Raw genomic sequence first — 131,922 nt, 5'->3', positions numbered from 1 at the left:
TAATCCATCTTGAATTAATTTTTGTATAAAGTGTTTGGAAGGCATCCAGTTTCAGCTTTCTACATATGGCTACCCAGTTGTCCTAGCACCATTTATTAAATAGGGAATCCTTTCCCCATTTCTTGTTTTTGTCAGGTTTGTCAAAGATCAGATGGTTGGAGATGTGTGGTATTATTTCTGAGGGCTCTGTTCTGTTCCACCGGTCTGTATCTCTGTTTTGGTACCAGTACCATGCCGTTTTGGTTACTGTAGCCTTGTAGTATAGTTTGAAGTCAGCATGATGCCTCCATCTTTGTTCTTTTTGCTTAGGATTGTCTTGGCAATGTGGGCTCTTTTTTGGTTCCATATGAACTTAAAAGTAGTTTTTTCCAATTCTGTGAAGAAAGTCATTGGTAGCTTAATGGGGATGGCATCGAATCCATAAATTATCTTGGGCAGTATGGCCATTTTCACGAAGTTGATTTTTCCTATCCATGAGCATGGAATGTTCTTCTATTTGTTTGTGTCCTCTTATATTTCATTGAGCAGTGGTTTGTTGTTCTCGTTGAAGAGGTCCTTCATATCCCTTGTAAGTTGGATTCCTAGGTATTTTATTCTCTTTGAAGCAATTGTGAATGGGAGTTCACTCATGACTTGGCTCTCTGTTTGTCTGTTACTGGTGTACGGGAATGCTTGTGATTTTTGCACATTGATTTTGTATCCTGAGACTTTGCTGAAGTTGCTTATCAGCTTAAGGGGATTTTGGGCTGAGACGACGGGGTTTTCTAAATATACAATCATGTCATCTGCAAACAGGAACAATTTGACTTCCTCTTTTCCTAATTGAATACCCTTGATTTCTTTCTCCTGCCTGATTGCCCTGGCCAGAACTTCCAACACTATATAGGAGTGGTGAGAGAGGGCATCCCTGTCTTGTGCCAGTTTTCAAAGGGAATGCCAGTTTTTGCCCATTCAGTATGATATTGGCTGTGGGTTTGTCATAAATAGCTCTTATTATTTTGAGATACGTCCCATCAATACCTAATTTATTGAGAGTTTTTAGCATGAAGCGCTGTTGAATTTTGTCAAAGGCCTTTTCTGCATCTATTGAGGTAATCATGTGGTTTTTGTCTTTAGTTCTGTTTATATGATGGATTATGTTTATTGATTTGCATATGTTGGACCAGCCTTGCATCCCAGGGATGAAGCCAACTTGATCATGGTGGATAAGCTTTTTGATGTGCTGCTGGATTCGGTTTGCCAGTATTTTATTGAGGATTTTTGTATCGATGTTCATCAGGGATATTGGTCTAAATTCTCTTTTTTTGTTGTGTCTCTGCCAGGCTTTGGTATCAGGATGATGTTGGCCTCATAAAATGAGTTAGGGAGGATTCCTTTTCTATTGATTGGAATAGTTTCAGAAGGAATGGTACCAGCTCCTCTTTGTATCTCTGGTAGAATTTGGCTGTGAATCCATCTGGTCCTGGACATTTTTTGGTTGGTAGGCTATTAATTACTGCCTCAATTTCAGAGCCTGTTATTGGTCTATTCAGGGATTCAACTTCTTCCTGGTTTAGTCTTGGGAGGGTGTATGTGTCCAGGAATTTATCCATTTCTTCTAGATTTTCTACTTTATTTGTGTAGAGGTGTTTATAGTATTCTCTGATGGTGGTTTGTATTTCTGTGGGATCGGTGGTGATATCCCCTTTATGATTTTTTATTGCATCTTTTGATTCTTCTCTCTTTTCTTCTTTATTAGTCTTGCTAGTGGTCTATCAATTTTGTTGATCCTTTCAAAAAACCAGCTTCTGGATTCATTTATTTTTTTGAAGGGTTTTTTGTGTCTCTGTCTCCTTCAGTTCTGCTCTTATCTTGTTGTTTCTTGCCTTCTGCTAGCTTTTGAATGTGTTTGCTCTTGCTTCTCTAGTTCTTTTAATTGTGATGTTAGGGTGTCAATTTTAGATCTTTCCTGCTTTCTCTTGTGGGCATTTAGTACTATAAATTTCCCTCTACACACTGCTTTAAATGTGTCCTGGGATCACTCTTAATACAAATTCTATATCAGTCTGAGTTCAGTCCCGAGAGAGAAATACAGTAATTTGAACAGGGAAAATTTACTGTAAATATTAACTACAACAGAAGTTTCGAATACCAAAGGATTGGCTAGTAGGAAATAAAGCAAACTCTAAAGAATATAGGATTAGCAGATTTAAGGAACAGCTTTAGGGCCGAGATAGAGCACTCTACTTCCCTCCCCTCTAAGGCTGAAAGCCAGACCTTATTGGGAAGGACACAGCCATGGCTTACGGAGGAGTATTTATGGTACTGCGCTGGCAGAACTTGCTGGAAATTTGCCTTCTGGAACTTGGCAAGAATCTGCCCTCTGGGGCACCAGAGAAGCTTCACAGTGATGTGACCAAGCCCCTAGGTACTCTGCTGCAGAACCACCCAAGATGAGTACCAGGAGAATCTACTGGCCACCTTGTCCTGCAATTACCAGTTACTGGATAAGTGGCATGTGCTTCAGGAGCCAGGCACTGGAGAAGCCACCCACACTGGAGGAGCCTGATGCTGGAGAAGCCATCTGTGCACAGGGAAGCCTGGCCCACTGCAGGGGCAAGCCCAAGGGAACCAGGAAGCAAAGTCCTTTCCGTGTGCAGTGTCTCTCCAGCACCCTCTACTGACAAAACTTAAAATCATGTCGGCTAACAAAAGGGAAAATATTTTAAATGCCCAAGTCTGTTTTCAAAGAGCAGAAATGAAAGGTGTATTTGGAGCTGAGAAGCAATAATTCAATTACTGGAGCAGCGTGTCTTATTTTCTGCAATGTTTCTCTGCATATCCAGAGTCAAATTTGGTGTTCAATAATATTAACTGTGTTTATTAACTCTTGGTGAACCCTTTTGCTTTTTCCTTTTTTAGTCCTGATTTTGCTTTAGGCTTGGCCCAAAGCAAGTTGTAATCCTCTATTATAAGTTATCTCAATTTCTTTTCGGGAATATCTATCGTAGAACCTTAGGCATGTATAAAATATTAAGTTTGCCGTCCAAAAGAATACAGTGTTAGCTAAGCTGTCAGGCAGAATTCTTCTTCTATATGGGAAACCTGGCTTGTTCATTTTTTTTTTCATTATGGTAAAATAAACATAACATAAAATTTACTATTGCTACAGTTAAGTGTACAGTTCAGTGTAATTAAGTGTATTCACATTGCTGTAAACAGTAACTCCACATTTTCCCATCTCTCCAGCCCCTGGCAGCCACCATTCTGTTTTCTGTCTCAATGAATTTGACTACTTTAGGTATCTCATATAGGAATCATACAGTATTTATCCTTCTGTGACTGGCTTATTTCATTTAGCATAATGTCTTCAGGGTTCATCCATGTTGTGACATGTGTTAGAATTTCCTTCCTTTTCAAGGCTGAGTAATATTCTTCTGTATGTGTACATCATATTTTGCATATCCGTTCATCCATCAATGAACAGTTGATTTATTTCCACCTTTTGGCTCTTGTGAATAATGCTGCAGTGAACGTGGGTGTACAGATACTTGTTTTAGTCCCTGCTTTCAGTTCTTTTTAGGTATGTACCCAGAACTAGAATTGCTGGATTATGTGATAATTCTGTTTTTAATTTTGAGGAATTGTTGGGCTGTTTTCTGTAGCAGCTACAATATTCTGCACTTCAACCAGGATGGGAGGCCCAGTTTTGATAGTTGTCAAATTTCCTTCAAGTTTTTCATCCCTACAAAGAAGCCAAGGTCTTTCATAGCTCCATAATCTTACGATGCTGTAATTAGGATATAATACTAACATGTAATAATTAAACTGTGTAATACCAATTCTTTGAATACAGTAGCAGTTCAGAAGGATACTAGTGCAGTCTAGGACCACTGACAGGCTTCCTGAGATAGGACTTATGCAGTCCCTGAGGGAGTGATAGGACTTAAAGGATAGACAGAAAGCACCAGGCAGGCGAAGCAGCATGTGCACCAAGAGCAAGTAATTGTACAGGTTGCAGACAAAAAGACGAAAGTCTCAACTGCTGTTCTAGTCTAATTGGAGCCAGAAAGGATGAGGATGACGCATACCAGATGATCACATGATCTGATGTTCTTTCCATCCTTGTTAGAACAGTAATTTGACATAGGTATTTGAACCTGTAAATGAAATTCACAACCCAGATAACCTAGTAATACTTGTGAGCTGGTAATGTGGGTGTGCCAAATCCATGCCAGTAGTAGATACAGCCATTCAGGAGCGCATTATTTGCTTCCATACTTGGAGCATCTAGTAGCCTCAGCCACATTTTATCTTTCATGAAGTGAACCTTTCTAAAATGTTTATTACTTTCTTTCATGTTATTGATCTCACATAGGAACCAATAGTTGGAAAAAGTAACCACTCCTTCAAAATATGAATACGGAAAAGTAGATGATTATTGAGACACGGTAGATTTTTATTTATTTATTTTGAGACACAGTCTTGCTCTATCATCAAGGCTGGAGTGCGTGGTGATCTCAGCTCACTGCAACCTCCGCCTCCCAGGATCAAGCAGTTCTCCTGCCTGTCTCCCGAGTAGCTGGGATTATAGCACACACTACCGCACCCGGGGTTTTTTTTTTTTTTTTTGAGATGGAGTTTCGCTCTTGTTGTTCAGGCTGGATTGCAATGGCATGATCTCGGCTCACTGCAACCTCTACATCCTGGGTTCAAGCAGTTCTCCTGCCTCAGCCTCACAAGTAGCTGGGATTACAGGCATGCACCACTATGCTCTGCTAATTTTGTATTTTTTTAACTAGAGACAGGATTTCACCACGTTGGTCAGGCTGGTCTTGAACTCCTGACCTCAAGTGACCCACCCGCCTTGGCCTCCCAAAGTGCTGGGATTATAGGCATGAGCCATCGCTCCCAGCCGAGACAAGATATATTTTTATTTCACATGTAGAAAGTTGGGCTCTGCGTGTATATTTAATGTTTTGGTTTGTTGGTGATGGTGGTAGTTTCTTCTGAAGAGGCAAAAGGAGCAAAGGACTAAAGCAAAAGAAACTAACAAGAAGAGAATAATGGTGATATAATTTTGAAGATACCCTAAAAAATAGTTTTCTGTTACTGTTTTAAAGTATTTCCTAACAAAGAACTGTACCTTTTGTTTTTCAGACTGCTTTGGCACATTTAGAGTCTCTTGCAGTGGATGTTGAGGTGGCCAATCCACCAGCCAGTAAGGAAAGCATCGATGGTCTTCCAGAGACCCTTGTTCTTGAAGATCACACTGGTAAGGGCAGAGTTGATCTCAAATGTTGAGGAACACATTGCACATTTAAGTATATTATCAGTGTACCTAGATGATTAAATATTTGTTTATTAGAACCAGATGCTTACAAATTCACCTAGTATAAGAATATTTTTAATTTTCAAGTGATAGACTGCGACAAATGTTCCTTTGTCAGCTTTTTTACAAAATCAGTATTTATTAGATTCCAAATTGCCAAGTATTTGACAGAAATGCTTGCCAATTAACTGATCAAAGATTGGCTCTTTCGTCTTTCAGAGGTATCTTCTCTGAGTATAATATATTGCTTTTCAGTTTTATTAAAATTGAACTATATGTGATTGATCTAAATTATTTGTTGTTTTCAGCTATTGGTCAGGAACAATGCTGTCCAATCTGTTGCAGTGAGTATATTAAGGATGATATAGCAACAGAGTTGCCCTGTCACCATTTCTTTCACAAACCTTGTGTCTCAATTTGGCTACAAAAGGTGAGTGATAGAATAATTAATTTAAAATTTTAAAATTTAATACTTTAATAGTGTCTTCTGCAAGTGAATAATAACAGTATCTCTTTTTTTTTTTTTTGAGACAGAGTTTCGCTCTTGTCACCTAGGCTGGATTGCAGTGGCTCGATCTCGGCTCACTGCAGCCTCTGCCTCTGTGGTTCAAGCGATTCTCCTGCCTCAGCCTCCCAAGTAGCTGGGATTACAGGCACCCACCACCACGCCCGGCTAATTTTTTGTATTTTTAGTAGAGATGGGGTTTCGCCATGTTGGTCAGGCTGGTCTGGAACTCCTGACCTCAGGTGATTTGCCTGCCTCAGTTTCCCAAAGTGCTGGGATTACAGGTTGTGAGCCACCATGCCCAGCCAATGGTAGTATCTTTTAAACCTGTTTTATTTAGCTACAAATTTGTAGTACTTTTTAATTCATTGTTAAAAACTGGTTGCCTTTAATGATTACAAATCAGGGATAATATGGAAGTATTTTATTTTATTAACATTGTCTAAAAACAACATAGCCAACAATAACATGCTTTTAATCATTTTAGGAAGTGATTAAATATCTGAAAATTATTTTAGAATAAAGCTGATTAGAATTTTAATCATAACCTTGAAATTTGGTGTTTTCAAAAGTATCTCAAGCAGAGAAGCCTTTGGCACTACTCAAAGTACTATAACAATATACAGCTATTCTGCTAATACGGGTTGGTGTTTCTGAAATGTATATGAAAGATATTTAATAACCTACCAAATAGCTCCTATTCCAGTTTTTATATATTGCCTTCAAATATTTGCCCAATAAATCTTAAGCATATTTGAATTATTTAAATAAAGTGAGTGTTTTACTTCAGTCTTCTCTGTGAAGTCTATTTTTTTGCATAAAGGATATTTACCATCCAGCTCACTAGGAATTCCCAAGTCACTTTCCCAGATTATCTACTTAGGAATACAACTATCTTTTTCCCCTATAACCAGTGCTTTTTTTCTCCTTCCCTTTTCCCTTTGCTTTCCTTCCTTCCCTCTTTTTCCTTTTCCTTTCTTGCTGTTCCTCTATTTCTATTTGCCACTTCATTGTTCTCAAAACTCCACTTAAAATCTCTGAAATCCAGTTTAGAAATGTTCACTGTTATTTTATAAAATATCTGTATATGAGATAACCCATAGTGCCTGGCAGGTAGTAAGTGCCCAGTAAATATTTTACAAATCAGATGAAAGCTGTTATTAGAAATTAGAGATTTTTTATTTTATTAACAACAAAATCACAAATACAAACTTAGGATGCAAGTTACAAAGACGAGCTAGCAGTCTTTAGTAAACAGCATGTGCTAACATGTACTATTTGAGGAGTAATTGCCTGTGTAGAGATCATGTGTGTCTCAAGTCTCATGAGACTTCCTGGCGTTCTGGATTGAGGTATAATGCTGGATTCTGAATTAGTTTTAAAATACTGTTTTCCTTGCTCTCTCCCCTCTCCCAGAACATAATTTGGGAAATAATATTTTAGGTGATTTTTCTTGACCTATTTATCTGGCATTTTATTAATAAAGCCTAGATGGCTGTATTGTACAATATACCAACCTGTAGGGTTTTTATAAGAGTTAAAGTAGGTAATTCGTGATGAATTTAATATGGTATTTGGCACATAGTAAACATATAGTGTAGGAAAAGTAATGGTAAACTTATTACTAATGAAAATTAGAATTGAGTAGAAAATGACTTTTTCACTGTCTGTACATGATGGTGGTGGTAGTGAAAGTAGGTGTTATTAAAATTAGTGGGGAAGCAGAAAATGCAGAGCCACCAACTCTTAACAATATTGAGCGTGGCTGAGTCTGTGAGGTCCATTCCCTCATTTCTTTCCACTCCCATACATTAGACCTTCAACCTTTGTTGTCTTAACTACTATTGTAGTTACCTACTTTATTTCCTTACTTACTTTAGAGGTACTTTCTTTTCATTTCTTTTTTATTTGCATAAATCTGTGGGGTACATGTGCAGCTTTGTCACATGCATAGGTTACGTAGTGGTCCAGTCAGGGCATTTAGGATATCCTATCACCTGGATAACATACATTATACCCATTAACTAATTTCTCATTATCTTCCCCCCTTCCTACCCCCCACTCTTCCAAATCTTCATTATCTATCATTCCATCATTAAAGGCTTCTTATGAAATACAGTTCTGATCATGTACTTCCCTTCTCATAAAAGAAAGAGAGAGACCTTCAGTCACCTGTGGAATAATCTGAAGCTTTAATCTTGACATTCAAGACCTTCTGTGATTTAGACCTCAACCTGTTTCTTCAGATTTACTTTTCTGTACATTTGCTTATGTTTCTATACATTTGCTCCTGAAGTCTGGCATGATTTTTCCCTATACCATCTGTAAGATTAGATGATATAGGTAGGCGCAGTTTAAATTCCACCTTTTCTGTCCTTAATAAATTCTGTCTTTAAACTCCCACGATAGTTTCAGAGACTTAAGAAGCAGTGTTTTGTGTGCCTGCTGTGTGTCAGTCACTGTCAGATGATTCCTCTTTAATGATTCATGATCTCTCCTTTAATCCTCACAGAACATTAGGACTTACTGGTATCTTTATTCCTGTTTTCTAATGATTGTTACTTATCTAAGTTTAAATAGCTAGTACATAGTTCACCAAGACCACGCTCATCTATTTGACTCTAAAATGTTACTGTTGGGCCCAATCTATATGGCAAGTACACAATAAATGTTTGCTGAAATGAATTTTTTTTTTTTTTTTTGAGACGGAGTCTCGCTCTGTCACCCAGGCTGGAGTGCAATGGCACTATCTCGGTTCACTGCAACCTCCGCCTCCCGGGTTCAAGCAATTCTCCTTTCTCAGCCTCCTGTGTAACTGGGGCTACCAGGCGCACGCTGCCACACTCAGCTAATTTTTTGTATTTTAGTAGAGACGGGGTTTCACCATGTTGCCCAGTCTGTTTGCGAACTCCTGAGCTCAGGCAGTCCACCCACCTCGGCCTCCCAAAGTGCTGGGATTACAGGCATGAGCCACCACGCCCGGCCTAAAATGAATTCTTAAACGGTAAACATAATATATGTTGTACAGCCTTGAATTATACTTGAGACTTTGCTGTAACTCAAGGTAACAGTCTCTTCAGTCTTTCTCCTGTCAGGAAATATCTTAGTGTGAAGCCTTTCCTGCTTTTTTTCTGGGGAGAATGTTCCCAAGATACAGTTCTTTGTCGCCTTCAAACAGCATGATCTCTTCAGCCTCCCTTCCAGCAGGGAGTCCTCTTTGGAAAAAAGACCAGATAATCTTTTATCAGATAATGTAGCTCTATAATCATCCATTGGTCCTAGAATGTTGTACTCCTAGTATAACTGCTTTCCCCTCCCCACCTTCCCTCCAAGGTCTGTGGCTGATTGTTTTGTCATTTAGAAGGCACCTAACACTCTTACCTCTTTTTGGAAAGAAATGTCATGGCTTAGAAAGAAAGTCTGAAGTCCATCTGCTTTGACATATCTGTGCTACCCTAAAATGGGGCTTTAATTTGCCATAGGTCTACATTAATTTACCATAGACCTTCTTTAATTCACACCAAATCATAAATGATAAATAAATCATAAATGATTTGATGTGAATTAAAGTAGGTCTGTGGTTTCTCTAATAAATGCATAATAGACAAAATAATGATAATTCCGTTCAGATTATTGTTGAAGCTAAACTCTGACCTCCATGCGGACATGTGCCATGATTCTTTGCTCACCCTCTGCCATTGCATCACCGCTGAGTTTAGCAGCTCTTAATTAAAACTCACTAAATGAAGGAGGATTAATGACCTTAAAGATATGAACATTAATAAGAGACATTGTTTACCCTCAAAGAAATTAGAGTCTGATTGGGCACAGAGGGAATAGTATGAAAATAATGTCTTTCTGCATTGTGTGGATTTGAAGTTTATTTTTTGTTGTTAAGATATTTATTATTAGGATAATGATACTGTTTTTTCTTTATTAAGTTATTTGTGTGGCAGTTAAGATGATTCTGGTGGCTCTTAACGTTTTTTTTTTTTCTCCAGTCGGGAACATGCCCTGTGTGCCGCCGTCATTTCCCACCTGCAGTTATTGAAGCATCTGCAGCTCCTTCCTCTGAGCCTGATCCTGATGCCCCACCTTCAAATGACAGTACTGCAGAAGCGCCCTAAACCTTAACAGTTGAAATGAGATCAGTGTATCGAAGTAAATCTGCAAATTCCTTCTAAATCTCATGTGCAAATAATTATATATAAATATATTTAAAAAAGCTATATATAGTATATGCCATAGTTTAGAAAGAATATTAACCTTTCTAAACTAAATTTAGGTTTGCAGAAAGTATTAAACATTTTCAAGCTGAATGTTGAGACAGTGCATCCATTTTCTTTAGTTGAATATGTTTGTATTAATTGTAAAGCCAAGCTTATCAGTTGACTTCCTCCAGAAGAAATAATCATCTGTGTGGCATACGTTACTGGCTTTGTCTATAATACTGCCACTAAGTGATTATAATTAAGCGCTCCTGTTTGCATCAAATGTTAAGACTGTGTTCACAACAGTAGTAAAATTTGGTTTCATTGGAAATGAAACAAATTGTAAAATATGCTTTTTCACTAGTCCCTTTGGTTTTGCTACGCCATAACCTCTTGGTTCATATGCTGAGAAATTTTTCAGAAAGTCCATTTTTGTTTAAAATTAGGACTTTTCAGAATGCCAAATGAAGGCTAAAATTCTGGCCAGAACATTACAAAAGTTTTAAATCTTAGAAGTAACTCCCCCTGAAATAAAGTTAGGTAGTAAAATCCTTAATGAAACCAGTGGATGTGCTTAACATAAGGTTAGTAAAGCATACAAAGAATCTAGTGTGCTCAGGGCTTGGTACAATGAGCTGAATTAGATGGCCTTATGAAACCCTCTCTAACCTCACTCAACCTGTTTCTCCTTGGTAAAAATTATACTTGAAGGCCCAGAACACTCATGGCACATTTGTTTAATATTGGATATAGTTAGTTTAAGGTAATTTTGCTTCTACAGTATTTTGGAAGGTCTGAAAACTTGCACAGGGTCATCTTTGTAATTATATAACCCCAAACTAAGATGCACAGTGTCTCCTTTAGGTAATCACACACAGTAGAAGAGTATGTGCAAACATGGACATAATAGTTCACTTACAAATGTGATTTGATGTTAACACTAGAGAATGATGACTGTTAGAATATCACATTTGAGCAAGTAAAACAGTAAAGTACATAGTGAGTGTACGTCCATCTAATTGGTCCATTGATAATTTAGTTTGGGCACATGAAAGGAATATTTATATGGCTTCCCAAATGCAGAGTTACATCTTATTTGTGTAATTCCTCTGAGTATTTATATCCCGTCTCTTTTTTTCATTTTTAAAAATAAATGAATTTTCACTGTTGGCACATTTGAGGCTTAAATATAAGGAACATAACACTTGCATTCTAATTTTTGCATATATTGTAAATGTGTCTGGTATTTACAGCAAAATACTGTGTATCCTTTTATGGGTAAAACAAAAGTGAACATTGCATGCATGTAATGTGATGAATTTGTAATTTAGGAGTTCTTTGGGGCTTCTGTGACTTTGGAAATGCTTACATTCAGGCCTTAATGTTGCATTAGCTAGCATGTTTTCCCTCTGATGTATATAGTCATTGTTGTATAAACTAATCTTTGCTTGTTTTCTACTCTGTGATCTTTCCATACCATATTTCATTAATGATCAGTTAGTGTCAAGGAGTCAAATCAGATTAAAATTAATTTCATATGTATATTGTGGAAATTTGTGGCTAGTGTGATTTTTGTTTGTTTGTTTCCTTTTAAGTACTGTTGATCAGTTGTGACGCTTACTGGTTAAACTTACGTTGCTAAAGATTTCTCTATAATAAGCCACACATTATATTTAGACTATATTAAGGGACCTTGGTTTTCTTCTAGATAGCAGCTGTCCCAAAGAAAATATTTCTTCTTTGCCTGTTAAGATTTAGCTATTATCTGCCAGTTGTTACGAGGTTTTGGTTCCAAACTCAACCAGCAATGTTGAGAGCAGAACTTAAGATAGCTGTTGTACTTTTTGCTTTCCATCTGTTACTGTCCTTCATTCTTGGCTCCCTACTATCTATAAACAGCTGCTGTGAAGGAGAAAAGTTGAGTAAGAGTTGGCTTAAATTTTAAAAAGGAAAAAGAAAATTGAGGTTTTAGGATTTTCATGGTAACAAGCTCTGGTATAGCTAAGGCTGGCAAGTTCAGATACTAAAATATTATTTGGTCATATCTTGGATCCTTTTGAAAAAGTTAAGACTATATGAAGGTAAATTAGAAATAAGTATGAATATTAATAAAATAGCATTTATCTTATTTCTCTATTTTATGTTGTGACTTAACCTAATTTTATTTTTTTAACATTTTCTTATTTCTTGTAATATGAATGCTGATATTTAAAGGTAGATCTATGTGGTTTTCTTTTGTGTTTCTTAATTGTTTATCTCTAACTCTTAAGATTATTTGTGATCTGGATTTATGTATTTGTTAGATACATATGAATTGTTAAAATGGAATGCAAGTTTTTCAAAAGCCCAGGTCTAAATGTAATGGTTGGTTTATTGTTCTACAACCCCAGCCCATCATTTTCTGTGTAAATCATAAACAATAAACAGAATATACTCGGTGGTCATTTCTAATATTTAATTGTGTAATTGTATCACTTCTATAATGTAACCCTGAAGGATTTAGAGTTAATGACAACACTATGAGCATGTGATGTTAAAAGTCCTTGAACTATAATATAAGAAAGCCCTAGGAAGAGCCAGACAGAAGTAGTTGATGGACTTCCTACTGCTGGAGGGTCTCTGAGTCCTTGCCCTCTCCTGCCTGACATCCTTAGCTATCCTGTAGGTTTCAGCAGAACCTGATTTCCACACTGACTCCGGACTGCAGAAACCGTTAATAAGAAGGGAGCCCACCTCACGTCAGTGGTTTTCTGCAAATCAGGCATGGAAATATTATTAAATCTACCTGTTTAGCAAGATTCCTCGTGGTTCTCAAACACTTCAGAGAACTCATTTCAGAAGGGTCAGTTGGGTGCTGATAAATTACGCCATTCAATTAGACAAAGACTAGCCAGGCTTGGTGGTGTGCACCTATAATCCCAGCTATTCAGGAGGCTTGAGGCAGGAGGATTGCTTGAGCCTAGGAGCTTAAGAGCAGCCTGGGCAACATAGACCCTGTCTCAAAAAAATTTACAAAGTTAGACAAAAACTAACCATTTTGTTTAAATGCTTAGAAAGTTTAGAATTCCAGTTCTTCTCTAACAGGTTAAATATGTACTAGAAAAATAGTCTCCGAGCTAGAAACAGTGGTATACCTCTACTGTCGATGTTTTTTTATCATTTCATCATCATTTTCATTCAGCCACTGCTGGATGGAGCCATTTGTCACCCCTGCAAAGGATGAATTTCATTGTTGGAAGATTGTCACCAAATTTCTCTATAAACAGCACATGTGAAATTAGATAGAAAGTCCTGTTTCTTCTGTGTGGTCACCTCTTCATATGCTTCAGGCTTCACACGTTCTGAAATCTTACATGATATCTATTCCAGACCAGCCTAGGGTTGGCTCTTTCACTCCTCTAAAAGTATGTTGCTCAGAATTAAACACAATTTTGTGATCAAACTAGGGCAGGGTTCAGGAGCACTGTTGCCAACTTCAGAGTGATTCTCCTATGGCTGTTATGGTTGGTGTATGTTGTTATTACCACCATCATTATTAGCCAGGCTGTCATACTGTTTGCTGTCTGTTGCTGAGCTTCACAGGTATTGCTGGTAAGCCAAGTCCACGCCTAGTCTTTATACAGTCTCTTATTAACCTAATTGAAGGACAGCATTCATCCTTACTGAATTTAGTTTATGAAGGTTCTTGTGAATTCAGGTTTTTCCACTTAGCCTTGCATCAGTTCCAATTTTGATAAAGCATACCTTTGGTATTTAGTGGCTTTGTCTAAGTTGTTGATACATGTTGAATTGAATGTGATGCAATACAGGGACTCTTCAGAATGCCACTATACACTGCACTTCAGATGAGTGATCCGTTAATTAGTACTTTGGTTACAGTTGTTGCAGTAACTACCAGTCACTTCATATGCCCGTTTCTTCATCTTTCCTAAAAAGGACACTAAAAATTTTGTCATGTTTGGCAGACAGATGCACTATGCACTGTCTTTGGAAGTAGCCTAATGTGCTGGTATATTGAAGAAAGGAAATGAAGTCAGCTGGAAATGCCTCATTTTAGTGAAACCATACTACCTCTTTTTCTAACTCCTTACATGCCATCTGTTTAATAATCTGCCTTAGAATTTGTTAAGTGATCAATGTCAAGCTCATTTTAATAATCTTTGGAGTCCACCTTTTCCTGTCTCAAAATTGTGTTTGAAATAACATGACCTTGACAAAGTCACGTAATCACCCTACTTCTGTTTTCTCTATAATGAATCTAAATTATAGGTTCAGTACTACCACTATTTGTGCATGAATAAGGGTTTGAAAAAACATGTTTTTCATTGATGTGCAAAGTCATAGGGAAATATACTTTGTTTCCATCATTGTTTATAGCACCACTTTTTGGAGATTGATGAACATTTCAGCTAAAACACTCTTAAAAACATATTAATTGCCTTTCAAGAGTTGAGAATTTGACAGGGGAACTTTATTAAGTCAAAATAAAATGTAATTTTCATAATACTAATTTTGCTAAAACGCAACAAACCTAACACACTAATAAAGATAGTTGGCAATTTATTGCATCTTACAGTATTAGTATATAATCAATATACAGTTTTTATAGTGAACATTGACAGGGAGGTCTTTATCTTATCTTTTTAGAAAGATACTACTTACTGTCAGTAAGAAAAATTCTGCCAGTCACTGTGATTTCCTTAGATTACAACAATGTTTCTTCTTACGAAGATTCATTTTTTAAATGCATTTTTACATTATAATAGTTCCTATTTATGAAGCACTAAATATTAGGCATAGTGTTAGGCTCTCTATCTTAGCTCATCTTCATAATAAGTCTGCAGGGTTTATTTATCATCTCAACTTTACAAATTAAAAAAAAAATTGAGCCCAGACATGGTCAAAGAGCCCTGGTTCTTAAACGAGATGCTGTGGGTTTTGTCCACTTCATGCTGCCTTCCTGAGTAGGAACAGCTTACCTGGTCAGTGTTATCAGTGTTATTATTTAAGTACATTGAGATGCAATCTGTTTTGTTGTTTTGTTTTATCAGAAAAAAATTAGGATCTGTTCAGAATTTTGAGAAATATTTTTTCCTTGCTATATTATTTTGCTAACATGTTAAGATATTTGTGTACTGATGACCAAGATTCTAATGTGGCCCTGATTAGTGAAGTTTCTTAATCACCAGTAAGATCTAATGAGAACTTCCTCCCTTTGCTTGGTAATCTGGTTTTCTTAAACTGTTCTGCAGAGACTGTCCCAGGCCTGAAATGTGTATAGCATCCTGTCGTCTCTTAGCCAGCGAGAGCTAACTATGCAGACATCTTTCTACAAGCAATTTGTGCTACGCTTTCCAAAGGTCTGGATTTCAGTTCCTCTAGAAGCCATGGACATTTGCTCTCCACAATTGCAAATACTCCAAAGAGTACAGAACCTACTCCCAAGTTGTTTCATTCGTAGGAAGAGACACTTGATAGGGGCTTTCCTTTTGATATCAATCCTTAAATGCGATTTTTAAATTCTTTTTTAAAGCATTCTTTTTAAAATCCAGCCGTTTACATTGTGCCCTAGTTCTATTAGTCTAGTCCCAATGACTTGTGAAGAGAACCCAAGTGTTACAGACAGCTGTTACAAGGGGCTTCTCTACATGCCATCATGCCAACTGGCTTTTGGCCTCAGCAAATAATTCTTCCTCTTTACCTGCACCAAGGATCCCCCAACCCTGGTATTGCAGTATTCTAGGTTTGGTGCCATTCTAGAATATTAGACTTTTTATTTCCGTTTAAATTGATCTTTAAAGCAGATGAAGATAGGGATGAGGAGCTTACCTCTAGCCTCAGTTGGGTGATAATGAATCTATTCACAAGTGAGCACCTTCGTTACAACCCACATCTAAATGAGTAAATACTACCTGAAAGAAAATGTTTAAACATACCCAAATTAGGGAGCTTATGAAAATAGTATATTAGGACATATAAAATGGGAATCCTTTCTCAATCCACTGAAAAACACCTTCATTAAACCCAACAAATTAAATATTTGCATAACCTGAGCTGCTGTCCATTTAATATTTACGAAGTGCCTACTCTCACAAACCTGTGAACAAGACAGACAAGATCCCTGGCATCCTGAAGTGTCCATTGTAATGAAGAGAGTGTTACGCGTGCCCACCCCTAGCACAGCTGGATTTGCTCAGTAGAAAGGATTTCATCTTAGCTTGGAGAATGCCTGACATACAGGGCCTTAGTGTCTCTTCTGTGATTACCCAAGCTAGAAACAAAAGCAAGGAAAGAATGAGCCCCCTAAGGTGACTTTAGCTACCAGCACGTACTCTCAAGCCCAAAGGATCTATAGCTATATTGAGATATTTATAGGTTGAAGGATTGAACCCATCTCCTAAGAGGTCGTATGCCCCATGGCCCACAGCAGGTCATGATGTCTTACAACCAGGGAAATTGGAAAAGAATTTCTTTTTTTTTTTTTTTTTTTTTTTTTTGAGATGCAGTCTCGCCCAGGCTGGAGTGCTGTGGTGCGATCTCGGCTCACTGCAACTTCTGCCTCCCCGGATCAAGCGATTCTCCTGCCTCAGCCTCCTGAGTAGATGGGATTACAGACATGTGCCACCACACCCAGCTAATTTTTGTATTTTTAGTAAAGACAGGGTTTCACCATGTTGGCCAGGCTGGTCTCAAACCCCTGACCTCAGGTGAACCACCTGCCTCAGCCTCCCAAAGTGCTGGGATTACAGGCATGAGCCACCAGCACCAGCCAAGAGTTTATTTTCTAGAGATGGGTTGAGTTGAATAGAAGAACCAAAACTCCAGTGTTTGACCTTATATCCTGTGCCTTATTTTTGCTTGTTTTCTCTTCTTCCTGTGCTACAGCATTCACACATATGCATCCAGTGTGGTTTTATCCAGAAAATAGAACATAAAGCAGGCAATTCTGAAGCCTTGCTTTTCTGCTGGCCATGTAGGCTCTGATACAAAATATTGTATAATTTTTTTTGTAACTATGCTGGCGTACCAGCACTAACACAATGAACCCTGCAAACTATCTTACTAAGGGCTTAACAAGGAGTAAACATCATTGTAAAATTGTCAGACTTGCTGTATTGTGACTCTCACAGAAGCTGAATGGGCCAAATGAAAGTACACTGGACATTAAGGGAAATAAATGCTATGCAGATGCACAGCCATGTTAAGACAGTCCCCACTCTCAACTTAGCAGCAGCACTGTGGTATAGCAGAGGTGCCGAATCTGAGCATAACCGAGGTTCACTCAGGGAGGGCAGAAATGTTGCACAATCCTTTGGGTTCTTTTTTCCCCAACCCTCATTACTGTATAATGCATTTTCTCCCACAACTGAGGCCCTGAAGAACTACCTAAAGCTTAATTTATATGTAGGTGAAACTCAGTAGAAGGGGAAGCAGAACAGAATGCTGCCTTGGATGGATTTACCACAGTGCCTGCAAGGACCATTCTACCTGAAGGAGAATATCCCTTCTCATTGTCAAGGACTGCAAAGGATTCAGGGTTTTCCCCCTCTTGCAAGCTAACAAGTTTCCTAGGTCCCAGGAGTAGATACAAGATCCCTGGATCAGAGAAAAAGGACTTCATTTCTCATAGCACAGCAGAAAGCATGAGTTTCATAATTACATCAGTTTGCTTTTCCCCCAGTCTCCCTTTCGGGTGCTACACACACACAGTGTGAGTCTGTGTCACAGCTAAGGAAATTTGAGCTTAGGAAACCCCAATCTTAGGGGACTGCTAGAAACCTGCCCCAGGACAAGACATTATCCTCATTTTGCTCAGGGAACAAATCTGTCCTCTGACCTGGGAGGAGAGTAGGGGACAACATATCTGTCTCCTAAGAAGCTATTTGGTATCCAAACATCTTTGAAAACGCAGGACAGGACAAAGCTATTCATGCTTCTTGCTCAGAAGATGTGCAGAAATACAAGAAATCGAGGAAGAATTGTCTCTCAACACCATAGCCCCTGCTAAAGGGATGGGATAACACAGGCCTCAAAACCCTACTCCTCCCAGCCACAGGTGATTGGACTGTTGGGCACCTGACTCAAGGCTCCTACATTCAGAGGTTGACCAGCGACCTGGTGCTGGAGATAAGGCAGGCCTATCAGCTTCTCTCACTAATTTATGTTGGGAAATAGGGAATTCCCAACAGGAAATGGGGAGGTGAAGCAAAAGGGTTGCAGGAGGAGGGATATTAAAGTTGTAAGTAGTCATGACATGCTGAAGTGATGAGGAAGCAGAAACTAAGAACAGTTAATAACTGAATGGGAGAAAATACCTAAGAATGGATTGAAGAAGAAGCCAACTGTAGTGGGAGAGAAGGAAGCTGAGCCTCATGACCAGTGGAACACCAGAATGAAGTAGTCATAGCTCCTTCCTTTCCTCAGGCATCTTTTTACTTTCTATCCCGATCTGCCACCCACACCAAACATGAATATCCTTATAACATCACACACAAGCCAGTACTGGAGAGAATTTGAGTGAGCCTCTGTTTCAGTTAAGTAAGCTCTTTGGTTATAAAGAACGGAAGAGATACAAAATAATGTTGCAGCACAGTGACAGTAAACTAGTTAACATTTATTGAGTGCATACTATGTGCTGGGAACATTTTTGGGTCATTGTACGTGCAATAGCTTAGTTAATCCTTACATAATCCTAATAAAACTTAGAAGTAAACACTATTATAATTCCCCAAAGACATCAAAAGATTAAGTAGCTGCCAAGGCTCACATAGCAAGTAAGTAAGGGAGTCAGGATTCCAACCTAATGCCCTTAACTGCCTTGTTGTGTTGCTTACTGCATAGGTGAGTGAGTTAATACTCAAGGTAAGTACAAACAAAATAAATTTTAGTGACATCACTAATAGTTCTTGCAGACTAACCTTGCAAGCTCAGTAACCCTTTAAACATTATTTCATTGGGGATGAAAACACTAAACATTTGGACCAAAAAACTTAGAAGTTGGTAATTATCTGTATTAACAATCACAGAGAATAAGCTCGAAGAGGTTAAGGAGAGGAGCCTGAATATTAAATTGATTTACTCTTACCTGGAAAAAAAACCTGATCTCAGCAGATGCAATTTATGTTACTTTTATATCCACTGCAGACAGAATTCTGCCTCCACCATTTTTTTTTCTTGCCAGCCCCTATGGTGTCCACAGTGTCAGTGACCACTGTCCACACCTGCAAATAGGTAAGAACAATGATGTGGTCAAAAGAAGCCTGTTGTATTTCTACAGACTAGTAAGGCCTGGGTAGGAAGCAAGTTGTGATTGACCAGGGGTAAATGTTGGGTCCCTGCTGTGTCTCACACTAAATCCACTCTACATGATCTTGTTCTGTCCTAATTGGTCTCTATCCCAGACGGCTAATCCCTTTGGTTAATGAATACCCATAGCCTCATCATCTCTAGGAACAGGCGCCTAACCGGAGCCTGAGAGAATGTTGCCAAAGCAACTTGGCGAAAGATGCTTGTCTGCTCATTGACTGCTTTGTGCTGAGAATCATCAAAAAATGATCTAAATAACCACCATATTAGCTCCCTTAAGGAAGAAACAGTGATAGTGACTTGCCCAGGATCATACACAGCCAACCAGTGTCAGAGCTAGGACTTGAATTTAGTTCTTCTGACTACTAACAGTTTTTTTCTACTATGCCAAATACTGTTCCTGCTTTCCTTTCACCTGTACTCACTGTCATTCTCTGTGAGTCAAGGCAGCAGCTATGGTGAGATCAGAAACAATGGCCTTCATTGAATAGGTAACATTTGCCTACAACCTGCTTTGTCTCAGATACTCTTCCACCAGCAAAGTGGGAAAATAATGACAAATAAGCAGAGTAAGCCTTCTGTTTTTGAGTTTCTGTTTCTCTGCTTCAGTTTTGGGTCAGTTTTAAGACCCAAAACTTGGCGTGGGGAAGCAGGGACATTTCTGAGAGCATGCTCTGCAGCCAGCACTTTATGAAAATAGAAGTACAGGATGAAATTTTGAGCTCTTTAAGGATGACAACACTGATTGATTATCACTAGGAGCCGGTAATTGCCTCCTGGTCTTAAAGTAGGAAACCTGCTGGGTAAAAAAATAAAGACAATGAAGGGAACATTTTGTCTTATAAATTGAGCAACAGCATTATCTGGCAACCTGTTAATGTCAGAGATGATCTCTACAAAAGTGAAGATGAGCTTGACTGCACCCAAAAAGAATATTTTTTCCTATAAAATGGAAATACAAATTCAGGGTTCTGGGCAAATTTTCTTGAGTTTAAAAACAGGGAAGCTGAGGCAATATTTATTTACAGACTCCAAGTTGGAAGGAATTAACAATCCTGCCAGTTGCTCTAGAGGTGACAGGCACTTGCCTTTTCTCACTTTTCTTTTTCCCTTCTTCCCTTTCTCCTGTCTCTCCTTCTTCATTCCTTCTTTCCTTCATCAGTCAGGCTGAGTTTAAATCCTAGTCCTACCATGTTCTAGCTGTGAAGTCTTGAGCAGCTAACTCAACCTCCATGTACCTGTTGCCTCATCTATAAAACATGGACAGATGGTTGTCTATCTAGGGTTATTATGAGGGAGTTGACATCCATCAAGTATTTAGGATCTGCCACATAGTCAGTGTTGGGTAGGAACATGTCTTCCCTATTCCTGATGTTTGTTTCCACATGGAAGGACTTCTTCACTCATTATTTGATCTAAATTTTCATTGACAAATCACAGTATCACGCATGGGCTCATGAATTTTGTAATATATTTTTCAGTCGAATTATTTATATAGACAGGAACCCAACAAAAATATTTACCCAGGACCTTGTGCACTCTAGAAGTGGCCCTGGAGAAAAGCATTTGCCTACAGAAATAAACTGTTTCCTTCCTCTGCCTATATCAGTAACAAAGGTGCAGCTTTGGCCACTATCTGCCACTCCTTTGTCTCCCTGTTTGTTTAGAAGTTGATCAGGAAAGAGGGACACCATTTCCTCAGATCCCTCAAAGTCCCCAAAAGCACTCAATAGGCATTAGCTGTTATCATTTTTCAAGCTTTCAGGTTGTGTTTTATTTTCCATTTTTCTCCTTTCCTTTCATTCCAAAAAGTCTCCTTTCTTTAATTCTATAAGCTCTTCTTTGGTCCCTGAGAGATTCCTATTTGTTCATTTTTGTTTGTTTTTTACAATTATTCCAGAGATCTGGACAGTCTCTAGCACAGAAAAAAAAAAAAAAAATCCCCGTCCTTGTTAGCATCCTTCAGTAGTTGAGCTCAGTGAAAATTCCACTGCCCCCAGCCCTTCGCAGCACTGCTCTCAAGGCCAGTAGGCTGTGCCTGGGCCCTGACTTGAGAGGAAGATCACAAGAGAAGAGCATTCAGTGGGTTAAAAAAAACAGATCCCAAGGATGAAGGGAATCTACCTTTGGATTGGATCCAGAAAGTCAAAGGGTTCTAGGAATGAAGGAATTCAACATGGCAACGCTGGAAGCAAAGTAAGCGTTCAACAGTTGGATGATGATAAAGTAAGTGACTGTGAAACCAATAGGACAACATGGAGCTCATTACGATTATGATTAGGGAGACCAGGAGGAGACATGGAATAGGGCTTATGTGCAATAAAACAGAGAGGAAAGGAGGAGACAATTTATAAATGTATGTGATTTATAAATTGTCCTGTGATTATGTAAAATTAGGCATCTGTTAAAAAGATGAGAATGAGGTAATAATAGAGTTAACATGTTAGAGTAGTTGGATAATAGGATTAGTTGTTTATTTTCTCGAACTGAATGTAACATCGTTATATTACTTTTATAATTCAGTAAATTTGTTCTTTTCAAAAGACGTACACCCATGCCTTTCTCCCGGCTATCTGCAGTTCAACAATGAGGGACTTGGGCTCCCCAGGCCTGCATCACACTAAACAGTCCTGGCCACCTATGATACCCTTTCTCTTTTCTCCCTGATTTGTTGTCTATTACAGTTTGCTCCGTGGACATGTGAAGCAATCTCTGGGGGTGGGGTCGAGGAATCTGCATTATAAATAGTTTCCTGGGAGATTCTTATACACACTAAAGTTTGGACAAAGATAGCTTAATTTTTCTGCCAAAAATCTTAACCACACAGGGACTTGCATGATCTCTGTTATTTCTTGAAGCAAAGTTAATCCACTGAGATTATGCCTCATGTGTACGTGTTTTAAGTGTTCAGTGAACACTGTTCCATTTATCCTCAAAGATTTTTGTGTAGAAATTTTTTATTATAATTTATTCATAGTTTTTGCTTACAAAGTCACCTTATAAGCAAGCTATTCTGTCATAGGACCACTACTTTCTTTCCCTGTTTTGAGTCCTGCCATAATTAGGGCTGAGTGACCTTTCAGGACACACTTTACTTTGGTTCTTTGATCACAATGGAACAGAGAACACAGGACTCTGGGGTCCTGAGGCTGGCTGAAGGGCTTCAGTTTTCCTTAATTCTCTATTTTTATAGGACCTGGAAATACCCACCCATGATCCCACTGCTTCCAGCCCTCAAACTAAGAGTGGAGTCTCTAGTTGTGCACATTCCTGGGTCTCAGGGCTCACGAGGGAGTGAGGCTGAGGTGTGGCAGCTCGTCTGCGTCCGCATCCCAGCAGAGCCTCACAGGTCCTCGCTGGCCCTGCAGGAAGGAGGCCCCTCTGAGGTGAGGAGTGTTCTGACCTACAAGGGTGTCCAGTCTTTTGGCTTCCCTGGGCAACATTGGAAGGAGAAAAATTGTCTTGGGCCACACATAAAATACACTAATGATAGCTGATGAGCTTTAAAAAAAAATGCAAACAGAAATCTCATAATGTTTTAAGAAAGTTTATGACTTTGTGTTGGGCCACATTCAAAGCTATCCTGGGCTGCATGCAGCCTGTGGGCCGTGGGTTGGAGAATCTTGCTTTATGATTTTACTCAAAACAGAAACTAAGTGCTAACATTTCCCCCAATCACAATTCTATTTTACCTTTTTAAAAACTCTAAAGGGCAAGAATTTTGCTAATCTTTTCTAGAAATATAAAAACAAGCAAATATGTTTTCTAAAACAAACCAAGCCTTTTCCCCTGGGGAATTTGCAGACATAGCACGAACTCCTTCCTCATTGCTGTTTCTTGAGAGGGGCTATTAGGCTGTGCTGTGCTCTGCCTGAGGACAGGCCGGGTACACAGCCTGAGAGGCCAGTCACTGTGTCAGGAGTTCCCAGTGTCCATCTTGATAAGGCTTTGCTAAAACATACTAATACAGACTTCCATTACCTCCTGTGTATCTAAATAAACGTACCAAGTTATTTTAAAAGACTCATGTTTTCCTTTATAATAATCATTTGAAATTTCTGCCTAGTGTAAAACAACCATCTAGATTCTCACAGAATTCATGAATAATATTTAAATCTACTCTTCTAAACAGCAGTGGTTTCATGTAAGTAGTGCACTAAACACAATGCCCAAATTTATTTTTAAAGCTTTGAAGACAAATGATGAAGCCTCCTGTGAGATTATCTTTTATGTGGCAGAAGAAAAGAATCTTTGAGGGTCAAGTTGTTAGGGCAGCTACAGAAGCCACAGCCATGGGCCAGGAGGTCCTGAGGCCTCTCTGAAGGATGTGTGTGGTCATCCACTATGGGTGCAGCTGGTGTTAACAAACTAAGCTGATGCACTCCCTCTGTTGTTCCAATGCTAGACCAACGTGGGCATTCTCTAGACCTATTGTCTCCTTTACCCATTAGGGGGAAAAGCACTTCTACTGTGCAGGGATCTGCTCCTTTAAACACATAAATACCACTTAATCCACTGCCCTCAACAGAGGAAAAGACCACTGGCCTGGAGGCCTCCAAAATCCCCTCTCTTTTTCTTTCTTTCAAATCAAAGATCATGGTTCATTTCAGGTTCCAAAGCTATTTTCTAAAAATGTTTTAATCCAAATCATGACTTCTTTCTAATTCTCTTTCCTTCCTGAACAATTCAGTGCTAAAGCCATTAGGGCAGAGTGAAGACTGTAGGGGTGCCAGGGTGAAGGGAACCACAATGGTACAGAGTAAAGTGCCTGCATCAGAACAGGGTAAGGAGGCAGTCCTGCAGAGGGGCAGCTCAGCATGGTATGTTCAAGTCCTACAGAGTATTGGAGCCCAAGTAAATATGGACAGTGTCCCCGACGAGAATGGCCCAGCACAGGGAATCAAACCCCAAGCTGAGGATGCCAGGCAGTGGGAGAAGAGGGTGGAAGTCAGGGGGCTGCTGTACGGTGTCAGAGCCAAGCTGGGTGAGGAAGGCATCCCTGTAGGGGCAGCTCAGCTATAGAGAGCTAGAACCCACAAGAGGTGAGTACAAGGGAGCACATGGCGATGGGTCAGGTGGGAGGTTGGTTACATCCAGGGGATTTGATAAAATACAAAATATATTAATCATATGGAATCGAGATTTTTCACCATTGGTGAAGGGAGTCACAAATGTGGAGAGGAAGAAAATGAGAAGGAAGCCATGTGTTGAATGGGAATTCAATGTATCAGTGTGAATCCATGGTTTTCCGTATCCATAGATGTATAAATGTAGCTGTAAATGTGCGTGTGCACACAGATGTTAGTGGTGGCAGGTATCCAAGTTACCCCCAAGTTACCAGCAGCAAATCTCAATTCTTGCCTCCTCAGAAAAAAGAATTTGACTGAGGGGCATGAGGTAGAAGGAGAGACCAAGGCAAGTTTCAGAGCAGGAGTAAAAATTTATTAAAAAGCTTTAGAACAGGAAGGAAAGGAAAGTGCAGCTTATAAGAGGGCCAAGCGAGCAACTTGAGAATCCAAATGTGTAGCCTGACCTGTTGACCTGGGGTTTTATACACTGGCATACTTCCGGGATCTTGCCTTACTTCATCCCACTCCTGAGATCTTACTGGGAAGCTGCCGACCAGTTTCAGGTGTTTTCTATCTATTAGGAGACTACCTCTCCCTGGCGCTGGCTGTGACCAGTTATTTAGAGAAACAGTTAACAGCCGCCTGACCATCACCTGATGGTCGTCTGACCCTCCTGGTGTGCGTTGAGGGGGAGCCCTCCACTGCCCTGCTCATGCCTGCCTAGCTACCTACTGTAACACAGATCCAGTGCCTACCTCTGTCAGCTGAGATGCCTAGGAGTAGTGATAATCCTAATACCCAGATTTCGATCTCTAAAAATCACCTTCCGCTAAAAGAAACCAGGGCTTATTAGAGAAATGGCTGATTTCAGGGTTGGGAAAAGAAAAGATGAGCCTAGGACATCTTGAGCCAGAAAAGGAAGTGATCAAAGAATGATGGAACCATCACAAAGACTAGAAGCTGGCTGGAAAGGGCCCTCCCTGGCCAAATGGGACGATTTGTGCAACAAACTAAATAACAATGAAAGGCTACAACCCGTTGAACAAAAAGGAAATGTAAATCCACTCAGATATAAATAAATAAGTGAATAAAATATAGTTTGATAAATGGGATACTTACATAATTTCAAACGATTTCTCCACCAACACCTGTTAATTACAGAGGAGAAAAGAGTAACTTTACAATGGGAACTTCTGGCAGACATCACCTGACTCAAGTGTCAAAGTGAAGAAACATCATCAATGATGTTTCCATCAAATGGAAATCCTGTACCATCTGACAGGAGGCATTTAGGACTTCTGTGACATTCCCTCTAAAGATGCGTCATCTGAATATGACTGTGAAGAAACATCAGAAAAACTCAAATTGATTAACACTCCGCAAGGTAACTGACCTATAATCTCCCAGACTCAAGGTCAGAAAAGACGAAGAAAAACTGAGAAACTGTTTCAGGCTAAAGTTGACCTAAGGGATGTGACAATTGCAGTGCTTCTGGAGCCTTTTGCCATAAAAGACACGTAGGAGACAATTGGCTAAAATGGAAGGAAGGCTGAGGTTTAGATGGCAACAATATATAAGGGTTACTTTTCTTTTTTTTTTTTTTTTTTTTTGAGACAGAGTCTCGCTCTGTCGCCCAGGCTGGAGTGCAGTGGCGGGATCTCGGCTCACTGCAAGCTCCGCCTCCCGGGTTCACGCCATTCTCCTGCCTCAGCCTCCCGAGTAGCTGGGACTACAGGCGCCCACAACCGCGCCCAGCTAATTTTTTGTATTTTTAGTAGAGACGGGGTTTCACCGTGGTCTCGATCTCCTGACCTTGTGATCCGCCCGCCTCGGCCTCCCAAAGTGCTGGGATTACAGGCGTGAGATAGTTACATCGTGTTTCTAAAGGAGAATGCCCTTGTTTGTAGGAAACAGATACTAAAGTATTTAGAGGTAATAGGAATCAGGTTGGTGAATTACAAATGGATCCAGAAAAAAAGGAGTTATTTGTAACATACTTGTAACGTTTCTGTAAGTTTGTGATTATTTCAAAATAAAACAATTAACTTAGAAGCACATTACACTTATTCCCATCCTACATTTAGCCATTTTGAACCTGGGCCATGTTGATAACTAGGAGAGGAAATGTTACCTGCTCATGGAAGTCATCTGCCAGCATTTTCTTATTACTGACTTATGTAAAATTAGGTTGACAACATAATCTAGGAAAAAACCTCACAGTCACCCTTTCTTGTAATGCTTTCCTGAGAGTGTTGGCTAAAACACGATGAAGTTAATACCACTTAGAAAAGCAAAACCCCCTTCAAGAAGGACTCAGGGGATACATTTTCATCACGATGTTCAGCATGAGATTATCTTCTATAAGCGTGCATCCCTCCCCTAATTAGCTTCCTGACCTTCTTTCTAGTTCCCCCAAAACCCTGGCAATGGCAACTAAAAAGATGGCTTTTGTGAGACGAGCGATTGATGTCCACACCTGCTGGTGCTGAGCACGAGACAATGCACATGTGTTCTCTTGAAGGAAGAAACTTTAGAAACGTCATCTTCACACCCAATTAGTCAAGGCGTCAATCACTTGTCTACTATAGCTGCTGCCTCAGTGTCCACTTCCACTTTCAGACCCGGCATCAGCTGTGTGAAACCCAGTCGCACCCTGCTGCCTTTGGTCTAGATGTGACTTCTCCTCCTTAGAGGGGCATGATAGAGCCCATGTGTTTCTTTTCTTTTTTTTCTTTTTGTTTTTGAGATGGAGTCTCACTCTGTCACCCAGGCTGGAGTGCAGTGGCACCATCTCGGCTCACTGCAACCTCCTCCTCCCAGTTCAAGCAATCCTCCTGCCTCAGCCTCCCAAGTAACTGGGACTACAGGCGTGCACCACCACGCCTAGCTAATTTTTGTATTTTTAGCATAGATGGGGTTTTATCATGTTGGCCAGGTTGGTCTCAAACTCCTGACCTCAAGGGATCCACCCGCCTCAGCCTCCCAAAGTGCTGGGATTACAGGCGTGAGCCACCGTGCCTGGAGGAGTCCATGTGTTTCTCATCTCACCAACCCAAAGCCCAACTCACTCCACAGCTGCTGGCCATGAGGAAACCTAAGGTCAACACCAGAGTTAGGTAAATAAGCCACCCCCCAACCCCCACCCCCATACACACTTGTTTTATTTAAACTGGCCAATCCACAGCTCTCAGAGGAAAGCCCTTGGGCCAGGGTAGAGGCCTAGTCTCAAGCCCTCGCTCTCCCTTCCCACCTGCCAGTTGAGCACTCTGCTGTCTCTGGACTTCCCATCGGCCCTCAGGGATGTGTAAGTAATAATAATGCTTCTCTCATTTCATATATCTTGTTTGTGGTCGCCTCTGTGTCTCACCTGACCAACACACCCGAATCTAATTCTCCTCCTGCTCAGGGCTCTCCTGGAGAGTGGCTATCCTGGTAGGAATAAACTGGCCTCGGGCCAGAAAAGAGCCACAAGAGCTTCTGCCAGTGTTTCCTGTGACAGGGACACCTGGTCATGGGTCATGCTTAGGCATTAGGCCGTCTACCAGGATGAAAAAGTATCCTGGCTGGGTACAGTGACTCGCCCCTGTAATCCAGCACTTTGAGAGGCTGAGGTGGGTGGATTGCCTGAGCCCGGGAATTCGAGACTAGCCTGGACAACATGACAAAACTTCCTCACTACAAAAAATTAGCCAGGAGTGGTGGCGCATGCCTGTAGTCCCAGCTATTCGGAAGGCTGAGGTGGGGGGATTGCTTGAGCCAGGAGGCGGAGGTTTCAGTGAGCCAAGATCATGCTACTGCACGACCACTTCCCCTGGAGCCTCCACAGGACAGGGCCAGAGTTGACAGACACTCTCCAGAGTGGCCTCAGGACCAAAGTGGAGGCAAATCACAACGTAAGGGTAGATAAGGTGCTGAAAGCAATGGCGGTGGTAATTAGCCCTGAGGACGAAGGTGGAAATGAAGAGCTTATTTTGGTAACTGCTCCTACATGCTGATGGCTTAACCTAAGGTAATCTGTGCCTTCCAGTTTTAGGATCTCATCCAAAGTCATTATAATATGGAAGGGGGTACACTGACTTTGGGTCAGGTCCAAGGTTCAAATCCTGGCTTTATTTATTTGCTATCTACATTTAGTATCCTACTTAATCTTTCATCAGCTGTGCTAGGTACTGCTAGTACCTCCACTCTCCATTCACCACTTCTTTCTTACTAATAGAACTTCAGTCTTGTTCAGGTGATGCTGTACCTAGCCTTCCTGCCTCTGTGCTGGTTACATGAGAAAATAAACACTTTTCTTGTAGAAAGCCACTGTAGTTATATCTCACTGTGAAACACAGACATAACTGATGAGTTATCTGTAAAAATGGGGTTAATGCTAGAGGCGGAGGTTTCTGTGAGCCGAGATTGCGCCACTGCACTTCAGCCTGGGCAACAAGAGCAAAACTCCATCTCCAAAAACAAAAAAAACAAAAAAAACAAAAAACCTCAAAGGGCTGAATGAAAGGTTAGATCAAATAACATGGAAGTGCCTCTAAATGGTAGAAAAGAAAGTTGAATGCATGCTTTCTCAATTCCTTCCCTCAACCGATTTAATCCTGCCCAGAGAGGAATATGGCTTCCCTTGATATCCTATTCCCACTTTCCCCAGTTCCATGCTCAATCCAGCCAGCTGGCTAAAGTAACCACCTTCAGGTTCGGCTGGCTAGTAACCTGCAGGTGTTCAACAACACAAAGGGAACTCCAAGTGATGTCATTTTAGGGGATTATGGGGAGGACATTTTGTGATAGTAGTTGGGGACTAGGAGAAAGCTGTTGAAGGTCCTAGGAGTCCCTCAGCCATCCATTTGAGCCACCAGTCATCCTGTAACTGTCGTGACGATGGGGAAGACCTTGCCACCCAGCTTTGTAGACTCTCCTAAAGAAGTCTGAGCTTCCAATGAGTTTTTTCAACTTACCAATTAGGATCAAATTGTGAGATTTTTATGGGGAGGACTTACATCGCTTAGAAATTCAGCCAGGTGTGGTGGCTTACACCTGTAATCCCAGCACTTTGGGAAGCAGATGGGGGCAGATCACTTGAGGTCAGGAGTTCAAGACCAGCCTGGCTAACATGATGAAACTCCATCTCTACCAAAAAAAAAAAAAGCCGTTTGTGGTGGCATGCACCTGTAACCCCAGCTACTCCAGAGGCTGAGGCATGGTGATCACTTGAACATGGCGGGGCAGAGGTTGCAGTGAGCTGAGATCATGCCACTGCACTCCAGCCTGGGTGGTGGAGCAAGATCCTGTCTCAAAAAAAAAAAAAAAAAAAAATCTGTCATCGCTATTATCTACCTTCATTTTGTAAGGCAAAACTATCCGTATTAAAGTAGTGGGCCAATGACCTAAAATTTATATTTTTACTATGTAATAAAACAAGTCTCACAGTTTCATAAAAATACACTTATAGCTTTCATGCCGGTTTTGATTAAGTCAAAATAGTAATACTTAACTTACAAAATATTCTTGAACTGTAAAATCTTTTTCAGGCAGGATATACCTCGATACTAATTCCAGGTTTAGTTCACTGGTGGTTCTCCCATTTTACTTTAGTGGCTCTTTTGGAAGATAGATTTCTCAGAGCCTCACTGCCCAGAATTAGATTCCAGAGAGCTGGGGTTCATACCTTCTTGCACCTTCCTTGGGATTTGGGGAATCTCTTTGTTGGGTAGTCTCTGAACAGCACCCCTGGAGTCATACAACACAAGCACCAGTTGTAGAGTTATTCTCAGCAGTTTTTGAAATTTGGTCAACTAAGAGACAGTGGCCTGATATATTCATCCTGAAATACATTCAAATCTCAAGGGCAAGTACATTTAATCAGGATTATTTTGTTCTAAGTGATAGAGATTGAGTCTAATCTGTAATTAAGCAGGGAATTCATTGCCTCACAGAACTGAAGAGTTGGGGGTCACCTGGTATTCAGCATGGCTGGGTTCGAGGCTTAAATGGGACCTCTAGGATTCAGTTTCTCTTCAATGTCTGACTATATTCATTCTCAGGCTTTTCCAGATGATGCCTGAAATCTCCCTGTTTTACTCTCAAGGTAGTAAAGTAGCTACATCCTCACACTCTCCTAGGTTTGTCTCTAGAAAGTCTCTTCAGTAGCCTCCCAGAAAATCCAGTGACTCAGCATCCACTCTGGTCACACCCATTAGTCTTTGAGTAGTCACTATAACCAAAAGGAGATGGTGTCATGATTGCTGTGATTAAATATGGAGTCGCGTGTTTGAGCAGAGTCCTCCCCATGGAGCCTTGGATGGTGTCCCATAGGCTGATAGTGGGGAAGGATGGATTCCAATGAAAAATGGGAGCTACTACTAAAAAGGGAGAAATAAATGCTGGGGAAGAAAGCATTTTCTTTCTTCCAACGCCTAGCCTGCTCGTTGTTTTTCTATACAGCTTCAATCATTCACATGTCTCTTACCATATGTTACCAAGAAAGGTCTGCTCAGGAGCCCAACAAACGTGATCTCCTGGAGTCCTTTAAAATTCCCAATATTTCTGAGAAATCAGCTCAGTAAATTGCTTTAACAAGTTTCTATGTCCTAGCCTCTGATTCTATTTGAATTAACTCAGTCTCCGTAACCTGCTTCAAGTTTTTACATAAAGTTCTCAAACCCCACACTGACAGGTTCTACTTGGCTAAGAGTGCTAAACAAAAAATATCAGCAACTTCCTAAAACCCTGGGCTTTAGCCCATCCACCAGTGAACCTTGTCACTCAAGCTTTCATGAGTTCAGCTGTACACTAATGTAGAACTACCATGCCAGATTTCCCTATCTTGAGTCCCTCCGTTCCTGATGAGCAGATGATGAATAAATGCGACTCAAATCTTGTAAGTCCATCGAAGGAGATTCTAAAGAGCCTTGAAAGTGGAGCTGACCCATCAAAACAATTTATTTCTTGTATTTGCTATTACAAGAATATCACATTGAGGTCTTAGTTTATTTACTGTTTAGTCTTTAATAAAGTTGCAGCTATGATGTTGCCAAGGTTTGGAATAATGTATAAGAGGCAAGTTTCTGTTCTCAGAGAGCTGACTCTACCCATATTAAATAGTACATGCTCTTTTTGTCTTCCTAGCCTGATACTTACAATGATTTTTTGTCATAATTACTAATATAGGATAGTAGTTCATGATGTTTTAAGTCCTTAAAAATAGATTCAGCTGAGTGCCCAGTATTTCTAATGATTTGCAATTGTATATACATAATTAAGTATTCCATACAGCATCCTGACTCACCTGAAACCATAAACTCAAAAAAACTTTTCTTTTCTTTTTTCTCTTCTTTTCCTTTTTCTTTCTTTCTCTTTCTCTTTCTTTCTCTTTTTCTCTTTCACTTTCTCTTTCTCTCTTTCTCTCTTTCTCTCTCTTTCTCTTTTTCTTTCTCTTTCTCTCTTTTTCTATTTCTTTTTCTTTTTCTTTCTCTTTTTCTTTCTCTTTCTTTTTCTTTCTCTTTCCCTCTCTTTCTCATTCTCTCTCTTTCTCTCTTTCTCTTTTTCTTTCTCTTTCTCTCTCTTTCTCTTTCTCTTTTTCTTTTTCTTTCTCTTTTTCTTTCTTTTTCTCTTTCTCTTTCTTTCTCTCTCTTTCTCTTTCTTTTTCTCTCTCTTTCTTTCTTTCTCTCCCTCCGTCTCTCCCTCCCTCCGTCTCTCCCTCCCTCCGTCTCTCNCTACTTTCTTCTGTTAGCAAAGCAGTTGCCTCTACAGATTGAATGCATTTGGCCATCTGCAGATTACTAGGTTAAGGATTTTTGATAGGAAGGCTACAGGTTGTCAGTGGCATCAGTGCTTTCCAGCTACGCCCTTGTTTACACTTACAACAAGGTGGTATTGGAGTGTTGTAGGGTCACGGGAAAGACCTTCAATTATCAATTATAGGTTTTAAATTTACCCTGGCTTTTAAAGGAATAGGGTACACTGTTTTTTGTTTTCGTTTTTTTCTCTGCTTGTTTTTTTACTACTTCTATTTTTCTCTTTCTTTCCCTCTCCTGCCTCTCTCTCTGCCTCTCTCTCTCTCTGCCTCTCTCTCTCTCTGCCTCTCTCTCTCTCTGCCTCTCTCTCTCTCTGCCTCTCTCTCTCTGTTTCTCTTTTTCTTTTTCTTTCCTTCTCTACATTTCAACACTGACTACAGATAACAGTTCAAAGACTTCCCCTGTACCCCCCACCCCCCACCGCACCCCACACTTAATCTAATCTTCTACTTTTATTCCTCACCGAGAATTTGATCGGAAACCAGAGAATGTGAGTGCTGGGAGCAACTTTAGAAACCATGTGAGAAACCTTAGATTCGAGGTTCGGACTCTTGAATTCAAGGAAATGTATGAGCACACACCCTCAGAACGTGTACATTAAAGCGTTTATACAGAACCCCTTGGATCCCACAAAAATCTGGTTTTCTTGGGCTTGGAGGACAGAGTGACTTGTTCAAGAGCAGAGTGCAAGTTGGAGTTAGGACTCAAGCCTGAAGTACAGGGCGTCCTCGATAAGTCCAGAGTCTATTACTTACAGCCTTGCTGCTGTTGCTTTTTTGGCATGAGGGTCTTGAAAGATATTATCTAATAGACAGAACAGTCATGAAATTATTCCCCGTTCAAATATTCTCCATTTAGTGTTGATTCCCACCAGTCACATCAGTGTCTTTATTTAGGTTCCAGTATGATTGGTGGTCTGGAATATTCAACAATGCACTGTTAATATAATGTCAATTGATCTGAAAAATAAAAATGTAACTCTTGTGAAATAGTCAGGATTGCATAGAAGTGATGTCTGATGGAAGTGATGTTATAGAACTGCTCAAAATTGCACATGTGAGGCTTTGAAAAGTGGGGCTAAATCATCCTCTTAGTGGTCATATTGTAAAAAATCAAGCATTAAGTAAAATATGGTATATGCTGAACTACAATTTTGTTGGAAAGTTATACCAAAATCTACAATTTTTTAATTCTATCAAACCTTTGTTTTCATCACTAACTATGAAATTCTGGTTGCTACTGTAAGTGAGTTCACCTTAAGTAGCTTTTGTTCTTTTACCCATTCTTAGATAATGAATATTTCCTGTATTTCATTCCAACTTCAAGAAGCAGACGCTTTTAGTGTTGATCTTTAGCTACACCTTTCTTACTCCAAATCACAAAGTTCCTTGAAAACTCATTTTACAAATCTCTGGGATTTTTTATCAGGTTCTTAGATATGGAGTGGTGATGATGACCCCTGGGAAATAAAATTGTTGTGCTACAAATTGAGTACATTTTGATTAACTCGGAACATTTCTGAAATTCCATGTGCAGCGTAACTCAGTATTCTGAAAAATGAATGAAACCAAAGGGCATAGACGGGAAATAGATGAATTCTAGGTTACTTATTGAATGTGTCTTACAGATTTTTATAAAGTCTTATGTATTTTGGATACTTTGTGACTATGCATGCTTCTGTTTCTAGATATTTTAATGATTAATTAATCTGCAGTATAAAACAAAGACATTTATGCTGTTTGATAATCTAAGAACAGACAACAAAATTACCTTTATAACTAGATTATTTGGGTTTACCGAGCAGAATAGAATTTCCATTAATTTGAACTAGGAAATAACTAGCAATTTCTCACTGGCTCTTCACAATGGCAATCAAATCCACAGACTTGTATTGAGGCATGTCAGGCATCTCTCCTGCTTAGCTGTTCAAGATTTCCGAAGTGTTTTTGCCCCAACACATTTAAGCCTGAGTGTCAGTGGTAACATAGGCCTATTGGTAGGGTACATTGTAACTTAAACTGGTGCAGTTTTGAGAGGGGCATTGACTCTTAATTACACTGTGACAACAGCTATAAACAAGGACTGTCCCAGCAAACAAGAACTTGTGGCTACTCTACTTTCTAATGACCTGTTTGTTGCTCAGCAACCAGAGAACCTGACTCTCATTATTTACAAAGCCCCCAATGTGCACTCAACCCCATCTGCCTGAGACCCAGGTCCTACCTTATTTGGGGATGCTGCCTTTGAAGGCAGCCTCCCCAGGAGCCCAGTACACACAGAAGGAGGCAAGCTATGCTGTCAAAGGGTCAGACAGGGTCCCAGCCCTCTGGGCTCTCACCTTTACTTACTTCCTTGTCCATTTTGATTAAAACACTTCTAAGAGTGTTTTAATCACTCAAACTTCTAAGAGGTCAAGGCTGAAGATTTAGCAGGATTAAAATGGGCTAAATCTCATCGGAATACAGAACATGTGTCTGTGTGTGAAATGATGAAATGGGGAACTAAAATGGAATATTACAATTTCTGCTCTTTCACTAATGGTGAAAACCATTTCATTAAGGCTGGCCAGTTTCTCCCCTGTTTCTCCTGTGTAAAATGGAGGTGGTGATAACCTGTATCTGATAGGCTTGTGACAAGGTCTCAGACTGCTCATTGTCCCCTACATCTAGTCTCCTCTTCCTTCTTGTAACAAAACTCACCAAGTTTTAATTGGGCACACATTCCCCAAACTAGCTTCTCCTATCTCTCTCGTGAAGGCAGTGTATGCAACTTCCCAACATGTCTTCCTAAGGAAGTTTTGGGCTCTCCACTACCTCTTTCCCCCTTTCAACTGGCTAGGAAATGCCAACAACTGGGACAGCCAGCTTGGATCCAGGGATGGACATCACTTTCTGACTGACAGACACTGAATTCTGTAATAACACGTGAGAGAAAAGTGTTTACTTAAGCTACTGTATTTGTGGGGGCTGGAGGCTTCCCAATCACAGCCATAAATCATATAAGCAGCAACAGTGGATTTGTAAAGCCAATGACTTAGCTTCAAGAGGTATATGTTACAGTCCTGTTGCTTGCATATCCTTGGATATCTTTTTTTAAGGTCCGGGATACAAGTGCAGAATGTACAGGCTTGTTACAAAGGTATACATATGCCATGGTGGTTTGCCGCACCTGTCAACCCATCATCTAGGTTTTAAGTCCTTTTTGCATTAGATATTTGTCCCAATGCTCTCCCTCCCCTTTCCCCCCACTCCCCCGACAGGCCCCGGTGTGTGATGTTCCCCTCCCTGTGTCCACATGTTCTCATTGTTCAACTCCCACTTATAAGTGAGAACATGTGGTATTTAGTTTTCTGTTCCTGTGTTACTTTGCTGAGAATGATGGTTTGCAGCTTCGTGGTGATTCCTCAAGGATCCAGAACCAGAAATACCATTTGACCCAGCAATCCCATTACTGGGTATTTACACAAAGGATTATAAATCATTCTATAAAGACACATCCACACATATGTTTATTGCAGCACTATTTACAATAGCAGAGACTTGGAATCAACACAAATACCCATCCTTGGACATCTTTAAGCTTTGCTCATCTTGAAATATAAGTACAAATAACACTTGAAATATGGGCAAGTATAAAATGTTGAATATACGCTACTGTTATTACTTTTCCGAGCCAGGTTTCATCTCCATGAATTCATTCATTTGAAAAACATTTAAGGAGCCAGATACTACTTGAGGCACAGTTATCTAACATTGCATAAGATAGCAAAAGTTTCCAACCCTGATGTGGACAGAGTAAACCAATAACAAATACCAGACAGTGATGAATCTTACAGTGAAAATAAGACAAGGTGGTGATTCAGAGATTGAGTGGGGAGCCATGATGGGCATGATCAAAGGACTCAGACATTTCTGTTGAGTGAATAACAGGAGCCAGTCTGTGAAGATCTATAGGGAGAGGATTCCAGATGGAAGACCTAGGGCAAAGAACCTATGGGGGAAAGAATGTAACTTGTCAAAGAAAAAGCCAGTGTTTTTGGCTGGAGCTGAGTGAGAACATGGTGTATAGTCGAAAATCAAATCAGAGGTAGAAGGGGGCCACTGTCTGTCTACATAGTTCATGGATTCCAGGCAAATGAGAAGTCATTAGGGGACTTTAACAGGGATAATACAGAGACAGCACCCCATGCAGACTTCCTCAGATGCGAATACTATACCTAAGTGCAGGCAGCTCATGTGGAAACCAATTTTACAAGTTGGACAGATTCTTCAAATGAGGACCAGGTTCTAGCTGCCAGGCATCTGAGAGCACATGAGGATATCGGAAAATGTTTTAACCCAGGGCTGACACTGTTGCTAATTGTCCTTTATCCTCAAGGAGGTTAGTAGCTTGGAATTTGATGTCAGACAACTGGCTTTGAATCCAAGCTGCTGTACCACTAGATGTGACCTTAGATAAAACACCCTGCCTCTGAGTTTCACTTGTCCTCATCCATAAAATGTGGGAAATAATATCCATCAAGGCAGTGCTATAAGGCCTTGACAAAATATTATATGTAAATCGCCTGCACATTGTAAATACCCAGTAAAAAGGTATATGTATTTAAAATTTTTGTACAGTCTTAGAACTCATTAAAAAATCATGAGGCCAGTCCCTCACTCCACAGAGGTGCTAAGACAGGAACTGAAGAGTTCAGGACTCTCCTGCTACCCTACCTGGGACCTGTTAAAATCCTCCTATGTTCCCACCTGCGCCCACCTTCCTCCAGAGCCCACACTGCCTTCTCCCGCCTCCGAACTCCAGTCCCACTGATGCGCTCTGCAGTGCTCTGCCTGGCAGCTTAGCGCTTATTTTGGCATTCTGTATGGCGATGCCTTGTCTTCCCATTCAATTAAGAGCACCCTGAAAGAAGAGACCATTTACCATGCTTCACCTGTGTCTTCCAAGGTGCTTTCACTTATAGAAGGTGTTTAGCAAGTAACATGTCTGAATGAAGGAATGAACAAAGATGAATGGGAGCATTCAGTGGATCACCCCTGTCTCCCTCGATCCTCGTCACTTGCTGCATATCTTCCATTTGCCTTGGGATCCTGTGGCCAGCCTGCTGTGTGCCTCTGGAGGCTACCTCAGCGGGCTCCCTTGCCTTCTGGCTTCTGATGGGGTTCGGCTGACAGGAGCTGCTGGCAGGAGACGAGAGTGGGCAGAGGGCGAGCTCTGGGCTAGGACAGCTCCACTTGCAGCTGTTCTTCCTGGGGTGCTGTAACTGCTCCATCCCCTCTCTGACCAAGAGTAGTGACTCCCTGCTATTGCTAGCCCTGGGAATTTCCTTGCAGTTCCTAACAACCTGCCCACAACGCTGTGAGTAGTTTTTAAAACTCTTCAGATTAGCTCTGCCATCTTTTCCCCCAAAGAAAATGATATATCCCACACATTATGTCAGACAAATATACCACACCAGGTAGAACTAAATGTACTCTAGTCTAGAGGAGGATTTGGACTTTTTATTCTAGGAGAACAGATGCCACTGCTTCCCTTGGTAAACCAAGGGACACCTACCAGGTGTCTGTGAGCCTGCTATGACTGAGACAAACAAATTCAAATGAAGCTGTTCATCGTCTTTAACTGAGTTGTTGGTGGGAATTGCAGAACTTAGCAGACATGAACCATTGCTGACAGTTAAATGTTTTTTACAAGAATAAAATAAGTTGCTTCATGGAAGAAACTAAAAATACTTTTGAAAGTGTATATTGTGCATGAGTTTTTCTACTCCATGTTGCCAGGCTGTGGGTGTTAAACACTTTAGAAGATTTGGTCTGTCATGTTTAGACAGTGGGTGGCAAAAAATTCTAGGTTTAAAAAAAAATCAAGATATCTACTCCATTGTCTCCTAAGTGTAAATTGTAAAAGATTGTTTCCAAAAACTTTTTTGCTGGGCATGGTCAAGACCAACTGACCACTCCTAAGGGAGGACAGGTTATCTGTGAAATAGATCTTCAAACCATCCCCATCCTGGCACTCAAGTCTCTACCTTGATCACTCTTGCAACTGATGGCCATGAAGACAGGGCATTCTCTGTCAAATACAATCTTACAAAGGGTCAAGGAAGGTCCAGTGAATTTGGATTTCTATAGGGAAAAAGCTGTACTATATTTTTCATTTGTAACATTGATCTGTCCGAAGATGAGAGTGTTATTAAAGATCAATGAGAAGCGAAAGGAGGAAGAGAAGACAAGCAGGCTTTTGATCAATTAGCCCAGAAGTCACATTGCATTGACACCGGCTTCATAAATGTCTCTTTGGTTCCCTGATTTGACAGCATGGAGCTCTGGACACTGCATGGAGCACCTACTTGCTGTGTAGTGAAGAGCCCTACCCTACTTGGCACTGGCCCACCATCTGCTCTTCCCTACCACCTTCCCAGCTTCCTGATATGGATGATATGCAGTGGCCTGTGACTCAGTTTGAGGCTGAACCAAGTGACCTCTCCCAAGATGAGCACAGCTCGCAGGCCACCAACTCTTCTTGGTGCTCATTGCTCTGGTGGGGAGGGGACATTATGCTGGGTCAGGTGCTGCATTCACTGCACATTCCAAGTCTCACGAGAAGCAGCCACAGGCTAGTCACATATTTCCCTTCTCTTCCCAGCTGTAAAGCCAGTTATTTTCTATTTATTCGATCGAAGTTCTAGGCATTGGGGAATATATCCTTGACCCAATCAAATTAGTTCTCTCTCATTCCAGAGAGGGGAGTTAGGTAATAAATGAACAAGACAACTACAAAGTCCAATTACCTCCCTGTTCCCCAATTTTTATATGTGAAAATTAAAGCCAAGCCCTTGACCACCGCCACTACAACAACCTCTGCTGCCAGACACAGCCACGCCCTATCCTAGAGAGACACTGAAGTCAGGCCTGAGAAAGCAGTCTAAATTGCAGATGCATCTAGGGGCTGAAAGTTAATATAGAATCTAGTGCCGTCAGAGCATCTGACCTGTAGGCAGGACTTAGCCCTCTTGAGCACGGAGAAACCCATATAGTTTCCAGAGATTCCTGGAGGGGAATGTTTGTGTCTGTCCTCAGTAACATAATTGAAGTTAGATGACTTTCAGTGATGAGGTACTTGTCTTGTGTCTAAACCAAACTCATTTTATCTTGTGCTGTTCTCAGGAGGAAATGAGACCAGCTGTTCCCTTTAAGGAAACAAACTTTCATATAATTGTGGGTTAATAGCACATAATCCCCTAAATTTCTTCCTGGTTTCATGCCTCTATATTATGCAAAACAAGGTTTTAGCAAATGAGTATTACTTGGAAGGGACTAACCTGGAGCTGTTAGTTGTCGGTTTACCACCCTTTGGAGAGAGCCTGGCTGAAAGTAAAGCCAAGACCAAGGAAAGCAAAGCTTAGGCATGGAAAAAGAAACAGATCTGATGATGGAGGTATTATTGTTACTGTCGTAGGCCTCTGGAGCAGAAATTCCATCTGGAATGACAGCTTAGAATTAGGTGTTATGGGTGGTTCCCAATGCTGGTTGCCCATCTGAATTGCCTGGGGAGTTTATAACGGACATATATTTAGAGCTTCCCATCTTGGATATTCTGATTATGAAGTCTGATGTGGGGCCCGGAAATCTTCAGTTCAAAGAAATTCAAGTGATTCCGAAGTACAGGCAGCTTCAAGAACCATTGCTCTGAGCCAATTTCATCCTCCAATACAGAAGAACATCTGCGACACCCCACGGAAACATCAGCACCACGGAGTTCCCAAGGTCATTCCTCCCACTAGTGGGCAACTCCAGGTACAAATTGCATCCTATTATAATGTTGAAATCAATCCCTTTGTACTTCTCCACTTTAATCCTAACTCTGTGCCCAAGAACAGTATAGGATCAGTTTTTTCCCCCTCTTTTTAAAAATCGTTTTTGTTTTGCAGCTGGGGTGGGGAGGAGGAAAGGCCCTTCAGCTCTTTCCTCATTGGCGGTGTTTCTGGACATTGTCCAGAATGGTAATGAGTGTTTGAAATGTGCTCTATGAAGCCATGCTTGCTGGATAACTTAGATACTATTTGGATAGTATTCCTAGTAACACCCACAATTCAGAACAGCCCATGCTCCTTAGTTCTCCTTAGTTCCCCTTCTCCAGTGCCCCGGACCCCTATTTCTCCTTGAACATCAACATTAATATTTCCATCTTCTCCAGGGCACACTTTTTATTAGATTTATTGTGCCACAGGAATGACCATTCAAGTCCTGTTGCAGAAAGGTATTCAGCAAATGTATAAAAGGTTGGACAAGGTGAAGGAGAAGCAGGAGAACTGTCACATGTAACTGCAGGACACATTATGCTCACCAAAGGTATTTATGCTAAAAACTATGATTACACGTAAGCAGAGCCTTCAATGTAAGCTAATAAATACATTAATGCTGTGTTATAAACCTGAATCCAATAATGTGACAAAATATGTCCTATACATTGTGGAAGAGCAAAGTTGTCTAAACAGGTCTATAAATAGACACCAATATTCTCACCAATAGACACATACTGTGCTGCTAACTGTATTGAAATGATAAAGCTTATTAGCATTGCTTTTGAAGTATAAACACTCCAAAGCATATGAAAAGACAAAGATGTGTGTGAGTGGATGAAGTGGAGTTACTGAAACAAATGTAGAGATTGATTGCTGTCAAACTCGAATTGGATTTACTTCAAGTACTGGGATGGTTCTATACTTTAGTTAAAAATCTTTAAGGAAAAATGCAATTTCAACATCCTGTTGGGTGTGTGTGTGTGTGTGTGCACATATGTGCACATCCACACATGATATTTTGAGTTAAGAATGAAGTATTTCTGGGTACACGGCAGCTTACCAAAACATACGTTTTAAAAACATAAAATGTCTGTTAAGGCTGAGTACAATGGTTCGTGCCTGTAATCCCAGCACTTTGGGAGGCCAAGGCAGGGGCATCACTTGAGCCCCCAGGCATTTGAGATCAGCCTGGGCAACATAGCAAGACCCTGTTTCTATAAAAATAAAAATTAGCTGGGTGTGGTGGCACATGCCTGTAGTCCCAGTTCCTCAGGAGGCTGAGGTGGGAGGATGACTTGAGCCCAAGAGTTTGAGGCTGCAGTGAGTTACAATTGCCCCACTCACTCCACTGTGGGTGACAGAGGGTGTCTCAAAAATAGAATGTTTAAGGCCAGAGTTGCCTATTACAGAATAGAGAGCAAAGATGTCTGAGGAAACCAGACAGGGCTGCTATACCTTCTTGGTTTTAAAATACAGCTCCGCAGCCAGTCCCCTCAGGTAACATAAAATGCTGCGGGCTGGTACTTGACTTTGGCTACTTAGAGGAGCATAAGTCTACAATAGTTGTTCAATATGAGACAATATAATCACAGAATATCTAAATAAAATCTGCTACATGTTTCCAAAGGCAGCAAAAATGGGAGCATCTGCCACCCTGTCTGTTATTAATACATGATGTACATTGAGGTATGTAGGTGCATGGAAGGAACAGGGAAATGTCGGTGTTAAGGCCAGGAAACAGATGGCATCTTCATTTAAACATGTTTTCTTGTCGACTTTGATAGAACAAATGCTCCTGCTATACTTCAATTTGTACAGTACATATTTGTTTTAAAGGCAGGAATGTCTACCACATAAGGAAAAAAACTTAATAGCAGTTCAGTGTTTCTTAAAAATGATTTATCTCTCACGAAGTATTTTCTGAGCCAAATAACCAATTTTATTTGGAAATTGAAAAATGACAGAGGATTATTTTTAAAGCAATTTCTCTGCTCATGCCCTGTAACCTCTGAAGAAGTCAGGCTTATGAGGACATACACAGAGAGTAAAGAAGTTGTCATCATCTATATTTATTTTTTGAAGTGCACCATCCAATCAGACATTAGATGATGCCTTTATGACCGCAATTCTCAAGTAGATGTGTTTCATCTCCACACTTTCAGATTTATGATCTATAGTTCCCTTCTGCTTATTTTTCACTCATTGTGTCTATTAGATTTCCTTTTAAAGATTTTTTAAAAATTTGACTAAACACAAAACCAGAAAAAAGATTTGGGAAGCTGGCAGAAAAAAGATGAGGTAGAAAATCTCATGAGGGAACATAAATTTCAGATACACGACTGCTATTTCTCCTGGGCTATGATGTACTTTCTTCATCTCTATGGCCTGTAGCCACCTGCCTCAGAAGTCCAGAGAGGCCAGGCATGACCCAGAACTTGGAGCTGAGGGAGCAGCCTCCCGGGCTTCAGTAAACAGTCAGCTTCACCTTCTGTTTTCAGTCTCTTATGGTAGCTGGACCTGAGAGGCATTCAGATCTGTGCAGCCTCCTTCCATAAATGGGCTCCTCTTACTTCTCACTTCTCAACATCTAAGGGAAAACTGTACTGAGGCATTTATATAGTTGCTCATAACCATCCAATTACTTATCATAGCTGCCAGAGAAAAGCTGCCCAGAGCCCTGAGACTGGCCTTCAGGGTTCTCCCCGACTGAACATGACTTTCCTTTGTCTTTATCTCCCTCTGCTGCTCCTGAAGTGTGCCACGTGTTTTACTGAATGAAAAATCTACCATATTTTTCTTTCCCAGTATCTCTAAGTCTTTGCCCCTGCGGCCCCCTGTCAGGAATTAGTTTCCCACATCCTACTAAGATCCTGCCTAGTCTCCTATATTAACTTAACCTCCACCTCCTCCAAATAGAATTACCGTCTTTACTGAAAGTTGTATTAGCTGTCTGCATACACACGTGTCTTATCCCTAAACCAGAAGCTCCTTGTGGATGAGTCACCATGTCAACTGTTCTGACATCTCACATCCCATAACAGAGAGAAGCTGCTCCAAGAAGCTTGGCTCCATCTGCTGCCCCTGATCCCTATTTTAGAAAGTTGAGAGTGAGGAATTGGAACCCAGAGAATGCTAACGGGAAAAGACAACCTTGGATATGTCCATTGTCAATACTAGGACATAAGCTCATCTGCAGGCACCACAATATCACCAGCTGCACAACCTTGATGCAATCACAGGTTCCTGCCATTTTTCTTAGTTTCATCTTCCCTAAGATCAGCTGGTCTCTGGACCTGGACAGTTTACAAGGTATCCTGGTCTTCTTGCTCTGGCTCTCTCAGCACAATTAAAATCCATCACAACTCAAACTAAATGCATCAGCAGCAACAACCACCTTCCCTGCTTGGGACCCTTTCAAGCATTCTGAATTAGTTACTGCCTTGTGTCCAGCTGTTCAGTAGATCTGTGTGCAATTCTGCTTCTTCCCCCTTCATCATTTTCTCCTGAATCTATCCCTATCCAGCTGATTTTTCCAGCTGGGCTTCCACCAACTACTCCTTTCCAAACCCACCCTACCCCACCATGTGATTTTCTGTCAAGACTATGGTTTCTGGCAATTGAACCTCTTTGGTCTCTTTGTGCAAGGGTCAATTTTTCGCTGAGATGTGAAAGCACACGAAGAGCTGGAGGCATTTTATTAGGAAAAGACAACCTGTTGAAATTTACTTTTTAATGCATTTTTACTTATATCTACCCCCCTTTCATTCATTTATTCATTTAATAATGAATAAATTGAACACCTGCCATGTACTTGACATTTGCTCAGCACTTGGGATAAACAGTGGAGAGATGCAGATTCCCACCCTCATGGTGAGGCATTGGAGATAGACACTAAGCAAATACACTTAATAAATAAGTTAGTTATAAAATTTGCTATGGGCAAAAGGATAGAGTCAGAATCTGGGCCATGGGGAATTCTGGGGCAGAATGTGCGGGTTGCTGGGGCAGAGGGGAAGTTTAAGCAGACTTGGCAGAGGTGCACGATGAGCCCAGGGGAATGGAGAGGAAGAGCAGTGCAGACAGAGCGACAGGGATTTTAGCGTGTCTGAGAACAGCAGGCAGGCTGCGGTGGCTTCCTAGCCCAAGAGTGGGAGAACTGCATAGGAGGTTTGTGCAGAGCAACAACAGGAATAGGGCCTTATAAGCAGTGGTAGACTCCAGGGTTTGTGTTTTTAAACTAAGAACAATGGAAAGGAGAAAGGACGCCCCTGCGTTTTGAGGTGGCTGCCCTAAATGGAGACACGAAATCAGTCTTCACTCACTCTAGAGACTGCCATGTAAAACACACCATGCTCTCACAGAACGCACAGGCACTTTTTTGGTAATCCTAGAAGGCAGACTCAGGGGAAAAAATGCAAGTTATTGGAGTGGGGCCAGGTTTGGGATTCAACTAAAACATTTATTAAGGACCACAGTGTACAAGAAGGGCTTTCTAGCAGAGAAGACTATTCGATAATAGTGGTCTGGACAGCAGGAGGAGAATAGGCATTAGGAAAGAAGGCATATTGCAAAATGACTACCTAGGTGCTTAGGAGAAAATGAGAAGGTCACACAGAATGATGCTCATGGCCTCATATAACTACATGCCAGAAGCTGTCTAGGAAAACAAAGCACACTATAAAGAAAGCAAATTGATGACTGCAGTTCTATAGGTGCCGCAGAATGCTGGCTGTATTAGAAGCCATGGCTATAGCATGGTGCAGACAAATATGTTGGCAAGGGTAAAGGTAAAGTCTGTAAATCAGAAGTTATGGCTAATTATAGAAATTCATTAAGCTGGCCAGGGGTGTGATGTGGAGGAAGGACATGTGACTGAAGATAAAGAGGGAGAAACACAAATGATAGCTATTCCTGCCTAGTTCCATCCCTTAAAATGTTTGTTAACAATGTAGCATATCAAGCTTGATACACTTAGCATAAACTCATCCAGAAGGATGATGCCCTTATTTTTGCATGTTTCCTGGAAACTGTTGTCCTATCCTTACTCCAATGGGATAATTTTAAAAAGGAGAAAGGGCATAAAAAATACATGCTGCAAAGCTAGTCTTGGTTTTTTCTTCCTGCCAACACACAGCACAGGGTGCCCCACTGGGATTTCTAGCACCACCTTGGGCAGAATTTTGAGGGGGTGATGTGTGTTTCATGACTCTAAATCTTTATAGCCTCCTAGTACCCACTTTGTATAATCTGTCAGAGGGAGCTACTGCCTCGACCTGCGAGTTTCTGCCTCATCCTAGTGAAATCCCAGGGTGATCGAAAACACCCAGAGTTGCCAAGAGGTCAAGTGAGATTCAGACTGAAAGATGTCCATTGGATTCAAAAACAAAGAGGCTGTTTGTGATCTGGGCAAGAGCAAATTTCATGGAGTGGCAGGTCAGGCTGCTTCTGGGTTGAAGAATGAATGAGGAATTAAAGCCAGCAATTGTCATCCAACTGTGAAAAGACAGAAGAGCCTTGAGCATGTTTAAATGTTCAAAGTTAGTGGAAATGAGCTATTTGCAAGGAGCAGGTTGATGATGCAGGGCAGGTGGCAATAAACAGCATGAGGTCCCTGGCCCAGCTGGGATTTTAGTACAAGCAGTGATTTTGGCCTGGCCTTTTGACCTGTTGCTGAGATCCAGCAAAGAAGTCCAGGGAATCATTTCTAGCTGTTCCATTACATTTAAGAAGCTCAAGCACCACCATTAAGTAGGATCCTGAGTATTGGAGCCATTTAATAAGTCTAAGGGAAATGACAGGTCATCTGCATCTAAAGTTATATGGTCAAGAAAAGACTCCCCGTACTCTAATACATGTGTAACATTTGCTTAATGTCCTCTGAGGTCTGACTTGTATCATGATAAACCACTTGAACCATTTCTGAAAGCCATTTCTACACGTTAATATTATCCAATTGATTTTCACTATCGTGGGAACTTTTTTTTTGACAATCTATTACGTTAGCTCTGCCTTTGTTTTAAAAACAAGCATCATCTCAAAGCAAGACATTTACAGAAGCACAAATTAGTTTGACCCAAACTCAGAACTCAAGATTTCAAGAGAGCTCAGCTCTGACGAAGACCTGGGCCAAAGAGATACACTGGTCAGCACTGTTATTCCGTTATCTCAGCGTTAATGGTTTCATTGCCAAGGAGAATCCCGCAGATAGTGCGATGGAAAAGAATCACTCAGCCATCCAAAATCGAGACTATAGTTAGTCCCAGAATTCATATTCCAGTAGTTTTTTTTTTTTTTTTTTAAATTTTGTGAGCTTTGAGTACTACTCACCTCCCACCTAAAAGAAAGTATGGATAATTTTCAAATAAAACTGTCTCATGATGGCAGCACAGGTAGCTTCATGAGGACACAGACGTAGGGCCAAACTGTCTCACGGAGCAGTAGATATGCTGTTCCAGGCTGTAACCAGTGGCCGGCGAGTCGTCGGGCACAGTGATAGGAAAGCAGAGTACTCTTCACAGTCTAGCAGAGAGTCTGTCATCATGAACACTCAACTGAAGAAGCTGAGGATGTTCTGCAAGTGAATGAGGAGCCTCAGAATGAACTGGGATAATGAGCACATTTGGCAGCTGTGAGACATCCACAGAGCTTGACAACAAGAGACTCCTGGTCCCATCCAGAAGAGGTGCGAGTCCCCAGTCACAGTGGACCAAATGTTCTCAATGATTCCTCAGTGATAATGTAGGAGATGCTAATATATGAATGGTGAGGATAGTTATTAATGCTAATGCATGTCACATATGGTTCTCATTGCAATGTGGATCCAGCATTCCTGTTTCTTTCTTCTAGTAAGACTCTTCTTCAGCTACTAGTAATAACAATTGCTGGACTGAATGTACTCAAGCTTGTTTCAGGCAAGACTGTATAGAATTTGCCTTATTTCTAAGAGTGCCACGTGTTATGCTAGACATTGATTTCTGTTTTTCAAGAGAAGACTTTCCTACTAAAGCTCAGTGAAGCATTTATAATTCTTTCCAGAGTATCATGTTTTTATATCTACAAATAATGTCAAAGCTGGGTCATGTTGCATTATGGATTCAACATGATACAGGCCAGTAAAGAAGGAAATTTTACCATATTAAAAGTGGACTGAGACTCAAAGTAGGTATGTTAGAATTCGTTTGATACTAGACTGACCCTTGCTGTGAGAATCTTGTCTTTCTTAAGGCATTCTTCCATTCTGTTAGATAAATATTCTTGTCTATTTTATTTGGGAGAGTACCTGGGTGAATGTTGCATATGTGAACAATTGCTTTGGTTTGCACTTTGGTGAAGGTCCCTGAAAATTTTGTCCAATTTAATCTACTATAGCCACTCACGACAGAGACTCAGACGCTGCTTGGCTTTGTGTGAAGCCATCATGCCAGACCCAGTGAATTCCCTTGCATGCTACTACGTTTGGCTCTGAGTTTTAGAAACAACCAGACCTGGAACCGACTGTGGAAGTACCCTGTGGAGAGCAGCCCGGAGTGCCCTGAGAGGACCTCCAATGTTATTCCAAGAAAACCTGATGCCAGGTGCCACAACCAGTCCTCCTGCCTCTGTTGACACCGACCAGAGCTGCCTCAGCAGGATTTGGCTTCTGTTTTAGACACAGGGAAAGACCATCCAAAAGAATGCAAAGCAAATCGTCTTGATGTGGGTTCTTCCAGAAGCCAACCCTGAGACAAGTGTTTAAGTGCAAGTAGTTTATTTGGAGGCTGATCCCAAAAAGCTGTGATAAGGAAGCAGAAGAGTGACAGAGGGAGAAGGAAGATGATAAGGGGCCTGTACAGCTTGTTACCGCTGTGAGAAACTGGGGCTCAGTCCCACCAGAGATCTCTGGGAGACTATGTAGAACACACCTCAGAGTTAGCACACACTTGAGAGGGAGTTGTCAAAAAGGCAGAGATACTTATCCACCAGCTCCCCATCCATCATTTGTTGAGGGCTGCCTCCATGAGCATTAACTCATTGGCACTTGCCACTTGCTTGGTGCACAGGCTCTTGCAACAAGGAAAATGCTTAGGCAGAGTGGCAGGCATTGGCAGTAAGCAGCCTTGATGTGCAGAGGTAATGCTGGGGAGCAACCTGCCTCACCTGAAAAAAGTTAAGGAAATGGTAATCTCTTTTCCTTCTCTCTCTCTCTCTCCCCCTTTCCCCCTTCTCCTCCCACCTAACTCACACACATATGCATAGCTGCTGGTCCCTTCTCCATGGCACCAGCACAATGAAGGGGAAAATCTTTAAACACAGAATTTGATTAGACAAAATATAAACAATTATTGAGCACTTACATGCAAGGCACTGTTACAATAAGAAAACGCTTTTCCCCTCTCTCAAGGAGCTGGGCATAAGCAGGAGAGATAAAACATTAAAAACAACGTTTCAAGACGCCCAAGTTCTCTGTTAGAGGTAGTGGTGTGTGTTAAGAAATCAGTGTTGTCTAAAGATTGCAGAGAAAAGACAGCGAGCGAGAGAGTGTGAACACAAGCTCTAGAAAGTGTGCCCAGTGCCTTTTGGAATGGGTCAGGGGATGGCGGGAGGTAAGGGTGGGCTTTACAGAGAAAATGAGGTTTAAATTTGGGCCTGAAGTGACAGTGGGATTTAGGTGAGGGAGAGGGGCATCACGGCAGAGTGGTGGTGGGGTGGGGGGTATGAGTTTTTCAGATATAAGAAATAAATTGACATTTTTTTGGAAGATTAAACACCAAAAAAGACATACCATGAAACAAATGAAATAGTGGGATGTCTGCCTCCAGACAACGTTTAATATTCTCCTGACATCCTTCCGTCTTGATGCTGATGTGTGTGGCTGTATCAGAACTGAGGTGCTGGCTGGGACAGGAAGAGACATAGAATGGGCAGCCAAGATACACATTCAGAACTAAAAGTCAAAACCCCAAAGTAAACTCACTGGCCCATCCATGTCAGTGAGGGGAAGGGCCATGTGAAAACCATCCAGGCTACTGCCCAGGTGCAGGGGGCAGGGGATTGCCATCAGGGAGGCTGCCAGCCGGTCCTCCAGACTGTACTCTGAGGAAGAAGGCAAGGACAGAAAGCTCAAACCAGGGCCAGGGCTTCATGGACCAGAAAGTGTCAGAAGCATCATGAACCCTGAGCTGCGATGCTACTCTTGGGAACCAGTCGTTTCACAGTCTGCCTCTTGCCTCCAGCAGACCTTGAGGGTGCTTCAAGAGAAAACTGTGGCAACTCAATAACAAAATTAGCAACCCAGTAAAAAAGGACAAAAGAGAGAGAAAAAAGGGCACAAAAGATTTGTTTTTGTTTTAATTTTTGTGGGTACATAGGTGTATATGTTTGTGAGGTACATGAGAGAATTTTTTTTTAATTTATTTATTATTATTATACTTTAAGTTGTAGGGTACATGTGCATAACGTGCAGGTTTGTTACATATGTATACTTGTGCCATGTTGGTCTACTGCACCCATCAACTCGTCATTTACATCAGGTATAACTCCCAATGCAATCCCTCCCCCCTCCCCCCTCCCCATGATAGGCCCCGGTGTGTGATGTTCCCCTTCCTGAGTCCAAGTGATCTCATTGTTCAGTTCCCACCTATGAGTGAGAACATGCGGTGTTTGGTTTTCTGTTCTTGTGATAGTTTGCTAAGAATGATGGTTTCCAGCTGCATCCATGTCCCTACAAAGGACGCAAACTCATCCTTTTTGATGGCTGCATAGTATTCCATGGTGTATATGTGCCACATTTTCTTAATCCAATCTGTCACTGATGGACATTTGGGTTGATTCCAAGTCTTTGCTATTGAGAGAATTTGATATAGGCATTTGATTCATAGTAAACACATGACGGAAAATAGGGTATTTATCCCCTCAGGAATTTATCCTTTGTGTTGCAAACCAGTTATGCTCTTTTAGTTATTTTGAAATGTACAATTAAAATATTTTGACTATATCTACACTATTGTGCTATCAAATACTAAGTATTATTAGGTATTATTCATTCTTACTATTTTTTTTTACCCATTAGCCATCCCCCACCCCCAGCCCCACCCCTACCCCTGCCACTACCCTTTCCAGCCTTGGTAACCATCCTTCTACTCTATATCTCAATGTGTTCAATCATTTTGGTTTTTGCATCTCACAAATAAGTGAGACCATGTGATGCTTGTCTTTCTGTGCCTGGCTTATTTCACTTAAAATAATGATCTCCAGTTCCATCCATTGTTGCAAATGACAGGATCTCATTCTTTATGCTGAATAGTACTCCATTGTGTATATGTACCACATTTTCTTTTTCCTTAATTTTTTAAAATTTCAATGATTTGGGGGTACAAGTGGTTTTTGGTTACATGGATGAATTGTATAGTGGTGAAGTTCAACATTTTAGTGCACCCGTCACCCAAGTGGTATATGTTGTACCCAATATGTAGGTTTTCATTCCTTACTCCCCCTCCTGTCTCCCCCTTCTGAGTCTCCATATTTCATTATATCACTCTAGGCTTTGTGTACCCACAGCCTAGCTCCCCCTTGTAAGTGAGAATATGCAGTATTTGATTTTGCATTCCTTAGTTACTTCACTTAGAATAATGGCTTCCAGCTCCAACCAGGTTCCTGCAGAAGGCATTATTCCATTCTTATTTTATGACTGGGTGGTGTTACATGGTGTATATATACATTTTCTTTTTTAAGTTCAGGGGTACATGTGCAGGTTTGTTACACAGGTACATTTGTGTCATGGTAGTTTGTCGTACAGATTATTTCATCACCCCAGTATTAAGCATAGTATTCATTAGTTATTTTTCCTGATCTTCTCCCTCCTCCCACCCTCCAAGGATCCCCAGTGTCTGTTCCCCTCTGTGTGTCCCTGTGTTATCATCATTTAGCTCCCACTTACAAGTGAGAACATGCAGTATTTGGTTTTCTGTTCTGTATTTTCTAAGGATAAGGGCCTCCGGCTCCATCCATGTCCCTGCAAAGGACATGATCTCATTCTTTTTTTATGGCTGTGTAGTATTCCAGGGTGTATATGTAACACATTATCTTTATCCAGTCTATCACTGATGCGCATTTAGGTTGATTCCATATATTTGCTACTCTGAATAATGCCGCAGTGAACATACATGTGCATGTGTTTTTATAATATGATTTATATTCCTTTGGGCATATACCCGGCAATGGGATTGCTGGGTTGAATGGTAGTTCTATCTTTAGGTCTTTAAGGATTTGCCATGCTGCCTTCCACAATGGTTGAACTAACTTACACTTTCACCAATAGTGTATAAGCATTCCTTTTTCTCCACCATCTTACCAGCATCGGTTATTTTTGACTTTTTAATCATTCTGGCTGATATGAGATGGTACCTCCTTGTGCATTTCCCTAATGATCAGAAATATTGAGCTTTTAAAAATGATTGTGGTTGCGTGTATGTCATATTTTGGAAAATGTCTATTCATCCTCTTTGCCCACTGTTTAAAGGGATTGTTAAGGCTTTTTTTTTTTTTTTTTTTCCTTGTCAATTTAAGTCTCTTTTAGATGCTGGATATTAGACCTCTGTCAGATGCATAGTGTGCAAAAGTTTTCTCCCACTCTCTATGTTGTATATTTCCTCTCATAGTTTATTTTGCTGTGCAGAAGTCCTTTAGTTTAATTAGATCCCATTTGCCAATTTTTGCTTTTGTTGCAATTGCGTTTTTCATTTTATTTTATTTGTATTTTAGACAGAGAATCTTGCTGTGTCACCCAGGCTGGAGTGCAGTGGTGCAATCTCGGCTCACTGCAACCTCTGCCTCCTGGGTTCAAGTGATTCTCCTGACTCAGCCTCCTGAGTAGCTGGGACCACAGGTACGTGCCACCACGCCCAGCTAATTTTTTGTGTTTTTAGTAGAGACAAGGTTTCACCATGTCTGCCAGGATGGTCTCGACCTCCTGACCTCGGCATCTTCATCATGAAATATTTGACCGTACTTGTGTCCTGAGTGGTATTGCCTAGGTTGTCTTCCAGGGTTTTTATAGTTCTGGTTTTACATTTAAGTTTTTAATCTCTCTTGAGTTAATTTTTGTGTATGATGTAAGGATTGGGTCTAGTTTCAATCTTTATATGACTAGCCAGTTATCTCAGCACCACTTACTGAATAGGCAATCCTTTTCCCATTGCTTGTTTTTGTCAGGCTTATCAAAGATCAGATGGTTGTAGGTGTGTGGTCTTATTTCTGCATTCTCTATTCCATTGGCCTCTGTGTGTTTTTGTACCATGCTATTTTGGTAACTGTAGCCCTGTAGTATAGTTTGAAGTCAGGTAGTTTGATGCCTCCAGGTTTGTTCTTTTTGCCTAGGATTTTCTTGACTATTGGGGTTCCTTGTTGGCTCTATGTGAATTTTAAAATAGTATTTTATAATTCTGTGAGGAATATCAATGGTAGTTCAATGGGAATAGCACCAAATCTATAAATTACTTTGCTCAGTATGACCATTTTCACGATATTGATTCTTCCTATTCATGAGCATGGAATGTTTTTCCATTTGTTTGTGTCACTGGTTTTTTTGAGCAGTAGCTTGTAGTTCTCTTTGTAGTTATCTTTTCACCTCCCTAGTTAGCTATATTCCTAGGTAATTTATTCTTTTTGTGGCAATTGTGAATAAGAGTTTGTTCCTGGCTTGGCTCTTGGCTTGCCTGTTGTTGGTGTATAGGAATGCTAGTGACTTTTGCACATTGATTTTTGTATCCTGAGACTTTGTTGAAGTTACCAGCTTAAGGTTTTGAGGGCTGAGGTTATGGGGTTTTCTAGATATTGGATCATGTCATTTGCAAACAGGGATAGTTTGACTTCCTCTCTTCCTATTTGGATACCCTTTATTTTTTTCTCTTGCCCTGGCCAGGACTTCCAATACTATGTTGATTTCCAATACTGTGTTGAATAGGAGTGGTGAGAGAGGGCATTCTTGTCTTGTGCCAGTTTTTAAGGGGAATGCTTCAGCTTCTGCCCATTCAGTAAGATGTTCACTGTGGTTTGTCATATATGGCTCTTATTATTTTGAGGCATGTTCCTTTAGTACCTAGTTTATTGAGAATTTTTAACATGAAGGTATGTTGAATTTTATTGAAAGGCTTTTCTGCATCTATTGAGATAATCATGTGTTTTTTGTCCTCTCTTTATGTGATGTCACATTTATTGAACTGTGTATGTTGAACCACCTTGCATCCCAGGGATAAAGCCTACCTGATCATGGTGGATAAGCTTTTTGATGTGCTGCTGGAATTGACTTGCCAGTATTTTGTTGAGGATTTTTGCATCAATGTTCATCATGAATATTGGCCTGAAGCTTTTTTTGTTGTATCTTTGCCAGGTTTTGGTAACAGGATGATGCTGGCCTTATAGGATGAGTTCAGGAGGAGTCCTTCTTCCTCAGTTTTTTGCAAAAGTTTCTGTAGGAATGGTACCAGCTCTTCTTTGTACCTCTGGTAGAATTCAGCTGTGAATCTGTCTGGTCCTGGGCTTTTTTTTTTTTTTTTTTTTTGGTAGGCTATTTATTACTGCCTCAATTTCAGAGCTCATTACTGATCTGTTCATGGATTCAACTTCCTCCTGGTTTGGTTTTGGAAGGATGTATATGTCCAGGAATTTATGTATTTCTAGTTTTTCCAGTTTATGTATATAGAGGTGTTTATAATATTCTTTGATGGTTTTATTTCTCTGGGGTCAGTGGAAACATCCTGCTTGTCATTTCTGATCATGTTTATTTGAATCTTTTTGCTTTGCTCCTTTATTAGTCTAGCTAGTGGTCTATTTTATTTTTTCCAAAAAGCAGCTTATCGATTTACTGATTTTTCTGTTTTGAATGGCTTTTCATGTATCTTCTTTAGTTCAACTCTGATTTTGGTTATTTCTTGTCCTCTGCTAGCTTTGGGATTTGATTGCTCTTGGTTCTCTAGTTCTTTTAGACGTGATGTTAGGTTGTTAAGTTGATCTTTCTACTTTCTAATATGGGCACTTAGTGCTATAAATTCCCCTCTTAGTACTGCTTTAGCTGTGTCCCAGAGATTCTGGTATGTTGTATTTTTGTTCTTACTAGTTTCAAAGAACTTCTTGACTTCTGCTTTAATTTCATTATTTACCCAAGAGTCATTCAGGAGCAGGTTATTCACTTTTCATGTAATTGCATGGTTTTGAGTAAATTTCTTAGTCCTGATTTCTAATTTGAGTGTGCTGTGATCTTAGAGACTTATGATTTCAGTCCTTTTGCATTTGCTGAGGAGTGTTTTACTTCTGATTATGTAATAACCTTTAGGGTATGTGCCATGTGGCAATGAGAAGAATGCATATTCTGTTGTATTGGCGTAAAGAATTCTGTAGATATCTTCTATCAGGTCCATTTGATTTAGTGCTGAGTTCAGGTCCTGAATATCATTGTTAAGTTTCGATGTTGATCTGTCTAATATTGTCAGTGGGGTGTTAGACTCCCACATGGCAATAGTGGGAGACTTTAGGTCTCTTTGAAGGTCTCTAAGAACTTGCATTATGAAACTGGGTGCTCCTGTGTTGGGAGCATATATATTTAGAACAGTTGGATCTTCTTGTTGAATTAAACCCTTTACCACTATGTAATGCCCTTCTTCATCTTTTTTTTTTTTTTAATCTTTGTTGGTTTAAAGTCTATTTTGTCAGAAACTAGGATTGTAACCCATACTCTTTCATTTTCCATTTGCTTGGTAGATTTTCTTTCATCCCTTTATTTTGAGCCTATGTATGTCATTGCATGTGAGATGGATCACTTGAAGCCAGCATAGCAATAGGTCTTGTTTCTTTATCACGCTTGCCACTCTGTATCTTTTAATCAGGGCATTTAGCCCATTTACATTTAAGATTAGTATTAATATGTGTGGATTTGATCCTGTCATCATGTTAGCTGGTTATTTTGCAGACTTGTTTATGTGATTGCTTCACAGTGTCACTGGTCTATGTACTTCAATGTGTTTTTGTAGTGGCTGGTAAGTCTTCCCATATTTAGTGCTTCCTTCTAATAGAAAAAAAGAGCTCTAATAAGGCAAGTCTGGTGCCTTACAAATTCCCTCAGCATTTGGTTGTCTGAAAAGGATCTTATTTCTCCTTTGCTTGTGAAGTTTAGTTTGGCTGGATATGAAATTCTGGGTTGGAATTTCTTCCAATGTTGGCCCCTAATCCCTTCTGGCTTATAGAGTTTCATCTGAGAGGTCTGCATTAGTCTGATGGGCTACCCTTTGTATGTGACCTGACCTTTCTCTCTAACTGCCTTTAACATTTTTTCTTTCATTTCAACCTTGGATGATCTGATTATGTGTCATGGGGGTGATCTTCTTGTGAAGTATCTTACTGGGGTTCTCTGCATTTCTTGAATTTGAATGTCAGCCTATCTACATTGGGCAAGTTCTCATGGATGATATCCTGAAATGTTTTCCAAGTGGGTATCATCCTCCCCTTCTCTTTCAGGTACACCAATCAGTTGTAGGCTTGGTCTCTTTACATAATCCTGTATTTCCCAGAGGTTTTGTTCCTTTTCATTCTTTTTTTCTTTATTCTTGTCTGCCTGTCTTATTTCAGAAAGCCATTCTCCAGGCTCTGATATTCTTTCCTCCACTTGGTCTATTCTGCTATTAATACTTGTGATTGCATTATGAAATCCTTGTGTGTTTTTCAGCTCTGTCGGGTCAGTTATGTTCTTCTCTATACTGGCTATTTTGTCTGCCAACTCCTGCAGTGTTTTATCATGATTTTTACCTTGCTTGGATTGGGTTACAACATACTCCTGTTGCTCAATGAACTTTGTACCTATCCATATTCTGAATTCTACTTCTGTCATTTCAGCCATCTCAGCCTCAGCCTGGTTCTGAACAGTTGCCGGAGAAGTGATACAGTCATTTAAAGAAAAGAAGGCACTCTGGCTTTTTGAGTTTTCAGTGTTCTTATGCTCTTTCTCATCTTTGTGGGCTATCTACCTTCAATCTTTGAGGTTGCTGACATTTGAACGGGTTTATCTTTTATCTTATTTGTTCTTGAGGGTTTGATTGTGGTATAGGGTGGATTCAGCCAACTGGCTTTGTTTCTGGGAGGTTTTAGGAGGCCAGTGTTCAGCTCCCAACTGTGGACAGCATGCTCTAACTTTGGGGGACTACTATTGGGCCCCAACTTTGTTCTCTGGCTCAAGGTTTGGAGTCCACTGCACTGGGCAGGGGGTGTGAAGCGTGGTGGCTTTAGCAGAGTGCTAGCGGATGCGTGGGTGCTTGCCTCCCTGCACGCATTCACCATAGTGGTGGCAGAGGCAGGGAGCAAGGGGCCCCTGCTGGAGACTGTGTACTGTTGCACTGGAGGTGGTGTTGGCTTAGGGCATGGGGCTGGCCAGCACAGGTCTGGCTGCCTTATCTGTGCCCCTCAAGCAGGAGTGATCGCTCAGGGTGTAGGAGGATCCCATTTTCTGTGCAACATTAGCACAAGGGCAGGGTGCTGGCAGAAGTGGGGCTTGCTGGCTCTGTGCCCACCAAGGCTTCATCTGCAATGGTGGTCGCTGGGGATAGGGGCACACTGCGCTATTACATGCTGGCAGGGCAAGTGAAACAAAACCCACCTATGCAGACACACACCAGCAAAGTGATGTGGGGACTTGCTGTGGGCTTGTGGGAAGCTAGAGTATGGGGAGGGAATGTGAGGGCTGGTGCATGGCCACAGGGGCCACCTCACTGGAGCTCTCCACTGGTCAGGCATGGTCCACTGGCACAGAAGCTATGGTGTTGGGCCCCCAGGGCACCCAAGACTACCCTGTAAGCAGGCATGGTCAGGCTGGGGCCCCAGGAGAGGCCAGCAGACAAAGGAATGCTCAGGTCAGACCAGCCTAGTCTGATGACCAAGACCACCCTGCAGGCTTGACAGTTCCCCTAGGGCCAAAGTTTCTTATGAGAGCAAGTTGAGCCTAAAGGGATGACTGTCCCTGGCCATACTCCACTACAAATGCTCCTGCACCAATCCCTGTGGGCTCCCCGTCAGCTGGCTTGCTGCTTTACCACTTTGCTTGCCTCCTGAGGGCTCTACCCCACAGAGATGTGGGTCAGCAACAACTCAGGTCAATCAATCAGGGATGGAGGGTCGGTGCTGTGGGCCCAAGCCAGGGGTTCCCTGTCTGATGACAAGCAGTAGCGGGTGTGTGGGACCCATAGAAGATGGACTGGGCCCCTCTGCTTAGGTCAACTGCAGCTTGTTGAAGGTGTAGATAAGACACATAAGGTATTTGCTCCTTCATTAGTCCGAGGGTTGCAAGGATGCTTCCATTACAGAGGCAGTGGCAGAGAGGCTTTCAGTTGCCCCTGGAGGCTCTGTCCAGGGAATTTCCAGGTTGCTACTGGCCTAGTAGCTCTGGCAGAGGGTGCCTAGAGGCTCAGGCCTGGAGGACCTCCCCAGTGAGGAGATATGGGAACAGGTACCCATGTAAGAGTCTGGCCACTTTTCCACAGGGCTGCTGTGATATGCTGAACACCCACTCCAGTCCCACTATAGATGCCTTGGATTTTCCAGTACCTGGAGGTATCACCAGTGAAGGCTGTGAAACGGTAAAGATGGCAGCCTGCCCTGACCTCTGAGAGCTCCCTCCCAGGGAGATACAGATGCTAGCCCGAATGCACCTGTAGGAAGTCACTGGAGACCCCAGTTGGGAGGTCTTGTCCAGTGAAGAGGAATGGGCAGCTGTGCTGCTGTGCTGTGCTAGGGGATCCCTTCTGCCCCTAGTTGGCTTGAACTCTCTAAAGCCAGAAGGCTGGAATGCTAAGTTGCCCAAACAGCAAAGATGGTAGCCTGCCCCTCTCCCCAGAAACTCCCACCCAAAGAGGCACATGGCTGCCACCAGTAGCTAACTGGAATTCCAAACCACTGGGTATTATCCTGTAAGATGCCATGGAAGTGGGGCCTGCAGACTGTCACTTCTTGGCCCCCTGTATTCAGCCTCTTTCCTAGTGGTATGTACAGGGTCTAACCTCCTGCTTTGCTAGACCCTTGTGGTTACTTTTGCTGGGAAGCCCTGAACCTGAGTATCTAAGGCTCCTACATCTCCAGGTGTGCCTGAGCGGTTGCTCTACCAAGACTCCACATCGCTCTGTGTGTCTGACAGAAGGCCCTGGTGGAATGGATTCACGAAGGTATCTCCTGACTGTAAGGTTGCAAAGATCCATGGGAGAAGCCTGGGTTCCCAGAGTCGACTCATCACTCATCACTTCCCTGGGTGGGGGAGGTTCCCTTGGCTCTGTTGCTCCTGGATGGGCTGTTGTCTAGCCTTGCTTTTCTCCATTCTCTGTGGGTCGAGTTGTTTCCTTCGTTATTCCCAATGTGAGTAGCTCTGATGTGCGGGCACTGCCTAGCTGCTGCTGGTACCTACAAGGTGGAATGGTGAGGCTGGCTCTGGCAAACTAGAAAAAAAATTAAGGCCGTGGTGAGATACCGCTACTGGACATCTCTGACAGAACAGCAAAAGCGACTGCATTTTCTTTATCCACTCGTTGGTCAACAGGCACTTAGTTGGTTTCATATCTTTGCAATTTTGAATTGTGCTGCAATAAACATGTGTGCAGGTGTTTATTTTGTTTTGTTTTGTTTTTTGATATACTGACTTATTTTCCTTTGGGTAGATAGCCAGTAGTGGGATTGCTTGATTGATTGGCAGATCTTTTAGTTCTTTAAGAAATCTCCATACTGTCTTCCATAAGAGGTTGTACTAATTTACATTCCTACCAGCAGTGTATAAGCATTCTGTTTTCACTACTTCCATGCTAACATCTATTGTTTTTTTTTAGACTTTTAGTAATAGCCATTCTTGTAGGAGTAAGGTGGTATCTCATTGTGGTTTTAATTTGCATTTCCCTGATGATTAGTGACATTGAGCACCTTTTCATATGTTTGGTCATTTGGATATCTTCTTTTGAGAAATGTCTGTTTGTCATTTGCCCACTTTTTGATGGAATTATTTTCTTGCTGGTTTGAGTTCCTTATAGATTCTGAATATTAGTCCTTTGTCAGATGCGTAATTTGTAAATATTTTTTTTCCCAATCTGTGGGTTTCTGTTTACTCTGATTATTTCTTCTGCTGTACGAAGCTTTTTAGTTTAATTGGGTCCCATTTTTTTGTTTTTCTGTATTTGCTTTTGGGGTCTTAGTCATGAATTCTTTGCCTAGGCCAAGGTGCAAAAGAGTTTTTCCTAGATTATCTTCTAAAATTTATATGGCTTCAGGTCTTAGATTTAAGTCTTGGGTCCATCTTGAGTGGATTTTTTCAATAATATGAAAGATGGGGATGCAAATTTATTTTTCTAAATATGGCTAGCCAGTTTTCCCAGTATTTATCAAATAGGGTGTCCGTTCCTCAATTTATGTTTTTGTTATGCTTTGTCAAAGGTCAGAAGGCTGTAGATATTTGGCTTTATTTTTAGGTTCTCTATTCTGTTGCATTAGTCTATGTGTCTACTTTTATACCAGTACCATGCTGTTTTGGTAACTATAGCCTTGTAGTATAATTTGAAGTCCAGTGATGTGTTGCCTCCAGATTTGTTCTTTATGTTTATAATTGCTTTGGCTGTTTGTGTTTTTAGGTTTCATATGAATGTTAGAATTGTTTTTCTAATTCTGTGAAAAATGTTGGTATTTTATTGTGTCTCTGCCAGGCTTTGGTATCAGGATGATGTTGGCCTCATAAAATGAGTTAGGGAGGATTCCCTCTTTTTCTATTGATTGGAATAGTTTCAGAAGGAATGGTACCAACTCCTCCTTATACCTCTGGTAGAATTCAGCTGTGAATCCATCTGGTCCTGGACTTTTTTTGGTTGGTAGGCTATTAATTATTGCCTCAATTTCAGAGCCTACTATTGGTCTATTCAGGGATTCAACTTCTTCCTGGTTTAGTCTTGGAAGAGTATAAGTGTCCAGGAAATTATCCATTTCTTCTAGGTTTTCCAGTTTATTTGCGTAGAGGTGTTTATAGTATTCTCTGATGGTAGTTTGTATTTCTGTGGGGTCGGTGGTGATATCCCCTTTATCATTTTTAATTGCGTCGATTTGATTCTTCTCTCTTTTCTTCTTTATTAGTCTTGCTAGTGGTCTGTCAATTTTGTTGATCTTTTCAAAAAACCAACTCCTGGATTCATTGATTTTTTGGAGGGTTTTTTGTGTCTCTATCTCCTTCAGTTCTGCTCTGATCTTAGTTATTTCTTGCCTTCTGCTAGCTTTCGAATGTGTTTGCTCTTGCTTCTCTAGTTCTTTTAATTGCGATGTTAGAGTGTCAATTTTTGATCTTTCCTGCTTTCTCTTGTGGGCATTTAGTGCTATAAATTTCCCTCTACACACTGCTTTAAATGTGTCCCAGAGATTCTGGTATGTTGTATCTTTGTTCTCATTGGTTTCAAAGAACATCTTTATTTCTGCCTTCATTTCGTTATGTACCCAGTAGTCATTCAGGAGCAGGTTGTTCGGTTTCCATGTAGTTGAGCGGTTTTGATTGAGTTTCTTAGTCCTGAGTTCTAGTTTGATTGCACTGTGGTCTGAGAGACAGTTTGTTATAATTTCTGTTCTTGTACATTTGCTGAGGAGTGCTTTACTTCCAATTACGTGGTCAATTTTGGAATAAGTACGATGTGGTGCTGAGAAGAATGTATATTCTGTTGATTTGGGGTGGAGAGTTCTATAGATGTCTATTAGGTCTGCTTGCTGCAGAGATGAGTTCAATTCCTGGATATCCTTGTTAACTTTCTGTCTCGTTGATCTGTCTAATGTTGACAGTGGAGTGTTGAAGTCTCCCATTATTATTGTATGGGAGTCTAAGTCTCTTTGTAAGTCTCTAAGGACTTGCTTTATGAATCTGGGTGCTCCTGTATTGGGTGCATATATATTTAGGATAGTTAGCTCTTCCTGTTGAATTGATCCCTTGACCATTATGTAATGGCCTTCTTTGTCTCTTTTGATCTTTGATGGTTTAAAGTCTGTTTTATCAGAGACTAGGATTGCAACCCCTGCTTTTTTTTGTTCTCCATTTGCTTGGTAAATCTTCCTCCATCCCTTTATTTTGAGCCTATGTATGTCTCTGCGTGTGAGATGGGTCTCCTGAATACAGCAGACTGATGGGTCTTGACTCTTTATCCAGTTTGCCAGTCTGTGTCTTTTCATTGGAGCATTTAGTCCATTTACATTTAAGGTTAATATTGTTATGTGTGAACTTGATCCTGCCATTATGATATTAACTGGTTATTTTGCTCGTTAGTTGATGCAGTTTCTTCCTAGCCTCGATGGTCTTTACATTTTGGCATGTTTTTGCAATGGCTGGTACCGGTTGTTCCTTTCCATGTTGAGTGCTTCCTTCAGGGTCTCTTGTAAGGCAGGCCTAGTGGTGACAAAATCTCTAAGCATTTGCTTATCTGTAAAGGATTTTATTTCTCCTTCACTTACGAAACTTAGTTTGGCTGGATATGAAATTCTGGGTTTAAAATTCTTTTCTTTAAGAATGTTGAATATTGGCCCCCACTCTCTTCTGGCTTGTAGAGTTTCTGCTGAGAGATCTGCTGTGAGTCTGATGGGCTTCCCTTTGTGGGTAACCCGACCTTTCTCTCTGGCTGCCCTTAAGATTTTTTCCTTCATTTCAACTTTGGTGAATTTGGCAATTATGTGTCTTGGAGTTGCTCTTCTCGAGGAGTATCTTTGTGGCGTTCTCTGTATTTCCTGGATTTGAATGTTGGCCTGCCCTACTAGGTTGGGGAAGTTCTCCTGGATGATATCCTGAAGAGTGTTTTCCAACTTGGTTCCATTTTCCCCCTCACTTTCAGGCACCCCAATCAGACGTAGATTTGGTCTTTTTACATAATCCCATACTTCTTGCAGGCTTTGTTCATTTCTTTTTCTTCTTTTTTCTTTTGGTTTCTCTTCTCGCTTCATTTCATTCATTTGATCCTCAATCGCTGATACTCTTTCTTCCAGTTGATCGAGTCGGTTACTGAAGCTTGTGCATTTGTCACGTATTTCTCGTGTCATGGTTTTCATCTCTTTCATTTCGTTTAGGACCTTCTCTGCATTAATTACTCTAGCCGTCAATTCTTCCACTTTTTTTCAAGATTTTTAGTTTCTTTGCGCTGGGTACGTAATTCCTCCTTTAGCTCTGAGAAATTTGATGGACTGAAGCCTTCTTCTCTCATCTCGTCAAAGTCATTCTCCGTCCAGCTTTGATCCGTTGCTGGCGATGAGCTGCGCTCCTTTGCCGGGGGAGATGCGCTCTTATTTTTTGAATTTCCAGCTTTTCTGCCCTGCTTTTTCCCCATCTTTGTGGTTTTATCTGCCTCTGGTCTTTGATGATGGTGATGTACTGATGGGGTTTTGGTGTAGGTGTCCTTCCTGTTTGATAGTTTTCCTTCTAACAGTCAGGACCCTCAGCTGTAGGTCTGTTGGAGATTGCTTGAGGTCCACTCCAGACCCTGTTTGCCTGGGTATCAGCAGCAGAGGCTGCAGAAGATAGAATATTTCTGAACAGCGAGTGTACCTGTCTGATTCTTGCTTTGGAAGCTTCCTCTCAGGGGTGTACTCCACCCTGTGAGGTGTGGGGTGTCAGACTGCCCCTAGTGGGGGATGTCTCCCAGTTAGGCTACTCAGGGGTCAGGGACCCACTTGAGCAGGCAGTCTGTCCCTTCTCAGATCTCAACCTCCGTGTTGGGAGATCCACTGCTCTCTTCAAAGCTGTCAGACAGAGTCGTTTGCATCTGCAGAGGTTTCTGCTGCTTTTTTGTTGTTGTTGTTGTTGTGTAGCTGTGCCCTGTCCCCAGAGGTGGAGTCTACAGAGACAGGCAGGTTTCCTTGAGCTGCTGTGAGCTCCACCCAGTTGTAGCTTCCCAGCAGCTTTGTTTACCTACTTAAGCCTCAGCAATGGCGGGCGCCTCTCCCCCAGCCTCGCTGCTGCCTTGCCGGTAGATCACAGACTGCTGTGCTAGCAATGAGGGAGGCTCCGTGGGCGTGGGACCCTCCCGGCCAGGTGTGGGATCTGATCTCCTGGTGTGCCTGTTTGCTTAAAGCGCAGTATTGGGGTGGGAGTTACCCGATTTTCCAGGTGTTGTGTGTCTCAGTTCCCCTGGCTAGGAAAAGGGATTCCCTTCCCCCTTGCGCTTCCCAGGTGAGGCGATGCCTCGCCCTGCTTCAGCTCTCGCTGGTCGGGCTGCAGCAGCTGACCAGCACCGATCGTCCGGCACTCCCCAGTGAGATGAACCCAGTACCTCAGTTGAAAATGCAGAAATCACGGGTCTTCTGTGTCGCTCGCGCTGGGAGTTGGAGACTGGAGCTGTTCCTATTCGGCCATCTTGCTCCGCCCACCGTAAAATGTTGGTATTTTAACAGGAATTGTATTAAGTCTGTAGATTGCTTTGGGCAGTATGGTCACTTTAATGATATTGATTTTTTTTTTTTCCAATTCTTGAGCATGGGATGTATTTCCATTTGTTTGTTGCATCTAGGATTTCTTTCAATGATGTTTTGTAATTATTCTTGCATAGATCTTTCACCTCCTTGGTTAAATATATCTCTAGGTATTTGTAATTTCTTATAGCTATTAAAGGGATTGCAGTTATTTATTTTTTATGCATTTTATTATCATTTTTTGAGACAGAGCCTCTGTCACCTAGGCAGGAGTGCAATGGCGTGATCTTAGCTCACTGCAACCTCTGCCTCCCGGGTTCAAGCGATTCTCTTGCCTCCGGCTCCTGAGTACCTGGGATTACAGGTGCACACCACCACACCCAGCTAATATTTGTATTTTTTAGTAGAGACGGGGTTTCACCATGTTGGTCATGCTGATCTTGAACTCTTGACCTTGTGATCCACCTGCCTCGGCCTCCCAAAGTGCTGGGATTACAGGCATAAGCCACCACGCCCAGCTGGGATTGCATTCTTAATTTGATTCTCAGCTTGGTTGTTGGTGTATAGCAGTGCTACTAATTTGTATACATTGACTTCATAACCTGAATTCATTTGTCAAATCTAGGAGTCTTTTGAGAGGAGTCTTTAGGGTTTTCTAGGTATAGAATCATATCACTGGTGACCAGCAATAGTTTGACTTCCTCTTTTCCAATTTGGGTGCCCTTTCTTTCTTTCTCTTGCCTTATTGATCTGGCTAGGACTTTTAGTACTATATTGAATAAAAGTAGTGAAAGTAGGCATCTTTGTCTTGTTCCACCTTTTGGGGAATGGTTTCAACTCTTTCCCATTCAGTATGATGTTAGCTGTGGGTTTGTCATATGACTTTTCTTATTTTGAGGTAAGTCCCTTCTATGTCTAGTTGTTGAGTGTTTTTATAAAAAATGGATGCTGGATTTTATCAAATCTTTTTCTGCATACATTGAAATGATTTTACAGTTTTTGTTTTTAATCCTGTTTGTGATGTATCACAATTATTATTGACTTGCATGTTAAACCATCTCTGCATTCTTGGGATGAAACCCACTTGATTGATCATGGTGTATTGTGTTCTTGATGTGCTGTTGGATTCAGTTATTTTGTTGAGTATTTTTGCATCCATGCTCATCAGGGATATTTGTAATTTTCTTTTTTGGTATGTCCTTTCCTGGTTTCAGTATCAGGATGATACTGGCTTCATACAATGAGTTAGGGAGGATACCCTCTTTTGCAATCTTTTGATATAGTTTCAGTAGGATTGGCACTAATTCTTCAAATGGTCTGGTAGAATTCAGCTGTGAATCCATATGGCTCTTGGCTTTTTTTGTTGGCATTTAAAAAACATTAACTGATTCAGTCTCACTGCTTGTTATTTGTCTGTTCAGGGTTTCTATTTCTTCCTGGTTTAATCTAGGAGGGTTGTATGTTTCCAGGAGTTTATCCATTTTTTTCTAGATTTTCAAGTTTATGTGCCTAGAGGTGTTCATATCAGTCTCAAATTATCTTTTGTACTTCCGTGGTGTCAGTTGTAATTTCTCCAGTTTTATTTCTCATTGAGTTTATTTGAATCTTCTCCCATCTTTTCTTGGTTAATCTGGCTAATGGTCTATTAATTTTATCTTCTCAAAGAACCATCTTTTTGTTTCATTGATCTTTTGTATTTTTTTGTTTTAGTTTCACTTAGTTCTACTCTGATCTTTCTTTTCTTCCACTAGCTTTGGGTTTAGGTCTTGTTGCCCTAGTTCCTTGAGGTGTGTGACATTAGGTTTTCAACTTGTGATCTTTCAGAGTTTTTGATGTAGGCATTTAGTGGTATTAACTTTCCTTTTAGCACTGCTTTTTGCTGTATCTCAGGGGTTTCTTATAACTTGTGTCACTAGTATCATTCATTTCAAGGAGTTTTTAAATTTCCACCTTGATATCATTGTTAACCCCAAAATCATACAGGATTTTAATTTCCATATATTTGTATCGTTTTGATGATGTCTCTTGTAGTTGATTTCATTTTATTCCACTGTGGTCTGAGAAGACACTTGATATGATTATTTTTTAAATTTATTGAGACTTGTTTTGTGGCCTGTCCTATGGTCTATCTTGGAGATAGATGTGCTGGTGAGAAGACTGTATATTCTCAAATTCTTGAGTAGAACATTCTGTAATAATTGTTAGGTCCATTTGTTCTAGAGTGTAGTTTAATTCCATTGTTTCTTTGACTTTCTGTCTCTGATCATCTAGTGATATCAGGGGAGTGTTAAAGTCCTCCACTATTGTGCTGCTGTCTATCTCATTTCTAGTAGTAAATGTTTTATGAATCTAGGAGATCCAGTGTTAGGTGCATATAAATTTAGGATTGTGATATCTTCTTGTTGGATTGATTTTATTATAATTATCTTCTTTGTCTTTTTTTTTAACTGCTGTTGAAATCTGTTTTATCTGATAAAAAATAACTACTCTCTTTTGCTTTCGGTTTCCATTTGCATGAAATATGCTTTTCTATCCCTTTACTTTGAGTTTATATGAATTCCTACATGTTAGGTAAGTCTCTGGAAACCCACAGATATTTGGTTTGTGATTTATTGTTTAAATTCTGCCAATGTGTGTCTTGTAAGTGGAGAATTTGGGCCATTTACATTCAGTGTTAATATTGATGTGAGGTACTGTCATAGTCATCATGTAAGTTGTTAGCTAGATACTTTGTTTTCTTCATTGTGTTGTTTTATAGGCCCTGTGAGGTTTATGCTTTCATGAGATTTTGTTCTAGTGCATCTTGACCTTCTGTTTAAGGGTGTGGAACTCCTTTTAGCATTTCTTTTAGGGCTGGCCTGGTAGTGACAAATTCCCTCAGCATTTGTTTGTCTGAAAATGACTTTATTTCTCCTTCATTTATGAAACTTAGATTTGCTTGATTAAAAAATTATTGGCTGACAATTATTCGTTTTAGGGGGCTAATGATAGGACCCCAATCCCTTCTGGCTTGTAAGGTTTCTAGTGAGAAGTCTGCTGTTAGTCTGACAAGTTTTCCATTTTAGGTTACCTGGTGCTTTTATCTTACTGCTCTCAGAATTCTTTCCTTCATGTTGACTTAAATGGCTTGTTGACTATATGCCTTAGTGAAGTCTTTTTTGTAATGAATCTCCCAGGAATTCTTTGAGTGTCTCGTATTTGGATATCTAAATCTCTGCCAAGGCCAGTGTGATGGTTAATATTGAGTGCCAACTTGATTGGATTGAAGGATGCGAAGTATTGTTCCTGGGTGTGTCTGTGAGGGTGTTGCCATAGAGGATTAACATTTAAGTCAGTGGACTGGCAGAGGCAAACCCACCCTCAGTCGGGGTGGGCACCATCTAATCAGCTGCGAGCATGACTAGAATAAAGTAGGCAGGAGAAGATGGAAGAGCAGACTTGCTGAGTCTTCTGGCCTTCATCTTTCTCTTGTGCTGGATGCTTCCTGCCCTCAAATATCAGACTCCAAGTTCCTCAGCTTTTGGACAGGTGTAGGCTGCACTGCTGGCTTCCCTACTTCTGAGGTTTTGGGACTCAGACTGATACACTACTGGCTTCCTTGCTCCTCAACTTGTAGATGGCCTATCATGGGACTTGACCTTGCGATCATGTAAGTCAATTCTCCTTAATAAACTCCCTTTCATATATACATACATCCTATTAGCTCCGTCCCTCTGGAGAGCCCTAATGAAGCCAGAGAGGAGCTTATATTTGGATATCTAAATCTCTAGCAAGGCCAGGAAAGTTTTTCTCAATTATTCCCTCAAATAAGTTTTTCAAGCCTTTAGACTTCTCTCTCAGGAACACCAGTTATTCTTCGGTTTGGTCACTTTACATAATCCCATATTTCTTAGATATTTTATTTCTTTTGATTCTTTATTTTTGTCTGCTTGGGTAAATTGGAAAGCCCTGTCTTCGGGCTCTGAAATTCTTTCTGAGTACTTGTTCCAGTCTATTGCTAACTTTCCACCGCATTTTGTAATTCCCTAAATGTGCTTTTCATTTCCAGAAGTTCTGATTGGATTTTCTTTAAAATATCTATCTGTTTAGAAAATTTTTCATTCAGATCCTGAATTGTTTTTAAATTTCTTTATGTTAGTTTTCACTTTTCTCTGGTATATCCTTGAGTAGCTTTATAATAAACCTTTTGAATTTATCTAGTATTTCAAGGATTTCATCTTGGTTTGGATTCATTGCTAGAGAGTTATTGTGATCTCTTGGGGATGTTATACAATATTGTTTTGTCATATTACCAGAATTATTTTTCTGGTTCTTTATTTGGGTAAACTATGTCTCCTAATGATTCTTGAATTTGTTTTTGATTTTTAAAAAAATATTCCTTTCCCCTTCCTTAAGGATATGGCTTTAATGTTTATAGTTTTTTTTGTAGCTGAATTCAGCTCTTGGTGCTTTCAGGGATGAAGGGTGAAAACTCTGTATTGTATGAGTTATAGAGAGTCCTTGGTTATAGAGAGTCTCTGTATGATGGCTTTCTCAGGTAATTGTTGTAATAGCAATGTTCTCACTGTGTGAGCAGGCTCACTGTCTTCTATGGGATCGGAATGACAGAGGTCTCTTGAAGCTTACCTTGTTCCCCCATGGTGTGAACTTTTTATTTTTTTCTCCAGTATTTTATTTACTGGACTGAGTAGTTCAGGCTTGAACAGTTCACCTCCCCTAAGAGGAGGTGTCCCTGGGTAGAAACCAGTTAGTTGTGGCTGAAACAGGTTGGCAAATGCAATAACCAGTGGTGGGTCGAGGTCACCAGTGGCTGGAGGAGCTCTCAGTGAAACACACTGGGATTTTTCAGGGAGAAGGGTGGGAGCCACCTAAGTGCCCCTGTCAGACCAGCAGAAAAGCAATCTATCCCTCAGACACGCTCCTGACCCCGTGTTCCAGTTATTCAGATCAGACAGGCACCTCTCTTCGTAGGGAGAAATATTGATATTCCAAGTAGAGAGAAACTGTGACTGTACCTCTTAGTCAAGCCTGAACCTGGAGGGCACTCCATCTGTGGAGCTGCAGTCACCCTGAAGTGTTCCAAAAGGATTGTCTGTAGGTGTGCCCATGCTGAGCTCCCATGAGAGAAGCCCCAGTTGTTTCTGCTGTGGTAGTTGAGGTGGAAAAGAAGTCTCCTCTAAGATGCTTCATGAGCAGCAGGGCTGCCGTTAGCAGAGAGCTGCAGACTTTCCCTGCTGAGCCCAGCACTGAACCTGTGCCTCTGCTGAAAGAAACTTTTCACCAGCAGAAGGATCTGGGACTCAAAACCTGCCATCCAGATTCTTTTGTCTCAAAGTGTATTCCCTTGATATGTTTCCCTCTCTCTTCCTCCAGGAGTAGGAGTCCCTGAAGGCCAGACACTGTGAATGCTGCTGTTCCTGTGGGTCTAGTCACCCAGTAGGGCTGCCACACTCCAGGCTGGTGCTGGGGAATATCTGAAAAGGATCCAGTGATGCGACCAATCCTTAAGTCTCCCAGCAGTGGGTACCAGCACCTGCTCTGATAGGGGCAGTAGGGGAGTGATGTAGACTTGATGAGATTCCTTGGTTGTAAATAGCCTTAGTGTGTTGGCTTTCTCAAATGTTGGCTGTATTGGTAATAAACTGGTTACATGGACAGACTTAGACCTCCTAGTTAGCCAGGGTAGTGCAGGCAATGGTGATAGCTAGGGCCATGCACAAGTTTTCCCCTTCCTGGGTTCAGTGTTTCTCTACCTGTAGAGGCTGTAATGGACTCTTGTCACTTCCCTGCAGCGAGGAGGTGGTGTTTCAAGAGAGCACCAGCTGTGGTAGAAGTGGTGGGATTTGTGCTTGCTTTTTGTTACCCAGGGGAGGTATCCTGGTTTCTTAGGTGATGGGTGGGGCTACAGGGCTCCCAAAAGTTTCTGTTCTGTGTGTTAAGCTACCAGGGTGGGTAAAGGGGCAAAGCCAGGTGGGGACTGGGTCAGGCAGGTCTGCTGGCTCTCCACATGCAGAGCAAGCAGAGGCCTCTGTGGGGGTTGAGGGGACAGGAGGTTCTCTGGCCACTGGGGTAATGTTCCAGGAAGAAGTGTAGCTACTTCTGCTGCACAGAAGAGTTCATGCAAGGAGTTGGGAATAGCAGGTGGCAGCAAGCCTCACCCAGCTCCCACACACTTGACGAGGCAGGTCTCTCACCCACAGTGTTTGCTAGCAGTAGCTAGCTAAATTTCCCGGCCATCTATGCTCAGAACTGAAATGGACAAGGCCGTAAGCCTTCCCCTTAGAGACAGCAACTGTGGCTTTCAGACCATGCCCCTCCTCAGCTGCCTACAAAGCTGGAGTGCCCAGCTCCTCTGCCCATGGTTACAGCACACTACTTCCCACTCACTTGCCAGTTCTGGCCAAGGGATTTCGTCCCCACTTAAGATTATATTGTGAATTTCAGTTGGGAGCTTCTTTCAACCTGCAACTGCTGCCTGAGTTAGTTGGCAGACTTCTGTGAGGTCCCCTGTGATGCAGAATCAGGAATGGCTTCCCTTGGTCCATGCTGGAGACTGGGAAAGTGCAGAAGACCATTCTCATTGCTCCTACTTTCGTATTCCCCACTGTTCCCTATATGAATTCCAGCACTGTTTAGGGTTAAGGCTTCCCCCATGGACCGGATTTCCAGATTCCCTGGTGGGGATGTATAACCTGGAGGCAATCTCTCCCCCTCGCACACTGTGGGAACTTACAGTTTTTCACTTGGCTCATGGAGTAGGCTGCAGCTTGTTGCTTCTTTCAAAGATTCTGGTTTCATTTCTTTTTCTTAAGTTCCTGCATTGCTTCTTGGAAAAAAGTTCAGAGTGTGAATCTCTGCTCACTATTTTATCTTTCCAAATGGGAAACACATGTTAACACTACCTCTAATCTGCCATCTTTAAAATTGTTTTAGTAAATGAGTCCCATGTTATTCATCTGTTGATGGATACTTAGGTTGCTTCCAAATCTTGGCTATTGTGATCAGTGCTGCAACAAACATAGGGGTGCAGATACTGTTTTGATACACCAATTTCTCTTCTTTTGGGTATATACCCAGCAGTGGGACTGCTGGATCATATGGTAGCAATGTGTTTTTAGTTTTTTGAAGAACATTCAAACTGTTCCCCACGGTAATTGTACTACTTTACATTCCCACCAACAGGGTAGGGAGGGTTCCTTTTCCTCCACATCTTCACCAGCATTTGTTATTGCCTGTCTTTTGGATGAAAGCCATTTTAACTGAAGTGAGATGATATCTCATTGTAGTTTTGATTTGCATTTCTCTGATGTTTAGTGATGTTGTACACCTTTTTATACAACTGTTTGTCATTTATGTCTTCTTTTAAGTAAATGTCTATTCAGAATTTTTGCCCATTTTTAAATTGGATATTTAGACTTTTTCCTATAGCATTGTTTGAGCTCCTTATATATTCTGGTTATTAATCCCTTGTGAGATGAACCGTTTGCAAATATTTTCTCCCATTCTGTGGGTTACCTCCTTGTTTCCTTTGATAATAAAGGCACAAAAGATTTGAACAAATACTTCACAAAAAAAGATTCATGGGTGGCAAATAGCACAGGAAAAGAGATGGGAAAACTGACTGGGACGCTCAATATTCTGCTCTCATATTTCCAGCCATTTCCCCACCTTACCAGAGACTTCAACAGTGGCAAGTGCTCACAATACTCCTGAGGCTGAGGTGCATTCGCGAAGCTCTGATGGTCAGGCTGAGCTGGCTGGGGAGGCGGTCCTGCCACACAGTTGCCAGTCCCTTCACTCCCAGAGCCTGTGTGCTTACGACAATGTGCTCATCTCTTGGACCAGATGGCGTGAGGTTAGGCTCTTCCAAGGTGATCCTAGGCTGGCTGTGGACGCAGTGAGGATTAGCTTGCTTTGGTTTCTTTGTAGTGATTTCTACCTACTCATGGTTGTTTATGTCACAGGAAAACCTGGAAAACTTAAAATGAATAGAGAGAAGGGGTCTCTGGTCAAGAGTAGAGGATCACAATGATTCTCAGGTTGTTATCACCTAGAAAACTCAGCTAGAAATGTCTGTTTTGCATGGATATGTCACTCGTTTCTAACCTGCCTCTGACCTGGACTTGAATCAAGGGCGGAAAACATAACATTCTGTGACAGTGAGCACCAACAGGGAAATGTCAAGAGAAAAGAACCCACGTAAATAGTGACACAATTTTCTCAAATAAGGCAGTTTGGGGGAACTTAGTGGAATTCCGACAGAACGATTGGGTGTAAATGCACATATGGCTCCAACATTGCATTTCTCATTCGCACCTTTGTGCCATCTCCCAGAAACAGGCAGCGTAACTGTAATCTCCTAATAAATACGTGTTTTTCTGGTATTGCAATCCTTCAGTTAGATGCTGCACCTTATCCATTCAACCTGAATTCCATTTGCTGGTTGTATTTGTAGGTGGCACACTATTGAAATGCAAAGAGGCTTGTCCAAATATAACCCTATGCAATTGCTTTCTTTCACCCCTCAGGTTAGCGGAAACTTGTTTTGCTTTCTCTGGAACTTGAGGTTGGTTTTGCTTTCTTTTACTTTGTCTTTCAGGAAGGAAGCCAAGAAATTTTAAATGGTGCACATTTAAGACCCAAGATTACCAGTCTAGCAGCAGCTCTGCCTGATTCTCTGCGTTTTACACATTTGACAATTATCTCCCTTTATGGATTAGAGAAAGCACATCCCTCTCAGCAAGTGGTTCAGTGAAACTTTCATTAGTGAAAGAGGCACTTTGTCACAGGAGCAGAAGTGTTCATGCTACAGTGGAAAGGAAAAGATACATAACTTCTCATATTAAAACAGAGGCTTGCTTTAAATGGTAAGGAAAGAAGAGGATGTAGAGAAACTGGAACCCTTCTGAACTGTTAGGAACGTAAAATGGTGCAGCTACTATGGAAGAGTGTGGTGGTCTCTCAAAAAACAAAAAATAGAACTACCGTGTGATCCAGCAATCCCTCTTCTGGGAACATATCCAGAAGAACTGAAAAAAGGACCTAGAAGAAATATACATATCCTCCATGTTACTGTGGCATTATAATAGCCAAGAGGTGGAAATAATCCCATGTCTATTGACAGATGAACAGATAAACAAAATGTAGTGTACGCACGCAATGGAATATTATTCAGCCTTAAAAAGGAATGAAGTTTGGATACATGCTACAACATGGATAAATCTTGAGGACATATGCTAAGTGAAATAAGCCAGTCACAAAAAGGCAAATACTGTATGATTCCATTTATAAGAGGCATATAAATTAGTTGAATTCATAGAGACATATGAAGTAGGATGGTGGTTGCTGGGGACTAGTTTTGTAATGGGTAGAGAGTTTACTTGCAAGATTAAAAAATTCTGGACCTCTATTTTAACAATAATGTGAATATACTTAACACTGCTGAACCACACACTTTAAAATGACTAAGATGGTAAATTTTATGTTACGTGTTTTGTGGAGTTTTTATTTCTAGAAGTCAAGGAAAAAAGAAATGATTTGCTTGCGTTTTGTTCTTCCCATATTGACAATCAATAGTCACTCACTCCATGAGTAACTTCAAAGAAACAGGTATCTCTGAGCTTACAGCTCCAAGCACCTAAAACTGTAAAGAATCCTCAAAGAAGATTAAACAGTTCTATGTTCTCCGAACAAAGCTTCCAACTTCTAGGGCATTGAGGGTGCTAAAGTCTATATACAACAGGCTTGTCTCATACAATTGTATCATCGCATCTTTTTTTGTTTTTGTTTTTGTAATAGTCTGTTTTTGTTTCCACGTTCCATTTTGTATATATTTGGTAGAGTTCTTCCCTGGAGAAGAAGCTGAGTATCCCATAAATTTCCTGGTCACACTTATGTGACAAATCTTGCAGTTATTCTAAATTTCAGCATAGTCTTTATAAATTGTAAGCCCAGTACCCTGTAATGAAAACTATGAATGTGATTTAAAATGGAGGCATCCCCCAGTGCCAAACTTGGGTCAGCCCCAAGTAGAAAGCAGAGGGGATAATAGTTTCTCTCTCCCCTCCTAGAGCTATTCTACTTATCTCGCCTCAGCTGCTAAGCCCAGTTCGTCATGCCTTCCAGGCTTGCTGTTGCTAATGTATAACTAATTAAGCACTTTTTAATGAAAAAAATAGCCAAGCTAGGAGCAAGACAATGATTTACGTCACTTTGTAGCCTGGAGAGGCAGTGGTGGATAAGACCCTAGATTTGGAATCAGGCTGCTTAGCTTTGAATCCTGACTACAATTTAACTGTGATCTTGGACATATTAACTAATTTCTCCACATCCTCAGTTTTCCCATCTGTAGAATGGGCATAATAACAATAGTACTGTATCCATTGGGTCCAGCTAGAAAAGTAGAACCAGTAGCAAACATAGTTTTAAAAACATGTATTAATCGGAACTGGCTTATGCTGTGTGGCTGGCCAAAAAAGTACAAAATCCAGTCACAAAAAGTGAAGTTGCTGTCCTGTCCATGGAATTCTGCCTTTAACCCCCATGTCTCTCTCTGAAGCCTGAGCCCTGCCCTTAAGGTCTATCCAGATAATCTAGGATATTTCCATTACTTAAGGTCAACTAACTATGAACTTTAATTACATCTTTAAAAAATACTTTCAAGGCAACAGATGACTGTTTTTTTCCTTTTAAAATTTACAAATAAAAATAGGAACAACATGTTCTGAAATATGACACATTGTGGTATGGCTCAGCTGAGCTAACTGACATATGTATTACCTCATATTATTTATTGTTTTTGTGGTGAGAACACTTAAAATCTACTCTCATCGATTTTTAAAGAATGCATTGCTATTAACTGTAGTCACCATGCTGTACCATAGATCTCTTTAACCTACTTTTCTTTCCAAACTGAAATTTGTATCCTTTGACCAACACCTCCCTAACTCTCTCCCAGTCCCCGGCCTCTGGTGACCACCACTTTATTCTTCTACATAGATGAGTTCAATGTTTTTAGAATCCACATGTGAGATTTAGAATACTGCATGTGAGATCATGTGATATTTGCCTTTCTGTGCCTGGTTTATTTTAGTTTGTCTTCTAGTTTCATTCATATTGTTGCAAACTAAAGGATTTTTTTTTTTCTTTTTAAAGGCAGAATAGTTTTCTATCTTGTATATATACCACATTTTCTTTATCCTGTCATCCACTGATGGGCACTTAGGCTGATTCTATATCTTGGCTATTGTAAATCACGCTGCAAAAAATGGGAGTGCAGATATTTCTTTGACATACAGATTTTATTCCCTTTAGATATATACCCAGCAGTGGGATTGCTACTTCACAGGGTAGTTCTAGTTTTAATTTTTGGAGAAACCTCCATACTGTTTTCCATGATGGCTGTGCTAATTTACATTCCCACCAACAGTGTACATGGGTTCCCTTTTCTTCACAGTTTCACCAGTACTTTTGTTTTCTTGATAATAGCGACTCTAACAGGTGTGAAGTAATCTTTGTGGTTTTAAAATGCATTTACTGATGATTAGTGATGCTGAGTGATTTCTCACATAACCGGTCACTTGTATGTCTGTCTTTGAGAAACTTCTATTTAGGTCCTTTATACATTTTTAATAGGGTTATTCTCTTACAATTGAGGGTATTTTTTATTAGTTCCTTATATTTTTTGGATATTTACTCCTTATCGGATGTATAGTTTGTGAATATTTTCTTCCATTCTTTAGGTCGTCTTTTCACTTTTATTTCCTTTGCTGTACGGGAGCTTTTTAGTTTGGCATAATCCCGTTTGTCTACTTTTGCTTTAATTGCCTATGATTTGGGGGTTGTATCCAAAAGACTCAATGCCCAGCCCAATCTCATAGAGCTTTTCCTCTGTTTTCTCATAGTTTTCTATAGTTTCTAGGCCTTATGTTTAAGTCTTTAGTTCATTTGCAGATTTTTTTATATGCTATGAGATGAGGTCTAATTTTATTCTGCACATGGACATCTAGTTTTCCCAACACTATTTATTTAAGAGACTGTCCTTTCCCCGTTATGTGTTCTTGGCAACTTTGTTTTAAAAAATTGACTATAAATGTGTGGGTTTATTTCTGCGTTCTCTATTCTGTTCTGTTGGTGTATGTACCTATTTTTATGCCAGTATCATGCTGTTTTGATTGCTGTATGTCTATAGAATATTTTGAAGTTAGAGAGAGTGATGGCTCCAGCTTTGTTCTTTTTGCTCAAGATTGCCTTGGCTACTCAGGATCTTTTGTGGTTCCATACAAATTTTAGGGTATTTTTTTTCTATTTCTGTGAGAAATGTCATTGGAATTCTGATAGAGATGGTGTTGAACCTGTATTTCACTTTAGGTAGTATGGACATTTTAATAATCTTCCAACCCATGAACACACATCTATTTCTTTTTCAATTTCTTTCATCAACATTTTATAGTTTTCAATGTATAGGTCTTTTACTTTCTTGACTAAATTTATTCCTAAGTGTTTTTTTTTTTTTTGTAGCTGTTATAAATTGGATTAGATTCTTGATTTAATTTTTGAATAGTTGTTACTGTATAAAAAAGCTACTGATTTTTATATGTTGATTTTGTATCCTGAAACTACTAAATTTGTTCTAAAAGTTTTTTGTGGAGTTAGGGTTTTCTATATGTAAGATGATGTCATCTATAAACAGATACAGTCTACCTTGTTTTTTAAGTTTTTTTGTAATGTTCTTGTCTGGTTATGGTACCCACATAATGCTGCCCTCATAAAATACTCATAAAATAGAGAGAAGTATTTCTTCTCCTTTGATTCTTTGGAGTCTTTGGAAGAGTTTGAGGAGGATTTGTTTTAGTTCTTCAAATGTTTGGAAATGAAAAGTGAAGCCATCAGATTCTGAGCTTTTCTTTGATGGGAGACTTTTCATTACTGATTCAGTGTCCTTATTATTGATCTGTTCACATGTTCCATTTCTTTATGATTCAGTCCTGTAAGGCTTTATGTGTCTAGGAATTTATATGTTTCTTCCAGATTATTTAATTAATTTTTTTATTATACTTTAAGTTCTGGGATACATGTACAGACCATGCAGGTTTGTTACATAGGTATACACATGCCATAGTGGTTTGCTGCATCCATCAACCCATCATCTACATTAGGTATTTCTCCTAATGTTATCCTCCCCTACCCCCCTACACCCTGATAGGCCCCAGTATGTGATGTTTCTCTCCCTGTGTCCACGTGTTCTCATTGTTCAAGTCCCACTTACGAGTGAGAACATGCAGTGTTTGGTTTTCTGTTCCTGTGTTAGTTTGCTGAGAATGATTTCCAGCTTCATCTATGTCTCTGCAAAGGACATGAACTCATTCTTTTTTATGGCTGCACAGTATTCCATCGTGTATATGTGCCACATTTTCTTTATGCAGTCTATCATTGATGGGCATTTGGGTTGGTTCCAAGTCTTTGCTATTGTGAACAGTGCTGCAATAAACATATATGTGCATGTGTCTTTATAGTAGAATGATTTATAATCCTTTGTGTATATACCCAGTAATGGGATTGCTGGGTCAAATGGTATTTCTGGATCTAGATCCTTGAGGAATCACCACACTGTCTTCCTTCATGCTAAAAACTCTCAATAAACTAGGTATTGATAGAACATATCTCAAAATAACAGCTATTTGTGACAAACTCAAAGCCAATATCATACTGAATGGGCAAAAACTGGAAGCATTCCCTTTGAAAACAGGCACAAGACAAGGATGCTGTCTCTCACCACTCCTATTCAACATAGTGTTGGAAGGGCAATCAGGCAGGAGAAAGAAATAAAGTGTATTCAAATAGGAAAAGAGGAAGTTGATTTGTCTTTGTTTGAAGATGACATGATTTTATATTTAGAAAATCCCATCATCTCAGTCTAAAATCTTAAGCTGACAAGCAACTTCAGCAAAGTCTCAGTATACAAAATCAATGTGCAAAAATCAAGCATTCCTACACACCAATAATAGACAAACAGCCAAGTCATGAGTGAACTCCCATTCACAACTACTACAAAGAGAATAAAATACCTAGGAATACAACTTACAAGGGGTGTGAAGGACCTCTTCAAGGAGAACTGCAAACCACTACTCAAGGAAATAAGAAGGACACAAACGGATGGAAAAACATTCCATGCTCATGGATAAGAAGAATCAATATTGTGAAAATGGCCATACTGCCCAAGGTACTTTATAGATTCAATCCCAATCAAGCTACCACTGACTTGCTTCACAGAATTAGAAAAAAAAAACTACTTTAAATTTCACATGGAACCAAAAAAGAGCCCGTATAGCCAAGACAATCCTAAGCAAAAAGAACAAAGCTGGAGTTATCATGCTACCTGACTTCAAACTATACTACAAAGCTACAGTAAACAAAACAGCATGGTACTGGTACCAAAACAGATATATAGATCAATGAAACAGAACAGAGGCCTCAGAAATAATGCCACACATCTACAACCAGCTGATCTTTGACAAACCTGACAAAAACAAGCAGTGGGGAAAGGATTCCCTATTTAATAAATGGTGTTGGAAAAACTGGCTATCCATATGCAGAAAACTGAAACTGGGCCCTTTCCTTACACCTTATACAAAAATTAACTCAAGATGGATTAAAGACTTAAATATAAGACCTAAAGGCATAAAAGCCTTAGAAGAAAACGTAGGCAATACCATTCAGGGCATAGGCATGGGCAAAGACTTCATGACTAAAACACCAAAAGCAATGGCAACAGAAGCCAAAATTGGCAAATGGATCTAATTAAAGATCTTCTTTACAGCAAAAGAAGCTATCATCAGAGTGAACAGGCAACCTACAGAATGGAAGAAAACTTGCAATCTATCCATCTGACAAAGGGCTGATATCCAGAATCTAAAGGAACTTAAACAAATTTACAAGAAATAAAACAAATAACCCCATCAAAAGGTGGGTGAAAGATAGACACTTCTCAAAAGAAGATATTTATGTGGCCAAAATCATATGAAAAACAGCTCATCACTGGTCATTAGAGAAATGCAAATCAAAACCACAATGAGATACCATCTCACACCAGTTACAATGGCGATCATTAAAATGTCAGGAAACAACAGATGCTGGAGAGGATGTGCAGAAATATGAATGCTTTTACACTGTTGGTTGGAGTGTAAATTAGATTATTTAATTTATTTATGTGTGTTAGTATTCCCTTATTTCTATTTCTGTAGTATTGTAATTTCTCCTTTCATTTCTAGTTTGTTAATTTTGTTTTCATAAAACCAACTTAGTTTCATTGGTCTTTTCTATTGTTTCTCTGGGCTCTATTTATTTCTTCTCTGATCTTCATTTCCTTATATTAACTTTGGGCTTAGCTTGTTCTTTGTCTAATTTCTTGAGGTGCAACTTTAGATTGTTTAAATAAAATCTTTTTTGATGTAGATGTTTATTGCTATAAACTTTCCTCTTGGAATTTCTATTGCTGCATCCTATAAGTTTTGGTATATTGTGTTCCCATTCTTGTTTGTCTCAAGGTAGTTTAATTTTTGTTTTAATTTCTTCATTGGCCCATTGTTTGGTTGCAGTTTAATTTCCATGTATTTGTGAGTTTTCCAAAATTTTTCATGATACTGATTTCTAGTTTTATACCGTTGTGATTGGAAAAATACTTGATATTTCAATCTTCTTTAAGACTTGTTTTGTGGCCTAACATGATCTATCCTGGAGGATGTATCATTTGCACCTGAGAAGAATGTGTTGGATGGAATGTTCTTGTACATGTCTGTTAGTTTCATTTTTTGTAAAGTTTGATTTTTTTTATTGATTTCGTTTGGATGACCTGTCCATGAAAGTGGAGTACTAAAGTCCCCTACAGTTGGATTATAGTCTGTTTCCTTAATATCTATTAATATTTGTTTTATATATATGTACTCTAATGTTAGATGCATATATATTTAAAATTGTTATATCCTCTGAATTGACTCCTAATCACCACAGAATGACCTTCTTTGTATTGCTTTATAGCTTTTTACTTAGTCTATTTAATCTGATGTAACTATGTCTACCCTTGATCTCTTGGTTTCTATTCGCATGGAATATCTTTTTCCATCCCTTGACTTTTAGCATATGTATATCCTTAAGGGTGACATACATGTATATATACACTAAATGTGACACACATATACCTATAGGCAGCATATAGTTGGATCTTGTTTTTTAATCCATTCATCCACTCTTTCAGTTAGAGAATGTAATCCATTTACACTCAAGGTAATTGATAGGTAAGAACTTACTACTGACATTTTATTGTTTCCTGGTTGTTTTATAGATTCTTTTTTTACTACCTCTCTTGCTGTCTTCTTTTGTGTTCAGGTGATTTTTCTCAAGCAGTGTGCTTTGATTCCTTACTTTTTACCTTTTTTGTATCCACTATAGATTGTTGCTTTCTAGTTACAATAAGGCTTACAGAAAACATCTTATAGTTATAACAGGCTATTTTAAGCTGATAACAACTTAACTTTGATTGCATAAATAACTCTGCACTTTTACTTCCTCTCCCTCCACATTTTGCTGTCACAATTTACATCTTATATTGTGTATCCCTTACCAAATTATTATATCTATTATTTTTAATAGTTTTCTTTTCATCTTCATAATAAAGATATTATTGATTTACATATTATCATTACAGTATTAGAGTACCACGAATTTTACTATGTACTTTTACCAGTCAGTTTAATACTTTAACATGTTTTCATGTTACTAGTGTCCTTTCAGCTTGAATTCCTTTTAGCATGTCTTGTAAGACATGTGATGATAAATTCCTTCACCTTGTTCATCTGGGAAAACCCTTATCTCTCTTTCATTTCTGAAGGACAACTTTATTGCATTTTTGTTTGTGTTTTATAATATGTCTTAGTGTAATCTTGTTTGGATTGAATCTTCTTAGAGATCTTTGGCCTCCCTGTACCTGGATATTTACATTTTCTGCTTTTTTTTTTTTTTTTTAATCTTTCAACCTCTTTCTTCTTTCTTCTCCTTTTTGAACACCTACAATTTGAATATTAGCTTTTTTGATGGTGTTCCATAAAAAATTCCATAAACTTTCTTCATTCCTTTTCATTTTCTTTCTTCTCTGGCTGTATGTTTTCAAATAGTCTGTCTTTGAGTTCAGATTCTTTCTTACATTGATGAACTCTGTGGTTGATGCTCTCTATTGCATTTTAAATTTCATTCACTATATTTTTCAGTTCTAGAGTGTTTTTGTAAAATATAATCTTACTGCTAAATGGGTAATTTTGGTCTATTTTATTTCATTGAATTGTTTCTGTATATTTTCAGGTGTGCTAACTTTCTTAAAATTATTTTGAATTATCTGCCAGGCAACTTATAAATTTCCAGTTCTTTTGGGTCAGCCATTAGGAGATTGTTGTGTTCTTTTGGTGGTGGTATATTTTCTTGGTTTTTCATGTTTCTTGTTGCCTAAATTGATGTCCACACAATTGAGAAAATAAGAACTTACTGCAGTCTTTACAGAATGGCTTTAAGAAAGCTCTTTACCACTTAGCCCATTCAGAGATTCTAGGTAGGCTGTGTGGCATGGTTCATAGGCTGGTTTGTTGTTGGAGTCCTTAGGTCAGCTGTCCTGGTCTTGGGTCAGCAGGTGGGTGGGCCTGAAGCCTAGAACCATGGGGGTATATCTGCTAACTGGGTCCATAGAAGTAGGCCTTGAGGCTGGGTCAACAAGTATGCGCCTGTATCCTATGTCTGTGGGGGCTGACCTGGATCCTGGGTCCATAATATCTGACCTGGTGCTGGGGTGGGCCTTGAACCTAAGTCTGTAGGAGCCAGCCAGGTACTCGGACGGACCTCACACCTGGGGTCACTGGGTTGGGCCTGGAGTCTGAACCCATGGGGGTTGTCCTGGCACTGGGGCAGGCCTGAGTCTAAGGGGGTGGGTATGGGTGCTGGCTCTGTAGGAATGGGCCTGGAGCCTTAGTCTGTGGTGGGTGGCCTGGGATTATGCTCTACTGGGGTGGACCTAAACTCAGTCTGCTGAAGGAGACCTGGACCCTGGGCTGCTAGAGTTTGAAGTTCCAGGGACTGGCCTTGCACTGGGCAGGCCTAGAGTCTGTGTCCATGGGTACCAGTCTGATGCCTAAGGCCAGAAGCACAGACTTAATATGGGGGCTCTAGTGGCTAACTTGGCTCAAGGATAGTCTGGAAATGAGCTGGGCTGGAGCCTGGGGCTGTAGGGGCTGGCCTGGTTCTAGGTAAGCCTGGTTCTGGTGGCAGTCCAAAGTCTGGGGTCACTGGGGCCAGCTTGGCCCTGAGGTGGCCCTACAGTCTGAGTCCATGGGGGGCTGGCTTGGCACTGTGGAAGGCCTAAAGTCTGGAACTGCTGGGACTGGTGCTGGGGCCTAGGGTCACTGGGATCAAGCCTGGCAGTGGGACAGGCCCAGAGACTGCATCTACCAGGCAGGCCTGGTACTGCAGGATCAGATCTGGCACCAGGGTAATCCTGGAGGCTCAGTCCATGGATACTGGCCAAGAGTCTGGGCTCTGGGGGTCAGCCTGTGGCTTTGGGGGTGGCCTGGAGCCTGAGTTTGTGGGGGTTGGCCTGGAACTAGGGTAGGCTTGAAGTTCAGGGCTGCTGAGGTTGACCCAGTGCTGAGGTTGGTTTGGAACCTGTGGCTGCCGGGGTCAGCCTGAAGGTGGGAAAGGCCTGGAGATGAAATTCACAGGGCAGGCCTGAAACTATGGGATCCACCATGGCAACTGGGGTGAACCTGGAAGCTCAGTCCGTGGGTACCAGTCTGAAACCTGGGGCTATGGGGACCTACCACTGTTGGTTTTTATTGGGGGGGCCTGGTGTTGGAGTCAATGGCAAAGTTCAGTACTCACCTCATTCTTCTTCCCATACACAGGAGGTTTCTGTCTACATGTTGTGCTGCCTGGGGTTGGTGGTGAGAGTAATGTAAAACTATTCTTCCTGCACTCTTCAATGCATCTTCTCTTATTTCTGTGTTACCTCCAGGTGCTGTAATCTCCTGATTCCTTAGTTCTTGTGAAGGTATGTTTGTGCATGGGTAGTTGTTCAAATTGTGGGGGATAAGCGTGAGAGAGTCCTATTCTGCCATCTTCCTGATGCCAGTCCTCCCAGAATAGCAACTTGGTTGAATAATTGGAGACGAGGCTGGCCAAGTTGACACATCAAAACAACCATCACATATACCTACCTTTTCAGTCACTGAAAGGATTAAGTGATATTTGTAAATTACTTTAGCAGTGTCTGGCACATGGTAAATAATTAATTTTCACTTATTTATATAATAATTATAGTTACACTCATATAATTATAAATATTCCAGTTATATAACCTTGAGCCAATCATGTAACATGATTAATCTTCAATTTCTTCATCTGTAAAATGAGGGCATTGGAATACAAAGTTGCTAATGCATCTTCATGCTCTTAAAGTCTATGGGATTTTTGGCCATGTTTGAGGAATGAAGGCTAAACAAGCCAAAATTGGGAAGACAAGTGAACTGGAGTGACACAGAGATAGAAAAAAAGGAAGAGGTCATGGCATAGGTGGAAGAATGACAAAAAAGAAACTTCTAAACTCCACCAAACACCTTGTGAATGCATAGATTGTTCCAGATGTCATCAAATAGAGCAGGCTAGGTCTATGGTCCTGACTCCTGGGTGCCCTGGTCCAGGACAATTCATGTCAATGGTAATAAGAGCCCAACTTTCCAGCAGGATAGATTTGTTCAGGTAACACTCAGCCAGCACCTACTCTGTGCCAGCCTGGCTTGATGCTGCTGTGATTCTAATTCTTCATTAGCATTAACACTTCCCTCTGATAAACTACTTTTATTCTTCCTTGGCATCATTTCCACAAAAAGTATTCTTTGCAAGAAAGAGCCTCCAGGTTATATGCCAACTTGGGGGTGTGGGTACAATTAAGGCAAGCACTCAGTGTTCCCAATTCCACCTTGAAGGTATTAACAACCTTGAAAAATAGTGCCATTTAGTCTTTCAAAACAAAGGTCCTGACATTTCCCTGGTTATGACAAGAAGAAAGGATGCATCAGAAATCAGTGGCTAAAAATGAGTCAAAAAGGGCTCAATCTGCCAAATTGTCCCCCAAGGAAAGTTGAAGTGCTGGGTTTGTAGTGAGCTAAATCCTCAGCAATTCCTCATGTCACAAGGAAAGATGGAAGCTAAGGGAAAGGTGATAGTGGAAGCCTGGAGGAGGAAGGAAAAGGAGCTGCTAGGTATCTGGTTGTTTGGAAAGTCACTACTCAAAAATAAAATGAGACGATTCTTTCTGATTTCTTAAAGAGAAATATTTTACTTGTGGAATTAAAACTCAAAGTACAAAAACATGAACTACTCTGGGCTGGCTGAGGTTCTGGCAGATGCTCTTATGTAAGCCTCCACTGCTCATGGCTCGGTGATTTCAGAATGGGACCCCAGCTCCCTAGGTTGCCCAGTCTCAGCATAGGTCATATTAACAATAACACATTTCACAGGCTGTGGCTTCACCTTCACACACGGGCATGATCCCTCTTCCTTCTCACTCCTCTAGTTATTTCTGGGAGACTCCTAAGGGAATCAGTCATGTGCTTATGTCAAGATCAACAAGCCTTTTGAGTTTCCTTTTGCTTTCCTTTCAGTGAGATGTTTTTCCAAGAACTCTGACCAACCTCTAACGGAGATGCTGAATGCCAGCTCCCACAGCTGTGGTCTTGATCTCCAGGTTCCACAAACTGCTCCCTCCCCATTTTCCTTCGTGCCAAAAGGTGGTAATAGCTTCTGCTCTTATAGTCTCTGGGGAACCACACCATCCTTGAGAGTTTTCTATACTCAGCCCACACATTTGTAAATAGTTCTTATTAAACTCTTCTCAAAGCATCCCATATGAGCATGCCATCCATTCCTTCTGGATCTCCATGCAATATACCAGATGTGTCTCAATCTCAGTTTGAGCCTTAGGCTAAAACTTCTGTTATGTCATGAAGACACTGCAGGTCCTATTGAACTGTACAGTGAAAATGATTTAGGAGACTAAAAGATGATACTTAAGACATTTTTAAAGTTGAAATCAAAATCGTGGTGTTTGCTTCATGACCTCTGAAACTTAATTTGCCTCATGATCTCTGAAACTTAATCTGCTGGGTAAAAAACTTTCAGCAGCACAGCAAGGCCAATCATTTTCAAGTCCCCAAAGAAGTCATATGTTCACCAGGAGACACAGGTCTTCCCATGTCTGAGCACAGAGAGGCAGTAGGATTGGTAGCTGCTGTTGGAGATGCTTTCTTTCTTTCTTTTTTTTTTTCCTCGGTTTTCACATTTTTATTAGGAGCCATGGGAGGGGCCGCCTCTGTCAGTGAAGGTGCTCACAGTTTCTTCAGCCACTCCAGGCTGGGGCCCTGAGGGTCCTGGGGGTGGCTGGACACGTCCGGCATGTTCCCATCATCGCGGACTGGCACTGGGTAGTTGTAGGGCGTGGCCTCGTTGCTCATGACGGAGTACTTGAAGTAGGGGCTGAATGTGGGGGCATAATTATAGCGAGGCCCCCAATGACGAAGGACACGACCAGCACTGACTCCTTGTCCCAGGCATTCTTGAGGAAGGCGCCGATTCTCATGGCCATCTTGGTCTTGGCGGCCGGAGGTGCTTTCAAAACACAGTGACCAGCAGGCCTGGCTCTAGCGGAGCCAACACCACAAGGGATTGGAGGGTATAAGCCATGACAGGCAGTGTCACTATCTGCTGCTTCTTAATTCCTGCAGATTCAGGGACCATAGATTCCAGTTGTCCACCTTGATTCACCTCATCAGAAACTTGGAAAACCTTCACATTGTCTGTGTTGACATATTGACCTTACTCCAACTGTGTGGATAGCATGTGTTTTAAAATCCACTGGACATAGAATTATAGGTTCACCATATGATTTTTAAATTTATTATATTATTTAAAGGTGTTTTTCTACTCCCTCCTGGCCTCTCTAGTTTCCTGCAAGAAGTTAGCCATTGACCTGATCATTGTTCCTCCACATGTAGTTCTCATTTTTCTCTTGCTGCTTTCAAGGTTTGCTCTTCATCTTTGGCTTTCAGCAGTTTGAGGATGTGCCTCGGTGTAACTTATATTTATTCTCCCTTTTGTTGTATTAAAACACAAATGGCGTTTGCTTCCAGGTGTGATAGACAAAGATATTATTAGACAAAACATGCTACAGAAAACAACTATAAAACCTGGAAATACTTTAAAAAAAAAAAAAAGCATGTAAATGTCATGTGAGGTGAACAAAAGCAGACAAATGTACGGGACAGAGTCACATATCCACACTATACACACTCAATTAGAAAACTCAGTTGTAAGAAGACAACTCATTGTTTAAAAATGAACAAAAGACTTGAATAGGTTCCTCACTAAAGAAAATACACAAATGGCCAATACATATATGAAAGTATTCCATATCTCTAGTCAAAATTAGTAAACATATCACTAGTAAAATTATCACTAATGAGCAGAAATTAAAACCATAATGAGATGGTTTTATATACCTACTAGAATGACTAAGGTTAAAAAGACTGACAACACGAAATGTTGGCAGGGATGTAAAGCGACTAGAACTGTCATCCCCTGCTGGTATGAATGTATAACGGTAAACCACTTTGGAAAACAGGATGGCAGTATATTTATAAAGTTAGACATACACTTGGCATACAACTCAGCAAGCCCACCCTGGGTAATTTTTCAAGAGAAAGAAAACATATCCATACAAAGACAGGAGCATATTCATAAAAGCATCATTCACAATATTCCAAACTGGAAGGAATCTAGATACCAACAAATGGTGAATAGAGACAGTGTGTGACATATTGATACTATGAAACCCTACAGAGCCATAAAGAGGTGCAAAATATTAATACATGTAACAACATGAATGCGTCTCAAACATGCTAAGTGAAAGAAGTCAAACACAACTACATATTTATGAGTCCACTTATGTAGAATTCCAGATAAGGCAACACTATTACGACAGAATCGGATCAGTGTTTGCCCGGAGTAGAGGATGGGGGTTTGGGTCCGAAGACAACTTTTCAGAAGGAGTGAACTGTCCTATATCCTGACTGGCTACATGATTGTATACAGTGACAAAAGTTCATCAGACTGTATAATCAAATAGGTGAATTTTATATGTAAATAGTCTTTAAAAATTTCCAACTTAAAAAATACACATTATCCCTGCACCCCACCCCCTAAAAAAGATCCTGCTACTTTTTCCATGGAGTCAAAAGAATATCAACTTGATTCTAGACTCCCAGGGTCTGATTCCCAGCTCAGGCAGTTTCTTGTTTCCTACACTTCCTGTGCTTTATCTCACCCGTAAGATAAAGACAATATTACTTAACCTCACCGGGTTGCTGGAAGGATTAAATGAGGCAATAAACACATGCTCTGCCTTAGCTATCACTGCAGTCTTTTTTCTTAAGAAGAATATATTTCTAGCTCCCTCTGGGACACTGGAGTGCTATCCAGTGCTTCAGCTGGGCAGTTCCACCCAGTAAGGAACTTCACGCTGTGACCTACGAAATTACAAGCCCCCTGGATCCAGCTGAACCCAGCAGAATGGAGTTGGGTTTTGGTATCTGGGATTTAGCCAGAAAAGTACGGCCCTCAGCTATCTAAATTTCCTACCTCTCTTCCTGTATCATGAAGCTCCAGGCACCAATGTCAGCTGTTTTTTAGGGTCATCTTCTCAGGTCAGTAGGACAGATTTAAAAAGGTAAAATCGGAAGATTCCATGACGTACAGTTCTGTTATCTGTTGTTCTTGTATTTGCCTCTATTTTGTTGTATAATGCAGACTTTTACAGCAAGGAAATAGCCATCTGATTTTTTTTTTTTTTTTTTTTTTGTGAATAGCCCTTTATTATGGTTGCATTTATCTTATTGTTTCCACTTTCAGATGGGGAAGCTAAGGCATTTCATCTAACTATAACTCTATCGCTATATTAAACAATAGTATAAAGATGTAAGCAAGGTTTAAACAAGACTATAAAGCATGGTTCCATATGGACTTTATTCTCTTCTCTTCCATACTTTCAAGCACAGATTTTGGGCTTGGGCTCCCTTTGTACAGCTGCCTTGGATGATTTATGTGGAGTCCAGGCAGGAACCCTGACTCTCATGGCCTCTGAGGCATCTTAGAGTGAGATACCTTGTTCCTTATTTGCATTACACTGGACAGGGAGTTTGGTCCTCTGTTGCATATATAACGTAACTTATTTATAGTTTATATTTATGTCACACTTCTACATTATAAAATATCAGACCCTCTAAGTTTTCTACTTACAATTTCAGAATTGTTATTGCAAATGAATTAACTTGCATTTTCTCCTTTTGCAAGGCTGAGGTGAAAACTAATGACGTAGATAACAGATTTTTTTCCCTTGGTGATTAGAAAGCTTTTAGCTTCATTATTTAATCCCCAAGGACAGGGTAAGTGCTTCTTCTGTACGAATGAGTTGCAGTCTACAGTTCCATTTCAATTAAATTTTTTTCACTATATGGTTTGTCAAATATCAACAACATGAGTGCTTGAGGACAAATTGTTTTTAAGATTTCTGTAAGATTATTACCCTATCACACTGATTCTCAGGAAATTTATTAAATTTACAATGGGAACCTTGTTTCCCATAGTTACATTTTGGTGATATTTATGTTCTCATCTATTTTGTTCTGCAACCAATGGAATTGTTATACGTGTTAAGGAACTGCCCCTTTGCTCCAGGAATTCCATTTCTAAGATTTCATCTCAAGGACGTAGGAACCAGGAATTAGATGTTTATGGGACAAGTGTATCCCATTGTCCACTTGGAAGTCTCTGAGAACTGATGAATGGAGATCTGACTTAAATATCTCCCATGCTGGGCCTTGGCACATGTTGGGGTCTGTATAACTTCCAAAGGCAATGTGAAGAGTGAGAAAATTACATCTGGCATTGGTTTCGGTGAGGCATTTTAATCAAATGCAGGCCAGATTAAATCTGTTCTGCAAGAGACTGGATGCCAATTTAGCTGTTACCTGAATCAATGAAACAAGCTGAATTTTTAAAGGTTGTGGAGACTGCGATTAGAAAGCAGGTAATTGGGTAAATGTCTGTTAGCAGGACAAGCCAGATATGTATTGATCAAGAAAGGAAAAAGTCTGACTTGATTAACAAACCTTCTCTGTGTCAATAAACTAATGGTTGCTTTTAAAATGTAATTTTGCTTCCATTCTTCAGTAAGGGGCCAAAAATAGCCCAGGGAGGGGCTGTGGAGAAAGTTAAAGTGTTTCTAAATAAGGAGCTTCCACTGATGATTGGAGAACACTGGTAATGGAAAAGAAACAGATTATCTGTCTCAGGAAGAGGCTTTTCAGTCCCTCCAATGGCATATAACAGAATTCAAACAAGTTTTACACTGAAGACTGCAGCATGAGACTTGTGGCTCCACATTCAGCTCTAAAGTGATTTTTGCTGGAGGCAAATGCGTCAAGAAAGAGAAATCTTTCTCTCCCAAGAAACCTCTTACACAACTGTGTCCCTCCAGGGACTCTCAGAACAATCCCTCCACAGGGACCTGAGACACCAGGTCATGGCTTTTCCTTCTCGGGAAAGCAAATGGGATTGATGTACTGGGAATTCTCTCTCGTCCTGAAGCGAAACACACCCAAGTCCATGAGCCCTCGTCCCAGATGAGGCTCCCTGTCTGCAGAATGGGAGAAGAACTGGCAGGCTCTGCAGATTCCCCACTCAGTGCCTCTGGTTTGGAAATTACAAGTACTGACTTCTTAGGTTTCTAGTAAACAATAGGAAAAACCTGCCCTTAGATGTCCCAAAGCAGTTAGAGTTTTGAAACTGGATATGGAACCCAGCCCACAGCTTGGGACTTGAGGAAACTAGGAGAAGGTGTCTGGGCACCGTGAGCCTCAGATGTCTCCCTGCCACCACCTACTGCTGTAGAAGCAACACCATCAGGGCCAGCGCTTGATTCGATGAGTAAAGAATCCCCCTCTTGGCAGGGAGCGAGAGCAGTGTGGGCGCTCCCTGGGCATTAAATTGTATTTGACAGCGAATGAAGAGCATGGCAAGCTCTCTGCCCACATCTGTCTTTGTGTCCTCTGACTTCTGTCTCATCGCCTGAAAACAGATTTGGTTTGACTGAGAGCAGAGACTCTGAGTCTGACAAAACCTAAAACAATAACATTTTATTCTAATGGGAGAGCTGAGATGGAGAAAATGGAAGAAAAGTAATAAAAATAAGGTAAATCTGGGGGAACATGACTAAGTTGTTTTGTTGCCAACCACAGCAAAACATATTGCAAGGATAATAACTGGCTCCACAAAGGACGACCTTATTTGAATGCAGCTGGGAAAGAAGGCAGGAGAGGGGAGAGAACCTATAAAATTCCTAGACCAAAACGTTCTGGGTACTCATGAATCTTGAGTCAGTACTTACTGTTTTCCTTCCCCACACCATCATTTGTCCAATTTTTTTTTTTTTAACCCACAACGTGGTGATTTTGCCAGCACTTGGGGAGATGTTCTCAGTATCCAGCCCTCTCCAGTGTGTGTGGTTGCACAACTCTGTGACAGCAGCCACACCCCTACTTCTGCTTATCACAGCCACCGCCAACGCCACCTCCAGAACTGCAGTGATACTCTTCACGGTCATCACCTTTCATTCACCTTGAGCAGCTTGGACATTAGCTCCTGAGACCTGTTGGGGTGTTTAGCGCCTCAGGAAGGAACCGTTGCTCTCTATGGGTCTGGCCTTCACACCATGAGATAAAGGGATTTAATGAGAATGTCCCAGCATTGACTATAAATGGAAGCAAATGCCTTTTTCCTCTCTTTGGTGGCGGTGGTTTTGCTTTTGATGTATTCAGTATTCCAGAAGCATGGGACATAAAATTTCTTAGAAAAATTTTCCAGGAAATCCTATGTGAAAATGGTTTGGAAGGCAGGAGGATGATGACCAGTATATGCACAAACACTTTCACCCCAGCTAGCAGTACTGCCTGCCGTTCCTCTCCTAGGCTAACATTTTGGCACAGACATTCCCCTGTTGGCACAGACATTCCCCTCTCCCCAGGAAGAGAGGCCCAGGAATTTCTGCTCTCTCAGAAGGCAATCAACTGCATTATGCTCTGAGGTGGGCTGGGAGAGACTGGTCAGCTCTGTCACTTGGGGCGGCAGAAAGGGAATCGGATGGCCGATGGTAGCAGGGGAAAGCCTTACGCAGAAACTGGCTCTGTGAGCCACGTGTGTGGGTAGGAACTGCCTGAGGAAGGGCGCTTGTTCTTCCTGGAGGGATGAGGAAGCCTATTTGGCCCAGGGCTGTGGGGTGAAGCGAGACTCAGTCTCCTTGTCCCTGGTGGGCTGTCAGGTCAAGGCTTAGAACAAAAAGTACTGACCAAGGAGCACCCTTGGAAAGCTGGGTCTGGCTGCTGGGATATGGGGAACTGTGTCAGAGTCTGGAGAGGAAGGGAGGCAGTCACAGGGGCCTGGGTGAGGGTGTGCAGCAAGGCAGAGCTGGGCTGGCTGTGACAATGGCCAAGTTCAGGACGATGAGGCCTGGGAGAAGATCCCTTGTGGGGAGGGCATGGGCGCCTCATGCCTATGTGAACCTGGCTCAACTGTTCCCTCTACTCAAAGAGCCATCTGGCTCCACACTGCCCGCCCACCCCCAGCAGAGCAGAAGGCAGAATGAAGCCACTTGTATCGCTGGCTATGGAGCAGTGCAGCCGGCTTTATGGAAGTGCTAGAAGTCAGCACCAGCGCAAGTTGCAGGAAAACAAGGACCAGTCCTTTGCTGTGTATCACCAGCAACCTGGGAACCTCTTCTCAACTTTAGGAGGCTACCTTCTCCAGGGCACGCTTGTTCGGGTGGCCTAGCAGAGCTGCAGGAGTGGCTGGATGGTGGCCCTCAGGCCAGTGACCCATCCTCTGCCCCTCGTTCCCCTGACTTTGAAAGCAATTTCATTGCAGATGATCCTAGGGAGTTTTCGTTTCGGGAGGGGAAGAACTTATCCTGCCCGTAAGGAGGAGATGGTCCACAGAGGAGGCTGGTCAAAGTATTTGGGCAGTGGCAAATTCTGTATGCCTTTTTATAATTTAGTGCAGATAAAAGAACCTTCATTCTACAGAACTATATAACTGAGGAGGAAAACACTTTAGGCTTGGAGTCAGGACACCTGTGTTTAACTTCTGGCTGTGTTAATTGCCAACTTTGGGTCTGTGAGTTAAAGACTTAACATCTTTTTTTTTTTTTTTTTTTTTTTTGAGACAGAGTCTCCCTCTGTTGCCCAGGCTGGAGCGCAGTGGCGCGATCTCGGCTCACTGCAAGCTCCGCCTCCTGGGTTCACGCCATTCTCCTGCCTCAGCCTCCTGAGTAGCTGGGACTACAGGTGCCCACCACCATGCCTGGCTAATTTTTTGTATTTTTAGCAGAGATGGGGTTTCACCGTGTTAGCCAGGATGGTCTCGATCTCCTGACCTCCCAGAGTGCTGGGATTACAGGCGTGAGCTGCCGCACCCAGCCAAAGACTTAACATCTTTAAGCCTTTGGGCCTCAGTCCTTCCATCTATAAGATGGGCATTATCAGCCCTAACCTTCCTCTCTTAACAGGTTTAATCACATAATGATAATGATGCTGTTGTTGATGCTGATGATTTGTGTCACTTACACAGTGCTCCCATGTTTCAGGTACACCACATCTATTCATTTAATCCTCTTACCAATTCTATGATGTAGGTACCCATACAATCCTTGTTTTACAGAAGAAAAAAACTGAGGGTAGCAAGTTACTTGCCCGAGACTGAACAGCTGGCCAGGGGTGGCAGAGGCAAAACTGCATCCTGGGCAGCCTGGCCCCAGGGCTGTGCTCCCTGCCTCACACTGCGTCTTCTCCAACGCAATAGATGTGAAACTGTCTTGGAAATCTGCCTCCAGGAAGGAGGTGTTCAGCACATCGCATAAAGAATCGAAGACTAAATGAATACATAAAGTACTAAACACATTCGGAGATACCATTTTTATGATGACTAGAAATTGGGCGGTTGTGACCCCTCTACAATAAAGAAACCCAAATCTGAATTCTGCTCAGTGAGCAAGTGCCATCGGGTGGGAGGTGAGTCCCTGGACGCAGGCAGCACCAGGCCAGGAACAGTCGGTGTGTGGGAAGGGAAGGGTGGGGTCTGAAGGGCAGACAACCCAGCACCGGGCCTGGCAGCATGCTGGTGGCTGCCCCAGAACAAATAGGGAGTTCTCAGGCCTGAAACCTTTTTCTCCAGCTGGCTGGGAAGGGGAATCTTTCATTCTAACAGACCATTTATTCTGATTGATGAAGAGAGGAGCTTCTGTTAGGAGACGCTGACAAAGGCCATTTACAAAGGGGCTAGAGGAGGAATTGAGCCGTGCGCTGACACGGCAGATGGTGGCCAGGCGCAGTCCCCGGGGGCCTCGGCGCCGCATTGCAGACACATGTCAGCCTACGATGTAAATGTGGCGGCAAGGGTTGTTTTACTCTTCAGCTATGACTGGGATCAATGGCCAGCCGCGCAGAAGCCATCCATCACCCCGGGAGCAGGCTGTGAGATATGAGGCTGGAATTCCATCACTGATCCTGCCGACAGCCTCCTTTGCAGAGTGGGTGATGCATGTGCGAGCCAGTCAGCACCCTAGACTAGGGGACGACCCAGGAGGGAACTGGGTCAAAGGCCAGTTCCGAGGCCTTGCTCAATGCCTAGGAGCAGTCAACCCTGTTTTTGAAGGGCAGGAGATACCGCGGAGGAGCCAGGCTGCAGAGAGCTCTCTTGGGGAAGCACTGTGTTTCCCAAGGACCCTCTATCCCCATATCACATATAACCTCTGCCGATTAGCCTACCCACAATTATAAAGGGACATCTTCATCCCCCCTCCCCATCCAGTAGTGTCTGTGCCTACCTCAGCGAATGCAGCCACCACATTGGGGGACCCTGAGATCTGGGAGCCACTCCTGGACTTCCTTCGGTGCTCACATCCCATCAGCCATCAGGTGCAATAGAGCTCCATCCACATCCACAGCTTTGAAATCCTTCCCTGACCCACAGGGAGAAGTTTGATGTTGTGACCGTTTATACCATCAAACACGTGCAGATACACACATACCTGAAACAAATACTGTATGAAGCAATACTTACCCTTCCCACATGCAGTGCCTTCTCAGGTTTTATTTCATTCTATTTCACTAAAATTCTAGTCACAACTGAGTAAACTTTATGCCTACCAGTGTGGCAAGGCCCACAGTTTGAAAAACATCAGCCTTTCAATCCCTTGGATCTAATGCCTTCTCTCCATCTCCACTGACAGCTCCCTGTGTCAATACCCATCATCTCCTGTCTGGGTGACCCTGACAGCCTTCAAACTGCTTTCCCCTTGATCATTCTTGCTCTCCTTCAATTCATTCCCAATCTTGACTCGCAGTGAATGAAACTACTGAAGATGAGGTATAATCATGCTGTTTCCACGGTTGGAACCCTTGACTGGCTCCCTTGTGCTTCTGTATAAAGTCTGACCCCCTTACCATCCTCCAGCCCCCATATGATGTGACCTCCACTTCTCGAGCCTTATCTTTGCCCATTCCCCGCTCCGTCTCTTCAAGCTGGTCATGCTCAATGTCTCCAGGTCCTTGAACTTGCCGTGCGGTGCTGGGTCTGAGTCTTGGTACGGTCCTGGTTTCCTCTTTCTGGAACACTTCCTCCTCTTCTCTCCATTGGGCATAGTGGTCTACAGTAAGCAGCAATGAGATGTGACATATGCCTTGGTGTAATGCAGAGGGGAGACTCCGAAGACTTAGGATATGGGAAAGAATATTGGAGTCTCATGATCACATGCTCCCGGCTCACGTGCTCCTGTGTCCCTCGAAGGAACCAGAGGCTACTCCTTCACCACAGCATGGACCATGAGTAAGGGATGCAGCTGTCTTTCACCACAGCAGGCAGCATGGCTAAGGGAATGTTCCCACGGTGGATACTGCTGGCGCTGTGCCAAGATTCCCCTCATGAGGCCAGAGCTGCTATTGCCCCGCTGTTTTGAGTGCTATTGCCTTCTCCGTAGAATCCCCTTCCACCAAACAGGAGCCATTCACCAGAGATCATGCCACTCCAATCATGCTCCTGGGCAACCAGAGGCCAAAGACTGACTCAAGGTCTCTAACCTGGCCCCCTTGCCTCAAAGCAGTACCAGCTCTGTGGCACAATTCACACTCCAGAACTCTGGGGACCAGGCAGGAATGAGTGTCCAGCCCCGCACTGCACTGTCCTGCTTCCCTCACTCCCCTTCTCCCGTGAGCAGGCCCCAGTAAGTGATTTTCACAGATAGACCCTGTTCCGGCTGCACTTCAAGGGAACCTGAACCCCGACAACCCATGTCTTGGAAAGCATAGAGGTGCTGTCCCCTGAGGGCTAGGACAAAGAAGGGAGAGGCTGCCATTGAAAGAGTCTATTTACTGGTTTCAATGTGGATATTTAGGTTCCTGAGTGGTAGAGGCCAAGGAGCAGCAATTATCTGCTAGAGGCAGAGCTGGTGAGGTCTCTCATGAGTATGCGGCCAGGTGACATATAGAATGTTTGACCTTCAGGGACCTTTGTTGGCAGCTGATAGGTCCCAGTATCCCTAGGACTAAGATGGATGGGAAGCCTGTGGAGGTGCTGCATGCACTGTGAAGCTGGAAATGCTCTGTGTCTCGCGAACAGGAGCTGAGCTTATAGATCAAGGTCCCCCACAAGTGCCCGGGACTCAGATGGGTCACAGATCCAGTTTCCTGAGCAGAAAGGTGTGCCATATTCCTGAGCAAGGACCCAGTGATAAAAGGGTCCTGTAGGTTCCCTCCGCACCCCTAGCCTTTTCCTCAAGGGCCTGTAGCCACTCACCAAGAGAACCATGCACTGGAAGAAGGAAATGTACAGCCATTCAGTGAATGACTGGCCTTTGACTCTTAGAAGCTCGCAGTGGTCTACCAGTCAGAAGGTGGGGATCAACAAACAATGATGTGTTGGTCCACGTTCTTGTTTTGGTCAAGACTCTTGAGTGTGTAGTTAGAAAAGACAAAATCAGCAGCAGGCAGAATCTCTCTTTTGGCTGTCTGTCCTGTGCAGCAAGATTTATTTTTAGGTAAGGAGAATGGAAGCCCTTGGAATAGTCCCTCTTTCACCAAAATAGAAAACCGAAAGCAATACCCCATTTCTGGGAATCCCCAAGGGCCAGCTATTTACATGCATCCTCTTATTTAACACACATGGCCACCATGCAAGGCTGGTATCACTAGCCTCGTCTTGTAGATAAGAAACCTGAGTTACAGAGAAGTTGAAGCCGTTTCTGGAAAAATGTCCAGTTTTCCATTCCAGACCTTGGCGAGGCTGCAGGTGCTGTATGGCCCACTGTGGCCTGGAGTCAGTCTCTGCCCATTATGCTGTGTGGCCACAGCAACTGGCTGTTTGTCAGCCCCCCAACAGTTTGTCAAGTACTTTACTCCTGATTAGATTCTAGTACAAGTGGTGCTGAGGACTCTTTCTTGAATAGATATTATCATGAAACATCATATTCCACACTTGCCTCCTGCTTGAAAACTGATTGTGGGAGCTGCAATGAATTGTGGAATAATCTTCACTAATGCATAATTAATACATGCTGATTCAATTAGAGTCCCCCTACTATTCCTGCTAAAAAATTTACATTTATATTATAACATTGACAAGAATGTGAGAAGAGAATAGAACTCGGGCTCTCCTGACCCTCTTCTCTTTGTTTTATCAGATATGTTTTCTCTCTGCTCCTTGTGTTTTTTTATTACTTTAAAATGCTGCAGAAAGCTGGGTAATATTCTGGGTGCAGTGCTGTGGCAAGGGGCACCCTCCCCAAATCTAGAATCAGTCAGTCCACTTAGATGCCCCCTCCTCCTCCCCATGCACAAGTAGCTTTTGCAGCGTGCTTATTGTTCTTCCTACACACCTCTTCAGTGTGACATCTCTCCTCTAGCCTCGCAGCCCTCTCCAGTTCATACCTGGACTTCACAAGACTCAAACCCATCTTTCTAGCTGCCATTTCCCCCCTCCCATCCACTTTCTACACTGTTGCCAGCAACCATCCTTCTAAAACCATCAGTAATACATCCCGTCAGTAGTTCCCTATAGAGGAAATATATTTTTTGCCCCTCAGTTTCACTCTGAGGGATTATCTGCCACCCCCTTCCCAACTCAAGGGGTGGGCATGTGACCTGGCCTGGCCCAGTTTACTCTGTCCCCACTGGCTGGGTCAGGGATGCCCTGCCAACCCCATCAGGGTAAATCCAGCTTTTCTTCTGGGACTTTCACTGGAACTATGAGGGAAGCAGAACCCATTTCTCTCGGGATCATTAATTTCCAGTGATCCATCCCTTGAGGATGAACTATCTGAGAAGGACCCCAAGACCAAGGAAATATGGGCCGAGGGAGGAGAAAGAAGGAGAGAACGCAGGTGATGATTTTGTTATCTGCAACCACAAAGTCCTAAAGAACATATTCCCTAGAACTGATAGGACAAATTCTAAGTTTCCTTGTCCTAGATTGCAGGACCCTCTCTGAGATTTGGCCCTTTCTCCTTGTCCATCTCATTTCATGGCCTCATCCCCATCAGGCCCGCATCACACAGCTCTGCTCAGTCTCCTGGGTGTGATATTTGATTTCAGGACTCTGTTTGTGCTGTGTTCCTCCTCTCAGGAACATGGTCTCCCAGTTTCTGCCCTGCTGTCTCCCTCTTCTCCTTTCATACCCAGCTCAAATGTCACCTTGCAGCTCCCTACCTCTCTGCTATCACCATGGATTAAAGACCCTCATCTGTGCTATAACCATCATGACTATCTCTGTTATTAAATCATAATTTCTTAAGTTTCATTGATCTGTTTCTTTTACAGCCATATGTTAGGTATACATTTGTAATTCAGTATTCCCAGGTCTACTTAATGTATTTATACTTGAAGCATAAGTTACATACAGTAAGATCCACAGATACTAACTTTTCAATGAGTTTTGGAAACAGTATACAGCCATGTAACCACCATGTAAAATGAGATCTAAAACCCCTTAGAAAGTTATCTGGGGCCTCTTCTTCTAGTCAATTCCTACCCCACTACCCCGGCACATACACAGGCAACCACTTTACAGCTTCTATCCCCATAGATAAATTTTTCCTGTCATCTGATTTCATATAAATGAATTTATGCAGTATGTACTTTTTGCATCTTGCACGCTTTGCTCATTTTCATGTTGAAAATGTTTTTGAAATTCATCCGTGCTGCTGCACATATCAGCAGTTGTTTCACTTTATTGCTGAGTAGTATTCAGTTTTATGAATATGCCACAATTGGTTTATTATGACTCGTTCATGGATATTGGAGTTGTTTTCAGATTCTGAATGTTAAGAATAAGGTTGCCATGAACTTTCTTGTTGTGGACACATGTTTTTGTTACAGGCTGGGTTCTCTGGAAGCAGATGCGGTTGGAGTTGGAGATACGAGATGTTTATTAAGCATCAATATCTGAAGAAAAGGTAAGGGGACAGCAGCATGATTGGGCTGAGGAAGAAGTTGAACTCCCAGTGGATTAGGGAGGAATGCATGTAGAACCCAAGTGATACACTTGGGCCTCTCATTCTATTCCCTGGCCCCACCGTGTCATCTATCAGACTGTCCATGCTGGGCTGTAGGCAGGCCTCAGTGCCCTTGCCTCATTCAGTCACTGGCTAAGGGCTACACAGGAGGAGAGGAGGATGTAACCTCCAGAGAGGTGGCCCCCTCTGTAGCTGCAGTAGATCTGGAAGACACAGACAGCTGGAGCTGTCTGCCTACTACTGTCCCCACAGCTTGGCAGCAGGTCCTTTCCTGATGGGGACTCTGCTTGGCTCATCTCAGTGTCTACCACAGGCTACTGCTTGAGTCACCTAGGTTCACGCTATATAAATCCAGACAGCAGGACCCTAGTGGGCCTCGTTTCCTGAGGGAAAACAGGTTAGCTGAACAAATGTACCCTGCAGTTGGTACTGCAGAGCTACTGCCGCAGTTGGTCTTGGGGACACAATGTATACTCACCAATACCCTCTTCCATTCAGAGTTCTTCACAGTCTCAGAGGTGTAGCACCACCTTCACTGGCCTCAGGGCTTACAGGTGGTACAATTCCAATCTTCATGCTGGAAACCCTGCTCTTCTCAGGGAAGGGCTACTCTACTTGTCCATTTGAACTCACAATTGAATATGTACAAAGAGAATCATGTGGGATCCACAGGAATTTCTCCCTGCTGCCATATATTACAGGAACCCTGCTCTCTGCTGATAATAGGATCAATTATCCCTGCCAAGACAGTAACTCCTTTTTTTTTTTTTTTTTTTTTTTTTTTTGCTTACTGGCCCCAGCATACAAGGAATACAAAATACCCAAGTGGCAGCTGTAGTTAATATTTCGATGGGATTCTTTTCATGCTCTCCAGACAAAGCATACCCCTTTGGGGACTAGAACTCATTCCCCTGCAGAATCCAGAGTTGCAGGAAGGAGAAGCACAAATTTCCAAGTTATGAGGAGTGACTGTTAGTGGAACCATTCCTATTTCTACCTCTTGGTTCCTCGACCTATATAGTCTTCCTATTGGGCGCAGAAAGTCATATAAAGTCTTTGGTTCAATTCACATACTTCATGCTGGATGGACAGTAGTACATTCTGCAGAATATTGCCTTTGAGCAGGTATCTTGGGCAGGTAGCATGTTGATATAACCAGTATATGTTTTGGTCATAGACCCTATGTGAATTTTTCTGTTGCCATCATAATGAATTAACACAAACACAATGGCTTAAAACAACACGAATTTATTACCTTACAATTCTGGAAGTCAGAAGTCTACAATGAGTCCTCGTGGCTATTGTCCCTTCCAGAGGTGCCAGGGCAGAACCCTTGCTCTTTCCAGCCTGCAGGAGCTGCCTGCCTTACTTGGCTTGTGCTGTTCCTACCTCTCCAAAGCTGGCAGCATAGTGTCTGTAGGACTCTTTCTCTCTGTCCTCTGCTTTCATCATCCCATTGCCATCCCTCTTATAAGGATCCCTATACTTACACTGGTCCCACCGCATAATCCGGAATAATCTTCCCATTTTATAACCCTTAAGTTAATCACAAAGTCTTTTTTTATCATATAAGGTAACATATTACAGGCCCCAGGGCTTAGGGTGTGGCCATGTTTGGGGGACCATTATTGAGCCTACCTATAGCCCCATCTGGTTTCCCCTTTGCTATACAGCAGTGGTTCTCAACTGAGGGCAATTTTACCCCCCAGGGATCATCTGACAATGTCTGGAGACATTTTGGTTGTCACAGTGGAAGAGGTGCTCCTGGCCTCTAGTGAGCTGAGGACAGGGTGGGGTAAACATCCCACAATGTGTGAAACAGACCCCCACAACAAAGAACCACTGGTCCCAAAATGTCAAGAGTGCTAAGCTTAAGAAACTCTGCTGTCAAGTGAGCCTCTTGGATCTTAAGAAAAAAGAATCAGACTGTTACGTCAGTTTTCAGCACCAATGTTAGAGGTGTCTTTACAAGACTGTCTTTGGAGTCCTGAGGAAAAGTAAATGTAGTTCTAGAGTTTTATGCCCGGCTGAAGTATCAATTAAGAGCGTGTGTATATGAGCTGGGTGGAAAGGTGTGCATATTTTAACATGAAAGCACTTGTAAAGTCACCTCTTCCCCCATACAGTCATTTGAAAAAACTATTTGAGGTGGGATCCCTCCCCCTAAAAAAACATCTGGGAACTAGATGGAGAGAAGATTAATGGCATTGGGAACTAGATGGAGAGAGTGGACTATGAGGCAAGGCATGTGAAGAAAACTAGAGCAGGAAATCAGAACAAATCCACTGGGCCTTATGCACACAGAATCCTCACTCAAGAGGATGAGGTAAATTCAGGAGCCATCAGCTGTAGATATTTAAAGTCACATAAACATTGTTTAAAGTTATGATGAAAGGTCAGTAGAGGAATAAGAACAGAAACATAACACTAAGAGATCATCTTATGCCCTACTCTATAATGAGTGGTTTTTAAACTTGTCAATGTATTATCTAACAAAAACAGATGAGTTTAAAAACACCTGTTTAAAAAACAAAACTCTGAATCCCTGTAATTCAAAATATACAATGAATCTTTATAAAGATGCCTATTGTTATCTCAAAGGAAGAGAACTGGATGCAGCCTATGTGTCTACAACAGAGAACAGTTACATCAATTATGATATACTGGCTCTATTATGATGTTATTAAATAATGGCCTCACTGAAAACGATGTAGAAATATTTAAAAAGCTAAGAAATAATGTCAAAGATATATGTATGTTTTATAAAATTATTCCCACTTGAAAAGATTTTCCTAATGACAGGAGTACCTGTATCAGACTAATGGACTTATAGATAATACATAGTTCACATTTTTCCTTTAACCATTTTCCCCATGTTCTATCTATACTGTTACTTTTATGATTAAAAAGCAGTTTCCGTTAGAATAAGTCAGTATTGTTTTTAGACAGCCCAAATGTGTCACAAGGTACACAGCTCTGGTAATCCTTGTTTACAGCAGAGCCCTCTGTCTCTTCTTAAACAGGAGATTGGAAAATGACTACCTTCTGGTTAAAAAAGAAAACCACAGGCATGCCAGCAACAAACCACATCTGTGGTTATATCTTTCTTTTTTCTTGGATGAATGAAAAGAAATTCAGGAGCCTGTGTGTGTGTATCTGCTGTGTCAGTCAACATATGAACTAGACTGCTAGTACTGTTATCTGATTAAGGGCTAGTGGGTTTCAGTGGGAAATGCAATCCTAGCCACTGGGGAAAATTTCAAGAGATTCTGATCCAAATTAGAAGTTTTGGGGTCTGTATGCAGCCTCTGGGATGGATTGAATTTGCGCACAATAATGATTAAAGATAATTTAATGTGATAATGCAAAAACATGTATGTTGTAGGGAATGGAAGAAAGGGTATGTTGCAGACACTACTGAATGTTCTAAAAAGTATCCACTCATCCTTATTCTAGTCTATAATAGAATTCCCTCCATACTTTTTTTTTAAGCTACACAGAGGATTCCCCGGAAGAAAAGACTGTATTTCCCACCCTCTTGAAGCTGGTGTGGCCTTGTAACAAAGATCCCCCCTAGACATGTGGGCAGAGGCATGAGGTGCACATCATTTCCGAGAAGCATCTTCACAGGAGAGGGCATTCCCAATCCCCGATTCCGATTTCTTCCTTGGGACTGAAATGTGAACAGGACAGCTTGACTGGTGGCCTTGGGGATGGAAGCCACATGTAGCAGAGTGGCAAAACAGAATGAGCCTTGGGCCCTACTTGGCTGAGACCCGCACACAAGCTCTGGCTCACCTAATTCCAGATTTGTATGTGAGAGAGAAAGTAAACTTCGACCTTGTTTATGCCACCACATTTGGAGTTTCCAAAACCACATTCTAGTCACACCAGGGAGGCGGCAGTGCAAGGTGGTTTCTGTGCTGCTTCGGGGTGAGGATGGTCTGCCCAATGTCAAATTCACTCTGAAAACCCCCAAGAAAGGTTGCTTTACAAAACAAGTGAGAAATAGCAGCATAGACTTTTCCCCAAGACCACAGACAGACAAATAACACTAAGACTATGGGGTGTGGGGACTAGTATCAGTCCCTGGCAGGGGATACAGGGGTTGGGGGATGAGAATCTCCACTGAAGTTAGTGCTTAAGACACTCAGTGCATTTTGAGTTAGGATGCATTTTGCATTCGTGGGTACCTGAAGCAAAAGCACATCATTCCAAGGCATTCTAGGTTGGAACAGAGCACCTGGGGGAGACAAGCCACGGGTGTGAGGAAATGAATCTCCTGAGGGCTGAGTTTGCAAATCACCCTTACCAACTGAGAAGTACACCGTCAATAGCAGCGCTGCAAGGGAAATAGAGGAGTAGAGGGGAGGAGAAGGAGAAATGAAGGGAAACCAAGCTCTGTGTGGGGCCATTCACCCTGCAAAAGTCAAGAGGTATTGGCTGGCCACCACAGACTCTTCATAGCATGGGTGGGGGATAATCTCATTGTCTCAGGTTGTAGTTATTTTGGGGACCAGAGTAGAATCAGTGGTACATCCTGAGTTTCAGAGCTGGGAGGTGTTCAAAGAAGGCCAGGTGTTCTGCAAGCCCAAAGTTTCATTCCCTCCACTGCTGCTGGAGTTCATGTGCCGTCTTACCCCTCAACTGTTTACAGCTATTTCCAGGCATTTTGCAGATCACTTCCTGACTCCTAGTCTCTCCCAAATGGATGACTAAGACCTAATATTCTCAGTGCTCTTGCTTTTTATGACCTTTGTCCTTTCCCTTATCTGTCTGTACAGTCCAAAGTAGGAGAAGCCCTTGAAATCATTGCTTCAAACAAGCTTGGATTATTTGTGCATATCCTGAACAATGTTTGCCTCTTATGGGGCAAAACCTTTTCCCATTCGCTGCTGCTTTCTTTTCTGCTGATAGTGAGTGCACTCTCTCAGACAAGGTTCTTGTGGGAGCTGAGCAATAGATACTAAAAATCCATCTCCTGTGATGAATGAGACCCTCCAGGGTCCTGGCAGAGCAACTTGAGTCTCCATGTTCCCCCTTGGATCTAACGCCTGTTTCCAGCTCTGCTGCAGGCCCCTTCTCATGGCAGGCTGTTCTCACGGCTTTCACACCCCTGGGAAGGAATGCAAGTGAGTCTCCCTTTCCTGGCAAAGAAAGGCTACAAATCGCTGTCTGCTTGGGTGAGGTGGGGGTTTGCAGCCACACAAATACCTGATGCCTCTCTGGTCTGAGACTGTCACATTGCCATTTCTCAGAGAAACCAAAGGAGGAGGATCAACAATCTCCCATGAATGTTTTGAGATCACTTTGGGTAAGAAAGCCACATTAAGGCAGCTCAGCAATTCCAAAAGACTCTTCAAGAGCAGCCATCCATCCCCAAAACAATGGGAATGGGCAGGAACATTTGAGGGCAGCGTAAGTGTGAAGCCTCATGCTGTTGGAGAAGTTTTATGCAGAAAACTAGATATGAACGCACTGTTCTAGGGGTAAGTAAAGCACCTTAGAACAATATAACCAGCAAGGAAAAATCAAATCGTCAAGGAAGACGTTAACGTCTCATTGGAAGGCAGAAGCATCAAACTCAAAGCCAATAAACCAAAAAGCTGTAGTAGCACTTGGATTTCTATACCCATAGAGGCATCTGAGAGGAAGGAGGAAGGTTTGAATAAGAAAGAAAATGGCCAGGTTGTGCTGAGTTGTTTCTCCCCTCCCCGAAGAGGACTTCAGTTTCTGGCTGACACCAGCTGACCCAGGGTGCCTCCTGAACACGTCATTTTGGGGGTGCTGGAATGCCAATACCAGCATCTGTGCAAGGCCTCAGGCAATGGAGCTACTCAGTCACTGTATGGTAGGGTACAGTTAGGGTTTCCAAATCTCTCTGTGCCAGGATTCACTTACACCCTTGGTTGGGGACCCACGGCTCCAGCCACCATTCCTGAGAGCTGCCCCGGAAGAGGCGGCCGCTGAGGAGATTCTCCTGGGAGTGGGGACAGGCAGAAGAGGACTGTGATAAGTGCACTCTGGTGAGCTTGGCCAGCTCCCTCCATAGCCTCAGGAGCCTTTGAGCACATTTATCTCCACCCCATTGTGTTCCTGGCATGTGTCCCTTGGCTGTCAGGAGCCGAAGCAGGAGGGTCAGACCTGCTGCTGGGTGAGACCATCCTACAGCTGTTGGAAAGAATCCCGGCTTATCCTGTTTCTTCCATTGCTGACTCATAGCATGTGGCCACACACTCATAGCATGTGAACTGTGCAGACGGAGATGGGACGTTGTCAATGGTTTCCTGAGGGCAGGCAGATCACGGGGGTCACTCTGGCCAGGCTCCTGACCCTCATGCTTTGGCCAGATGACTGGTCATCTCTGGAGAACATCAGAGGGCCTGAAAGGAACGTCAAAAGATTTCAAGGCTGTACAGTGGGGCACGACCCAGCAACTGCCACCTTCTCCCAGGAGCAGCCTGACAGGAGAAGCACAGGCTCGTCATTATCTTGGGATCAAGACCCAAGCTCTCAACTCCCATTAGGAATGTAACAGTGGCAGAGCTAAGAGCTCAGGCCCTGGCCCTGGCTCACAATTCTTTCTAGAGCTTTGTAGAAACTGTACTAATGCCAGAGTAAACACACAAAACAAAGAACATACAGGGACCCCCCCTTATAAACAACAAAGCTCCGTGTAAACTTGTTTCTAACTCACTTCAGTGTCTCATGGTGGTGACATGGGCTTTCTTCTGCAGAGATAAATGTTCAGACCCATTACTTGTGCTACCTTCCCACTCCTGCTGCTTGAAATGCTGCTGCTTGGATGCCTGGCCACTTCATCAGCTAGGAAACCCATACTAGGCTTAAAGACCAAGTTGGAAGATTTGCTGAGTATAGAGCAATCCTTGAAGAATAATCTTCGAAGAAATTAATTTAGCCTTTCATATTTAACCTGCGCTATGTATAAAACTCAGGTCTCAGTATTTCAGCATTTTGAAGAGGAAAGATTGGAGTCACAAATGAAGTCTTGAAGAAGTGGTACCCAGCCAGAGCAGCCCATGGCTTCCCATGGAGCAAAAACTGCAAGGACTGAGAACAGTTTTGTTCTCAGCTGAACAATTGGATTGTAACTGGGATCACTCATTCTGAGAGAAGCCAAATGACATTAATAGGCTGATGCCCTCTGCAAAGGCAATTGAGTTCGACTCATCTTGAGATTAGTATTCCTCCTTGGGGCTTGGTTCAGATTTATTCAGGGACCCACAAGAGAACTTGAGCCCAGGGTTCAGCAGTAATTATACAAAATGGAATCTTAAGTCAAAAAAGATGGCAATGGCACTGGGGCCCAGGGGAGAGAAGAATTTCCCAGCTGACCTGTATTCTTGTGTGAATCCTATGCAGAGTTCATGTGGGAGCCACCAGGCAGGATGGGAAGCAGGAAGGAGGGAGGGGAAGCCAGCCAGAAGAGGAACCTGGGAGGGAAAGGCAAACTGATGGGGAGAAACAGGTAATGTTAGATCTAGAAAGAAATTCAGATGGGAAGGGGACTGGGGAGAAGCAGGAGCCTCAAGTCACCAGCACCTGCTGGATGCTAGCATTGTGCCCTGCAGGTTGGCAATTATAGTGGGATAAATATCTTCAAGACATTACCGATGTTTCTCCTCACTCTCCACTCAGGAGTATGCTCCAGAGGAAAGCTGACACACCAAAAACCAAACTTCCATTTCAAAAATCCAGTCCCTGAAGGCAATTGGGGGAAAAAATGTGAAGAGCAAGGGCAGAGCTTCCCAACTCTGAGCCTGAAGGGTGAAGGGAAGCAAGAAGAAAAGGGGTTTATGGGTGCTGGGGGGAGCCCCCACAACTATACCCCCACCCTCTCCAAGATCCACCAGAACGAATACCCACATAAACTAGAGGCATTTGAAAATGAAGGCCTCTTGCCCCTGGGGCAGCAGTAACAGACTTGTATGGCCCACATGCATTAGTCTGTTCTCACACTATTAAGACATACCCAAGACTGGGTAATTTATAAAGGAAAGAAGTTTAGCTGACTCAGTTCAGAATGGTTTGGGAGGCCTCAGGAAACTCACATCATGGTGGAAGGGGAAGCAAACAGGTCTTTCTTCACATGGCAGCAGCAAGGAGAAGTGCCAAGCAAAAGGAGGAAAAGCCCCTTATAAAACCATCAGATCTCATAAGAACTCACTATCACGAGAACAGCATGAGGGTAACTGCTCCCATGATTACATTACCCACCAGCTCCTTCCCGCCACATGTGGGGATTATAGGAACTATAATTCAAGATAAGATTTGGGGTGGGGACACAGCCAAACCCTATTAGAGGATGCGCTAGGGGCGCACAGAGGGAGTAGGCTATGAAGGACATGTAGTACCCACATCTCTAGGCCTGCAGGTGCTTTTCAGACAGGAATAAGAGGAACATGGTAACATCCCAGTGTGGCCTGGCCAGCAGGTGTCAGTGTGGCAGGGGAGGGCCAGGGGATCCTGTGTCTATCCCAACACCAAGGTGCTTCTCCATAACCACTCCTACCCCCCCAAAATTGGCTGAGATTAAGTTTTTGCAAACTGGCAAAATGAGTGTTTGAAATAAAAATTTCCTGTGGACTAAGTTTTATACATGCTACAATATATTATCTCATTTAATCCTAACATTGTCATTCAGAAAGGGTTATTGTTCCTATTTATAGACAATATCAAACAAAACACAAACCTTACAGGTGATTTGATAATTCCTGTAATTCAAGGAATACATAATGAGCTGCTGGTAAATGCTGGATACTGGAATGACCAGTTGTAATAGTTTTCTATTGCCACATAAGGTTGACCATACTTTAACAGCTGAAAACAACACTCCTTTGTCAGTTCACAGTTCTGTTGGTCTGATGTCTAGCATGGTGTGACTAGGTTCTCTGCTCAGGGTGTGACAGGGCTTAAATCAAGGTGTTAAGCAACTGGGATGAGTCTTTGTATGGAGGCTCTGGGAAAGAATATGCTTCCACATTCATTCTTATTGGCACAATTCAGATCCTTGTGGTTGTAGGACTGAGATCCCCATTTCCTTGCCATCATCCAGAAGTCACTCTCAGAGCCTAGAGTCTGTTCCCATGCCTTGCCCTGTGGCTGCCTTCATTTTCAAGCTTTGACCCTCTTCCTCATCTGCAACCAGCTGGAGAAAGCTCTCTGTCCTAAAGGGCTCCTGTGATTAGGTCAGGCCCCTGTTTTAGGGTCAATTAGTTTGGGACCTTAATTAAATCTGCAAAATTCTTTCACAGCAGCACCTAGATGGGTGTTTGCTTGAATAACTGGGAGGTAGTATGTGTGCACTGGGTGCTGGGTATCTGGGAGGACCACCTTAGAATTCTGTCTACCACGCTATTTTAGAGGACAATGGTGAACAAGATAGATGAGGTGGGTTTTGCATTCCAACTGTGGAGAGAGACTATAAACAAGCATACAAAGGAATAAGTTAATTCCAGGCCATGGCCAGTATGTTAGGCTGTTTTCGCATTGCTATAAAGAAATACCTGAGACTGGGTAATTTATAAATAAAAGAGGTTTGATTGGTTCACGGTTATGCAGGCAGTACAAGCATGGTACTGACCCCGCTAGGCTTCTGGGGAAGCCTCAGGGAGCTTTTACTCATGATTGAAGACGAAGTGGGAGCAGGCACGGTCATGGTGATCATGGTGAAAGCAGGAGCAAGACAGACAGTTGGGGGAAAGAGGTGCCACATGCTTTTTAAACAAATCATAGTGAAAGCAGGAGCAAGACAGAGAGTTGGGGGAAAGAGGTACCACATGCTTTTTAAACAAATGTTTATTTCAATAGTTTTTTGGGCAGCAGGTAATGTTTGGTTACACGAAATAAGCTCTTTAGTGGTGATTTCTGAGATTTTGGTACACCCATCACCCAAACAGTGTACACTGTACCCAATGTGTAGTCTTATCCCTTATTTACACCCTGTTCCCCCAAGTCCCTAAAGTCCAATGTAACATTCTTAAGCCTTTGCATCCTCATAGCTTAGCTTCCACATATGAGTGTGGACATACACTGTTTGGTGTTCCATTCCTGAATTACTTCACTTGGAAAAATGGTCTCCATTTCCATCCAGGATGCTGTGAATGCCCATTTTCTAATTTTTTTTTTTTTTTTCTTTGAGAGATGCCACACGCTTTTTAAAGACCAGATCTTCCCTATTGTGAAGACAGCACCAAACCGTGAGGGATCTGCCCCCATGACCCAAACACCTCCCACCAGGTCCCACCTCCAGCGTGGAGGATTACAACTTAACATGAGATTTGGGTGGGGACAAATATCTAACCTGTATCATTCTGTCCCTGGACCTCCCAGATCTCATATCCTTCTCACATTGCAAAATACAATCATGCCTTCCCAATAATCCCAAAAGTCTTAATTCATTCCAGCATTAACTCAAACCCAAGCCACATCTGGAGATGAGTTCCTTACACTTATAAGCTTGTAAAATCAAAACAAGTTGGGAATTACAATTCAATATAAGATTTGGGTGGCGACAGATATCCAAACTCTGTCAGCCAGTGCCATGAAGGCGATGCCGTAGGTCTTCAGAAGGCATCAGCTGCTTTTTCATGAAGGGGGAGAACCCACAGTAGATTGGTCCTTGCTCCTCCTCCTTGTCCCCTGGAAACAGGTGCTGGGACACACCAAGGTCATCCAGTGAGTTGAAGCTGCATTACAACTAAAGTCTCCCAAGCCTGGGCATTTCTAGTGCTGCCTCCTGGGGCTGGGGCTCACCTGCACCCACCATCTGCTCTCACAGGCAACCAGGCTCCTGGAAGAACTCAGATCTCAGAGCAAGGACACTTGCTGTGCCCCGTCTGACCCAGGCCAGAGGTGGCAAGCAGAGAGGCTAGGAATGGGAGTACTCCATCATATCTGACAGGTGGACTTTAGGGCACCATGATCTAAGGGAATTCAATTTTGAGAGGAAAGCTATGCCCGGCAGCCGAGCCTTCAGTTGTCAGCCTTCCCTGACCCCTGCCCTCCCTATTGCTCCCCCCCATGACCTCCGTGTCCCCCACCCCTGGCCCCAGGCATTTCTGTGAGCCAGCTCCTGAACATACAAAGTTCCCAGGGTGTGAACAGTATTTCCACACCACTTTGGCACTGCTGCAGCTATAGGAGGTAAGAGCTCCTGTCACCCACCAAGGAGACAAGAGCAGGACTTGCAAGGAGAAGGTGTGGTTGGGATCAGAACAATGGCTCTGTCCTCTATTGGAACTCTCAAAGATTTTTTGGGAGAAAGTTATAGATGCACATATACGATTCTGGCAATGGGAGCACCAGATTTCTGAACAGATTCGACTTTTTGAATGAAGGTTCAGATGATAGCCATTATTTTAAAAGTCAAAGATCCATCAGCAAAGGAGCTTTGGGTCTCTGTGTGCCTACAGGACCCCTGGAACACTCTGCTTGCTACTAAGTGAGCAAATGTTGGGGAGGAGAAGAGAGTCCATGACCTCAAGGAGCTCTGGATATGTAGAAAGGGATGGGCTGCAGCCTCTGAAATTATTAGAGACCAGTCAGTCAGTCCTGTCAGCTACATCTTCAAAACCTATCCCAGTTCTGGCCTCCTCTACATGTCTACTGCTACCCTCTTGACCTGAGCCACCTGCAGAAGCTTTCTGAATGAGCTCTGTGCTCCTCTACAACTGACGTATATGTTCTCCATACAGCAGCCATGGAATATATAAAACAGAGATATACCTACACTTAAAGGCTTCTCATGGCTTCCTTCCACGCTTGGAATACAACCAACATTTGTTAGGTCTATTTGGGGAACGTGGGCATCTTAGCCATATTGAGTTTTCCAATCCCTGAGCATTGTATCTCTGTTGATTTAGGTATTCCTTCATTGCTTCTGCAGTGTTCTTAGGCATGTTGGGTATTATTTACATATAGCGAAATTCTTTCTTCTTAGGTATACAGTTTGAATTTTGACAAACGTATACAGTTGTATAACCACCACGAGGTCAGGAGATCAAGACCATTCTGGTCAACATGGTGAAACCCTGTCTCTACTAAAAATACAAAAATTAGCCAGGTGTGGTGGTGGGCGCCTGTAGCCCCAGCTACTTGGGAGGCTGAGGCAGGAGAATCACTTGAACCTGGGAGGCAGAGGTTGCAGTGAGCTGAGATTGTGCCACTGCACTCCAGCCTGGGCAAGAGCATTATTTCAAAGTTTTCCCCCCTTTTTTAGTACATCCTTTCCTCTCCTTTCGAGTCCTATAGTTGTGCCTTTTCCTGGATGCCATATAAGTGGACTCATAGTGGGTAGCCTTCTGTGTTTTGCTGCGTTTGCTTTGTATAATGCTGTTGATGCTTATCTATGCTTTATATGCATGAGTAGTTAATATTTTTTAGGGTTGAGTGGAATTTCACTGTAAGAATAGGTCACAATTTATTCATCTTTGGATGGACACTTCAGCTGTTTCCAGTTTTTAAGCTATAACACATACAAGTACATGACTTGAGTACAAGACTTGTGACAACAAGTGTTTTCATTTCTCTTGGGTAAATACCTAGAAGCAAAATTGCTGGGTATTATGGTAAGTGTTTAACATTATGAAAATGTCTTCCAATGTGCTGTACTATTTTTTCATTCTCACAAGCAATGTTTGTGAGTTCCAGTTGTTGAACATTCTTGCTGGCACTTTGTGTTGTCCAGCTTTTGTTTTTTGTGATCCACTGCAGTAGGTGTGTTGTATGCCTCATTTCCCTACAGACTGATGATACTGAGCTGCTTTTTCTGTATCCCTTTATTGGGAAAAGTCTCTTCAAATATTTTGCCTTTTGCCCATTTTTTGTGTACATAGTTTATCTTATTGAATTATAAGTGTTCTTTTATGTATCTTGGGTTAAGTCCTTTATCACATATACATTCCACAAATATTTTTTCCAGTCTGTTTTCTTTGAGAATTTGTATAGTTTTAATTTTTATGGTTAGAGCTATCATCCGTTTCAAGTTGATTTTTGTTAATGTTGTGAGAAAAGAGTTAAGTTTGGTGACGGGGAGTGGTTGGTTTTTGCAAATGGATAGGCAGTTGTTGCCAGCACCATTTATTGAATAGGCTATTCTTTTTCCAATGAATTGCCACAGCAACTTCATTTAAAAAATCAATTGAGCATATATGTGTGGACCTATTTCTGTACTCTCTTCTGTTCCATTGATTTATATCTCTGTCTTCACACTCATGCCACATGGTCTTGACTGCTGTAGCTTTAGAGCAGGTCTTGAAACCGCATGGTAAGAATGTTCCAACTTTGTTCTCTTTCAAAATTATTTTGACTGTTGTAGGTCCTTTGCAATTGCATATAAATTTTATACTCAACTTGTGAATCTCTACCAGAAACATCCTGTTGGGATTTTTATTGAAATTGTATTGAATCTATAGCCCTGTATCTATTAAGTTGAACCTGTAGTTAAAAACATGCCCACAAACAAAAACTGTAGGTCAGCATAGCTTCACTGATGAAATTTACCAAACATTAAAGAAGTCATACCAATTCTACACAAGCTCTTCTAGATTATAAAAGAGAATGGAACACTTCCCAGCTCATTAAATGAGAGACAACATCCTGACTTTTAAGCCTGAGACCATAAACGTTACAAGAAAAAGAAAACAAAAGGTTGATATCCCTCATCGGAGACACAAACATTCTTAACAAAATTTTAGCAAATGTCATCTTGTCCTAGCTGTAAGCTTTCCTTCCAAGATATCCTGAAAGAGCTACATATTTATAGCAACACAAATTCTCTCAGTCTCCTGGGGCAGCTGGAGCCCCTAGGTCAGTTGCTTCCAGCTGCAAGCAGTCCATTTACCTGGTGTGCCCCTAGGTGCAAAAGGTTAGGAAGCACTGCCTGGATCTCATGGTCTGTCACTTCAGTCCCTCTGGCTTTTGTTCTAAACTGTCTTGCTCTCAACCCTCATAGTTTCCCTTGTGCCTGCCCACCAGTCCCCCAGCCCATCTATTCACCTTCAGTCTGATGTCTCTGCTGCTTCCCACTACTGAGCACTGGTTAGGAAACCTGGTTTATGTTTATATAGGGAGACAGACAGGGTCTTGCTCTGTTGCCCAGGCTGGAGTGCAGTAGCACAGTCCTAGTTCACTGCATCCTCAAACTCAAACAATCCTCCCACCTCAGTCTCCTAAGTAGCTGGGATTATAGGCAGACCACCATGCCCAGCAGGGCATCACTTCTTATGTGGGTCATGGTTACCAACCTTGACTAGCCCTTGGTGCTAGGCAAGATTTCCATGGGTCTCAGCCAATGACCCCTCACATTTTCCTCGGTTATTTTTCTATTCTCAATTGCTTTTTAACAAAACCTCCTCTCCAACTGCAGCACCCTTTCTTCTCAGAAAACCTTACTTGGTACTTTACTGAAAAGAAAAATGGAGGCCATCAGATAATAACGTTCTTAGCTATTTTCTCAGCCAGCCACAAGTTCATCAGTGTTGGCGTATATGTGAGGAATGATTCTCCATGAACCCCTCAAGTCATTAGATGTCTAAGCACCAACAGCCAATTAGATTTAGACTGTTTTCCCAAGAATGTTAGGATAAGCAAGAGCCTTGGAAAGATAGAAATGTGGTTACATTACAAATTAGTAAAAGTAGAGATGTCTCCCTTGCCCCCTCAGGGCAGATTTGTTTATATTTCTGAGTAACAAAGATATCTCTTTCTGGAAAGGAGGATGGGCAGGTTTTCCGGAAACCCTCATTAGGAGATCAGGGCTTCCTAGTCTCAGGCTCCTTCCCCACAATGCAACCCACCACATGTGCCTGCAACACTTAGCCCTGATCATGTTGCCCTGTAAGAATTGGGATTTGGGGAACTGGTGCCAGATGCTACTCTGCCTACTACTGTTGCTGAGAGTAATCATCTGTTTTCTGCCTTTGACCCAGAAGCCTGTGTTTTCTGCCAGTATTTATGAAATGTGGCAAGCTGTCTTGTTAACTTGCATATAGGACAGAATCTTAGACCCTCATAGCTCCAGACTTGGCATATACTCTTTGCACCTGCCCTTCAGCCTCAGGAGAGTTCTGGTCCCTCCTCCTTTACAAGGCTAGTCCCTTCTCTGGGCTTTTGGTTCCATCATTTCTCATCTCTTCAGGGACCTGTTCCATTGACAGTCACTCCTGTCTTGCTTTCCCCTACCATCATGCTAAACATCATCAAGTCTCTCCCAATTAAAAACAAACATGTCCTCCCTCCAGCTACCATTCTTCCTGTCTCCTTACTAGCAAGCTTCTTAAAAGATAAGTCTCCCCTTGATGTCATTTCCTACCTACCATTCATTCCCCAGCTCACTGCAGTCTGGTAAGTCTCCTTCACCTGGGTCTACCACAAAAATTTCCCGCTATATTGCCTAATACAATCAATGTTTTATGTGATAATCCTACTTGTTAGTGACATTTGACAAACATGCTTCTTGATTTGTCCCCTGGATGTTGTGACACGTCTCTCAGTTTATCTCCTTTTCATTTTCTTTCATGGGTTCACTTTTCTTCCTCACCTTAAGCATCCATGAGGCTTAGTACTTCACCCTTTGCCTCCTACTCTTCTCACACCCTTGCTCTCTGGGGACTCTCATCCAAACTTATCTGAATCCATAGCTACCCTCACCCTCAGTAAGCAGATAAATCCCAAATTTACATTTCCATTCCCAGCTGCAGACCCATATACTCAACTGCTTCCTGATCATTCCCATTTGGATGCTCCAGATTGGACTCACTGCTTTTTCCCACACCTGTTCCTTGCTTGCCCTCTCATACCCATCTTAGTGACGCCCAGAGCCCTGCCAGTCTGGAGACAAGAGACATCAGCATCATCTTCCATGCCCTCATTTCACTTTTTTCCATACTTAATCCTGAAGATTTACCCTTCACATGTGCCTTGAATTCGTGTCTTCCTCTCTATCTGCACAGTCATACTTTAAGAGTTGGGAGCTAAATGCTCTCTGTTTCTTCCCCTCCAAAAATGTGGTCCCGTCCAGCACTGCTTCAAATTCTTCAAAGTTTGATGGTGTGATGATTAATTGTATGTGTCAGCTTGAGTGGGTTACAGGTTGCCCAGATATTTAGTTATACATTATTTCTGGATGAGTCTGTGAAGGTGTTTCTGGAAGAGAATAAAGTTTGAATCGGTAGACTGAGTAAAGCAGATTGTCCTCCCCAGTGTGGGTGGGCCTCATCCAAGCTGTTAAAAGCCTGAATGGAAGAAAGGCCTGAGTAAGGGAGAATTCTTTCTGCCTGTCTTTGAGCTGCAATATCAATCTTTTACTGCCTTTAGACTTGGACTCGAAGTAGAACTTATACCATTAGCTCTCCTGGTTCTCAGGCCTTTGGACATAGACTGAAACTACACCAATGGCTCTCCTGGGTCTCCAGCTTGCCAACTGTAGATCTTGGACTTCTCAGCCTCCATAATCATATGAACCAATACCTTATAGTAAATCTCTCTAGATAAATAGATCAATAATCTCTCACTTTCTCTCCCTCTCCCCTTCCCCCCCACCCCGCCCCTTTTCTCTCCCGGCTGCTTCCCCTACCCGCATTGGTTCCATTTCTCTGGAGAACTCAGACTGATACTAATACAGATGGGCTTTCTATACATCCACACATTTCATATTAACATGCAAAGCCCTTTGCGTGTGATCTCTCCAGCATCTTCCCTCTAGTCTCATTGCCTCCCCTTCACAAAGGCCCTCACCAGATCTATGGAACCCCTTCCAGTTACCCTGTGTGCCAGGCTTCTCTGCCATTGGACGTGATATTCTTTTTACTGGGGCTGCTCTTCCATTCTTCCTTTACTGCCTTCCACCCATACTTCAAATCTCAGGTCAGGAGTACACATTAAGCCTTTTGAAACCCTCTGATCTATTGCCCCTCAACCAAGTCCCAAAGTTCTGTGCCCTTCTCTGATGTTTCTCATACTTGGAATTCATGGTTGATTCATCTTTGCCACTCTCAACATTGAAACTTCCTTGATGATGTGAATTTTGTCTCAATTTTTTCTATCCCCTGCTCCTAGAACAGTTATTGACTCATATCAAATGGTTTTAGTTATTGGTTTAATGAAAAAAAATAGAGGTCACAGCCATGCCCAGAGCCAACCTGGAGCCCAGCAAAGGAGATAGGAAGAGGTCACATTGGTGTCCCTTCCTCTGGTCCCTTACACTTCAAATCCATCTTCCACACTGCCATGGAGTTGGTATTCATAAAAAGCAGTGGGCTTCTAAGTTGGCCCCTCTGGGTGGGCTCTGCTAATTGGAGACCATTTGAATGACAGACTCTTGGAAGCTGAAATCGCTCCATCCTCCGGCACCGACTCATGATTCCTTAATAATCTGACTAGGGCTGCCCTGCCAGTCCTCTAATTATCCCCATATTTGCCTGAGTCTTTTAGGGGCCCAGTTTGAGCTAGAGCTGATGCCCAAATCCTACAGGAGATGCAGTGTGACCAGCCGTGACCCCTGCCACATGCAGATAAGGCACTGACACTTGCGACACTGTGTCACTTGCTCACAGCACCCTCACCCCCAACAGCAAGCTATCTTTCTCCTGTGCTAGCCAATCTCCTCACCCGCTTTGCCCCCTCTGCCCCTACCTTCAACCAGCAAGGTTTCCCAAGTCCTCTGAGCAGCCGCTTGCCTTATAATCAATAACAAACAAAGTAGCCCAAGATGGCCGTCCTTGGGCTGACTAGATATTGAAAGAGAAACAGTTTATAGTGAAATATTTCTGTATTTCAACACCATTACATTTCTGGCTCTGAATTACATTGCCAATACCTTTTCATATAGTTCAATTCCAATGAGCAATACATTTCTTTTCCCCAGATGCGTTTTTAGATGAATTTTCTGGAAGGCTACACCTCTTATCCCAAGTGCATTGCATGCACCTAAATAAATCTCAATTTGTATAATCCCAACATCACAAAATAACTCTGTTGCATGAAAAAGACTTTGAGACAGGCAGGGAAGCAAAGTCGAGCAGGGTTCCTGTGATTTCAAACTGGTGACCATACTTCCCGGATAGTCCTGTTGTCCCAGCTTGACTACGAAGACTGTCTCACTGTCAGTACTGTACTGTAAACCTTTAAGGCCTCCTCCCAATCACCTTCCCAACGTCCCTTCATCATCTGAGGGTCACCAATCTGAAGACACAGTTTCACTTGTGGCCATGAAGGTAGGCTAATTCTTGCGGACTCCCTCAGTTCATACCACCTCCTTGTAGATTCCCAAACAAGGGAGGTCCTTGAAAGTGTCCGTGCTGGAATTGCTTTGGACAAATGAAACAATGGATAGGACAGGTCCTTGAAATTTCACTCAAGCTGCTCTGGTGTAAAATATTCCAGTGACTGTTATTATTATGACTAGCATGAAAACAGCTATAAAGTACCTTCATAAGGCAAATATGTTCCAAAAAATCCAAACTATGATGTAAATGAAAGGAAAGGGTCCAAGAAAAAGTGCATCGGCCACTTCCCTCTCCAACTCCTTGGTTCTCTGCCTCCCAGCACTCACAGAATATTCGTTCCCACTGCGAGCGGTGCTGCTGTCCTCCTCTCCTGGGCTTCCAGGCGCCCAGAGGCATGTGGCAAAAGAGGAGCTGTGAGCCCGAGGGTTGATCACATTAGACCAACACATACTGAAGGCCAGAGCTGCTTCAGGGAGCTTAGAATTTAGGAAGCTGAAAGCAAATCCTAGAAGTGTGGAGGTTAGAGGAGAAAAGATGGTGGAAGAAGTTTCCAGAATGACATTGAGCACTGGAAGGGTAAAAAGTATTCCACATCTCTCAGAGAACTAAGCCAGATGGCTTTCCTGTTACTGGTTCTATTTTTCTCAAACTTTAGCAGATTTTGCTTTGGAATAAATAAGCAGATGTCAATTGCCAACAAGCCATTATCAATGCCTTTGCCTTTGTGCAATGCAAATCTCCCTCTTCTTATTCCCCAGGCTGAGGCCGCGTTCCAGATGACCAGCCTTGAGCATCCCCTCTGCCCACCCCACCTGCCTCCCGGAGAGGTGGATATGATAATGAGGTAGTACAATTCCTCTGGACACGTGAAATTGTGGCATTGCTCTCCTGGACTTGCTGTGAGGCCCTTATTCATTTCCAGTCTCTTGGGGAACTCTAAGCCCAAAAGAAAGATTTATTTTTTTAACCTCATCATCTGAGTTGTTAAAAAGTATTTCCAAACTATTATAGATAGAAAATATCCCATCCATAAGAGATATAAAATTACCAATTTCCTCCCTTTAAAAATATGCTTCAGAGGGACAGAGCGAGTGCAAATCAATCAAGAGAGCACAACATGGTTCTCTGCTCAGAGCCTGAGTGTGCACTGAGCTGGCAATGGGCCTCTGGATGTGCCCCAGACAGACCTCATTTGTTTCTTTTATCTCCAGCATCGAGACTCCGGGCTTATTTTGTACTTTTTCACTGTCAAATTCTTGGCAGGAAAAATTCTGAAAAAAGATCTTTAAAGCAGGCATGGTAATGCGTCACCCAGAGGAGGCTCAGGGGTCACAGCAAGGCAACAATCAGTGGGTTTTGAGTGAAACAGCCTTGTATTTGAGTGTTAGTGAAAACAGTATCATTAGTTTTTAAATCTCAAGACCAGACGTTCCTGACCTGACCACTGTCATGTTTAGTGTGTAGTCTGACACTTGACAGCAGCTCATAAGGATGAGAAGCTCATTCTCATGTGAAGCTGATCAGTCCAGCACATAGAAGTCGAGTAGCTGGAGAACCGGAGAGGCTGTTCTGAGCACCATCCTCCGGGCATGTCTAAGAGCCCTATTTATTGTAGAAGCTGAGAGGCACTGGGGTGGGTATGTGTGCGGCTGTCCTGAGAAAGGAAGTGGAATCCTACAGCATCACAGCATGTGGGGGTGAAGCGTCCTTGGGGGTAACAGCCAGGGTTCCCTAGATGCCAGTCATTTGCATTTGGCCCTGACACTGCCCCTGTAGCCGCAGATCACCTGGACTGGTGTTTATTTACTCCTGGAACAAAATTCATTTTGTTTATTATAAATGAAAATTATCCCTTTGGTTTGATGGGCTAGTTGCAATTTTTTATTACCACATATCAAAATAAATGCACACCTATAAAACTGATGTACCACCTGAATCATCTCCAGGAACACCCAGTAGCTCACATACCACTTTGAAGAAATATTGGGTATGGCCGGAAGGCCGCACCAATAGTAATGGATGCCGTCAGCTTTCTTCAATTCTCGATGTCTTCCCTTCAGCTGGATACTGCCTGGCTGGCTGTGCTAGGCAAAAACATTCACTTTTCAGTGTCTGACTGAAAGATATCAACTCTAGTTTAATACTGCTGATTTCATGGGAAAATCAATGGACTGTTTTTTCATACATGATTTGGAAAGACACACTATCAAAGTGTGTGTGTGTTGGGAGTAATACAAATGGGTTTGTATTGGTAGAAGTTTAGTTCAGACAACCCAGAATGGGTAGATGAAGAAACTAAGTTTTAGAGAACTCCAGGAACACACAACAGGTGAGAGGCCTGAAGCACATGGGCTCTAATGCCTGGCCACACACACCCCTTTCCTCTGTGTCACCGGCTCCTGCCACTTCCCTCTCCCCCTCTCCAGGGCCAGTTGCTCTTGGAAACATCTGCATTAAATGGATGACCACAGCTCTTCCCAAGGAGCGGCGGTACAAGGCCGGGAAACGGGCTCGTCACACTGGGATGATGAAAATGCTGGCATCTGTGTCCAGTGTGAGTGGTTAGGGAGCTATGTGCGGGGACCGTGAGGCTCTTTCTTACTCTTTGTCCTCATTTAGGGCCAGGTGAGGGCCTGGATGATAGAAATTGTTGGATAAAAATGTGTGGAATAAGTGAGTGGAAGGGTGAGTAAATTAAACGGAAAGGGCCTCCCATGTGTCGTCTCCCCTCCTCATGGGACCCATCTTCCCTAAACAACAAAGCTAGCGTTGCCCCCCATTTCTTCCCAGAGCAAATGTCTTCTGAGGCCGGCACAGAAGTAGAGCCAGGAGTTTTAACATTGCCACACAGGCCACAGTTGACACACCTGGGCATATTTAGCATGGAGAAGAGAACTCTTCAAGGGGACATGCCACTTTCCCAGGCTGCAGCAGACATAAGCTAAGATGACCACCGTGAGTCGTGCCCCTGTCCGATAACCCTGTCTATAATGCTGTGGGTGGAACCTGCGACTGGCTTTTATTCAATGAAATATGGCAAAATCGGTGGATGCCCCTCCATTGATTAGGCTACTTCCTCTGGCAAATGCGCTCCTATGATTGTATCTCACTCTGGCACTGTCCTCCCAGACTAGACAGAAACGCTGCTGCTGGCTCTGAAGGAGCAAGCTGCTGTCTGCCACACAAACTGCGGTGGAGGGGGTTGCATGACAGGAAATGGGGTGGTCCCTGGCCAACAGCCAGCAGTGAAACTGGACCTCGGTGCTACACGTGGAAGAAGACGAATTCTGCCCACGACGAGAGGCTGTGTTTTGAGCCTCTTATGACGCTGCAGCCCTGCTGACTCCAGCATTGCTGCCCAGTCAGCCCCTAGAGAGGAGGCCCTAGCTAAGCTGTGTCTCCTGCTGGAAACAATGTTTGGAACTTAGAAACAACAAATAGATGTTGTTTACTGCCTCTAGATTTGAGGTGATTGTTATACGGCAACAGAAAACTAATGCCAAGGCTTTCTCTAGGCCACATCCTGTGCTAATCATTTAAAAATGGATCATCTCACTTAATTTTCACAAGAGCCATAAGAAGTAGGCACCACAATTTCACTGGTTTTACCAATGTGGAAGTCAGTGACAGATTTGAGCCCCGGTAAACTTCAGAAAACAAAATACGTATGACTAGGCCGATGGTTTCCAAACTGTGCACTGAGCTCCCCACTGAACCCCCAGGGTCCGCAGAAACTCACAGGCACCTCCATGGAACATTTCAAATCTTTGAGGAAAACCTCTATTGTGTATTGTGTGAATGACTAGCACAATGTGGTTTAGTTTCAACATTAAACCTTACTACATTCTATTTGATGAGATCATATCTTTGTAAAACTGGGTTTTCAGTGGTTGCTGCAATACAAAGCAAGTATCAAATACAAATCAATGTGGAACAGGAAATTGGGGTGGTTCAATCTGATCCCAAAGTTTGAGAAACTGTGCAGGGCCCAACGTGCACACATCACCATTAATAAGTAACTGGTTATTTAGGAACAAAACCAAAATATTTTTTCTTGCAATTTATGTGTGTTGTTATATCAAATAGCTACTAAGTTGTTAGAAGATAAATTTCCACTGAGCCTCTGTCCAGCCAATCCCTGAGAGTCTCCACTTAGAGCTCAGCACTGAGACTCTCTCTTCTTCCCACAGCCAGGCATTCTTAGGGAACCTGGAACTCGAGGATCTGGGCATTGGAGGTGGAATATCCATATTAGCCCAATGGTAGACTAATGCACTGCCATAAAAAAAGAGGCCCCAACCACGGTGGGTTTAACATGTTTCTCTTATTTACCTCCTTGAGAACACAGGAGTGTAATCCAGGGTTGGAGGAGAGCTCTCTGCCATTTCCAACATGTGGTTTCCATCCCTGTCCCCTGTCCAGGGAAGCTTCTCTGCTTGTAGCCATCTCCCAGCCAGCAGGAGGAAGGCAAAGGGACACACGGAGTGCAAGCAGCTTCCACTTGAAAGGCAAGACCACTCACGTCTCACATCCTGCTGGCTCCGACTCAGTTTTATGGCCCAACCCCACTGCAAGGAAGGCTGGGAAATGTAGTCTTTCATATGTTTAGCTATAACTAGAAGACTCTATTTCTGAAGTGAAGAAGGAGAGAATGGATATTGTATTAGTGTGCTGGGGCTGCCATAACAAAATACTACAGGTTGGGTGGCTTAAATGGTAGAAATTTATTTTCTCACAGTTCTGGAGGCTGGGAAGTCCAAGATCCAGGGGTCAGCAGGTTGGTTTCTTCTGAGGCCTCTCTTCTTGGCTGTCTTCGTGTTCACATGGCATTCTTTTTCTATGCATGTCTGTGTCCAGATTTTCTCTTCTGAGAAGGACATCAGTCATATTGGATTAGGGTTTACTCTCATTACCTCATTTTAACCAAATTGCCTCTTTTAAAACACTGTCTTCAAAAATAGTCACATTCTGTGGAATCAGAGGTTAGGACTTTAACATATGAATTTATAAGGGGCATAATTCAGGTCATAACAGATATTGAAGGATAATTCTCAGTCTTCCACAAGTGCCAAGGCCCAGAACCTCACAGATACCCAGCCTGTAGCGATCACAGCAGAAGCCGAGAGGAGGAAATGAGAGGCAGGGAATATTCAAAGGCACCTGTGTCAATCCCTCAGTTCATTCTAGTATCAGGTAAAGGAGCTTAGAAAAATGAGTACTAGAGATTTAGAGATTAGGAAGCCCACCTAAACCTCTTCAAACTCAAAAATCTGAAAAACCTACTTGGAATACAGTGTAACTGTGGGTAGGATTTTGCCTGAAAGTCACCAAGGACAGAGTCTGTGTCTGCCAGTTTTCCAGCCCTGACATTATGTGGTGTGATGGCCTTTGGAAGGGCTGATGATGTTATAGGTCACAGGCTTTTTGGCTCCTCATGTAATGAAAATTAACATGGGGCCAAGCAGATGTCCCAGACAAGGCTTTTATTTCAGGGCTTGTGTCTGAGCACAAGGAAGACAGTGGCGGTGCAAGGATCCTCTGGCAGATTCTCAAAAAAGCCAGTAGGGATCTTTTGATTAGGCAAAGTGCAGGAATTGACTTTGGGGTAGGGTGTACCGGCTGGGGTGGGGGGTAGGGTATGCAGGTCAGCATACTGGGCTGCAATGGTTATCTTCAGTAATGGGCCACCTGATGGTCTGGCCGGCAGCACCAAGGCTGTAAGGCAATTGTTTAGCATTCCTTCCCTAGGTGAAACACTCCACGACTTTGGTTTGATATTTGGATTTTCTAAGGCCAGTTTCTGGAATTCTTTTAGGTAAGAGGCCTGGTTAAACATGGCATCAGTGAGGCAGTGGTGTGGATTTTGTGATAAGTGGGGATATGTGAAAGAATGTTCTAGCAGGGGTGACCTGAAGCTAAACCCCATCCTACCTTGTCTCAAAGATAACTCATCTGTTACTGATGGCTACGTACGGTTCCTTGAACGGAGACAAATTGGATGACATTTACAAGCATTTTGAAGAGGAAATCTCTGGGCAAAGTTGAGGAAGGAGAGAGGAAACATTTATGGAGCACTTGTGGGTGATTGATCCACTGGGCACCTTTACACACATTGCTGCTAATTAAAGTACATATCAATAGGATAGTTGTTATCTTTATTTTGCTGATGGAGGATCCAAGGCTCAGAGATACTGTGTTATTTTTTCAATGCTTCATGGTGTGTGGAAGAGCCAGGATTTGAACTTGGGTTCATTTGATGCTGGAGCTCATGTGCTTTTTATTTTTTAATTTCTTATTTTCTGATCCCTTGCTCATCCCCTTCATGTGCTTTTACCATGCCCTGCTGTTTCATTTATGTTGAGGTGAAAATAATTGATAGCAGAACTTCCCTGATAGAAGACGTTGCTAAGATAGACAAAGAATCAGAGTGGCAGGCTTCAAAAGTCCTGGGAAGGGTTCAAGAGAACGAAAGAGTGGGAAGGGCTACTGCCTGCCTCTCTTGGCAAAATTCTGTTTTGCCCAGAGCTAGCACTGAGGGTGCTGAGACTTGGCTGTGCTTTCTTTTCTTTTCTTTTCTTTTTTTTTTAATAAAAGCTATTTATTTTCTTATAAAAACATCAACATCTACAACAAAATCATTGTATAGCTAGAGACTATGTAAAGAAATTGATAGGCTAAGAGAAAACATTTTTAACATAAGAAAAAGGTTTACTATTCTATCTTCAGTACATATGAAATATGTATGCTATATATCAGGCACTGTCCTTAGTTGTGAGGATATTGAACTGAACGAAACTGATTAACTTTCCTGACTTCTATGCCCTTAAACATTAACAGATTAAATAGTTCTTAAAATTAATTTTAAAAAAGAGATAACCCAAAGGAAAATTGGCAAATCGCAGAAGAAATGAATATGACTAAAGGTAAAGATATGAAAATGCAAACAAAATATGGATATATCATTTCTTTTACATAGATTGGCAGAAATGAAAGGAATGATAACATGTAGGGTAGGCCAAAAGTATAAGGCTTTAGGCTCCCACAGCTGTGCTTTCTTGAGAGCCAAGGCTTTCCCAACCTGGCTGAACAGGGAGGCTGGGACAGAATGGTGCATCCTCTATAGCAGCTGTCCTCAACATTTTAGACACCAGGGACTGGTTTCATGGAAGACAATTTTTCCATGGACAAGGGACAAGGTAGGGGGATCGTTTTGGGATGATAATTCAAGTGCATTACATTTACTGTATACTTTATTATTATTACATTGTAACATATATAATGGAATAATTGTACAACTCACCATAATATATGCAGGAATCAGCGGGAACCCTGAGCTTGTTTTCCTGCAACTAAACAGTCCCTTCTGAAGGTGGTGGGAGATCATCAGGCATTAGATTTTCATAAGGAGTGTGTAACCTAGATCCCTGGCATGCACAGTTCGGAATACGGTTTGCATGTCTATGAGATCTAATGCCTCCACTGATCTGACAGGAGGTGGCGCTCAGGTGGGAATGCAAGCAATGGGGAGCAGCTATAAATATACATGAAGCTGCCCTCACCTGCCACTCACCTCCTGCTGTGTGGCTCAGTTACTAATAGGCCACGGATCAGAACTGCTCTGTGGCCCAGGAATTGGGGACTTTTGCTCTATGGCAATCCACAGGCTGACAGCCAGAGAAGTGCTGGCTTCAGCTGGGTACAGGAGGACCCCCGCCCCACTTGCAGTCTGGGTGCTGCAGAGAGAGGCTTTGTCCCACAGCATGTGGGGCAGCCCCGTCATGTGTGTAGAACAATCTCCAGAGCAGCCCTCGTCATTTTTGTTCACATTCTTTAATTCCTTTCCTTGCTTCCAGTGATTTCTCTCCCCCTGTGTTTCCCACATGGGCGCCGGCTCTCCCAGAGCCCAGGCTCAGCTCCAGGAAAGAGGAAGCAGAAGACTGGGGCTGGTTCCGGCAAGGCTCACTGATTAATTTCAAACATCTCACCCCTCCCAACATGCTCGTTTCTAAGCCCAGCCTCCTCTTAACGTTCTTTCTATTTCTGTATTTTCCTGGCTGCCTTCCATGGAGATTCGGATTTCATTAGTGATGTGAGCTGATAAAGACAGACAGCACATCCACAATTTTAAATTCGCTGCTCTAATTTAATCTGTCCTTTGATGTTTCTGCTTTACGGGCAGCATAATCAGTTGGGTTTTCTTGGCTGCTGTTCATAGCTCTAATTTTTAGCTCTGGGGTCAATGTCTTTGCCCTTCCTTGGCCTTCCCCCAGAGTAATTGGTCTCAACAAGCATTCCATCCACCTGAGAAAAATGCTTTCTCTCTCATCTTATAGTCTCATAAATTCCTAACCTCTCGTTCCATTATATGCTGTTGGCATCTGGTAGACCAATGAGCCCTGACTGAGGCTGACTATGTCAACTGTGGTTGCCCTCGAGGTTTATGCCTCACTGGTGTTCAAGCATTCTCTGGCAAATCTGGGCTGGCAGCTAGACTGGGTGCTCACTTTTGAGGGGATGTGAAAATGTATTGCATGATACAGGTGAACATATATCAATCTTAGGTTGCTGAGCCTTAGGAAAACTCCTGTACATGCTGGTGATGACTTCCCTTTCCAGTGTCATGTTGTCACTGCAGCTTCGTCTCATTTCCGAGCATAATATTACACAGCAGCTCCCTTCGGGAGGATCCTTGCCTGAGAAACTAGATGAGGTGGGTTAGAGGGGGCATTTACATGCAGATATCTGCACACCACCATGGCCATGCTGTGTACCTGATTGAAAAACGTTGTCGTGAGGAAAGGCGGCCACAGGGACACTCTGGAGATGGCTCCCTGAGATCACTCAGCATAGCCTCATACAGGTGAGTGTATATGTCAGTGTATGTGAGTGTGGGGTGGGGACAGGAGGGTAGATAAAGGTTTGGCTAAGACAAATTGCACTAGAAAACCCATTTTGAACTGATTAGAGACGGAGAGGGAGTATCGTAATTCTGTTGTTAAATTCTATAGTTTCAAGGCAAACTTCCCAGGAGCTCAGCCATCTGCCTTTTCTCTTCCGAAAACCTAAGAATGAATGGATTTCAAGCACAGAGGGCAGGATAAATGAAGAGCTGGTCGGCTAGACTCCGTAAGACTTCCTTCCTTGGGCAAATGGTCATCTTTTTAAAATTAGTTTTGAATAGGTTACCTATTTACATGATTCAAAGAGCAAAATAATATCAAAAGGCACATACTGACAAGCCCCCATCTACCCTGGTTTTCTTTCCAGTATTTCTCTAGATAAATGTAAGCAAACTGATAATATATATTATTTCCTGTTTCTTAAAGATAGTATACTATAGATATAGTTCTGCACTTTGCTTCAAAAAAAAAGAAAAAAGCATGGTGGGTCATGCTTGTAATCCCAGCACTTTGGGAGGCCGAGGTGGGCAGATCATGAGGTCAGGAGATCGAGACCATCCTGGCTAACATGGTGAAACCTTGTCTCTGCTAAAAATACAAAACATTAGCCAGGTGTGGTGGCAGGCACCTGTAGTCCCATCTACTCAGGAGGCTGAGGCAGGAGAATGGCGTGAACCTAGGAGGCAGAGCTTGCAGTGAGCCGAGATTGTGCCACTGTACTACAGCCTGGGCGACAGAGTGAGACTCTGTCTTAAAAAAAAAAAATTTTTTCAAACAGAAGAGTTGAAAGATTTTAACAAAGATCAACCATATGCCCACCACCTATATTCTACAATTACATATACACAATCATATATATATCTCTCTACAGTTGTATACATAGAGTTGTCCTATACTTTATCACATACCTAATCATTTTTCCATTCCTCTACCCTCCTATCAGTTCATAGTTTTTGCTGTACTTCAGAATAAATTAGATAATAAATTATGTCCTAATATAGTTCAGTATGCTTATCATTAAAGTTCAGTATTTATGTACTCTTTTCCTTTGATGTAAAATTTATAAACTATGAAGTGCACGAATTTTAACTGATTGTTACACGTAGATGCCTCTGTGAAACCCAAACCCCTGTCAATACATAAAACATCATGATTTCCATATAATGGTCCCACATGTCTCTTGCTCATTCCTTGTTCCCACCCCAAAGGGAATTGTTCTGATATTTTCCCATAACAGAGTAGTTTTGCCTAACCTCATGAAAATTCAATCTCATGATATATACTTTTTAATGTAAGACTTATGTAGTATAATGCTTTTGAGATTCATTCTGATCAGTAATTTATTCCTTTTTATTGTTGAATAGGATCCCATTGGGATACATTATACCATATACCAGTTTATTCTTGTTTGTGTTTATGGACACCCAGTTTTTTTACTAGCTTTTGGATATTATGAATAACACGAATGTTCTATTTTTTGTTGACATATGACATATGTTTTCATTTCTCTTGGGTAAATACCTAGGGGAGGCTGGGTTGTAGGGAAGGTGTATGTTTGCTTTTATTCAAAACTTCCAGATGTCTTGTCAAGTAGTTGCACCATTTTGCACTCCAACCAGCAACAGATGAGAGTTCTAGATGTTTCACGTGCTTGCCAGCACTTGATACAGCCAGTCTATAATTTTAACCATTCTGGTGATGTCTGGCAGAATTGCGTTATGGCTTTCATTTGCATTTCCCTGATTACTGATGATGCTGAATGTCTTTGCAGTGCCTATTCACCATTCCTATATATCTTCTTCCGTGAATTGTTTAGATCATTTGGCCAAATGTTTTCTCAGGTGTCAATACTTACGCCAACACTACACTTTACTGTATGTCCTCCTCCTTTATTCTTTGATAGGACTGCTTTGGATATTCCAGGTCCTTTACATTTTCACACATACAGCTATTTAGAATCTGCTTGTTCTTGTTTCTTTAAGTGTGACATTTTGCCAATCTGTTAAGTAAGAAATGTCATTTCTATGCAGTTTTTATTTTCATTTCTTTCATTAGATGTGAACTTGATCATTGAACAAACTTTCTAATAGTAATTAGAAAAATGCAGCCTAATGCTTTGGAAGAAGGGAGTGAGCTGGATCAGGTAAACTTTTGACAGAGAAGTATAGTCATGCATGGTGTAATTATGGGAATATGTTCTGAGAAATGTGTATTGGGCAATTGTGTCATTGTGTGACTATCACAGAGTGTACTGACATAACCCAGATGGGATAGTCTACTACACACCTATTACTTCTAGATACAAACCTGTACAGCATGTAACTGAACTGAATGCTGTAGGCAACTGGAACACAATGATATTTGTGTACCTAAACATATCTAGACATAGAAAAGGTACAGTAAAAATATGGTGTTGTAATCTTAGAGGACCACTGTTGTATATGCAATCTCTTGTTGACTGAAATGTCATTACATGTAGCACAACTGTATTTGTGAGAGGACTCTCAATTGCCTGGCTTCCCACTCCCGTCATCGCACTGTTTTCATGACTTCCATGCCTGCCTGTAACCTGCCCCAGCCTCTGGTCTCTTCCGGGAGGTATGGCTATAGGGTGCTTTATGGCAGCTCAGTAAAATAGGCAGCTTAAGAATAAATGTGGAAAGATGGACAAATTCATGGGAATCAAGTAGATGGCACAGGTCTAGACTTTTGGGCAGGGGATTTGGAAGTGGGGAGGAAGGCTAAATGGCAAACCCTTCTCTGTGAGCTTTCCAAACTAGGACATTTGCTCAGCACTCTCCAGGCTTCTCTGTACCCTCTCCACGGCCTCTTGGAGTCACTTTGACTCCGCTGGACTATGATGGCCAAACATGTTACAGCCTGGGTGTTGGAATAAAGGTCAACAAAGGATCACGCTTCACACTCTGAACCTTGCTATTTAAGCAAAGCTCTGGGATAGCTGAAAGAAAACAAGGAGATGGAATTATTTTCAGATAAAGAGCAACCCTTCCAAGTGTCCTCTCTGTCCCCGATGCCAGCCAAGTAAAGACAGTGCTCTTAAATGCAAATGGCAGTCTCGAGGTGGTTTCCTAAAAGGCATTTTAAGCATAGAACACGCCATCTAATGGGCCTGCGTCCCATTTCAGTAGAACATTCTGTCTGCAGATAGGAAACACTAGAGAAACAAGGTACTACAGGCATTGTCTCCCTATAGGAAAAATATTAAACCAATAAATACTTATTATTTTATATAAGGAAACTGATAAAATGTCTCTTTAGTTGCCTCAGCACAGGAAAACTTTTTCTAACACACAAATTTATTTTCCTTATTACTTTTAACACCCATTGTATTATGAAAATATACATACAGAAGTATATACTGTGCACAAAATAAAGAATAACAATATAGGTACCAGTGTAGAGAGCACTTACCTTAAGAAGTTGAGGATTAGGATGACTTTAAAGACCCTGTGAAGCTCTCTCCATCATGCTCATCTCCTCTTCCCCGATGAGTAACCAAGATTTGAAATTGTGCATTTATTTTCTTGGCTTATGTTGTAGTGTTAACTGTATCCTTGTAAATCCCAAAACAAGGCTGAAATTTTCACATGAAGTGTTGATCTTTATATAAATGGGCTCATACTATATGTCTTCTATGATTTGGTCTTCATTAAAAATTTTTGCTAGGTTTTTTGAGGTATAATTTACATATAATACAACTCAGCTTTTTAATTGTATGGTTCAAATGAGTGTTGAGGAATGTACACAGCTGCATCATCATTCTCACACTAAGAGGGACAGCATTTCCACCATCTCACAGTTTCCTTGGACCCCTTGTAGTCAAACGTCATTCTCTGGCAGCCACTGATCTGTTTTCTGTTATATACTTTTTGCCTTTTCCAGAATGTCATATAAATGGGATCGTATGGTATAAAGTCTTTTGTGTTTGGCTTTCTTTCCTCTTAGCGTAAGGCTTTTGCACACAGGTCTTCATGTGGTCTTTGGTTTTCATTTCTATCCAGAAGTGAATTTTCTGCATCACATGGTAGGTAGATGTTTAATTTTACCAGGAACGCTCAAAATGTTTTCTGTGCCATTTTGCATCCGCACTGGCAATATGCGAGAGTTCCAGTTGTCCAGCATCCTTGCCAGTGGTGGTAATGTCAGTCTTTCAAAGTTTAGCCATTCCATTGGCTGTGCAGTATTAAGGTTTTAATGTGTATTTCTTTGACAACTAATAATATTGAGTAACTTTTTATATGCTTATTGGTTATTTGTAATTTTTCTTTGAAACATTGGTTCAATTTTTGGGGTCTATTTTTGAAAAATTGAGTTTGTCTTATTAGTAAGGTATAAAAGTTCTGTGCATATTCTGGAAACCTTTTTCAAATGTGTTTTGTGAATATTTTCACCCAATCTATCATCTCTCTTTTCATTGTATTAAAACTATCTTTCAAATAGCAAAAGCTTTTAATTTCAAGAAAGTCTAATTTATCTTTTTTTTTTTATGGTTTGTGCTTTCTGTATTTAAAAATTCTTTGCCTAACCTATGGTTGCAAAGGTTTTCTCCTGTGGTTTCTTTTAAATGTTTTATAATTTTACCTTTGTGTTTAGGTATATTTACCTTTCTGTTTATGATCCATTTAGCAATATTTCTTATTTGGTGAGAAGGGCAAAGGTTCCATGGCAAATGGCAAGGGATTTTGCATAGGGATATCTGATTTTTTGGGCACTGTGAGCCTATTTTGACATGTGAGTCTATTTTGGAATCACAATTTGGTTTCATTGATCTATACATATATCTTTATGCGAATATCAAATGCAAATACAACACCATTTTGATTACTTGTAGCTTTATAGTAAATTAGATATTATAAGTCTTCTTTCTTTTTCAAAATTTTTGACTATTTTTGGTCAGTTGCCTTTACACATACATTATAGAATCAACTTGACCATATCTAAAAGTGACCTGCTGGAATTTTGATTGGGATTGCATTGAATCTATGGATCATATGGGGGTAACTGCTATCTTAATCTTGAGTCTTTCAGTCTATGACCATGACATCTCTCTCCGTTAATTGCTCTCAGCAACTTGTATGTTTTAGTGTACAGTTCTTACATACATCTTGTTGAATTTATGCTTAAATATTTCATGTTTTTGATGCAATTGTAAATGGTTTTTGTGAAATTTGTTTCCAATGTTCATTTCTAGTACATAGAATCAAATTGATTTTATATGTTGACCTTTCATCCTGCAACCTTGCTTAATTCTCTGAATAGTTCTAGCAGCTTTTTTTTTTTTTTTTTTGTAATTTCTTAGGATATTTTATATGGGTGATCATTTTATTGCAAATAAAGATGATTTTACTTTTTTTCTTTTCAGAATTTTTTTTTTTTAAGACAGGGTCTTGATCTGTTGCCCAGGCTGGAATGCAGTGGCACAATCTTGGCTCACTGCAGCCTCAGCCTTCTGGGCTGAAGCAATTCCCCCACCTCAGCCCCCGCCAAGTATTAATATCTGGGACTACAGGCACGTGCCACCATGCCTGGCTAATTTTTGTATTTTTTGGAGAGATGGGGCTTTGCCATGTTGGCCAGGCAGGTCTCAAACTCCTGGACTCAAGGAATCTGCCCACCTTGGCCTCCCAAAGTGCTGGGATTACAGGTGAGAACCACTGTGCCCAGCCTGTTTCTTTTTCTTACATTAGTATACTGATTATGACCTCCAGGAAAATTATGAATAAAAATGGTGAGAGTAGACATCCTTGCTTTGTTCTTGATCTTAGGGGAAAATACTTTTTTTTAGCATTAATTATTATATTACCTGTAGCCTTTCCATAGATACCCTTTATCAATCGAAGATATTTCTATTCCTAGTTTAAGCATTTTTATCATTAGAGGATATTGAACTTGTCAAATGTTTTTTCCTCAATTAATGAGATAATCATATGGGTTTTCTTTTTTGGTCTGTTGATGTGGTTAATTCCTTTTTTTTTTTTTTTTTTTAAAATTTATTTATTATTATTATACTGTAAGTTGTAGGGTACATGTGCATAACGTGCAGGTTTGTTACATATGTATACTTGTGCCTTGTTGGTGTGCTGCACCCATCAACTCGTCATTTACATCAGGTATAACTCCCAATGCAATCCCTCCCCCCGCCCCCCTCCCCATGATAGGCCCCGGTGTGTGATGTTCCCCTTCCCGAGTCCAAGTGATCTCATTGTTCAGTTCCCACCTATGAGTGAGAACATGCGGTGTTTGGTTTTCTGTTCTTGTGATAGTTTGCTAAGAATGATGGATTCCAGCTGCATCCATGTCCCTACAAAGGACACAAACTCATCCTTTTTTATGGCTGCATAGTATTCCATGGTGTATATATGCCACATTTTCTTAATCCAATCTGTCACTGATGGACATTTGGGTTGATTCCAAGTCTTTGCTATTGTGAATAGTGCTGCAATAAACATACGTGTGCATGTGTCTTTATAGCAGCATAATTTATAATCCTTTGGGTATATACCCAGTAATGGGATGGCTGGGTCATATGGTACATCTAGTTCTAGATCCTTGAGGAATCGCCATACTGTTTTCCATAATGGTTGAACTAGTTTACAATCCCACCAACAGTGTAAAAGTGTTCCTATTTCTCCACATCCTCTCC

General features: G+C 41.9%; 1 protein-coding gene, 1 long non-coding RNA gene and 1 pseudogene across 3 annotated transcripts in view; 2 read left to right on the top strand and 1 right to left on the bottom strand.

Moving 5' to 3' along the window:
- The window catches only part of PJA2 (praja ring finger ubiquitin ligase 2), a 73,827-nt gene extending 61,349 nt beyond the window's left edge, over positions 1-12,478 (top strand). For both annotated transcript variants that reach the window (XM_025387844.1, XM_025387845.1), the window contains exons 8-10: positions 5,140-5,254; positions 5,620-5,741; positions 9,818-12,478. In XM_025387844.1, the coding sequence (XP_025243629.1) occupies positions 5,140-5,254; positions 5,620-5,741; positions 9,818-9,943 (363 nt within the window). In that variant the 3' untranslated portion in view covers positions 9,944-12,478. The remainder of the gene's footprint in view (positions 1-5,139; positions 5,255-5,619; positions 5,742-9,817) is intronic.
- An 8,327-nt stretch (positions 12,479-20,805) lies between these two features.
- Positions 20,806-106,721, top strand: LOC112626760. Its single transcript, XR_003119958.1, has 4 exons — positions 20,806-24,187; positions 25,564-25,786; positions 26,810-27,706; positions 105,770-106,721. It is a non-coding gene; the product is annotated as an uncharacterized LOC112626760 (long non-coding RNA).
- Positions 84,803-85,084, bottom strand: LOC112626759 (annotated as a pseudogene).
- Positions 106,722-131,922: the final 25,201 nt, after the last annotated feature.

This window comes from Theropithecus gelada, chromosome 6 (assembly GCF_003255815.1).
Source record: "Theropithecus gelada isolate Dixy chromosome 6, Tgel_1.0, whole genome shotgun sequence".
NCBI classification, from domain to species: Eukaryota; Metazoa; Chordata; class Mammalia; order Primates; family Cercopithecidae; genus Theropithecus; species Theropithecus gelada.
Note: the sequence above shows the minus strand (reverse complement) of the source record. Positions and strands in the feature narration are given on the sequence as shown.